This window comes from Typopeltis vanoorti, chromosome 15, assembly GCF_054136105.1.
Source record: "Typopeltis vanoorti isolate ZY-2024b chromosome 15, IOZ_Tvanoo_1.0, whole genome shotgun sequence".
NCBI classification, from domain to species: domain Eukaryota; kingdom Metazoa; phylum Arthropoda; class Arachnida; order Uropygi; family Thelyphonidae; genus Typopeltis; species Typopeltis vanoorti.
The window spans coordinates 92,822,165-92,966,343 of record NC_143563.1 but is presented as its reverse complement, the minus strand read 5'-3'; the positions used below and the strand labels follow the sequence as shown (position 1 = coordinate 92,966,343).

General features: G+C 35.8%; 3 protein-coding genes across 6 annotated transcripts; 1 reads left to right on the top strand and 2 right to left on the bottom strand.

Moving 5' to 3' along the window:
* Nucleotides 1-22,777: 22,777 nt before the first annotated feature.
* Nucleotides 22,778-43,972, bottom strand: LOC150098983 (dermonecrotic toxin LbSicTox-betaIA1a-like). 4 transcript variants are annotated; one of them, XM_090405676.1, is made up of 7 exons: nucleotides 43,806-43,972; nucleotides 30,164-30,270; nucleotides 29,763-30,009; nucleotides 27,960-28,091; nucleotides 27,694-27,816; nucleotides 24,785-25,016; nucleotides 22,778-24,690 (listed from the first exon to the last, which is right to left on the bottom strand). In XM_090405676.1, exons 2-7 carry the CDS (start codon nucleotides 30,257-30,259, stop codon nucleotides 24,366-24,368), a joined length of 1,155 nt encoding a protein of 384 aa, XP_090261802.1. In that variant the 5' UTR covers nucleotides 30,260-30,270; nucleotides 43,806-43,972; the 3' UTR covers nucleotides 22,778-24,365. The 4 variants fall into 4 exon arrangements, with proteins under 4 accessions (XP_090261802.1, XP_090261801.1, XP_090261804.1 ...); XM_090405675.1 differs by lacking the exon at nucleotides 43,806-43,972 and adding an exon at nucleotides 34,432-34,791; XM_090405678.1 differs by lacking the exon at nucleotides 43,806-43,972 and adding an exon at nucleotides 34,432-34,791 and having other exon boundaries at nucleotides 22,778-24,678.
* Nucleotides 43,965-67,476, top strand: LOC150098982 (dermonecrotic toxin LspiSicTox-betaIE1ii-like). The gene is made up of 6 exons (XM_090405680.1): nucleotides 43,965-44,100; nucleotides 45,388-45,631; nucleotides 45,754-45,885; nucleotides 56,054-56,167; nucleotides 57,401-57,626; nucleotides 67,144-67,476. The coding sequence occupies exons 1-6, from the start codon at nucleotides 44,074-44,076 to the stop codon at nucleotides 67,334-67,336; spliced, it is 936 nt and encodes a 311-aa protein (XP_090261806.1). The 5' UTR covers nucleotides 43,965-44,073; the 3' UTR covers nucleotides 67,337-67,476.
* Nucleotides 67,477-103,399: 35,923 nt separating this feature from the next.
* LOC150098981 (dermonecrotic toxin LspiSicTox-betaIE1ii-like) lies at nucleotides 103,400-135,917 on the bottom strand. The gene is made up of 6 exons (XM_090405822.1): nucleotides 135,811-135,917; nucleotides 109,536-109,779; nucleotides 107,312-107,443; nucleotides 105,283-105,405; nucleotides 104,532-104,757; nucleotides 103,400-104,366 (listed from the first exon to the last, which is right to left on the bottom strand). The coding sequence occupies exons 1-6, from the start codon at nucleotides 135,853-135,855 to the stop codon at nucleotides 104,213-104,215; spliced, it is 924 nt and encodes a 307-aa protein (XP_090261948.1). The 5' UTR covers nucleotides 135,856-135,917; the 3' UTR covers nucleotides 103,400-104,212.
* Between the last annotated feature and the right edge of the window lie 8,262 nt (nucleotides 135,918-144,179).

The window sequence follows — 144,179 nt, the reverse complement described above, 5'->3', positions numbered from 1 at the left end:
AAGATTACAAGAAACAAACAGATAAACTAGGAATCATACCAAATGACCATTTTGGTTTGCGAAGAGAAGATTTGCTCAGCAAATCCACCGAATAGTAGAATACATCACAACAGGATATAATTGGAATCTGCACACCGGAGCGGTATTCCTAGACGTTGCCAAGACCTTTGACATGATCTTGCAGTAAGACCTTCTCTATAAACTCATAAAAGCAAATATGCCAACAAATCCAATAAGATTAATAAAAACATATCTCTGCGAAAGAACTATGTAGGTAAAAATCAATGGAACAGTCTCAGCCAGGTGCAAAATTCTAGCAGGAGTTCCATAGGACTCCCTGCCCCCCCCCCCTACTATTCGCAATAAACGTCGCAGACATCCCACAAAACCCAAGGACAACCATCACAGTCATGTACGCAGACGAGACTGCAACACTAGTAAGATCTCTTTGGCAATCCGACGACTCCAGGTCAGTGATACTGACTCCATCAATATCACTGATGATGGAGGCTTTTCATCATTGATGAAAAGCCTCCATCATTGATGACATCAAGCTCTTCGATGGAATCTTTTTTCCGATGACATCGGATAAAGATTCCATGACTGACAGAAACCAAATATCTCGCAGTACAACTCGACAAAAAACTCCGATTTAACAGTGACATCCAACTCATAGGTGCTAAAACATTTAAAGCCACAGCTCAACTCTACCCCATGATCAACTGCAGCAGCATACTAGATACATGAAACGAGCTACTATTATGCCAGATGATGATACGCCCTGTAATCACATACACCTCCCTATCAGGGAGCCACACACCTCGAAATCAAACATTCCAAAATTGCAGCGAATACAGAATAAGTGCCTGCGGATGATACTGGACGCTCCATGGTTTATTAAAAACACCCAGATCCACCGAGAGACCAGAATCCCATATATCCTTCCGCTCCTTCATGACCTGGCTGAAAAGTTCTTCTCAAAGGCAAGCATGCACCCAAACCCAGCAATCAGACAAGCTGCCAACTACAATGAATCCAAACTCTACAAATACAAAGGACCCAAGGCAATCCTGCTCCCAGCTGAACACGGTTAACTCCACAGACCTCAAAGGGCGAGCGTAAAGCTCATCCCCATCCACCACCACACACACATACGTTTCCTTACACAGATAAAGGGGAATATCAAAAGCATAATTTCTTCACCCGTCTAACCAGTAATATTGTTGTTGTTGTTTACTTCTTCTTAGAGTTCAAATAGTATAAAGTGGTCTCTACGTTAGAATGGCATTCTTTGTGACAATCATGCTTAATCTTAATTTTGTCTTTAAAATGGTCCGATTGGCACCAATAGGTTTGATAAGACAGACAAAACAAATCTAATAAGTGCTATCCATTTTCAAAAAAAAAGTAAATAAACTGGGAATTATAAATGGCGTAAAATTAAATGGACCTTTTAGGCTACTTCGGTAGTTTGCATTTCATGCTTAAGGATTGTCGGTATTAACCACATGGAATTAATAAATTAACCTTTGTAAACATTACAGTAACATTTAGTACGCTTCTACTTTGATAAGCACGTTTTATCGTCATTATATCATAAAATACCAAGGCATTTTGTAGAAATTTCAAATGCCAAGTCTTTGTTCTGTTATCACGTACTCTAATCTGATTGGTCCACAGTGAGTGTGAATTTTAACTACATTCACTGTTATTAAAATTCAATCTCAAAAGAATTATCAGAACCTGTTGAAGGTTCTGATGAAAACTTACACGTTATTCAATTCACCATTGGGATGGGAATATTTGAAAGTAAAACAAATTATTGCTTTTATTCAAGCAAAAATTAATAATAATTTTTTTTTTTGGGGGGGGGGGGGAGGAGATGGACCGAGTCCTTGGCTCTTTATCCCTTCATCTGATTGAAGAAAATGTTTGAATGGGGAGTTATTGAGCTAAAAGTTCTAGTCATGGCTGGGTAACAACAATAGTCGAGCCTCAGTTAAAACTTCATTGACTACAGCAGGGCTGTCCAAAGCACTGCCCGCAGGTCGTTGGGCGATTTTCACTAGCGAAAAAATAAAATAACAATTTGAATCGAATGCGTATTAGATATTTTAATTCTATCACTAATCGATAATCGCGATGTTGGTAATTTTATTTGGTGCTGCTTTTCAAATATTAGATGTGTCAAAGAAGCGTTCTGACACCGTTTTGTTGCAACGCACATGCTCCGCCGCTCACGGGAATGTGAGCGCCCGATTAGTGGTGTTCGTTTGTTCAGCTTTCGAGGTTGTGTCGCTGCTGCTCACCAAATTACCAGATACGCACTGGAATGCATCCCTCGGCTTTTTTTTTTTTCTAATGCTGCCCTCGGATTACTTAAGGTTGGATAGCCGTGGGTTACAGCATTGCCGTCCATTACCCTGGATTAACCTTCTACCCCTCAGATTAATAATATATATCTATTTTTTTGGCTAGATGGGCGAAGCAAGAATGCTTTTCATCTTCCCCGTTATCTGTAGAGGATAGTGAAAAAAAGGTGTTATTGGGCTATATAAATAAAGCTCTGATCATGGCAGGAGGGTAACAGCAATAGTCGAGCCTCAGTTAAAGCCTCATTGGCTACAGCATTGTAGCCAATGAGGCTATTACTATCTATTACTCTCCCTGGGTACCCATTTTACTCGCCTAGTACGACATGCATAGGCTACAGTGGTGATTTTTAAGTAAAGTCCTGTTTAAAAATTAGAACGATCCCTAGACCACTGCATAGTGGCCGAAAGATCGTCCAACTCAGCGTTAGTTCCACTCAGTGACGCCCCCCCCCCCCCACTGAGCAGATCCGCTCATATTCCAGGGAAAAGCATCCACCGACATGGTCCCACATGAGGCACGCCAGAGAACATCCTCCCCAGAAACTCAAAATGCTCTCTCAGGGCAAACCCCCCCCCCCCCGAAATCTAAGCCCACCAGGAGCAAAATATCAGAAGAAACCTAAGAGAGCAAAGCTCTCGAAATTCTGCTTCCCATTTTAGTTGCCTCTTACGACGTGCATGGGTTACAGTGGCACTTTTTTTAAGTAAAGCCGACTCTAAAAATTAGGACGATCTTTAGACCACTCAATAGTGGCCGAAAGACCGTCCAACTCAGTATTGGCTCCAATGCTGAGCTGGATGGGGAATTTTGGAATGTTTGATTTCGAGGTGTGGCTCCATTCTGGGGAGGCGTATGTGATTACAGGGCGTATCACCATCTGGTATAATAGTCGCTTATTTCGTGTATCTCGTTTGTTGCGACGGTTGATGATGGGGTAGAGTTGAGCTATGGCTTTGAATATCTTAGCAACTATGAGTTTGATGTGACTGTTAATTCGGAGTGTTTTGTCGAGTTGTACTCCGGGATATTTGGTTTCTGTCAGCCATAGAATCTTTTTTTCCGAAGAGCTGGATGTCATCATTGAATGGAAGCCTCCATCATCCATACTCCAGGTCAGTGATACTGACCTGGAGTTGTTGGATTGCCAGGTGGAGGGAAGAGAGAGATCTTACTAGTATTGCAGTCTCGTCTGCATATAGGACTGTGATGGGGAACCCCCCCCCCCCCACCACCGAGCAGAACCGCTCGTATTCCAGGGAAAAGCATCCACCGACAAAGCCCCCCACCGGAGACTCAAATTGCTCCCTTAAGGCTAAAACTTTAAGAGAGCGAACTCAAACTCTCGAATCTCAGCGTCCAATTAGTCGCCTCTTACGACATGCTTGGATTTGCATTGGGGCTATTCTTATCCCGGCCACCACACGGGGTTACCAAATTAATAATAATAATATATGCTGGCTTACTGTACTTTTAAGATGAGTTTCATTGGAAGGTGTCAGTGCATTGTTCCACTTATCGGCAGTTTGAATTATCTCGAAAAAATTTTGTATTTAGTTTCTAGCGTAGAATTTCTGGTTCATGTAAAAGTAGAGAAAATTTAAAACTGAAATGAATAAAAATAGCAAAATTCCTCAGTCCACCCATGGTACTAAGGTATACTATAGCTTTACGTACCTTTCTTGGGTGAGAACAGGCATACTTGACTCTTGAAATTATTCTGCACGGCTTTAAACATTTTTAATGTATCTAATCTATTTTTAACAGTATATCAATTTTTCCACCCTTTCTTTCTTTAAGTACATTTTTTGTGTGATTTGCTGATTTGTTTTAAGCTGATCACATTTCCCCTCAGCTATTAATTTTGCTATCGAAAAAACGTTTCACATAAATTTATCTTAAATATATTTGTTTAAAATAAATACTATTAATTGTAAACTATAATAAATATTAATTTTTACTTAAATTTTTTCTATAGCTTTAAGAAATTTAAGAAAATATAGAAATTATTTTATACACCTTTTTTATATTTATATAAAATAAAATTGAAAGTAAATATTAGTTTTAGCTAATTGTCTTCAATTTGTTGCAAATGAGATTTCATTGTAGCTGTTACTAGATGTTCAGTTCGTGTCAAGTGTTGTGGACTGTGGACTCTCGCATGCTAAGTCAGGACCAGCCACTGATGTTACCCAACAGAACTGTGCCAGTTTCGGATAATTTGTCAAAGCCCATGAGTTTGCATGTCATACTAACTTAGCTAACTTAACACACTAAATAAACTTCGTGTACATCTCTATTGTCAATGTATCATATTACAATGTTATTAGAGTCATTTACAAATACAAAACTTAACACTTGTAGAGTCACTAAAATCCCATAGAGTTCTTCCACCAACCAGATTTTTTTCCTGCGATCCTTCTTTTCAATACCAGTAAGGGTTATATCAAATAAGGAACTTTTTCAAGCCATTTCAGACCCTCCAGTAAGCACAGTGGTGGTCTTTCAGATTACGACGAAATTGATTTGCCTAAAGATATTCCCAAATCTCAGCTGGTTTCAAATTCACATCCTATTGGTTGGAGAGTGATAACCTATTCACCGAGGTTGACTCTTCTGTAGCGATCCTGAACATACAGAAATAAAGATTTCTGTACCGGAGATCGCTTAATCGAGGTAGTATTTCCAATCCCTAAATAAACAGTTTTATGGCATTAAAGCGGCAAAAAATGAAATAAAATATTTTAATAATCACTTTACAATGACTTTTTAATTGTCTTCTAAACCGGGGGGGGGGGGGAGACAAATTCTAGCAGAGAACGTTTGCCCACATTTGTATTGGACTCTAAAACTGCAAATCTAAGAGACAGCGGTTATGCTTCAGTGGTTTTCTTAGTTCTTAATTAAGTCCGATTAGCAGTGTGACGAAGGCGAAAAATGGAATGGAGATAAGTTGGGGAGATCTTCATCCAATAATAGACTGATCCAGGTTGAAAAGAAGTAGATGGCCCGTCTGTATAATGGATTCCTTTGTAGTAAATGCATGCGCATTTAGCTGTACCTCTACAGTTCTTCTTGGGTAAGGATTTGCAGGTGTTTGTGGCTAAAGTCGCTCAAGGCCAAACAGATATTTGCTAGCAGATTGGAAATGGTTTTGTTTGCTGCTGAAAGTAAACCTCGTGATAATGCAGGACCATTAACTATGCTCGATATGGAAGGTTGTTTAGAAGTAATTTGTAAACCGATGCCGAATTTTCAGTTTTCGTGGGAAGATGGCTAAAAATCAGGTATTTTGAGCTCACTCCAAACAACTGCTAGTTTGTATTTAATTTTAATATTCGTAGCCAGTGTGCGCGCGCGCCCGCGCACTCTGGCTACGAAGTTACTTTTAGATATGCTGAGATCTGTTTTTATTGAAGCAAAATATTGAGTTTATTACTCATCGTTTAAATGGTAAGGGCATCCATTGAACTATTGTCATTTTTACTTCCGATTTATTTGAATTGTTTTAAAATTAATTAAATTTATGGACTAGAGAAATATTTTTAAGTAGGCGTATATGTCTAGGTAAGTTTGAAATTCCTAATGAAGAAATCTGAAAAAAGAAAAAAAAAAGTAGGAATATTTTCTAAGAAAATCATTTAGCAACCCCTTCGCCCTTTAAAAGATTTAAGGAGGGTGCATATTAACCCCTCAATTGCTACAATCCAAATCCGTCATTTTAAAACGATCGCCTTGACACTAATTCGTATATTCTTACGATGATCATAGGGGGAACGGCATTCAGAAGGTGTGCGGGGAGGGGGAAGCTTTGTTCCGCACGAGCTACGGAGTATCCGTCAAGAAATGCAAATGTCATAAAGTACAACGCACCGTGTCCATATTCCCTTTTTACTACTTCAGTTTTCAATTTAATGTGTGGCCACAACCTCACAAAAGGGCGATTAGCATTCCGAATAAGTAACGGAGCGTACAAGGTTGAAACTAATAACGTCGTTGCTGTGGGGGATAATTAACTAGAAACACACACACACACATGCTAATATTTAACATGCTTAAGTGCCTTCCTCATGACGAACATGATTGCACTTTCTTAATGTCTTCATACCTACACTGAGATGGGAGGCGTGTCTGAAGAAAGGGAGAATTCAAAGGAAGAGGGTTAAAACCGGTTAGGGGAAGTAAAAATGAATCGTTTCTGTTGAAGGGAGATTAGCAAATAGAGGAACTGTATATCGTGGATTGGGTCTTCCCACCATACTCGTATATTTTGGTCAGTACATTCGAATCTATTTGGTGGGAAATTTGGTTGATTTCGACAAGGCCCTATAGTCGGACTATCAAATCAGTTCCGTGAACAAGGATATGCAATTATTATGAGGCCTTTAATTACGAAAATAGATTACAGGGAGGAAAGAACACGTAAGGGGGAAGGTAATGGAATACAGCTATTAAGAGACATTTATTTGAGGCAACATATGATGGAAGGAACTCGTGGTTCAAGAGAGTTTGAATTGGTAATAACTTAAGAGAATTTGTCCGTATCCAAGGAAGCCATTTTGCTTCCAACTGGAGAGAGTTCCTCTTCATCGTTGCTCTGGGAGGTGTTCAAATATGTTGAATCTTCAATCAAGGAAAGGTTTATGTCGAATTATAGATCTTGAGATTATTTCAGTTTAGGAGAAAACTTGAAGTAGTGCCATGGAATGAGAATCTGCAAGGCAAGGATCTTAGTGTCATCACCATCGTCAAATTGCTGATCCCTCAGGGAGGGTATGGAATATTATGATAGTACCACACGAAAAAGATACATAATTACTGACTTCCTACCGACAAATTTTTCTCCAAATTAATCTGTCAAGACTCCAATATTATCAGATCTTAAGATGATGGTACAACGTGACAGGATGTTAATAGTGCATAGGAAATAATGAGTGGGTATTTGAAGAAAGTAGTACGGGACAGCGTTCGTAATTTGGAGAATGAAACAGGTGGGTGTTAAGAGTATCAGCATTAAGCACGGGCTGCAAAAGAAAAAAAAAATGAATGTTGTAGAAAGAAATGAAGATGAATTGTAATCAGCAAGCTCTTCAATAGTGCAAGATGTAAGTAAGAAAGGTTACCATTGTGGTAAGAAAGACAAAAGCAGATTATAAGATGAAATTCACCGCGAAAGTCAAACAGAAATCGAAAGAGGTTCTTTCACTTTTGAATCAATAATAACTGCATTGAAATTCAATATTCTTTTAAATGATTGCAAGGAGAAAATGTTTTAATGACAGTTTTATCATCGTTATACATCTTAAGAAATGCTGGTATGTTTTTGCATTCATTGAAGGCATCCGACGTTTAATGTTTACAGTATAAATTATTTTTACCTTCTTTCATAGGAATAATGAGAGCCAAAAAATAACAAGAACCAGTTCCAGTATCGGTGATTGACAAAACATTAACGCAGCAATAACCGAACAATTTGATTCTTTGAAAGATTTTTTAAGCATTTGTGAAATCGACTTTTTTTAAAAAACATTATACGGAGTGTTAACAGATGTATTTTGCTATTTATTTTTTTTTTCTCCACTATCGATAGCCTGTAGCATTTCCCTCCTTCTCTCTTCCGGCATTGACCTTGAAATGGATAAACTCGACCACTGTAAAGATCCGAGTTGTGCATCTTCGTATATTATGGATTATATTTGGTCAAAATTATAGTATTTTCGTTCTCTCTCTTTTCCCCCTTGGCGTTGGATTAAAAAAAAAAGGAAACCACCTGCTTTGTGACTATGCGCAACCGTTTTATCTGCTAATACATCTATGGAAGTTTTCCTGTTCGTGCTTGACGCAGATAAGAAATCAGATGAACAAGAGAGAGAAAGAAAAAGGCGCCCTTCGTCGGATGACATAAACATTGCCAGCAAGATGTAGAACATATCAACAACTGACCAATCCTGATCAACAGGATCCCTTTCTTTCCCTCGTGATAACCAACAATATTAAACCACAATGCATCTCGTGCCATTTTCTGATCATGACTCTGCTTCTAAAAGCGCAGGCGCGGTGACTAAGTTTTTTTTTTTAATCAGTCATAAAATCGTGCATTTAAGACTGACCATGAATCACACCTTTTAAAAGTCCCACCTTCTTGCTGGGGGAAACTTTCAAGTGGGTGGTGTGGTTAGGAAACGTGAGAGAATGTAGGCGATGAGCTAAGACAATGAATTAGCAGTGACTACACCCCATATCTGTTCAAGGCTAAATTTTGCTAACCTTGGAGTTGAAATGCATTTGCAGCCGACTGCAATGGCAAAACTATCAACAATTTTTTTTTTTTTGTTATGAGAGTTAAAATACTTATTTCAGACTTTTTTTCAACAGATTTATCTTTGAACTATTTACTGATTTTCCCCAGCTATACAATTAGCAGATAATTAAGATAATAGATTCGCAAAAACAAAACAAAACCAAAAAAAAAATCCTTTATGGTGTTGTAGGCATTCAACCTTAATATCGTTTCGAAAATCGCAAAAAAAAGTAAAGAAAATATCTCGAAAAATTTGTGTTATATTTTCGATATCCTTGTTATATGTAAAATGAAGTGTTTTTATTTTTATTTTTTTTTATTTTTTTATTTTTTTTTCAGACTTTCGAAAAAAAGCAACTTTCGAACACTTATGGTGCAAGAAATTATTTTTTATTATTTAATTTAATTAATTTATTATTTTTATTTCTTCTTATTTATTTTTATTATTTAATTTATTTATTTTTGTTTATTATTTTTATATTTCTTCTTATTTATATTATTATTTATTAATTGATTGATGTCATATTTTTGCTTTTAAGTACTCAATTTACGACCAGATAAATATATAACCGCTTTTCAGTATTAAGGTAAATAATTTTAGCTTCGCATGTGCTGGTTCTTCAAATATTAAATTAACAAACTTTAAAATGGTGTTTTAGTTCACTTCTATCCTGGGGGGGGGGGGCGTATAAAGATTATTCACGGGCTTTATACATTGCTCTACAGCGTGTAATATAGATTTATATTCATATATTAAATTTGTTCATTAAAATTTTTATCAAGCGTCTCTGTAACTTCCAGTCTCAATTCCGGTTATTATTGTAACCGGAATTAAGATTGGAAGTTTTTACCTGCAGGCCCTTAAAGCCTTTAATGTCAAATATTCCATATGTTTTCTCTTTCCCTATTTTTCACGCACAGTTTATTTACTAAGTAAATATAATCTGTTGACTTATACTTCATTTGTGTTAATATTTGAGTAGATATAATTAAATGTTAGTTGGCTTCATGAATGAGAGATGGCGCCAGAGGTATTTAACGGAAATTCTTCGTATATTTTATATTCTAGATACACACACAGACTTTGGCTACAATTTTTGTTCTGTTACAATATTTCAATGAGTTAGCATAACTCCAATTTACAACTTACCTGTTCTCTTGGAATTACTATTTTTTTTTGTTGATACGTCATGACAAATTTTTTTATTCTATTATTTAATCCATAATTATGCTAAATGAAAATGGATAAAGATTTTGAGTGTTTTTCCATTTTTATTTAACGGATTTCTTTAAGTATTTTTTAAAATATCTATTCTAATAAAATATTAAAGTAAGAAAATAAAATATATGAAATAAATAAAAATTTCGATGAAATTTTATTTTTAAAATTAAAATAATAAAAAATTGTATATAATGTATTCTAAAGCATATATAAAATACCTACAATAAAAAAATTTCTTGCCTATCAATCCAATACCCTTGGAGGGTAATGGATGGCAATGCTGTAGCTAATGAAGTTCTAACTGAGGCTCGGCTATTGCTGTTACCCTCCTGCCATGATCAGAGCTTTAATAGCTCAATAACACTTTATCCCTACACTGTCCTCTACAGATAACGGGGAAGATGAAAAGCATTCTTGCTTCGCCCCTTTAAGCCAGTCCTTATAAGGACTACCAAAAATGTAAGGAGGGTGGTGAGAGGAGAATAGTCCTTTTTAGGACTTCCAGGGTAACAGATGGCAATGCTGTAGCCAATGAAGTTTTAACTGAGGCTAACTTTTAACTATTGCCGTTACCCATCCATGACTAGAGCTTTTTAGCTCAATAACACTCCGTCCACACAGATTTACTTCATTCAGATGACGGGATAAAGAGTCAAGGACTCAGTCCATCGCCCAGTTCTTTTAAGAATTTTAAGAACCAAAAATGTTTGAGGGTATCAAACATTTTTGGACTCTTAGGGAAAAAATTTAAAGTGGCGTCTGTGAAGACATTGATCCAGAAGAGATAGCTGCTGATCTTAAATTACAAGATTTGTCTCCTATTAAGGTCAGCAGAATGTATAGATCTGACAAGCCTCCCATGATCCATCAACATATACAAAAATATTTACAACTTGAAATCAATTTGTGGGCTCATCATCACACCAGAGCCATTCCGGAAAAGAGCATCTTCTGGGCAATGCCACAGGTTACAAAAGTTTGGCCACGCCCAGAAACTGTGTAAAGCTGAGTTTAAATGTCTGAAATGTGGGGACAGCCACCAAACCAATATCTGTACAAAGCCGAAAACCACCCCGACTAAATGTGCCAACTGCGATGGCCCTCATCCAGCCAATTATAAGGGATGTACTCAACACCCGAAGAACAGGCGGTTAGAGGCAGGTAAACAGTCCTTCTCCTCTAGTACAAGAACACCAGAGGCCCCTGTACAAAAGCCGGAGGCTCAGAGGCCTTCAAGAATAGAGTATACCAAAGGCAAACAAGAAGTTATGTAGATGTGGCCCGTTCAAACATGTCAACACCAGAACAGAATCAGCCAACAGCAACTACAAACCTGACAGCTGCTATTACGGCCTCTCTAGCAAACATGCTACAAGACTTCAGCCTGTCAAACCCTTCAGCAACCTCCACTAAAAGATTCCCACGTGAAATACAAGCCATCCTCACAGCACTTATAGATGAATGGAAACAAACTAATTCCAGCCTCTCTTCAGATCATTGCATGGAATGCAAATGGTCTGAAGAGAGGCTGGAAACAAACTTTTAGAGTTCCAAGACTTTACTCATAGGTACAGAGCCAGATGTTATTCTAATAAGCGAGACACATCTAAGACCCTCGGACAGCCCCAAAATAAGGGGATATCTCCTATACAGAACTGATAGGGTAAACTATAGAGGCGGCGACACTGCCATCTTTATTAAAAAGTATATCAAACACCATTCTGTAAAAACCCTCCAACCACTAACCTTGAGGTTCACAGGTGTGGAAGTATTCACTAGCTTGGCTGGCAGACTGAAAATCTACTCAACTTACAACCCACCCTTAAAAACTCTACTGCACTCTGATCTAAATGCCATCTTAAGGGTTAGAGAGTCCATCATTATTGCCGGAGACTTAAACTCCAAGCACCCTGACTAGAATTGCTGCATCCTTTCCAACTACATAGGATCAAACTATGCTGTTGTGGCAGGCCCCACCGAACCGATTCATCTCAGTACGTTTGGCACTGTTGACATCCTGGATATAGCTCTCCTGCAAAATATTAAACTTCAGTACAGCCTAAAATCCTTGAACGAGTTGTCACCTGATCATAACCCAAATCTGCTACAGCTGGAAGAACAAGAATACCTGTCTCCTCCCTCTCACTCATTTATATCGTGGGAAAAATTGTCAAAAGTATTTTGGGATTACATTGGACCTGTTCCTCATATAAGTTCAAAAGAAGATGTTGAAACCCCAGTCACAAGCCATACCCGATAAATTAACTTCGCTATAACGGCAGCTACCTCCTACAAATCTGTCTCCAAGCCTGGTCGCCTGCCTGAAGACATTATGAACTTGTTCAGGGAAAAAAATAGGGCAAGGAAAAGATTACAAAATACCCGAGCACCACAAGACAAAACATTTCTTAACAGACTAAATGGGGCAGTGAGAGATGCACTCGAAGCTCATAAAGACCAACTATGGGAAGCTGATCACTCTATCTGGGGACTACTGAGGAATATCAAAAACAAAGGCAGATCCCTTACCCTATACTTTCTGACCAGGGCCTTGTTCACACAGATGTAGAAAAGGCAGAAGCCATAGCAAAAAATTTAGAAGAGCAGTGCAAACCTTCATATGAAAACTTAGACTTCGGTCACTTGTATAAAATTCACAGACAGGTCAGACACTCATTAAAAAACACCTGATCATAATCATAAATGCAATCTTAAGGTTTCACTATTTTCCTACCACTTGGAAACTGGCTGATATAATCCCTATACATAAGCCAGGCAAGGACCCACCCCTGCCTCAAAATTAGCGTCCAATCAGTCTCATCTCCAACCTGGGTAAGGTTGCAGAGAAAATCGTCCTCTCCAAGCTTCAGTAAATGAACTAAACACCCTTCCTAAAGAACAACTTGGTTTTCGGCAATACCGAAAACCAAGTTGTTCTTTAGGAAGGATGTTCAACTATTCTGAAAATATATATTCAGAATAGTTGAATATATTACCACCAGTTACAACTGGCATCAATACACTGGAGTTGATTTTTTTGAGTTATCCAAAGCATTTGACAAAATTTGGCACTTAGGATTGTTACATCAACTTATCTTAGCTGATATCTCACTGAAAATGGTACACCTAGTTAGATCATATCTGCAGAATAGAAACATGCAAGTCAAGATAAATGGTACTAACTCATCCCAGCGCCATATCTTGGCCGGAGTACCACAGGGATCCCTACTGGCTCCATTACTGTTCTCTATATACATGTCAGACATTCCGCACAACCCATTGTTTGTCATCCATCATGGCCCTATATGCAGAGGACACAGCATTTTTCGCTAGATCTCTTCGGCCACACCTTGTTACTAAAAAACTTTAAGAAAACCTTCTAAAATTAAAGAAGCGGTTCTCCAAATGGAGACTACAAGTAAATCCCCGAAAGAGCTCAGCCATTCTTTTCACGAAAAGATCGATATCTCCTGCAGGAGACGTCTTACTAAAATACTAATTCCAATACTAAAATCCCCTGGCAGACAGAAACAAAATACCTTGGTGTCGTGCTCAACAAAAAATTAACTTTTAACTAACACATCAAGATTACGTGTGGAAAGGCATCTAAAGTTATTGCCCAGATCTACCTCTAATCAACAGGAACAGTGAGCTAAACATCAGAATCCAATTGCTTTTGTACCAGCTGCTGATGCGTCCCATAATCACTTACGCTTCTCCAGGCTGGAGCCACACCTCCGCTACAGATATTATTATCAAACTGAAATGTGTAAAAAAACAAGTGCTTGCGAATGATTCTGAACGCCCCATGCTGCGTCATAAACGACCACCTTCATCGAGATATACAAATATTCCTTATATTTTCTCTGCGGAGGTGTCCATGGAGGAAAAAAGAAAAAGTTTTTTTAAGAAGCTTTTTTTTTTAAAAGAAAAAATTTTTTTAAGAAGCTTTTTTTTTTTTTTAAAAGAAAGCCTTAATGAAGTTTCTTCCTCCTACATGGGATTTGCACCCAAGTCTTTACAACCAGATGGTATCGTCATTACCCGATTTAGTTAGAGCCTCTCTCTAAATATAATACAGTATTTAGATAATAGTTCACTACCGTGTCAATAGATGGCGCAATCATTTAAACTAACTGCTTAAGAGCAAATAGACCTAATTTTAGACATAAGCTACTAGTATAAAAAAAAAATAATAAAACTGATAAAAATAAAATATGGTTCCTAGCGGGAAAAGTCTCTTTCAAGTAGTACAGAGTAATACTAAGAAAACGCGTGAATAGGAAGCAGTATTTGTATCAGTCGGATGTGCTGTAGAAGCAAACCTTGTTTTCCGTGACTTGTCTGTAATATTTTCATATTTTTAATAATAATATTTAGTTTATCATGAGGTGGTGACGAGTGTGTCTTTGTAAAAAAAAAAAAAAAATGAAATAAATAACCATACACGGATATTGTTGGAATCTCGAGAGAAAGTTGTACCACTACTCAAAATTCCCTTTTATTGATACATAGATCATTTTAGATGGATTTTCAGTCTAGTTTGCATTAGTATTACAAATGATTCAGTGGCTCCATCTAGTGATTACTTATTGTATTACATAGACTAGTTAATCAGTTTAATATAATATTTGAATTATATTAAACAATATAAAATAAAAAATGTAATAATTTGGACACATTCGGACAACAGAATAAATTGGACACATAGCATAGTGAAACACAGAATTATGGGTTGCATATCAATACAAAGAAAAATGAGAGAGCATGGTTTTAAAACGGAGATAAAATATAAAATTAATGGCGTTAGATTTGGTGACCAAGTTCTAGGAGAAGTTAATGCCAAATATTTGGTATAGTGCAGTCCCATTCCATCAGAAGTTACTTTTTACCTATTTTATCTGATGTAGCGTGAAATAGAACGTGCTATTCTTCTTTTTGAGGTTCTGTGTGTGCTAATCCGTCAATGTTCACAAAAAAAAAAAGTTCACTTAACTCTATCTACTATCCATTAAAGACGAGAATGGATCGTGCATAGAGCATCCCTTGTCCCTTGATGTGTTATTTCTTAGTTATTCAATGTGATTTTAGGCTTAACTCAAACAGTATGGGGAGGGGGGGGATCTGAAACGTTCTCAGCCTAACAATGAAAAAAAAACGAATTTATAATTTAAAATTATTTTTATTTTTCAACATAATCTCCCTTGAGACTAATACATTTATTCCAGCGATGCTCCAGCGCCGTTATCTCGTCCTTGTAGTCAGGGCCGGTTTTATCATTAGGCGAAAAATGTAGGTATGTACGTGTGCTTGTGTGTGTGTGAAAAAATATATAGAGAGGGACAATGTATAGGGGCGCTTAAATTTTCTTTGCCTAGGGGCATCAGAAATCTCGGATGGCCCTACCTGTAGTAGTTCTCAGTAAGATCTTCAAATTACCCCTCTGCAGCTGCAATCACCTCTTGATTCGAACAAAAACTCTGAACAGCTAGGAAGAGTTTTAGTTTTGGGAAGAGATAGAGGTCAGAGGGAGCCAAATATGGGGAATAGGGTGGATGTTCTAACAATTCATAGTGCAGATCCCTTAATTTTCCCATTGCCAAAACACCTTTGCGGGTAGGTGCATTGTCCCGATGAAAGATGATTTTTTTTCTTCTGCAAACCGGGTCTTTTCCCAGGAATTTTTTCGTCTAGTCTGGTTAAAAGATCGGAATAACATTCCCCGATTATTGTTTTGCCCTTTTCAAGATAATTAATAAACAAGCATCCCAAAACACCAATGCCATGAACTTTCCTGCTGATGGAACCGACTTTGTCTTCTTTGGCGCTGAACAGCCGGCTTCTGTCCACTGCTTTGACTGCTGTTTTTGGATTCTGGTGTGTAACGGTGAATCCAAGTCTCATCCATAGTAATAAATCGATGCACAAAATCAGGTTTATTCTTGTTAAAATGCTCCAAGCACTAGATTTTCATGCGAGTGCATTTTTGATGTGTTGTGAGCAACCGCGGCACCCATCTCGCGCAAAGCTTTTTCATTTGCAATTCTTCATGCAAAATATATCCTACACGTTCTTTTAAAATGCGTACAGTTTCAGCAATTTTACGCACCTTGACTCGCCTTTCATCCAATACCATATCCTGCACTCGATCAATGATTTCTGGTGTTGTTACACTTTTTGGACGTCCTTCACGTGGATTATCTTAAAGGCTATTACGGTCACGTTTAAACTCGGCAGTCCATCCCTTAATTATCGAAAACGAAGGAGAAGAGTGCCCATAAACGTTTATGAACTTCGAATGAATTTCTTTTGGCGTTAAACCTTCTTTTACAAAGAATTTTATAATCGCACGATACTCAATTTTATCCATTTCAAGGGATACAGACACTTTTGCTTCAGACAGCTGTATAGAACAAACTACTTGATAGAATGACTTTAATTTCACAGGGATGTTTATGACAGATGTATCAACTGAGAAAAAAAAAATCTTGCCGATAGTGTTGCCATCTATGGTCGAGGCCAAGAACGTTTCAGACCACCCTCATATATGCAATAATATTCACGAACGAACTAACTACGAAAAAACAGATCCTTCTTGCAAAAAATTCCATCAAGAATAAAGAACTGTTAAAATATTTTCACGAGATGTAAACTAGATAATTTTAATTCATTTTCATTCTGTAGGATACAAATTCTAAACAATGTGAAACTGTTTTCAACAAAGTAATAATAAAAACATCGCAAAAATGCTAAGCTAACATTCGCAATAATTAATGTCATTGTTAGATGTTGGTATTGTCGTCTTCATGTAATTTTGAAGTTAAAATAGCGTTTTCTGTTGAGAGAATAGTCCAAATATTGAATGATGGTAAGATGTTTTCTGTTTAACATATGATACTCTTGTAGTACTATTTGCAATTGATATTTTAACAATCTTTAGCATACTTAAAGCCATTTATATTTTTATTCTTACAGTTCAGAAAATCAAGTCGCGATTTTGATAAATTGTCTCCAGTAGGTGGAGACTCTCCACCCACATGGATGAGAAACCTCACACCCCTTTCTGTGCAACCTAAACGAGCAGAATTCGAAACGGTAGAAAGCTTTTCTTGGAAGGAAACATTGCCAAGCTGTGAAGATTGCATCGCAATGTTCGCGTCCTTCTTTATCATCTTCATCGTTACTGGCATTTTAAGATCGTACGCGGTCATCATGGTCTTCTTGCAGATCATCTATCCTTTGGTACCAGCATCCCATCCTTATTGGGTTGTTGCTACGTGTTTCTTTTTCACTCTGGCTTTATGTAAGTGCAACTTTTTTCTCGTATTTATCTGTATTTAATTTAAATGCTTTTAAGTATTGAAATTTCTGATTAAATCTTTGGTATCAATACCGAAAAAAAATATATTAATAATACTTCATTCTTTGGAATTGTAAAAGTGTAAAAAAAAATAAAATAAATAAACATACACGGACCGTTGGAGTCTTGAGACAGTTTTTCTACCATTACTGACCAAACATTTAAATTATATCTGTTTTTACTAATACGTTATACTCGTACGAGGGTGGTCTAAAAAGTTCTCGGCTCCCTCTGACTTCTATGTCTTTCCGAAACTAAAAATCTTCCTCCCTGGTCAGCGTTTTTCTTCGAATCAAGAGGTGATTGCATCTGTAGAGTGGTATTTTGCAGATGGATTCACCATTACACACCAGAATCCAAACCCTCGTACGGGGGAGGTCTGAAAAGTTCTCGGCCTCGACCATAGATGGCAACACTATCGGCAAGATTATTTTTACAAGTTAGTACATCTGTCATAAGCATCCATGTGAAATTTCAAGTCATTCTATCAAGTAGTTTGTTTAATACAGCTGTCTGAAGCAAAACTGTTGTCTACATCCCTTGAAATGGATAAAATTGAGTATCGTGCGGTCATAAAATTCTTTCTAAAAGAAGGTTTAACGGCAAAAGAAATTCATTCGAAGTTCAGAAAAGTTTATGGGCACTCTTCTCCTTCGTTTTCGACAATTAAGAAATGGGCTGCCGAGTTAAACGTGGTCCTGCCAGCCTTGAAGATGATCCACGTGAAGGACGTCCAAAAAGTGTAACAACACCAGAAATCATTGATCAAGTGAATACAAAAATATGAATACAAAAATGTAACTCGCCATGTTTCGCTAAGCTTGTCAACAAATATCGATGATGCATCTCAGAGTTCTTTGTGCTGCTCCTTCTGGTTGAGAAACATCTGGGTTCGATTCTTTTCCATTAAGTAAACGACATTGTTCTCTGAAATAAAAATTTGTTATTTAGATGTCATTTTATTCTAATAAAATGAATAAAATGACATCGTTGATTCTGACTAATCTATGGAGATTCTTCATTAAAACTGTAATGAACAATTGGTGAATTGTAGATGGTTCTGTTTTGATTTGAAATGCAAACATACATAAATTCTTTGGGTAATGTTAATGATTGTTGTTTATTTATTTATTTATTTTTATTTTTATAGCGCCAGTTGGTAGTGCTGTAAACAATCGGTTTGGTTGTAGACGTCCAGCCTTAATTGGAAGTCTGTTTGCTTCGTTTGGTCTGTTTACAGGCGCATTCTGCAAGTCTGTTGGAATGATGATACTCTGCTGTGGTATTTTTGTAGGTAAATAATTCCAACTGTACTATTTTTATTAACATTTTGACATCAATTAATTTAAAATAATTAATCAAAAATACGAAACAATTAAAACTGAAATGGATATCTTAATAAAAAAAAGTTATAATTAAAAAGAATTAAAATAATAAAGTTAAATTTTAGCATACACCCTCTTATATCTCATATCATTTCTTATAAAGTGTATGATGCCAAATGTGTTACTTCGTGTAATTTTTATTGGTTATTAATTATTGCTTCAATTTTTTTCTTGTTTTTAGGTATTGGCTTCTCTTTCGTATATATCAGCACGATTTTCTATATCGGCTTATATTTCGCTGAAAATGAAAAACCAGTGGCAATATCAGTGGCACTTATTGGTGGTGGTTTAGGAGAAATAATAGTTCCCATTATCTGCCATGTAATTATGGAAATTTGCTCGGCTAGGGAATCACTCCTCTACTTGTCGGGTATGTGTCTTCAGATGGTAGCACTGTCGATGTTTCTTAGCATGGAAAGTCTTGTGAGGAAGAAAGAACAACATCTGAATGAAGATGTGCGTTCTTTGCCTTTAAGTATTAGACAAAGGATAGTTTTGACGGAGGAGGAAAAGAAGATAAGACTGCGTAATATAAAGAAAAAGCTGAAGGAGAAACTCAAACAAAACATTACATACAACATCAAAGAAGTTTTCGATGTATTTTCACCCAAATTCTTGACCGATCCTTATTTCATTGTGCTAATCCTGCTTGTATGCTTAGTGAGAATTGGAGTTCCATTCTTCATTCTATTTGTCATACCATTTGGGCGAAGCGTCGGAGTTTCTCACCTGCATGCCACCGTTTTGTTAGTTAACATCGCAACTGGGAGTCTCGTTGGACGATTTCTGGTTCTGTTATTCTGCGCATGCCCAGTAGTGAAGAGATCCTATCAGAATATCATCGCTACGACATTAGCCGCGCTCAGTGTGTGGATTTTTATTTTTCTAAAAGAGCTTGTCCATTTTCGTATCATTGCAACGTTGCATGGGATTGCTGGTGGATGGTGGAGTAGTCTTGTTCCTATTATGTTAGGAGATGCCTACGGGAATTACAATATTGCCGCTACCTGGAGTGTTATTCAAATGTTTCAAGCAATAGTCAATCTTTTAATACCCGAAATAATAGGTAAGTATCCCATTATTATGGTTATAGTAATTGAGTTGTAGTAAATGATTTTCATCGCCCGGTGTGAGACCACCACCTGCTAATTGCAGGTGATGGTACTCAGAAAAAAAAATTCCGAAATTCGCCACTAGGGGGGGGGACTGTATGATGTACCGGATGTAGATGTAGTAATTTTGAAACGAGCATAAATAACACATTTATATTCACTTCCTACAAGGACTTAAACAGGGATACTATTAATTTTGATCACCCTGTATTTGTATATCGTCATCCCTCGACTTATGTTCCATCCGGCAGGACGTAAGTCGAATCGGACGTTAGTCGATACATTAAATCAACAGAGTAATAGGGGTTAGTGACTTAACATTAATAAGTATGTTATTTTAATTTTTAAACTTCATTATAAAACTCTACTGTGCGTTATTGCCACTATAAAACAAGAGAATATTCACCCAAATCTTCCTCCACAATCACATTTTCATTACCTTCCCTGTGTGAACGAAAAGGCTGCCGCTCTTCTGGTGTAACCTTTGCTTTTTTTATGAAAATGTCTAATCTGCTTTGCTTATTCCTCTTCTTCTGTTCATCATAAATTTGTTCACAGCAAGCAAACGCATCATGTACCTTCAGCCATTTTGAGAACATTTAGAGAACATTTTGAGAACTAACTGCACAGAACATTTCTACAAGACCCTTCACTGTGATTTTTTTAACTACCTCTTTTTTTTTCTCTTTTCCCTCTTCTACAACAGTTGTCCTTCCCGTTTGACCAATTTCTTCGTTGGTCAAACGGGAAGGACAACTGTCTCTTCAGGGGAACTTCCTATAAGTTGAACTATGTCGTCATTCACTTCCAGATTCAGGTTGTTTGCTAGGCTCACTATAACAAACTTCCAAAATCATGCACAAACCATTTTAATGTCTTTTTCCATATGTCACCCACAATGTCATTGAGAGATCACTTCGCCCCAAATCACAGCAATATTTTTAATAGCATGATAAATATTGAATGCTTTCCAGAATTGCATGAGAGTATGGTAGTTTCCTTCATCAGCAGAAATCGCTTGTGAAAAAGATATAAGCTTTAAACACTGCAAGAACTCCTTGATCCATCGGTTGGATTAATGAAGTAGTGTTTGAAAGAAGACACATGACTTTAAACTTGAAGATCACCGATATAAAAGATGATCTGGAGCATTATCTAGAATTAATAAAATTTTAAATTCTACATTTTCTTTCGCACAATAACTTTCCATTTCACTCGCATGACAGTTGAGGGCATCTTCAAACAATTTTTGAGTGATATACGACTTCTTATTGCTCCGATAATGAACTGGAAAAGAATGTATCCTAATGTGTTTGAAGGCTCATGGATTCTCACTGTGCCATATCATAAATGGTTTCAGTTTATATCCATCCACATTACCCGTAACAGAATCATAATACGGGCATTAAGAGCATTGAAACTGTATAGAATTTAGCTTTTTGCGGATGAATGTCCGCTCGGGCATTTTTTTCCGAAACAAGGACGTCTCATCCATATTAAATATTTGCTGTGGCAAATAATTTTCCTCCGTCATAATTTTATCCAATTTTTCGACAAAACTCCTTGGCAGCCTTTTCAACACTTGCATATTCCCATACATTTTCACATTATGCAGCGAAAACGCTTCTTGAATCTCATGAACGGAAGAAGCGTTGAATTCGTAGTCATAATCGGGTTCTGCTTTCTCCTTCAACATGTTGAAGAGACTTATTGTCTTAGCGGTTATGGTCACAGTGCTAAAGGGTATACGCTTTTGGTTTAGGTCCTCTATCCATGATGCAAGGAGCTTTTCCATATCACCGATAGGACCTTGTTGTTGCTTCGTCACTATCGTCGATTTAATGGAAGCAGATCCTTTCACAGCCTCTACGATTTTATCCTTATTTTTCAAAATGGTCCTCCCTGTAGAATGAGACCATCCGAAGTCATGTGCGATCACATTGACAGGCTTACTATAAGTTCGCCCACCGATTAGAGATCCCTCGACACTTCTGCGCATGTGTCGAGGGATCTCTAAAAAATAGAATCCATTCCGATAATAGGGTAATCAGTCCGTATTGTGGGATGAGTTGTTTATTATTACAGGTCGGAAAATTAACTTCTCTTTTATGATCATTGTAGTTAACTATGTTGCTTGTATAACAGTTGGAATATTTTACCTATAAAGCACGTGACTTCGCGTGTTGGCGACCAATTCGTACGTCCTTCAATTCTTTCTCCTCTTCAGCATGAATCGACTATTCTTGGCAAGACGCCAAGCAGAGACCTACAAACGGTGGGCGAACTATAACTTGCAACTTCGTTTCAAGATCAATTGCTCGCCTCTCTTTTTCTGTGATTCTTCACTAGGTTTTTTCATTGTGCGTGTTGGAGCCATGTTGCCCAAAACATCGCGAAATATTTAACGATAAATACACAAATAACACATTTCTTAAACACAAAATCAACAGAAAAACTGTTGAAGACACTTGCCAACTGTCGAGAGAGAGAGAGAGAGAGGTTATCGCTAAAAGCGATGTTGCTACTGTGAATTCTTTACCTTACGCTTGCTTGCTTGCTTCCCTTATGGGATCCCGGACGTATCTTCGAAAGGACGTAAGTCGAGGGATGACTGTATGTAAATCATCTTTCATGTAGTTTACATTTTGAAATTCAGATGGCAGCAAGGACAAACAACCTTATCTTAATATTTGTTCTCCATAATTCCTTCCTTAGAACAGTTCATTCACTCTAAAATACCTTTACGAAAAATATTAATTGCAGTTAAGTGCTAGCTTTTAATAGCTTTGAAATAGCTTTTATTTCAGATAAAAAATATTTGCAATGTGTCAAATATAATTAAAATAAGTAAACTGGGAAAAAAAAGGAATATTCTGAATTCTTTAATAATTTTATAATATTTTTTTATTTTCTGCTATTTTTAATTAAGTTTTATTTTACATTAAAGTTGCACTGTAGTTACATAATAATTTTTAAAGATTTCTGAATATTAAGTATTTTTATCTCAAAATTACCAAACCTAATACAATGCACATAATCAATAGGCTGGCCTCCACCAGCATTAGGCAGTTTTACCTGCCTAAATATGGAATTCTCTACATTGTTTAAAAGGAGAGATTAGTGTTTAGATGCAATAGTTAATAAATAACTAAAATAAAGTATTATAGCATAATTGTATGAGAATATTAATTTTAAAATTTAAAATAACATGTACAAATCGGTCTATCTATCAATCTTTATTTTCGTCTTTCTCTTCCTTAGGAGTAATCCTCAAGGGCACCGGTTCCTTCACCTACGTTTTATATTTCTTTGCCTCAGCCCTCACATTAGGTGTTTTTCTTGCTTTTGCTCTGCAAATGACCTTGGTAACGAAGAAAAGAATGTGGAGTAACGTTCATCTCACTAGAGATGAAGACGTTCGCTATCCATCAGTACGTCATCAATTTGCTCTTTGTAAAACTTAAATTTTATTTCAAGTTCTTTATAATGGAAATATTTTTCGCAAAATTTGTCGTAAATAAAAGTTTAAAACTGGATAAGAGATGATTTGTTTGAATGTTTAAATGCATACGTAACTTTTTTTTTTTTGTTTCTGAAATGCAAATATTAACAACAATCGCCGATAATACACCCCCTTTCTCATTTAAAACAGTTGGATACTGAAACATAACAGCACTTACGAAAAAAAAAAAAAAATCATATGACCATCTATTTAACATAGCAAAGATTATTAACACAACTCCTACACAAGTTGTTGGTAATATCTGTTCTTAATGGAAGAGTAATTTACGTATGTGGGATTTGATATTATCAGCGAATGTAGCAGACAGCATGCATGAGTGATTTAAATACCTTAAATTCAATACTTTTAAATACCTCTATATTTGAATAAGTAGGGGACACGAGAAGTTTTAAATTTTTCATATTTAAGCACTGCGCATGCTTAGAGGATGCACACCTAAAATGTCATTGAATTGTGCCAGCTCTTGTAATATTTTGGATGCATTTGTTCTATGTAAAGATGTTAAAAACTTAGTTACTGACAATATATTTTCTTTTTCAACAACACAAACTATCCTTAGAACACACACGCGAGCGTCAGAGATTTGCAACGAGGTGAAGGAAAAATATATAAGATTCTTGACGGACATGATGAAAACAGCACAATATTTTGGTATGCTCTTAGTATATCAATTATATCCTAAATATTTTTGTGACATGACAAGCACACCTGACATCGGTATTATTGGTCTATAGTTTATTAAAGCTCTTAACATATGGCAAAATTTCTCTTACATCTTGCTAATTTCAGAGAAATTCATTTTTCCAATCTTAACTAATGTTTAGTATATAATATATATATTTATATATATTTCTCTTTATCTGTCTGTTCGTATACCGCGATCATATATACATATCTGAGCAATATTTGAACACAAAAAATAGAGTGAAAGTTTTATCACGGAATAGTAAAAAAGGAAAAAAGACTTAGAGAATTAAGAATAACCGTGTAAAAGGTGGAAAGATGTGTTGCGATAAACTCACACACATCCGTGTTCTAATAAATTAACAAGTAGAAGCACGCATCGCGTGTATTCATGCACGTAACTCCTCATCTTCGTTGATATAAACGCGTGACAAGATTCAATAGATCTCCTATCATGGTTCCTGCCATCCTCAAACGCCGGTGGTAAATATCCCAAATGAATCCTAATCCCGAAGTCACAATTTCCCACGTGGACGAAGTTATGCTGTTCATCGAAGGCGGAAGAATAATAGGAAAAGAGCTTCTTGGACGTCCTTTTATTTTACTCCACGGACTGTCATCGTTAGATGCTAATCGGAAGTAGTCTCGAAATTCATCTTCTAGAAGAACCGAGTGAACTCGTTCTGGCAAATTGGTCAAAATTCCATCCACACCATGCCTGCAAATAAACCTTTCCAATTAGCGAGTATTGAAATCCACGAATGTTTGGTTATTAAGTTGCAATAACATTTTCAATAGTTTATACACTTTTTTCTCCTTCTTACCTGAGAGAGGTTCTTATGTCAGGAGATAAGTCGATTGTCCAGTGGTACACTTTTTCAATGTGCCCATCTTCTTCGTCACGAATGTTCAGGGCGGACTGAAGCCTAAAATCTGGGTGTACCGAAGTCAAACAGTTGGTAACTCCGTCACCTTGCCACCTATTACGATCAATTCCAAGCTTTTCCCACATGTTCTTAATATTGCGTAGGGGATCATTTCTTCCAACGTCCCAACCTACAAACCAAGTTGATCTGTTAAAGCTCTGATCATGGCAGGAGGGTAACAGCAATAGCCGAGCCTCAGTTAAAGCTTCACTGGCTACAGCATTGCCATCCGTTACCCTCCAAGGGTTTCCTTCCTACAAACTAAGTGTCTTAATTATGTCAATATTAAATATATGTTACATTTTATAAAAAATGGTGTACGAAGAAAAATTAAGTGAATACATTTTTATGGAATAGAAATGCATTCGTAATTTTTTTAATCGAATTTTCTTTATATTTTCATTTTTTAATAGGACGCGTTTCTGATTTTAAAGAGAATTTGAAATTAATTATAATAAATTCCGTTTACTTAAAATTATTAATCATTATTATATAAGTAATAAATACAAGTTATATACGTTGAAATCTTGAATTATGTATTGAAATGTATTAAACTCTTTCCTCCACATCTTATCTTTACATTATCTCCTATTTTTCTGCCCATTATCATTATTTTAGTCTTCTTTGTGTTAATCCTTAGTCCGTACTCTTTACAGGAGTTTTCAATTCTTTGAACAATTTGTTGTAATCCATTTTCACTTTCTGTCATCACCACTACATCATCCGCATATCTTAAGTTATTAATGATTCTTCCATTTATTTTAATCAATACATCATGATAGGCTAATATAATAATGTTTTTAAAATATATTAAAAATTATAATATTCTCCTATAAAACAAACATATATTTAAAACATTTTAATTATTAAAAATATCTTAATATAAAATAATCAACTATATTTTAAAAACACCTTTTAAATTTTTAGATAATATTCTCTATGAGAAAAAGTTGGAAATATATGTAATAATGTGGGGAATCAGTAATCGATGTCCTTTTTAGGACTTCCAGGGTAACAATTAGCAATGCTGAACCGAGGAAGTAAACTGAGGTTCGGCTGTTGCTGTTATCCTGGGTGTGAGTTTTTGAGTTAGCTCCCTTAGGGTTTTTGCCTTAAGGGAGCACCTTGAGTCTCCGGGGAAGGTGTTCTCCGGCAGGGCCCGCTGAGGGGTTCTTGTCGGTGAATTATTTTCCTCGGAATTTGAGCGGTTCTGCTCAGGAGTCGGGGAGCCCATCGGGGTGCTAGGATGGGGCGGCCGACACTGAGTGGAACCAACGCTGAGCGGTTCTGCTTAAACGGGGAGCCCGTCGGGGTGCTTGGACGGGGCGGCCGTCAATGAGTGGAACCAACGCTGAGACATGGACGGTCTTTCGCCCACTATGAAGTGGCCTAGAGATCGTCCGATTTTTTGAGATTTTACCCTTTACTTACTAATCAGGACTTCCAGGGTAACAAATGGCAATGCTGAACCAAGGAAGTTAACTGAGGTTCGGCTGTTGCTGTTATCCTGGGTGATGAGTTTTTGAGTTCGCTCCCTTAGGGTTTTTGCCTTAATGGAGCACTTTGAGTCTCCGGGGAAGGTGTTCTCTGGCGCGTCCCGCTGAGGGGTTCTTGTCGGTGAATTATTTTCCTCGGAATTTGAGCGGTTCTGCTCAGTGGTCGGGGAGCCCGTCACTGAGTGGAACCAACGCTGAGATATGGACGGTCTTTCGCCCACTATGGAGTGGCCTAGAGATCGTCCGATTTTTTGAGAATTTACCCTTTACTTAGTAATCAGGGTAACAAATGGCAATGTTGTAGCCAATGAAGTTTTAACTGAGGCTCGGCTATTGCCGTTACCCAGCCATGACAACAGCTTTTTAGCTCAATAACACTCCATCCACACAGATTTTCATCATTCAGATGACGGGATAAAGAGTCAAGGACTCAGTCCATCGCCCAGTTCTTTTAAGAACTTTAAGATATGTAATGTGGGAGGTCGAGAGGAATGGTTCCTGACTGAAAAAAGTCCTTTTTAGGACTTCCAGGGTAACAAATATAGCAATGTTGTAGCCAATGAAGTTTTAATTGAGGCTCGGCTATTGCCGTTACCCAGCCATGACTAGAGCTTTTTAGCTCAATAACACTCCATCCACACAGATTTTCATCATTCAGATGACGGGATAAAGAGTCAAGGACTCAGTCCATCGCCCAGTTCTTTTAAGAACTTTAAGATATGTAATGTGGTATAAATCTAATGCCTGTTATTCTGAAAGAGAATGGGCATAATGATAAGTTTTTGTTTGTTCTCTTAAGGTTTCTTCCGGGTCTGGCTCTCTCTGAGGGAGAGGGGAGGAGCTTAAGATTTCAGGGTGGAGGTGCTGGATTTGCCTTGAGAGGGTTGGCGTTTTCCGGCCGGGCCTCTATTCAGTGGTAGGATGTCACTGAGTGGAAGCAACGCTGAGTTAGATTATTTTTCGGTCACTCGTAGGGAGTAGTCTGGGGGATCGCCTAATTTTTAGAGAAGTGCTTTACATAAACAGTGCATTAATTGACTCTCTTTATAATATCAATAGAAGGCGGTCGTCACTATAGCTGAATCGAACGCTACCAATGATTTCATAGACATCCGGGGAGACATTTCAGATGATGATATATTATTGGATTAGAATGGAACCTATAATCTTTCTTATCAAAACTCTAAAAATAGTATTAATATCGATCCAAATTATAAGACAATAATTAATTTAATCACTATGAAAATTATTTCTTTTATATTAAACGGTACATGCTTTTTTACATGTTTGCAATCATTCAAATAAACTCACCTATATTGTCCAGTAAATGAGGTAGCCTCAGCCTTTCAATAGTCTCCCTAATACCTGAAATTGCTCCGCTATCACTAGTATGACCAACAGAAATCAACACATCCAGCAGTGGTTTGTCCGCGCCTGCAATCATCAGGTGAATTAAAATATATATATATATATATATTAAGCAAAATAGCCCAATATATTAAAAAAATTAACGATATTGTGATATATTCCTCTAGGATGCAACATTAAACTGATAATGAGACACATGAAATACACACCGTAGTTCCAAAGATTACCGACTAGTTCATCAGCAATATGTTTTCCAGCTGCGTATTTGTTGGCATTTGGAAGTTCCGACACTTTCAGATCAAGGAACAAGAGCGCCAGTTGTTTTCTGTAGTTTGGACTAGCTATTTAGAAAATATATTGGCTGAATTTAATAAAAAGCATTATAATAGTTTAAATCGAGAAAAAAATGTAACGACAATAATAATAATTATTATTAATATATTTCACAATAGAAAATCTAAATATTTTTAAAAATATTTTTATATTTAAAAAAAAAATTCAGTAATTCTTAAGACACCATTCAGATTTTTACATGATACGCCTATATCAAATAAAAATCTAATTTAATCTCGCAGTTGGGGGAGGATTTCCTATACCCTTGGAGGGTGATGGAATGCAATTCTGTAGCCAATGAAGTTCTAACTGAGGCTCGGCTATTGCTGTTACCCTCCTGCCATGATCAGAGCTTTAATAGCTCAATAACACCTTATCCCTACACTGTCCTCTACAGATAACCGGGAAGATGAAAAGCATTCTTGCTTCGCCCCTTTAAGCCAGTCCTTATAAGGACTAATCTCACAGTCGATAAAAAGTCCTTTTTAGGACTTACAGGTTAACGAATGGCAATGCTATAGCCAATGAAGTTTTAACTGAGGCTCAGCTACTGCCCGTTACCCGGCCATGACTAGAGCCTTTTAGCTCAATAACACTCCATCCACACAGATTTTCCTCATTCAGATGACGGGATAAAGAGTCAAGGACTCAGTCCATCGCCCAGTTCTTTTAAGAACTAATCTCGCAGTCGATTCTCAACCCCCGCCCCAATCCACACACACACACACACACACACACACACACACACACTAGGTATTATAGTCCTTATACTATATACTATAATACCTAGTAATGTGTGTGTGGGGGGGGGTTGGAGAATCGACCGTGAGATGCGGTGATTAATACTTTGGAGGGTAATGGATGGCAATGCTGTAGCCAATGAAGTGCTAACTGAGGCTCGGATATTGCTGATACCCTCCTGCCATGATCAGAGCTTTAATAGCTCAATAACACCTTATCCCTGCACTCTCCTCTACAGATAACGATGGAAGATGAAAAACATTCTTGCTTCGCCCCTTTAAGCCAGTCCTTATAAGGACTAGTAGTGTGGGGAGGGTTGATAGTCCTTTTTAGGACTTCTAGGGTAACTGATAGCAATGCTGTAGCCAATGAAGTTTTAACTGAGGCTCGGCTATTGCGTTACCGAGCCATGACTAGAGTTTTTAGCTCAATAACACCCCATCCACACAGATTTTCTTCATTCAGATGACGGGATAAAGAGGTCCATCTGCCAGTTCTTTTAAGAACTAGTAGTGTAATTTAAATAAAAGTACTATTATATACTGTATAGTGTAATTAAAATCAATAAATTATATTACATAATGTAATTAAAAAAATCAATAAATTACATATAAATAAATTATATAGTGTAATTAAAAAAACATAAATTATATACACTAGTAAATCAATAGAAAATATCAAAATATTGTGATTTTTTTACTTAATTGTTTAATTTAATTAAACAATTATGTAATTAAGCTCCGCTATCACTAGTATTCTTAAAATTAAACTTAAATTAAATATCAAAATTAAACTTAAAAAAATATATTATTTTTTTTTAAGTTTAATTTTCAGTTTGTCGATTTTCTTATTTATAATGATTTATTCTTTCTCTTGTAATAATTAGCGTGTTTTGCACACGTAATAACATTTTATTGAAGAATGTTAAAATTACTCACATGGGTCTGCTAAACTCTGCACATGTTTTAAATAGACAGCAAAACTCTCCCTTTCATCACAAAGTCTGAAACAGTCGCATGGAAATCCGTGGTAAACTCCTTGAATGCTTCCATTCCTATAGAATGTTATATCAGCTTCGATAGCATTTGCCCCTCTGTTTAAGTAGTCTTCAATTTCCTGTACAGAATTCACCATGTGGGCAATGTTATAAAAGGGCCTATACCTGGATGCCGATGTACACGGAACCTAAATTCAAAATTATAGTTGATTGAAATTTAATTAGAGAAGATAAGCGCTAAAATGGCGTCTTAGAAGAATGAAAGACTTTTTTTTAAATTTATAATATAATATAATAGGTTACATTTTATTATTTAATACGAGCTGGCCACAATATACATACCTGAAATATTAGGCATGTGGGCACAATAATTACGAAGAAGCGGGTTATTGTCCTTGTCTGTGCTGTTAAATCAAGGTTGGAATGCTTCGTCCTCATATTATACACTGCTAGGATAAAAAAAAAAAAAGCTTAATTAGAAAAATCATAAATATTACTTTAAGAAAATCGAAAATAATAACACTGATACAGTTTAATAAGTTATAATTAAAAATAACATAATATTTATTAAAATAATAAAGAAAAAAATGAAATTAAACTAGTAATCAATGTAGTTAGATTAAAGTGACATTAGTTACAATATTCTTGCAAAACTAATTGTGATCATTGATGAATAATAAAAAATAAAATGTCAAGGGATGCAAAATTTTAGAACTAACGGCTTATAGAGCTCGAATGTCTTTCACACCAATCTCATCAAGTCGGGGGGGGGGGAGTAATTACGCTGATAAGAGATTTCTGCCATGATGACGTTAATACAGTTAAGGTCAATTGACGAATTACAGTTAACTACGGCTGTAATATCAGTCAATTGCGTGAAAAAATTTAGCGAATGTGACTTTTTGAAGGTTTCAGATATCTGGAATAACTCTGCGCGATTTCCTTCATTTGCGGGTCAACCGTCTCGCATCGCCGATGTTTTTACTGTCGCCTAGAAAAAAGATCGGGCCCACCTATCTTGCTGTGCTTAAACCGAACCTGGAGATATTACTTTCTGCGTGAATATTTTTCTTCTGCACATGAGTGAGCTTAGAACTGTCTTCCATCTCTCGGTAATTCCTGAAACAGCTAAGCACCGAACACTGCAATCTCTTTGCTCTAGTTGCCGAGTCATCCACCCGAAAGGCAGGGCCTCTCCCTGATGAGACCAATGCCCACCGCCTGTGGCAGGCGTTACCGACTTTCCCACCAGTTCATTTCACTTACCCGCTTCATTCCTATCGAATAGGACGCCCGTGGATTCCTAACATGTTTCGTTATTTTATTTAAATATGAAGGGAAAAGCATAATTAAAAAAAAAATTGGTAGTTCTTCAACCTTGGGTCTGGGATGTAGTGGAGCACCCAGGGGAGGACAAGGGACCCTGTCCCCCCAAAAAAGAAAAAAAAAAGTGCACCACTGCTGGGACGTATGTAACTGTAGAAATGTGAAGTCGTAATGTCGAACTAATAGAGGACACGATCTCCGAAGAGTTCACATAACAAGCATACTTTGCTTTAGGCACGAATAATTGTTTGTTTGTTCCATTTAAAGATGTCATCAGGTTATTCCTGCAAATCTTTCATTGGATTAAATGACACTTTATCTCGGGTATTTTCATAAAGTAGCAGATCAGTGGAATCTGTTTTTCTTAGGGAAAATTTTTTTTTTCTGTATTATGTATTATCTATATTATCATATTATTTTTTCTGTATTATCTATGTCTGTGGTAATACTAGTGCTGGTGGTGTTGGGCGGTAGATGGCGTTGGTATAGCTGCGGTTAGAATGAGCTGTAGAGTAGGTGTCCTTCCTCGATGAGTCTTTGGACTCCCTGGAGGTATCATGTAATAATAATAATAATAATACCTAATTTTTGTCTGATCTTTGCCATGCCCATTCTTTCCGTCTCCTAGGATGGGTAGGTCCCACTAATTAGGTATCACGGTGAATTAATGCAGTAGATACGCCACTGATCTGCTTCATCCCTTAAGGCAATGTTTCTCAACCTTTTTTGGATCATTCCCCACCTCAACGTCTCAAAGATTTTGATGCCCCCCCCTCTAGCATAATAGTCAGCCAAATTCTGAAAAAGTATAATATAAATATGTACATATACATTTTCTAATTTCCCCCCAAAATATTCAAATTGTCCCACATCGAGAAACACTGTCTTAAGGGAAAGTATTTATGCCTATAGATCTGTGTTTACAGGGGGGGCATGTTTTGAAGGACAATAAACAGAAGTTTCTAGGAGGGGGGGACTTTAACGCCGCAAGAGACTCAACATTCGATTGAAAAGACCTGATAAAGATTTTTCACGTCATCGACTGAATTCGAACCCGTGTTTTTTCCAACTGAGCTACAGAGATTATTGTTGGACGTCCTTCAAGTAAAATTTTTAAAATAACGATTGGCGTTATTTGCCCAACAACACTCAGACGTTCTCGTAGTATAATTTATTTAAAAAAAAAAAAAAAAGAAAAAAAAAAAGACAGAGAGAAAAAGCCTTTATGAAATCGGATTCAATGCGTGCAACGAATATTACTAATATGGAATACGTTCTAATTTCATATCCGGTCTTGACCTTTGACGGATGAAGTGAATTTTTAATTTAATTCTCAAAATTGTTTGTACTGGAAAAACGAATGGTGAGTTCATAATATGTTCGGTAATAACAAAACCATCTTTATAGACTTCCTATAAACCTATGATGTCTGACGAGTAAATGACAGAAAATAAAAGTTCCGGAATAGAATTCAGCAAACCCCCCCCCCCAAAAAAAAAGTTATGGTTTGTTGATCTTGACAAACGAATATGTATAAATGTAGCCTTGTTCGATTTATGTAGGTCTTGGTGGGACTGCACGGAGCCATGAGTTTAAGTTCAAATCAATCAAGTAAGAAGGTTACGAAGGCATTCAAAGAACCTTCAGACATCTTTTTTTGTTCTTTTCGTAAGTTCTTGGCAGTTAAATTTATTGAAGTGAAGAAAGAAAATAGATTGCGAAGTGTGGGAATACGAAATGACAAGTGGAATTATTTAGCATTCAGACCGTTTTTGACCCGTATCTTTTAGGGGCGCGCTGTTTTTATTTTTTTTTAGTGAGACATGATGCATCAGCTGGTTGGCATGAGCTGTAATTTATGTCATTAAATCCACTTTATTAAAGACGCTACCGGAAAATTAGCCTTCCTGCACAAGTCCGGTGATTGTTCCGTGGACCCTAACACACCAGAAATAGGAAAATAATTTCAACTTAAAAAAAATAATGCATGCAATAACTTAAATACATAATTAATACTATTATTGCTCTGTAATATCATTATCATGATATCATTACTATTATTCATAATTCAATAATTGTTAATTATAATAATAGTGATAATTATATTAATAAATATGATTTGTCTAACTTACTCTGTTATCATAAGGAAAAAGTTAATTTTATTTAATTGAATAAAAGACTCCGTTTTTTCCATCTGTTTTATCAATGAAATATTTTGTTATACTTTGTAACTTGGAAAAATTGATTTCCACTTGATCTCAGATGTGGACGATATTAGAATTAAAGACATCCAAAGTCAAACAATATAACTGAGCTATTTAGTATCACGTGGGGCATGGCGGTTGTAGCATCTCCATACTAAATCCATACTAAAAATCTTTTAGCTAAACATCACATTCGAGGTCCGAGTTCGAGTGAGAATGGGTTCTAGTCTCTAGAAATTTTCTAAATTCAACAACTGAATTTTGTAAGAAGGAAGCGAATTCCATTTTAACATTTCCAACCTCAATGGACAAGAGTTTCAGCACCTTACTATTGTAATATGCTGGAATGGGGGGGGGGGGGGAGTTGTGAGATGGGAACGCGTCACTTTTCCAATCTATCTTTGATGCGATTATTCGAAGTAGAAAGAAACAGTGGTCAGTCCGAAGGCTTTTTGTTAGATTACGTCATTAACATAAACAACATGTGTAGCAGCTAGTTTAGCACTTATCCTAACATTCGTTTATCGATACTTTAGGTGTGGGTGATAAAACTGAAATCCCTTACGACAGTAAGTCAGAGGCGTGGAGAGGATGCTCTTATAGGAAAAGAAGTCGTAGAGTGAGAGAAAGAGTCTCTGTTTTGAGGCTCCTCTATGTTCTAAAAAAAATGTATATGATCACAGCATGTGCCTTAATTGTAGACGGAGCTCGTTTTACAAAAATAAAAAAGGGAAAATCATTAAACAAATTTGCATCTTTTTATTTTGAAGAATGATTATTTAGTACTTTTGATATTAACAGTATAGTCAGAGCGTCACCAATGGACAATACTTCTAAGAATCTTTGTAATTTCGGTCCATTCTAATTCTTGTCCCTCTAATATATAAATTAAGCTGAGCATTGATATCCAGAATATCAAATGAGACTTCTATGAAGGTTTAAATCTCTTAATTGAAATAAGTTTTACTTATACGAGTATATGGTAAGAATAGATTGATCAACGAAACTCTCGTGTATGAGCTCACAATAAAAAATAAATAAATAAATAAATAAAGATTTTTCAGATAACTAAAAACCTACCTTCAGTCACTTAAATCCACAAATTGCTTTCTTTTTTTTTTTTTTTCTCAAACTTTCAAGTAATAAATATCTCCGTCCAGATATCACACAAGCCAGTGTTCTGTTACCTAGCAACGTGCGCGTCCCTGTTAGGACTACGATGCTCGTTCAACTGCCCATCGGAGTCTAAGGGAAAAAAAAAAAAAAGCCGTCAGAGTCGACTCAGAATCGGGAGGAGAAATTTTGCCGAATAATCTATCGGGACACTTAAAACTATGTGGTGCGAGAAAAGCGCAGAAAACTGTAAAAGGTCTCGCAGTAATCTCCGCTACGCAGACACCCTCGGGTGCAACAGAGTCACGCGCTGATTCCACATGCGAGGTCAACGACACGTGACTGTCGCAGGGAATACCAACTCCGTTTTGACCTTGAAAAAGGAACTGATCGGAGAGAAAACCCAGGGCAGAAAACAGCCAGAGGGGGGGGGGGGAGAAGACGCTCTCGAATTTGCCGTACATCGCCACGTGCGATGCGGAAGTGCTGCCGAGAGACCAGTCGGTTATCTCTCTTTCTTTCTCTCTTTCAACCAACAGATAAAGACAAAAACAGGCGCACCTGCTCACTCGCTGATGATATCGTCGTAATATGCCGTAAGAGCGTGTCTTCTGGTCAACAAGGTTTCGTTTCTCACATTTAGGATGAGCTACGACGCTGTTAATAGGAAAATCGCCTTCGGACCTTTAAAGAAAACAAAATGAGTTATTCTTAGTTGCGCTCGTGTCTCCAATAGCTTTTAACCGCTTTTGATGCAACATCTCATTAAATTCATTTTTCTCTTTTACTCCCAACCCATAAAATTTTATTTTTCTCTCGAATTCTTAATATATATAAAGAAGTAAAAATAAACGTGTAGAGTAATAGTAATCCGTCTTGCGATGTAAACTAGATGCTTGACTTTAAAATAAAGACAGACGTTGGAGGAAAACGAACTGATTCTAACAAGTGCAAGAACATTGAGATAACACTAACAGCCAACTGTCAGTCATAAACATTTTATTTTAAACTTTCTTATAGTCCTTATAAGGACTGGCTTAAAGGGGCGAAGCAAGAATGCTTTTCATCTTCCCCGTTATCTGTAGAGGACGGTGTAGGGATAAGTTATTGAGCTATTAAAGCTCTGATCATGGCAGGAGGGTAACAGCAATAGCCGAGCCTCAGTTAGAACGTCATTGGCTAGAACAGCATTGCCATCAATTACTCTCCAAGGGTATTAATCCATTCGAGCCTCAATCACCATCTACCATTTTATTTTTTTGACAATTGACATTTATGTCTTTAGGGGTGAAGCAAGATGCTTTTCATATTACCCGCTATCTGTTGTGGTTACAGTGAAGGTAAAATTTATGTGCAGATTGCACGCCCTGAATGGGCATGGAGATTATGCATCGTTATAGGAAGCTAATATAGTTTTTGGTCTTCTATATTTGAATATATCCGTTGGATCGTATGCTGCAGCTTGCTGAACCAAATCGTTGGGATGTGTGGACGTCTTTAGGAAAAACTTGGATGCTAAGGATTGTAGAAAAGAGAAAATATAGGGAATATTTGAGTCTCTGTGGAGTTGATTGTTTCTAACATACCACGGGGCTTTCAGAATCATTCTCAAGCACTTGTTCTGCACTCGCTGTATTTTGATAATGTTAGCATTAGAGGTGTGGCTCCAGGCCGGAGAGGCATAGGTGATTATAGGACGAATTGTCATCTGGTATAGCTGCAATTTGATTCTGTTGCTGAGTTTGCTATTTCTATTAATTAGCGGGTAGATCTGAGCTATGGCTTTAGATGCCTTTGTGCATGCAGACTTAGTGTGCTGATTGAAAGATAGCTTTTTGTCGAGTATCATACCCAGGTAATTTGTTTCTGTCTGCCAGGGAATTTTAGTATTGAATAGTAACACATCTCCTACAGAAGACATTGGCCTTTTTGAGAAAAGAACGGCTGAGCTTTTCTGGGGGGTTGACTTCCAATCTCCACTTAGAGAACCAACCCTCCAGCTTTAGAATGTTTTCTTGAAGCTTTCTGGTAATGAAAAGGGGTTTGAGAGATCTGGTTAGTATTGCCGTATCGTCCGCATACAGGGCCAAAATGGAAGTCATCGGATTGTGTGGGATGTCTGACATGTATATATAGAGAACAGCAATGGAGCCAAATTCTCTGCGCCACTCCAGCTAAGATGTGGCGCTGGGAATTTTATTTTTCCTTATAGTCCTTATAAGGACTGGCTTAAAGGGGCGAAGCAAGAATGCTTTTCATCTTCCCCGTTATCTGTAGAGGACAGTGTGTGGATAAGGTGTTATTGAGCAATTAAAGCTCTGATCATGGCAGGAGGGTAACAGCAATAGCCGAGCCTCAGTTAGAACTTCATTGGCTACAGCATTGCGATCCATTACCCTTCAAGGGTATTGGATTGAATGAATCAATCACCGACTATGTAAGTAAAGGTGAAATCTCAAAAATACGGACGATCTCTAGGCCACTCCATAGTGGGCGAAAGACCGTCCTGATCTCAGCGTTGGTTCCACTCAGTGACGGGCTCCCCGACCACTGAGCAGAACCGCTCAAATTCCGAGGAAAATAATTCGCCGACAAAGCCCCTCAGCGGGCCGTGCCGGAGAACACCTTCTCCGGAGACTCAAAGTGCTCCCTTAAGGCAAAAACCTTAAGAGAGCGAACTCAAAAACTCGTCGCCCAAGGGGGTAACAGCAACAGCCGAACCTCAGTTAAACTTCATTGGTACAGCATTGCATTGTTGCCATCCGTTACCCCCAAGGGCATTAATGAATCAATCACCACATCTCACGGTCAATTGATCCATTCTCCTTTTATTTATTTTTCAGCTCTAAATATATGATAAAATATCTAGCCATATATTAAATATTTTGGTGTTAAAGGAAGCAAAAATTTTAAAGATTTATTATTAATAAAATAGAAAAGTTTAATAAGATTCAAATAACGTTTTAAATATTAAAAAAAATTAAACTGTTTTTTAAAAAGTATTTATTATTATGTAAAGTTTAAGATATTATACAGTTATGTCAAAAACTATATACTGTACTTGTAAATAAAGCAGTGATACATCTTGCCAATAGACGGAAATTTTTAAATGGAACAATTTTTCAAATAGAATATCAAAACTGCTTTAGTTTACTTTTCATCAGTTATTTATTGGTTTATAGAATCTTTAAGAGATTTCTAATTTTCACACCTACTTTTTGTAAAATAAAAAAAGATAAAAAGAAACTTCATTCATCAACATGATCACTTTAATCCAGGATATGTTAACGCCAGTATAACGACGAATTTTAAAGACTAATTTGTTATTATCACGTGACTGGGATAAATAATCTCGATGAAAGGAAGTCTGGTTATGCTCATTAGCTGAAAATTTTGAAAGAAAAAAAAAGAATGATGTGAAATGAATAACTTTCCTAAAGTTTTATTTTTATTTATTAGTATTTTACATTTAATAATTAAGGGGATACAAATCCCTTGTTGTTCAACTGCCAGTAAGCAAAACTCTAAGATCAAGAACTACGAATCTATTTTTCTCACTGTCATTCATGCATCTTTTTTTTATAATCCTTCCTTATTCTCCGTGCTATTTTGTTGTTTTTCTATTCATCCTCTTGGTCTTCTCTGAACAATCTAGCTAAAAATATTTCCTGTGAACCCATCTTAAGGGGTTAAAAATATTTCCTATTTCCTGTATTCAAAATGAACACACACACACAACAAAAAAGCAACAAAACACGGTCCAGGATTCAGTTATATTCGACAATTAAAATGATAAATGCAGTTAACTAAACAAGTATATTTTGATCTATGGAGCAAACCTCCAGCAAACGTAAACACATATATTGTACAAATTTTTATTTCTATTTTAGCAAATAAAAAATCGCAGTTATGCATTCCGATTTGTTGATCTTTGTTTCTGTTAAAAAAAATCCACCTGGAAACATGCAACTGAGAGCCTAGTTTTTCAAGTGTTTGAAGGTAAACTTCAGCCAAGCCATATTTGCTAGGAACAAGGAAAAACTAACAAACTATCTAATACACTTGTGAACCCAACTTAAGGGTTTATTCCCACACTTCCTGGTAAAAGAATTTTTTATTAGCGGAATTTCCGGGATGTTATAACCTCAACAAACGGTATAACTACAATAAGCTTAAAGATAGGTAGTTACACATTGATATCTTTATTATTTATATTATATAGGATGTAATGTGATGATGTATATACTTCAGGCCTCATATTAACAGATTAAGCGTCTTTTTATAGGCTTAAGTGCTAATTAAAATTCATGTTGACAATTGAATACAAGCACAGAACAACACAGAGGAAGTGACATTAAATACTGATTCGATAAAAATATAAATACATGATGGGGAATACAGACATACTGATATTGTGTAAATTATATAGTGTAAATATTTATATATATATAAAAATATAAATGTAAATATGAATATTAATACAAAAATATAAATATGAATGTTAATCAGTACTTGTAAGCTACACGTAATATATGCATTGTATGCAATGAGCATGTAGGAATAAATTACCTCCTAGTAGGGTTACTACTGGGAGGAAAACGCAAAAAAAAAAAAAAAAAAAAATATGGTTTGACTTATAAGCCTGAATCCCTCCCTGCAGGCCCAAGTCACTTGCCTTGAATGTTGAACGGAAGACTCTACAAATAGACATTACCAATATTTTAAAATGGATTAATTTTGAACTATATTTTCGTATAGTTTTTAAAGCAATACTAATTTTATTAGTTATGTTTAAATATCAAAATTTAAATTATATAAATAAAAAATATTGAAAGAAATCATTGATAATTTTAAAATTTTTCTCAATAATAACAGAAAAGGTTAATATACCTTATTTTTTAAAAAATATCTTTTATATATAAGAGTTTCATAATGGAAGGGTATGAAATTGGAGAGAAGAGAACTGAATGACTCATTCAATCCAATACCCTTGGAGGGTAAAGAATGGCAATGCTGTATCCAAGGAAGTTCTAACTGAAGCTCGGCTATTGCTGTTACCCTCTTGCCATGATCAGAGCTTTAATAGCTCAATAACACCTTATCCCTACACTGTCCTCTACAGATAACGGGGAAGATGAAAAGCATTCTTGCTTCGCCCCTTTAAGTCAGTCCTTATAAGGACTATAAGGGTATGAAATTAGCAATAATCAAGCTTTTTGCTTTTTAATCAAAACTGCATAAATACTTGTAGTAAGAAATTCTGCATATTGTTTATCAATTTATTTACTACCGAGAGGTGCTTCTATCTCTCTTTTACATATATAGCAATAGTACTCACAGTCATTTAAATGTTACCAGCAGGTACTCTACATAATTCCTATTGTAGATGATACACTTGTTAAAGGAATACTGTGTAAAATGGGGGGGAAAAAGAGTGAAATATTTTTCGTGCTGAAAGTTAAAGAATAATAAAATTTATTTTACTGTTGTTTTATAATATGTTTAATCCAATAATTGGTAAGAGATAAATTTAAGAGAAAATATGCAAATAATAGTACTCATTTGTAATTATTTTTTAATACCATAAACTAATTCTTATGTCATAACTAGAAAATTGAAACAGTCATTTTGTGGAAATATCTAGAATTAAGGTATTGTCTGGAGCATTTGAAGCATTACATACAGAGAAGATATTAAATTAAAAAAAAAAAAACTGCATAGCTCAAAAGAAAGAGGTATGCATAGAAAATATCTTCAGGTTAGAATTAAAATAATGTTTTGGTAAATAATAATAAATAATTAAATAAAAAATAGTTAAATAATAATGTTTTGGTATCCAAAGAAAATATTGAAAAAAAAATATTCTAGATGTTATTGGAGTTAAATTAACTTCAATAATCCTATTTGTAAAATGTGATCTCTCAAAGAGTAAAATGTTCTCTCTCTCTCTCTCTCTCTCTCTCTCTCTCTCTCTCAGGATCCAAGATGTGATATTTAAATATTTGATGTTCTTGCGATATGCTTTTAAGCAACTTAAAGTAAATAATAAGTGATCAACTCTTATTACCAAGTCACTTAAAATATAAGAGGATAATTATGTTGGTTCTTATCTGTTCTCAAAGACGAAGAAAAAGAGTTTATCACGCAATAGAAACTGCTCTTTCAGGTTTCGAGGATGACCTCTGCATCGATGAATCGCCTAGAACTAACCTTGTGCATCAAGCACCTGGGTGCATAGTTCGTAAGGAAGATTCTTCTGCCAATGATTTCATCTTTTTCGATGTCTTGTGGCGTGTACCAGAAATAGCTGATTGATTGCAACTTCGTTGTCACAAGTGTAATTTTTTTTTATACGTAAAGAAAGAGATTTGGAGGAGGATAATGTAGATATGTCGAATTTTTTTATTCCCTGCTGACATGATCATCGTATTACATTTCTGAATGTTTTTTTTTTTTTTTACTCATGAGCTATATAACAAGATAAGAGAAAAAGAATGTGGACATATGTAGGTGTGCAAGTATGCAGAAAAGTAAAATATACTAAAGTCGTGCGTACTGTGTACAAGATTTCATGTTGTGCAACGAAAACAAAATCGATCAAGTTTCATACAGGGAAATTAAATGCGTGTCAAAGAGATGCTGACACCCTGCAGTGCTTCTGAAATGGGTAGTAAAGGTCACCGTTTTTTTTTTTTTTTTCCCTGATAGATGAAGTTACCGACAACCCTACAGCTGACCTCTATCTATCGCTAAATAATTAACTGATCTTTCTGGCAGTGCAGAAAATGTAGTTGCAGAATCCCGTAGTCGTTGACTAGGGCTCATTGCCATTCAAGCGAATCTCTAGTATAATAATCAAAACTTCCTAATCCTTTTTTGCTTGTTTGATTACACAGGTAAGTTTACCTCTTTACTGTTAGATCAGTCTACCTGCCTCCCTATTGAATATGATCCCACCAGCTCCCAAAGCAGAACACTCCAAAGGCTCCTTAAGAAGGTTATTTCTCGGCCTGTGGAAGTGACTAACAGACTAAAACTTTTTAACTCTAGACCCCCCCCCCCCGACCCGAATATATGGACTACCAAAAATCCATAAGCAGAATATCCCATTGTGGATGGCATTAATTCTCTCACATAGAAATTAGCCAAACATTTAGCCAAAGTGCTCATACATTATACTAGCAACACATCATCACACATTAAAAACTCAGCCCACTTTAAAGCGTATAGAGAACCTCTCACTCCGACACACTGACATAATGGTCAGTTTTGATGACTCCTCTTCAATCACCAATGTTCCGCTCAAAGATACCTTGGATCTCATCCAAGCCAAATTTCCTCCCGCTATCTCGGCTCTATTTCAGTTCACCATGAACTCAAGCTATTTCTTTTGGCAGGGAAAATTCCACAAAGAGATAGAGGGGACAGTCATGGATTCTCCCTTCTCTCCACGCCTGGCCAACTTCTTTATGGAGACCTTTGAAGAAAAAGCTTTAGACTCAGTCCCACAAAAACCCACTGTTTGGCTACTACGTGGATGATGTGTTCACTATTTGGCTACATGGCTTGGATACACTCCACAACTTCTAAACACACTTATACAATCAACATCCCAGAATCCAGTTCACCTTGGAGAAGGTAAACAACAGCAGTCTCTTTTTCCTGGACACTCTGATTACACGTCAGCCTATGGATCTCTGGCCACAGAAAACCAACCCATAGAGATAGATACAATCACTCCCCCCCCGCTCACAACAATATGGGATTATAAAAACCCTATCTAACAGGGCGAAATTAATCTGTTCAGATAACAATGCCCTAACTACTGAACTTAATCATATCCTTAACACCTTCTTAGCCAAAGGCTACAACCCCCCCCAAAAAATCCAGAAAATATTAAAACCAGTTAACCAAAACCCTCCCCCCCCCCTTCATAACAGAGATTACACTAAATCTATATCCGGGACAGGTCTGAAAAGCTAACAAAAATCCTAAAAAAAAAATATGACCTAACTACCTGTTACAAACCATATAAGAAATTGGCATCCCTTATCCACTCCACCAAAGACCAGCCACTTCCCCTAGACCTACTTGGAGTATACCAGGTCCTTTGCAGTTGTAAAATGTCCTAGTGCGGCCAAACAAGCAGGACTGCTAATATCATGATATCCGAACACAAACACTACATCCCGTTTCATCAATACAACCACTCAGGACTTGCTGATCATGCACTAGATACCCGCCACAAAATACGCTGGAAGAAAAAACTTGACTACACCGAAGCAAATATAACTATGAAAGATTATTCCTGGAATCAGCTTCAGCTCTAAAAAAGTTCTCAAACCTCAACAAATTTGGATGCACATGAGTGCCCCAAGTTTGGGAAACTTGCATCCTAAGAACAACAGCCAAGACAACCCAATTTAGCCCACTGAGGGCACCTTTAGGACCAACTTTAGTTGCCTTCTTCAGCCTCATTTGCTCGTCGTTAGTGCCTGCGTGCACATATCATAGTTTTGATCCCAGAAGATGGCAATGTAACATTGCTGAAATATAGTAATAGGAAGGTACTGATTAAAGTTTTTTAATTAATATTTGAGTATACCTCGTCATTTTCTGAAATTTTTTAAATTAATTTTAATTAATATTTGAGTATATTTTAGTATACCTCGTCATTTTCTGAAAAATTTAATTAATATATTTGAGTATACTGTATTTTAGTATATACCACGTCATTTTCTGAAAAATTTAAAGCGGTGTATATTACATTGATCCACGAAAAATTTATACCTAACTTGAAATTTTGATCCACTAAATATTAATACCCTTAGTATATTAATATTAATATCTTAAATCTTAAAGTTCTTAAAAGAACTGGGCGATGGACTGAGTCCTTGACTCTTTATCCCGTCATCTGAATGAAGAAAATCTGTGTGGATGGGGTGTTATCGAGCTAAAAGGCTCTAGTCATGGCTGGGTAACGGCAATATCTGTGTGGATGGGGTGTTATCGAGCTAAAAGGCTCTAGTCATGGCTGGGTAACGGCAATAGCCGAGCCTCAGTTAAAACTTCATGGGCTACAGCATTGCCATTTGTTACCCTGGAAGTCCTTTTCTCCATAGTATATTAATATCTATCTGCCACTTTCATTATAACTCAATTGTATCTCTATGATTTTAAATACTAAAAGGTATGTTTAATTTTTCAAGAATTTTAAACATTTTCAAACATAACCGTAAATACTATTTAAAAAATCCTGATAAAATATAAGTTTCATTATTATTTCAGAGGCATATAAAATATTTTAAATGAATTATATTAAAATGATATGTATAATGTACCTTTTGCGTCAAACTATCATACAAGGGATTCATACGATATACAGAGATCCTCTGTCATTTCTGCAAAGTAACACGAACTTTATTGAGAAAACAGAAACACTGATAGCTTTTATTTCTTTGTATCTTGATACAGAATCTATGCTGTGTTAAGGCTAGCTAAGATGAAATATTTCAGACTTTGTCCGAAAACGGAATATTCTATAGCGTTCAGCTATGTTTAACAAATAGACGTGTGGAAGTGTAAAGGTGCTTATTGGCTAAGAATAAAATGCTGTGGATTATCATTGTTATACCGGTAGGGCTATAAACCATTATTAAAATACATGTACGTGCGTAGTCTAATTTAATATACAATATTAATAGCAAGTATATTAACAGAAATCATTTTATTAATATAATATAAATAGATTCTATTAAAATATGCAAGCTAATTATAAAGTATTCGATCCTTTCGGATGCAAATTATATAATGTATTAACAAATAAATAAATATTATATATATATATATATATAATTTTATTGTAATTATTTTATTAATATAGATAATTAAATTATAATTTAATTGGCTAATATATAAGTAATTTAATCAATATATGTAATACACCATATTTATTTACAAATAATTAATATGACGATGATTAATTCATTCAAATTAAAATAAAGGGTTAGTGAAAATGCTGAATACCCTTGGAGGGTAATGGATGGTAATGCTGTAGCTAATGAAGTTTTAACTGAAGCTTGGCTATTGCTGTTACCCTCCTGCCATGATCAGAGCTTTAATAGCTCAATAACACCTTATTCCTACACTGTCCTCTACAGATAACGGGGAAGATGAAAAGCATTCTTGCTTCGCCCCTTTAAGCCAGTCTTTATAAGGATTAAAATAAAGATGCCCATTCAGGGCGAGCAAACTGCTCGTAAATTTTACCCTCACTGTAACCACAACAGATAGCTGGGAATATGAAAAGCATTTTGCTTCACCCTTAAAGAATAAATGTCAATTGTCATTAAAATAAAGGTGGTGGATTAATACCCTTAGAGAGTAATGGGTGGCAATGCTGTAGCCAATGAAGTTCTAACTGAGGCTCGGCTATTGCTGTTACCCTCCTGCCATGATCAGAGCTTTAATAGCTCAATAATACCTTATCCCTACACTGTCCTCTACAGATAACAGGAAAGATGAAAAGCATTCTTGCTTCGCTCCTTTAAGCCAGTCCTTATAAGGACTATTAAAATAAAGATAATTATTATAAATAAAAATAAAGAGGTGAGTACTTGGAGTTCCACGGTAACGGATGGCAATCCTGTAGCCAATGAAGTTTTAACTAAGGCACGGTTATTCTGCTTTCCCAGCCATGATTAGAACCTTTAGCTCAATAACACCCCATCCACATAGATTTTTTTTTATTACATTTACATTTATTTCCGACAGAAATAAAATTACCTTAAAAACTAAACATGACGTTTTATAGAGAGAAAGACCTGTTATCTTTTTTCATTAGGTATTATATTATATTATATTATATTATATTATATTATATTATATTATATTATATTATATTATATGTAATATTTAAAACAGATCTGTGTTGTTTGTGGCGAGAAGAGACCCTTTTGGATCATTGCCCATATGATAAACAGATTAGAGGAAGTTGAACCCTGTTTGGACAAAGGTGCTAATGCTTTGGAAAGTGATGTAACATTTGATGCCGAAGGTGATCCCAAATATGTTTACCATGGATTTCCATGTGATTGTTTTCGTGACTGCGAAGGGAAGACGGATTTCGAAGAATATTTATCATACATCCAAGGCCGTGTTAACCCCAGTAAGTACACCTATTTTCATTTGTTTAGATAAATGGCGTATGTTATGTGTGGCTAGATGCATTAACATTTTAATTTTATAGCTAAGAATTTTCTTTTCTTTTTTTTTTTTTTTCTTTTTCAGGGCATGATTGTTATCGCAAGGATTTGACACTTTTGATGCTGGACTGCAAGATTGAAGGCTTCAATGACGATATTATATATATTGCTGGTAAAAAATTAGCTGAGAAGCTTTTGAATTATTACTGGATAAATGGTTAGTAGATTTAATGGTTGTTCTAATTATTCATATCGATATCCAACTATATTGTGAATTGCTACTTTTAACGAATTTATAAAAAAAAAATAATAAATTTTAAAACCATTTTTACACTTATTAGGTACTTTTCTCTATTATGATAATTTCAATTTTTATAATTTACATGTCGGATTATTATAAATACATTTAATATCTCTTCATCTTAAGACATCGCCGACACAATAAACAAAGGCTCTCGACAAAAACAAGTACGCCGTCCTTATACTGCTGGACCTAACCAAAGCATTTGACACACTTGAACATGACATACTACTCACCAAACTATACTCAATAGGTATAAGAGGAACACTGCATACATGGTTCAAGAACTACCTCTCAAACAGAACACAAGTAACAAAAATAGGTACATGTCACAGTCGGAGTATACAAATAAAACACGTTGTATCTCAAGGTGTCAGCCATATTATCACCCACTCTATTCAACATATACATTAACGATGTTCATAACATATCCATAAGAAGTCAAATATTTCAATACGCAGATGACACTGCACTACTAGCAATCCACACAGACATTAACATAGCTCTCTGCAAAGCACAACAAGACCTAAACGAAATCACAACATACTTCCACCAAAACGCAATTCTAATCAACGGCACCAAAACACAGATGTTGATAACACACAACCCAAGAATCATACGCCCTTCATCACTATCGATGCATTGTCACACATACCGCTGCATTAACAACAAAAATACCTGCCGATGTTCCGAAATCAAACCTGTAACACACACAAAATACCTCGGTCTCTATATAGATTCCCACCTTAAATGGACAAAACATATAGAATACCTACACACCAAACTCCGGATCATCGCAGCAAAACACTTCCAAGTTAAAGACATTATTCCACCTAACATAAAAAAAAAAACTCCTATATCTATATCACGGTATCTGCGAATTCCTACTCAGATACGGAATAACAGTCTATGCAAATACATCAAACAGCCACCTAACAAAATTAGAAACACTACACAGGAAAATCGTGTCAACACTGATCTGGACACCTTACACGCAACAACCAATATCCGACAAGCACATGGCGATACACACAATTCGGAGCATTAAAAACCTGAAACACTGCATGACATTAACAAGGAATTACTTCAACATCACCTATCGAAACAACAGAGACACATATCGTATAACACGACCTAAGTAGTAGGGGTGTCGGTTTGAACAAGATCAAGATCAAGATAAGATAAGGAATCGTGACGTGATTGGTTGATGACGTCATTCTGTGCATGGCTTCATGGGTGTGGAATGTTTGGAATTTCCCTGTGGGCAACTGTGTCACTGGCTTCAGTTGTTGTGTTTTGGTTCGCGTATGGGATTATGGGTGATGGTAGAGATAAGGATTCGTGTTGTGATTGGTGGTGCAATTCTGACAAGATGAAGATCAAGATAAGATAAGGAATGGTGAGGTGGGTGTGTGTTGTTTTCAGATGTAGTTAAGTGACGTCATTTGTTATTTGTAAATAAATGTCGTCATTTGTTATTTGTAAATAAGTGACGTTGTTGTTTTGAATGGAAAGGATGATATTAGTGGATAAGAAATCGTGTCGTAATTGGTGCTCACTTCTGACAAGATCAAGATCAAGATAAGATAAGGAATCGTGTCGTGGGTGTGTGTTGTTTTCAGATGTAGATAAGTGACGTCATTTGTTAGTTGTAAATAAGTGACGTTATTGTTTTGAATGGAAAGGAAAATATATTAGTGGATAAGAAATCGTGTCGTGATTGGTGCTCACTTCTGACAAGATCAAGATCAAGATAAGATAAGAATCGTGACGTTATGTCTTTGTGTGGTATTTTGGTTTGGCTATGGAATTGTGGGCTATGTTTTGAGAAAAGATATCTTTGAATTTTCCCAGGGTGGCACACATCCGTCATTGTCGTCTATGGGAATTCTTAGAGTATGTCGTGATGGAGGGTGTGATTAGATTTTTCTGAATAATTAATTATATACTAGTGTCACTCAAACATACGGTTTTTTTTTATTATTTTATTTTATATAGATGTTTGTACTAATTTTCCAATACATTTGGGGTATTTGTTTCCTGTTAAAGGGTGGGAATTCTTAGAGTAAGTCGTGATGGCGGCAGTCTTTTGAGCTTTTCTGAATAATTAATTATATACTGATGTCACTCAAACACAGATACGTTTTTTTTTTTTTTTTCCATACCTCATCTGTATTTTCTTCTATATACATATTCTAATCAAGTTCATATTTTATTCATAATTCATCCGGATATTTTGATTTGTCTAAAAGTAAGATCTTAAAGTTCAATAAATAAATAAATAAACAAATCGTGTGTGTTTTCACGGTTATTTCAAAAGTGTTCTTTTAAGTTTACATATTTATTTCACAGATATTATTTACAATGCAATATGCAGAAATAGGAATTTACATATATCACCAATGCAAATGGTATTTTTCTTGGCGTAACATTTCTTTGAAAAAAACAAAACAAAAAAACTTACATTTCTTTCCAGATTGGGAACATCGTGGTACTATCTAGGTTTTCTGAATATTCCAAATTGTTGATTAACATATATTCACAGAACACAAACACAAATCTGAAAAGACTTTTCATCATAGTTTACTGTGGCTAACATATATTCACACCACAAAACACACAGAACATAGGAGTTGAAAGATATTTCTGTAAATAACCAGAAAAGCTAGAGGACTACTTAATTTACTTTAGTATCCGTTTGCTTCTCTGTATTAATTCATTCTCACGGGTGCCCATCGTTTGGTGGGAAACTCTATGCGCCGTTTTGTTTAGGGTAAGTGTTATTTCCGGTTTCGAATTCCAATTGCTGTTAGAGTATGGAATTCAGACAAGTGAAATTTTTATTTATTTATTTTTTTCAAATTGATTGGTTTTTTTCTGTATTTTACTTTTAAAAGTCATATTCTAACAGAATAACTGAGTAGAATTAATAAATATATAAAGTATATGAGACTTAGTTGAATATTTAATTTAGATTACTATCCGATTGGTTCGTTCTCTGTTTAATTCCTTCCCACAGTTGCTCATGCTATGTTTCCTAAGTTTGGTGGAAAAGTCTATGCGCCTTTTTGTTTAGGGTAAGTGTAATTTCCTGTTTCGAATTCCGAGTGCTGTTAAGGTATGGAATTCTGACAAGTGAAATTATTTATTTTTTTTTTTTTCAAATTGAATGGCTATTTTATGTATTTTACTTTTAAAAATCAGTTTAATTACATATTCTAACAGAATAACTGAGCAAAATTAACGAATAAATTAAATGTGAATTTATTTTCCAACACTGTAGATTTCTCACTAAGTCGTATCTTAAAGATATCTCTCTCTTATCCGGTCGCCAACTTGTTGTACCTAGGTGAAAAATAGTGTGTGTGTGTAGTAACGTGTTGGTTTAAAATATCTAATGGCTCTGTAAAATAACCAAATTCTATCAGTATTGTAATTTCAGGTGAAATCTTCTGCACTAAAATTCTGGTTATAAAAATAATACTCGATTTTTTTTTTTTTTTTTTTTTACTTCCAAGAGTTGACAGTTTCTTGATATATTTGAGGGCTTGCATGAACAAATAAGACTTTTAACTCAGTGAGTCAAAAAAATAAATAAATAAAATAAAATAACAAAAATCTAGTTAGTTTGTGGTATTAAATTTTACAAGGAGAAAAAAAAAAAAAATGTTGTGGTCTTACTTAAATTTGTATTTTGACTGTTTTCCTCTCAGCCCGACTCTTTTCTTTTTTTTTTTTTCACAGTTGGGATATTTATATATTTTAACACAATTATTATATTAGATATTCTTTCCAACACAAATAAATAATTATGTATTCTTATTTCAAATGAATATTAGCTCAGAAAGAAAGAAAGAAAATTGTAAAGAAAAAAAAAATGTTTACCTTCAAATAACTATTTTGGAATCACAGCAAACAAGAAATTCATCACCTTTTCAAAGTTTTTAAATTCCAACCCATATTGTTTTCATCATTTGGTATCATTTAAATGAAGAACGGTTCTGGCTATAAAGTTTGTTAATGTTATTGATTTTTCTCTTCCAATGGCTGTAATTTTTTTTTTTTTGATACATTCATGCTGATTCCTTGTTATCTGCACGCTACGATACCTTTTTATTTTCTACAACAAACGTTTTTTGAGTTTAAGTAACGTGATTGGCTAAAATATCAGCTGTTTGTCTCTGTAAAATAATCAAATTCTAAAGTCGTATTGTTAGACTTTGGTACGACTGTTTTTCTAGTCTGGTGAAGGTATCTACTTCAGATGTAGTAACAAATTGTCACTTATCACTTCATTTTTACTTTATTCACAAAACTACAAATCCGTTATTTGGTATGGTCTCTGTTTTTAATTCCCCCATTACTAGAATGTACGGGTGGTAAAGTTCTGAAATAAGTTTCGACTCGTAAGAAAAATAAAATGTTTACATTCAAATAACTATTTATGATCACAGCAAGCAAGAAATTCATCAGCTTTTCAAAGTTTGGAAATTCATACCCATTTTGTTTTCATCATTTTAAATGAAGAACGGGTATGGGTATTAAGTTTGTTAATGATTTTGATTTTTCTCTTCCAAAGGCGATTATTATTTGATATATACATGTTGATTCATTTGTTATCTGCATGCTACGATATCATTTTTATTTTGTACAATAAACTTTTTTAGAGTTTAAGTAACGTGATAGACTAAAATATCAGTTGTCTCTCTGTAAATAACCAAATTCTAACAGTCGTATTGTTTGAATTTGGTACGATTGTTTTTCTAGTCTGGTAAAGGTATCTACAGATGTAGTAACAAAATTGTCACTTTTCAGTTCATTTGTACTTTATTCACCAAACTACAAATATGTGTTGTCAAGTTTTGAAAAAAAAAAGAAAAGAAAAAAAAAAGAAGTTTCGACTGGCAGTGATATGTTTTTAAACTTTTATCATGTACAAATATCTTAAAAGAAAAGAAAAATGTACCTTCTTTTCTTTTTTACATCAAGCTTTTTTAAGAGTTTGGTAACGTGATGAGTTAAAATATCTGCACTCTGTAAAATAACCAAATTTTTATCTTACTTTGTGTTGGGAAAGGTAAAATTTGTATTTGTGTTATCTGGAGAGTATAAATCTTTTTTCTATACTAAACTTTAAGAGTTTAAGTTATGTTTTGGGTAAAATTATCTGCTTTCTCTCTGTAAAATCACCAAATTCTAACAGGTAGGATTTTCGAGTATGCGAACGAAATGTTTACAGATAACTCAAAAAAAAAAAAAATGTCAATAGGTAGCATTAGACAAATTTCTAAATACTTAATTACAGGATATCAGGTTTCCCATGGTCCTTGCATTAATTTCACATTGGTGATTTTTTACAATAATTAAACAGAATTGCATTAAGGTATAAACTTATGGATTTAATTATCAAATTCTAAACTGAATAACTGAGTAAAAATTTCACTCTGGAAAAACACAACAGCAACACACATCTTTGTTCATTTAAGTTTTACAAATGCTTATTTTATTTTGCTGAAATATTACTTACAACGAAAAAAAAATCGAAACTTGTAATTACCTAAAAATATTTCACAATATTTAGTTTACACTATTTTCCTGAAGAAAGAAAATTTCAAAGACTTTTGTGGTTCACTCATTATTTTACTTTACTGGACCTAAACACCACAACACAACACAATACGATAGCTGCACTGGACGAACGAATTGCAGTAACTGAAAAGACACTCGACTCGATTGTTTTACTTTATAGTACTGTTTACCTGACCCTTTACCCTGACCGTTCCTTCCAAATGAAACTTTCGCGCAGGTGACTCACAGACATGTTTTCGCATGCTGGTGGATTGATGTTGATGTGCGTTTATCTTTTTGGTACAAACTTTATCTCTGTGGCTCGAATTCATCCAAAGGAAGATGAGCGAGCTACCCATTTGTAGATATCTTTTAGTGATGTCACCTCAAACTGATAACCAATGAGATGAACGATCTCGCCATTGCGGATGTCCGAAATTGTTTGGATGAAAAAAAAAAAATAGCATTATGAGTTGGGTGTGAAAGGGTAGTCAAGAGGTTGACAGTGGTCTTCCCTGCAAGGCTCCCCCACCCTCCCTATCCTCCAGAAGATGTCTGCTCATCTAAGGGAGATGAGCTATTTTGCCGTTGTCGGATTTCTTTTAGTCATGTCACTTCTAACTGATGCTAAATGCTCCCCCATCCCATACTCTAACCCATCATCCCTCTCTCCTCCAGCAGATGTCTGCTCAGGCTAGCGAGATTAGCGAGCTTATCATTCGCGGATATCTTTTAGTGATGTCACCTCCAACTGATACTGATAACTTTGGAGGAAAAAAAATAGCATCAGGTTGTGAAAGTGAAAAGGTAGTCAAGAAAAGGTAGTGACTGAGGTCTTCCCTGCAATACTCCCCTAACCCCCCCTCTCCTCCAGAAATTGTCTGCTTAGCCTCGTGGAGATGAGCGAGCTCATCATTTGCAGATATCTTTTAGTGATGTCACCTCCAATTGATACTGATAACTTTTATGGGAAAAAAAAAATTTAAAAAACTGGTTTTTTATGATAACTTTTTAGGAAAAAACACTTTTTTATGAAAACTTTTTTGGAAAAAAAATAAAAAAACGCGTTTTTTTATTTTTTCTCACTAAGTCGTATCTTTAAGATACGACTTAGTGAGAAATCTACAGTGTTGGAAAATAAATTCACATTTAATTTATTCGTTAATTTTGCTCAGTTATTCTGTTAGAATATGTAATTAAACTGATTTTTAAAAGTAAAATACGGAAAATAGCCATTCAATTTGAAAAAAAAAAATAAATAATTTCACTTGTCAGAATTCCATACCTTAACAGCACTCGGAATTCGAAACAGGAAATTACACTTACCCTAAACAAAAAGGCGCATAGACTTTTCCACCAAACTTAGGAAACATAGCATGAGCAACTGTGGGAAGGAATTAAACAGAGAACGAACCAATCGGATAGTAATCTAAATTAAATATTCAACTAAGTCTCATATACTTTATATATTTATTAATTCTACTCAGTTATTCTGTTAGAATATGACTTTTAAAAGTAAAATACAGAAAATAACCAATCAATTTGAAAAAAATAATAATAATTTCACTTGTCTGAATTCCATACTCTAACAGCAATCGGAATTCGAAACCGGAAATAACACTTACCCTAAACAAAACAGCGCATAGAGCTTCCTACCGAGGATGGACACCCGTGGGAAAGATTAATACAGAGAACCAAACGGATACTAAAGTAATTAAGTAGTCCACTAGCTTTTCTGGTTATTTACAGAAATATCTATCAACTCCTATGTTTTGTGTGTTTTGTGGTGTGAATATATGTTAGCCACAGTAAGCTATAATGAAAAAGTGAAATGTTCTTTTCAGATTTGTGTTTGTGTTCTGTGAATATATGTTAATCAACAATTGGAATATTCAGAAAACCTACTGTAAAAGACTTAATGAGAAATATTCAGTGTTGGAAAATAAATTCACATATACTTTATATATTTATTAATTCTACTCAGTTATTCTGTTAGAATATGACCTGTAAAAGTAAAATACAGAAAAAAACCAATCAATTTGAAAAAAAATAAATAAATAAAAATTTCACTTGTCTGAATTCCATACTCTAACAGCAATTGGAATTCGAAACCGGAAATAACACTTACCCTAAACAAAACGGCGCATAGTGTTTCCCACCAAACGATGGGCACCCGTGAGAATGAATTAATACAGAGAAGCAAACGGATACTAAAGTAAATTAAGTAGTCCTCTAGCTTTTCTGGTTATTTACAGAAATATCTTTCAACTCCTATGTTTTGTGTGTTTTGTGGTGTGAATATATGTTAGCCACAGTAAGCTATAATGAAAAAGTGAAATGTTCTTTTCAGATTTGTGTTTGTGTTCTGTGAATACATGTTAATCAACAATTGGAATATTCAGAAAACCTACATAGTACCACGATGTTCCCATTCTGGAAAGAAATGTAAGTTTTTTTGTTTTGTTTTTTTCAAAGAAATGTTACGCCAAGAAAAATACTATTTGCATTGGTGATATATGTAAATTCCTATTTCTGCATATTGCATTGTAAATAATATCTGTGAAATAAATATGTAAACTTAAAAGAACACTTTTGAAATAACCGTGAAAACACACACGATTTGTTTATTTATTTATTTATTGAACTTTAAGATCTTACTTTTAGACAAATCAAAATATCCGGATGAATTATGAATAAAATATGAACTTGATTAGAATATGTATATAGAAGAAAATACAGATGAGGTATGGAAAAAAAAAAAAAACGTATGTGTGTTTGAGTGACATCAGTATATAATTAATTATTCAGAAAAGCTCAAAAGACTGCCGCCATCACGACTTACTCTAAGAATTCCCACCCTTTAACAGGAAACAAATACCCCAAATGTATTGGAAAATTAGTACAAACATCTATATAAAATAAAATAATAAAAAAAAACCGTATGTTTGAGTGACACTAGTATATAATTAATTATTCAGAAAAATCTAATCACACCCTCCATCACGACATACTCTAAGAATTCCCATAGACGACAATGACGGATGTGTGCCACCCTGGGAAAATTCAAAGATATCTTTTCTCAAAACATAGCCCACAATTCCATAGCCAAACCAAAATACCACACAAAGACATAACGTCACGATTCTTATCTTATCTTGATCTTGATCATGTCAGAAGTGAGCACCAATCACGACACGATTTCTTATCCACTAATATATTTTCCTTTCCATTCAAAACAATAACGTCACTTATTTACAACTAACAAATGACGTCACTTATCTACATCTGAAAACAACACACACCCACGACACGATTCCTTATCTTATCTTGATCTTGATCTTGTCAGAAGTGAGCACCAATCACGACACGATTTCTTATCCACTAATATCATCCTTTCCATTCAAAACAACAACGTCACTTATTTACAAATAACAAATGACGACATTTATTTACAAATAACAAATGACGTCACTTAACTACATCTGAAAACAACACACACCCACCTCACCATTCCTTATCTTATATTGATCTTCATCTTGTCAGAATTGCACCACCAATCACAACACGAATCCTTATCTCTACCATCACCCATAATCCCATACGCGAACCAAAACACAACAACTGAAGCCAGTGACACAGTTGCCCACAGGGAAATTCCAAACATTCCACACCCATGAAGCCATGCACAGAATGACGTCATCAACCAATCACGTCACGATTCCTTATCTTATCTTGATCTTGATCTTGTTCAAACCGACACCCCTACTACTGACCTACAACAACTCTCTACGTCCCCACACCCTTCAACAACTCATACGGTTCTTTTGTGACATCACATCAGATACCCACGCAACTCAACAACCTACGAAGAAAGTTAAAACACGTAGACAACTACAGAACATTAAAAAACGAACTCTGGAAAATATACCAACAAAGTTAAGAAACCATTAACACTAATATACACATCACAAATCACTAGCATCCAATGCCTACATCCCATACATAAACAGTAGCAACAACACAAATAGTGAAAGCTAAATCCCACTCTCTTCATAAAAGCTAACCCAAGCTTCGAAGTAGGCGGGATTAACTTACCTCACTCATCTACAAGTAATCCTTATAAGCAAATGCAGAAATTTGTATGTATAATCACTCTTTCTCAAACTTTAAAAATAAAATAAAATAAAATAAAAAAATAAAAAATTATTCGAAAAATTCTGTATAATGTTCATTGTTAATATTAGAAGAACATGTGTTGTAAATACATAATATAAAAGTAAAAAAGTATTATTAAAATTTTTTAATTGAAATCCAATGTAGGAATTGCAGCACTTAGTGCTGAACTCTAAAATTATAAGGTGCAATGTCACATAAGATGTTTATTGTATGTATAAATATTTTAGCAATCAATTAAAAAAAAATCATTATACATTTATTATAATGAAACTATACACTTCGTTGTAGACATGGCGACATTTCTAATAATTTAGTGTTCTTTTACTTCTATATATACCAGGAACATCTAATGCCACAGCGAAAATTTTAATCAGCCTTCCTCATACTACTAATGTGAACTTTATCAATGGTTTCAAGGAGAGTGTAAAAGATTATCCATTTCAAGACAAGTATGGTAAATAAATTTTGATAATAGCTAATGCTGAATAACTAAAATAACAGTAGATTTATTTAACCCTTTAACGTACCAATTAAAAATCAGAAAGCGGTCGTTTTTCCGCCAATTTTTTGGGCGAGGGTGATTTGCTGGATCAAATTCCTCATTATTTGAAAAATAATGATGAATTTGTGCAAACGCAAACGAAATAGCCGATACACGCCGTTGGCAACTTTTCTCGGCTGAAAGGAAATAGGCACAAGATTGTCTAGCGTCTATATTCGGTTGTATTTATATGGGAAACCAAAATTCAAACTCAATTTTGGTGCAATAAACAAAGGACGTGTCACAGACGTCTTTATGTTAAGGGGTTAAATACCATAAAAATATAATATTTTACTAAAGTTATATAACTATAAAATCAAATACGCAATGATAATAATTATATCAACTGATGCATTTAATTTTAGTATATAAAAAATCAACTAACGCCTTTTGTTCCCGTATATAGGGAGTAGGCGAGGCCGTTTTAGCCTCGCCTATCTAACCTTTGGAGGCGGAGTGGGCAGTTCGATCTCCACTGCTACCCAATCAGAGATAGCTGGCCCAAAGCTATCACTAATTAAGCGGCACACAGTGAAGAGAGACGGCTCAACAAGTGCCGCCATCTCGTGGTCCCTATTTAATGTCTGAAATAATGTGGGTTCTACGGTCGATTTTCTTGAGTTTACGGGACGAAAAACCCGAGTTTCCGGGAGAAAAAACCCGCTTGCCCGTGCCAGAGATCGACTAACTCAGGAACCGGTTGAAAAAAAAAGCTTTGAAAAATTTCTTCTAGTCGCCGACTAGATTCGAAACCAAGAGGTCTTCCTTCGTGCGGTCAAGCGCTGTGGTGTGCAAGCGCCACATCCACTGAGCTACACAGCCTTAATTTTAGCGTTAGGAATATATGTAATAATTATTATATCAAATTTAATTTAACCTGTGGACTTATATAGAGGGTGCTTTGAAAGACCTATACTCGATTCTGCTAGACAGTTCAGTATTTGCAATTTTTTTATTTTTTAGATCAATAGAGCAAAGAATTGTATTCTGTCTGGATAATGATAATGACGAGTAGCATACAGATGCGCAAGATTAACTGTTGTATGCCAACTATCTCAAGAATATATATGAGATATGATTTTTATGCTTTTCTCAACTTAAAACGGAAACCACATTTCAGTATATCGCATCGTTCTTTTGTGACAGGTTGGGACTTGTCCAGTTATGAAGATCAAAGTATTATCAGTACATTCTTTAAGGAAAACAACTTAACTAACACATGGCAAGGCGATGGAATAACCAACTGCCTTGTAAGAGGTGTTGCCAGACTACGCAAAGCCGTCTATTCCAGAAATAATGAGAAATATATGTTCGTCAAGAAGGTGTACTTTTGGACTGTAGACTCCTTGCAATCAATGCAGTCTAGTCTGAGGTAACATATGTTTTATTTATTTTAAATCAACTGCCATTAATAATTAGCACAGATAATATTTTTATTATTAATTAATAACAGGGACCGTATGTAAAATTCTCATTCTCTCTGAGATCTTTTTTTCTGTACTAATTATTAACATTGACAAAACACTATTTATTACTAGCTATACAATCGATCTTTCGGCACACGATAGTATCTTCATCAGGCATTAATACTAAACTTTTGACAACCGACAGAGCTGTAATTTTTGCTTATAAATGAAAGCCTGGAATTCATTTAAATGTCTTTACCTGGTATTGACAAGGCCTCTCTCCTTAAAAGGAGAGATTATTGTATGATTATTGCAAATGAATTGCAATAATCATACAATTAACAAATTAGCCGAGTATGATTAGGCCGTTATTACATTTATTTATTTATCTATCATCTAACTTTGTAAAATATACATTTTGAAAGAATGGCAGCAAAAAAAGTCTATTTACACACTACAAGAATATTACTGGAAATAAAAGATATTTTGAAATACCATAGAAAAGAGGCAAATGATAACAGAATGACAGACAGGATCGTTCTTTCTTGTAGTGGGAACATTGCAGTTCAAGATCCCTTTCAGCTATCTTTCACTTACATGTAGTATATTGTCGTCGGCAATCCAGAACAGCGTACCAGTTGGGTTCCACCCTCCGATGAATTGGGTTATAGTTTTTCTTTCTTTGCGATATTCTAGGGCAGTGTTTCTCAACCTGTGGTCCGCAGGCAGACTTAAATAAATAAATAAATAAATATTTACTTAAATAAATAAATATACCACATGTAAGTGAAAAAAAAAAAAAAAATATATATATATATATACAGGGTGTTCGGGATAAATTTCACATATTTATAATTAATTATATTTTTCCGTAAGTTACATGTATTAACACACACTTCTCTTCATTTAAAAGTTTGGACCCTTCTTCATTCATATACAAGATGTCAGAAAGGATGGATAGCTGGAACCCACCTGAATCATGGAAGAGAATAACTTGTATCATGATGATTCGTGCCCGCCATCAAAATAAGGATATTACGACTGCTGCCCAATGCTCCCTGAATACAGTAAAAACAATCAGGCATGAACTAGAGACTTGCAATGGTGACTACGAGGATGTAGCAAGAAGAAAGATCCCTAGCAGACGATCTGATTGCGTTCGTACAGCAGAATTCCTCGCAAATCTGCAGGAACAGGTGTTGAAGAACCCTGGCATTGGAATTCGGGCTTTGTTCGTGGAGTTGCTAACTGTAGTCAAGCCCTGGATAACAAGGGTAGCCAATGGTAGGCCGTATGTATGGCAGCAGGATTCGGCCCCTTGCCACACCTCTGGGAAAAGTCAAAAATGGTTGTCTGAAAATTTCTACGACTTCACCAGTCCAAATGTTTGGCCTCCAAACTCCCCAGACCTTAACCCCATGGATTATTTTGTATGGGGCGCAGTTGAAAAAGACACCAATCGCACTTCCAGTAATACAAAAGCCCAGTTAATGGATAAAATTAAAACAGTTTTTGCGGCCCTTCCCAGGGAGACTGTAGCATCAGCTTGTTCGAGGTTCCGAAGCAGAATTGAAGCTGTGATCGATGCTAATGGTGGTTATTTTGAGTAAATCTTGTTGATAGTATTGTAATTAACTCTGCCTGTAATGTTTTTTTGTCAATTCATTAAATTTAATAGATACAAAGAAGATTTTCTTTTTCCTTACGAAACTGTCAAATTTATCCCGAACACCCTGTATATATATATATATATATTTTTTTTTTATATATATATTTTATATGTATATATATATATATGAAAGAATGATCATTAACTCGGTTAACATACATATTTTTTAAAAAGAATTGAATGACTAGAACCGAGATTTAAGTAAAAATGTTTTAATATAAAAACACGACTAGTTTCGGCTTGTGTGTGTGTGTGTGTGTATATATATATATATATATATATATATATATATATATATATATATTAATTATTATTATTATTTATATACATAATAATAATAGACCTTATATACATTGCAATGTCAGAACACAAAATACTGACAGCAAAACATTTATGTCACTATGCAGCTTTGCTAAAACATTATTTCGATGCCAACTACAGGACAGTCAGAAATACATACCGTATAACAAGACTTCAGACTACTAATCATATCACATATAAATACAATAATCACTACGGAAAGGCCACGCGAAACTTCTACATCCCAGACATGATAAACAAATTATCTTTTGAATACAGAAACCTTACAAACTACAATAGCTTGAAAAGAGCTCTAAGGACATACTATGAACAAGAAACACGCACCCAAAATACCATACAAACTTAATGAAACACAAAATATTCGTTCAGGCTTCCAGTTCAGCGACGCATCAATACATTCCAAGTTATTGCGTGTGTATGTGTGTGCGTGCGTGTGTGTGTGAGAGAGAGAGAGAGAGAGAGAGAGAGAGAGAGAGAGAGAAGGGCCATCGCCAGATTAGATCGCGCCCTGATGCAAACAATTAAATATCGCCCCCGATAGATTATAAGACAAAAATATAAGAAAATCTCCAATTGCTATTTTGTTTTTAATACAAGAGAAACATTAATGCAAAACGATTACATAATATCGTCATCATCATGCGTATCAAGGATTTAAGCCTAGCATGGCCTGTTCCGACCTTAGAAATCATCTTTGAATCGTTTAAGAGGTTGTCCTGGTTTTCGTTTTTCTAATGGCTTGTACTTTAAGGCTTGTTTTGGTAATCTTTCTGTTTTCATTCTTTGAGAGTGTTCCATCCATTTATGTTTATATTTTTTAATTTTTTCTATTACTGGTTCTTGGTTTAATTCTTTCATAATTTCTTCGTTTCTTTTGTGATCAAATAGGGTATACTTTGCAGTTTTTCTCATAACCTTAATTTCAGCTGTTGTTAATCTTTGTTTGTCTTTTTGTTTTATTGTCCAGATTTCGCTTCCATACATTAAAACTGGTAGGGCTAATGTATTGTATACTTTTAGCCTGGTTTGCTTTTGAACTAGGTTTGGTTTAAATATAGAGTTAATTACTCCTGTTATTTTTAAATATTTTGCAATTTTTATGTTTATATCTTTTTCATTTTCATAAGTGATCATACATCCCAGGTAGTTAAATGAATTCACCCGTTCTAAGATCTTGTTATCTAATACTATTTTAGTTCTTGCTGGATCTTGTCCTTTAAAGGCCATAGTTTTTGATTTTTCTGTTGATATTATCATAACGTAATCTTTGGATATCTCATTTAGATCTAAAATAGCTTTCTGTAAGTTATCTTCAGAATTTGTAATTATTATTTGGTCGTCGGCAAAGAGGAGAGTGTTTAAGTTTACTGTAGGAGAAAGTTTAATTCCTTGATGTAAATTTTTATTCCATTTTATTATTATTTCATTTAAGTAGATATTAAAAAGAGTTGCTGAGAGGGGACATCCCTGCCGGACCCCCTTGGTTTATCTCTCTTGTATATGATAGCTCGTGATTTAATCTTATTTGTATTTGATTATTTTCATATATACTTGTGATAGCTTTTAGGATATTATTTGGTATTTGTCTTTCTTTTAATATGTTAAATAATAAGTTTCTTTTAACTTTGTCAAATGCTTTTTCAAAGTCAATAAATGTAATATGTTTCTAAATTGTATTCTCTTCTTTTCTCTATTATTAATTTTAGGCAAAAGGCTGGGTCTATACATGATCGTTCTTTTCTAAATCCATTCTGTACTTCTAAAATAAAGTTTTCGGAATATTTCATTAGTTTGTTATTTAAGATTCTGTAACAGGAATTTAGTATACTGATACCTCTATAGTTTTTAGGGTCATCTCTACTGCCTTTTTTAAAGATAGGAATCACAATTGCTTTTTTTCCATTCTATTGGGGGGATACCAGTTGAATAGATTTTATTTAAAAATAATAAGAGTCTTTCTTTGAATCTTGTTCCTGCGTATTTATATAGTTCTGAACCTAGCTTATCTTCTCCAGGTGATTTTCAGTTTCTTGTTTCTTTCAGGCTGATTTCTAATTCTTCTTTAGTTATTTCCTTTTCATTATCCTTAATTGTTTGCCAGTCGTGTTTTTTAAAATATTTGTCTGTCCACAATTCTGTGTAGTAATTTAGAAATTCTTCTAATTTCAATTCAGTGTTTAATTTTATGTTTTCTTTGGTATCTGCATTTAAGTATTTCAGAATCTTATATACGTTGGGTCTTGTTTTATATAAATCATGTTCTAAATTAGAAACAAATTTGTTCCATGATTCTCTGTCTTTTTCTGACTTCTTTTTTAGCGGTGGCTCTTATTCTTTTATATTCTATTTCATCTTCTAATCTTTTGCTGCTTAACCATTTGTGATAGGCTTCTTTTTTCTTTTTGATTATTTCTTTGATTGTATCATCCCAGATCTTCAGTTTTTTTCCTTTTATTGGAGTTTTTGGTCTTTCCTAAGCTTTCATTTTCTGCTGCATTTAGTATCGTTTTTATATTAAGCCATTCTATTTCTTCATTTTGTTTTATTTTATCAAGATATTGGTTAATTCTTTGTTCATATAGCCATTGTACATTTGTGTCATTCAATAGTCTAGTTTCATAAACAAATGTTTAAATTTTTCTTTCTGTTCTTGTTACTTGTAGCCATTTAGGTGGTAATCTTAATTTTATTTTAACAAGGAAGTGGTCACTGCTTATTTCATATCCACTGTGAACTCTAACATCTAGTGAAAATTTTGATGTCTTTTCATTTAATATAAAATAATCTAATATTGATTTCCATCCTCTTGCTGCCCAAGTATATTTATGTATGTGTTTATAGAAGAAATTCATTATTTTTAGGTTATTATAAACTACAAAGTCAATCAATTTTTTACCATTCCTGTTTAGAGTGTGTTCTCCATGTATTCCTATATTATTATTAATTTACGTGTTTCCAATTCTTGCATTTAAGTCTCCTGCTAAAATTACGTAATCATTTTTATTTATTTTATTATATATGTTTTGTAGCTGATTATAAAAATCAATATTATCCTGTTCTCTTCCTTCTTCTGGGGCATATAAACCAATTATTGTTAACTAGCCTCTATCTATTTTTATTCTAGCTTCTGTTATTCTTTCATTCTTTCATTCCATAATTTATAATGCTTTAACTGTTTTGAAATCATGACTCCTGCATGTGCTCTTTGGTCTCTGTCGACTCCACTGTATATCACATTAAAATTTTCAGTTCTCATAGTTCCTTTTAATTTCTTTTTTGTTTCAGTGATTACTGCTATTTTAAAATTTCTTTCATTTAATAATTGGTCTAATTCTATTTCTTTATATGCTATTCCTCTTAAATTCCAGTTTGCTATGTGTATTATATTTTGTCATTTCCATTTTCGTTTTCCATTCTAGGGTCGTTTCCCATAGATTCAATCCGACTATCTTTTTCTGTCAACTTACAAGTAGGATTATGTTCTCCATGTCAGGGGACTAGCCTGACGATGGAATAGTTCAGTGGTAGGGCTGCTACCTTAAGGCTTCTGAACTAGCCTTCTTCCGAATTTAAACCCATAGGAGGAATAGGGTGTATTGAAGGGGGAAAGAGTAGATTATAGAAGAATTATAGTAAGGTTTATAGAGAGGGCATAGTTGTAAGGACAGAAATGAAAAGACCCCATGGCCCTTGAGTACTCTTATAGCGTAACGGTCATAAAATAAGAAGAGTTGGCTGATAAGGCCTTATAGGAAAGATTAAAGTAAGTGGATCTTCCTCAAAGTAGAAGATTACATAATAATATTAATTAAATGTTTGCTCTGGGATATCGCCCTGTCAAACTGTTTATAAGTTCTTCTAAATTTAAATTATAAGCAATGTCCGCCTCTATCGATATAGTTACTAGACCAATCAATCTTTTTTGGGTCATTGCTGTTTCCAAATAATTTTTAATTAGTTTAAGCTTTGAAAAACTTCTTTCCGCACTTGCTACGCTAACAGGAATTGTTAGTGTATCGAAGGCGCCTACCGCAATATGGCTGAACGAGCGCCCTTATTAAGCCGCGCCGTGAGGCAGGCTGCCTCTATGCTACACCCTGTCGACGGTACTGTGTGTGTGTGTGTGTGTGTGTGTGTGTGTGCCGATCTTCGACTGAAGTTGACCAATATTGAGCCAGATATCCAACTCTGCAAGGATCGAGAAGCTCAACCTCAACTATCTCATTAAAAGTAAGTAGTAACAAAATTATATCATATTATTTAATTGTTTCATAAAAATTAAAACTCTGTTCAATGATGATACACTTTTAATCGTTTACTTCTAATTTAATTATGTTTCCATATGTATTCAAAACATGCTTTTAGATTTATCATGTTATAAATGGCACAGTTTTTCTTAAATGTTGGTCATCTCCACATAGGTTTTTTAAAAAAAAAATTACATGAAAATTAGGCATTTTGCTGGTCCTTGGACTTAGAAAGGTTGAGAAATGCTGTTCTAGGGAAAGCCTACATTGTGGTTTTGGGTGTGAGTGCCACATGAGGTTTTGTTCTGATTCAGTGATCGATGGGTGCTGATCATCTCTTGTGTGTTTAAGGTAGAAGCTGTAGATGAAGAGGAAGTTGCACATTCTCCGTGTGTAATTATAGGCAGTGTTCAGAACATTGACAATAATTTATTAGGAGTTGGCAAGATGTACCATAACCTCCACTGTTTGTCTGCATCTGGTTTGCTATATTTTGATCTGTATGGAGGATCTCGTTGAAAACTAAGTGGCATGTGAAGATTTACAGAAGACAGAGATGGGGATGAATATGCGAAGAGTGAGGTAATGACATGAGAAATTGGTATATTTTCGTGCAGTTGGAAAGAAGAAGTGGTAGTGAGACTTCAGATGACACAAGATGAAAAGTGGACTCGGGAGAGTTTCCGGTAATTGAATCAGATTCCCTGAGGTTTGGCGATATCTGGAAGAGGTTAGGATTGTGAATAGTGTATGTCCTCTGGTGGATGATTACATAATGTGATCGAGAGTTTTTGCATAAATCTGATTGGTCTGAAGTGTCTTGTGGAGAAAGACTACCCTGAATGATGTAATTTTGTTTTCAAGGGAGATAATGTGGTCGTATTGCCATAGATCAGGTCTTGGCTTTCCTCATTGCGAAGCTTGCAGAGTGCTGAGTAAGTTGCCCAGTTAGTTTTATTGCAGAGGAAACATGTGACTGCTTTTTGAATGTGATGGTCAGAATCTTCACGGGATGTCTGTACATTCAAATAGCAGTGGCCATGATAGATTGCTAGATAGAGGTAAGAGACATTAAGGTGGTTAATTTGATTGCTTTTGAAAAGAAAACGACGATTATGTAATCATAATAACAAATCATGAAGTGGATAACTGTTCACATGATACGAAGCTCTGTATCATAAGCTAAAGTTGTTTTGATATTATTATTATTATTTGACACCACCAGGGAGTCCAAAGACTCATCCAGGGAGGGCATCTACTCTACAACTTTGTCCCCACCACTCCAATCCACCAATGGACAACTACATTAACGCCATCTACCGTCCATCACCACCACTAGTATTTTCACAGACAATCACAAACATCCATGCCCACGGCGGGATTCGAACCTGAAGCCTTTTGAATGAAAGTGAGATTTACGATTAAACCAATGAAGTTCGAATTTATTGCTTAACAGTAGGCGTCCAATCTTATGCAGCAACTAAAATACTGCGTAATATATGAGATGAAGATCGATGAATAATAATTCTGCTAATGGGTCTGAGTCAGATATTTTTTTTAAATTTCTATTTCTGTAATTTCGGTAACTGATCCTTTTAATTCAGTAAAATACTTAGTGCTTATAGTTGTGTGGGAATGGTCGGATAGCCTTGGCTTTTTTCTCCTTTTTCTTTTCTTTAATATGGCTCTTTCATCAGGGGAATTTATATAATATCGTTATTAATCTAATCTGCAAACAATCATTATTATTCGCATTGGATTTTCTTTCTCGACTTTTACACCAGAGGGCACTTTAATATCAGGTCACGTCATTGAGATGTATTCGTGGCTTTTCATGTGTGTAATCATATATACTGCTTGGAAAAAAGTTAACGGATATCCCCATGGACAAGCTACATCGTGCCATGTAACTAGTCACGTGTTTTTAGCCGGTATAAATTATAAATTGGAGGAATATGATGCTTCCAAGTGAGTCCAATTGTGCCCGGGCGAAATGACTGCGAGACGGCAAGTGACTGAGTTTGTAAGAGGTGTTGTGATAGGATGCCATGTTGCAGGCTTATCTGTTCGGCAAATTGTTGACGAATTGGGCCATCCCCAGTCAACAATCAGTGATATCCTACTGAGATGGAAGCGCAGGGATTCAACTGCAAGCGTTACCTGCAGTGGATCACCCACCACACTTATCGAACGTGACTGTAAGGTTCTACGAAGGGTCATATGTAAAAAACCCCATTCATCCGCCAACACGTTGAATCTGGAGTTTTCTGGGCTTCGACTGGAACTCCCATCTGTCCAAAAACATTCAGAACCGTGGCTCACAACATGGGTTTCCGTGGTAGGACCGCAATATTGAAGTCCCACATTATCCGAACCAACATGCAGCTTCGTCTTCGATGGTGCAAAGAGCGTGTACAGTGGGACGCGAAAGTTTGGAAAGCTGTGTGATGGAGCGACGAATCACGCTACACCTTCTACCGAGCAGATGGACAAGTGTGGCAGATGCTTGGTGAACGTCTCTTACAAGAGTGCATAAACCCCAACTTTGAAATTCAGAGGTGTGATGGTATGATCCTACTTTTCCTGGTTTGTCCTCGGTCGAGGTTCCTGTTTGTGGTGCCTCGAACATTAAACTCCGAGAGGTATCTGTGGCGTTTCTGCGAAAAGATAAATTTTTTTAGATATATTAATAAATAATTATTAGTGCTTAGCAGGTGTTATAAATGACTATAAACGTATGATATGAAAGTCTTCTTATTTTTCTTCTTCCCTTCACGTATTAGGCCTAGTGACCTTTTAAGGAGCTTCCTTTGCTCTTGAGCCGTATCTGTTCCTAGGATAAGGTGGCTAGCCCTATGCCTCCCGGTGTGTCCTATGGCTGTAGCCTGCTTGCGGAAGGAAAAAATCCAGATAAACTGGGGAGAAAAACCCTACTGTCCACGCCTAAGACCAGCTAACTTGGTTATGGCTGAGAAAGATCTTCACCTCGGCGACGGGAATCGAATCCAGGACACTCCTTTCCCAGGCGTATGGTTGCGAAGACCGCGCGGACATGATATGAAAGTCACTTCCAAAATTAACTCATCCAAATAATAATATATAAAAACCTCAGTCTCTAAGAGATCAACCACGCGTGGGCCCACCCCCCACAATTTCATGGTTATTATTTTATCTTTAATTCACTTTATAAAATATTCTCTTACAAGTTTATCGTAAATTATTTTAAACTTTTTTTTTCTTATTTAGATTGGAGATTGATGCCATCGTTACCAATCGGCCCGAAAAACTCCTCAAAGTATTGAACGAAGTTGAATTTCGTGACAACTATCGTATAGCAACCCTTGAAGATGACCCTTGGCTTTGTATAAGAGGTTCTCTTGCACCCACTCCCGGAGAAGATTTTTCGGATGTTCATGTCAAAAGAACTTTGGCCAAGTGATCCTATTTATTCCAAACGAAAAAAAAAAAAAAAAAAAAAAAAAATCAGAACTCAAATGAAATGTGATTGGATGTTTGTGTACAATGTGTAAAAGTCTTTAAGCAATTAACTGCGATAAAAAAATTCCATTTTATGAAGCACATTGAAAAGCTTGGATTGAACTATAAGTCTTTATAATATCTAAGCAATCTGGCTGTTGTGGGGGAAAAATCGCTTTTTTCATATTAGAAATATATTGGTTTTACTTTATTAATTTTTAATTTTAAAATCCATAATGTGTGTGAGCGGAGTGTTTTTTTTTAAATTTAAATTCAAGTATTGTTCAATGATTAATATTGACCAGTATTCATATCAAACAATGAATACAACTGGCAGTAATATGAAATTTTTCCCCAACAGCGCCCTCTACCTGTAACTATTACTTGAATTGCATTTATGTTTCTAGTTCGTAATTGACCTTCAAACATAGAATTATAAGAGTTTTTCTTGGATATTATCCCTCAACTGTGTAATTTACTTTATATTTAACAATAATGCCATTTAGTAAAAAGTCGCTTTGAGGACTAGAATACCGGTTTGTACCATCTACAGCTGTGTGTTGATTTGGTGAAAAATGACCCTTTCAGACGATGCTTAGAAATGTAAGTTTTTGTGGATTGTTTAAACGATATATATTTTTTTTTTTTGGTATTTTTGATTTTTTCATTTCGAGTTCATTGTCTGATACTCTAACATATCTCAATCGAGTGTTATTTCAGGTTCTCTAACCCTTTATAATCATTCTACAAAAATAGGCCTTCTGATTTAAATAATGTGTAACTTATAATAGCGAAGATGCCTGGCTCATCTCTGAAAGAACCAGTTGTGTTACGAATCATTAGACACATCTGTTTGAATACGAGTTGGTTCTAAAGCGATATACGAAATGATTTTTTTTTTTTTTTGGGGGGGGGATGGGTCCCAGCTAGTTTTCCTACAAAAGCCGCTAATGGCTTAGTATGGTAAATTAGGGTTTCCAGCAATCATTTCGATATTATTTTAATGCAATTCTTTAAAACTAAAGTTTTTTTTGGGGGGGGAGGGGGGGATCTGAAATACAACTTCTGTCCGAAGAGTATTTTTATGGAGTCCAAGAAGTTAGGGCAAAATTTTCAGCATTTATTTGTTGGTGTATTCTCCACATATGATACTGTAGTTAGTTTCCAAGTCGTTCCCCCCCCCCCTTTCAGAAATGAAGCAGTACATTCGCAGATTACAAATATCAAGGTAGATTGCGGGTGGGGGGGAGGCGTAGGCCATATAATTAATTTTATTTTTTGCGAATTTTCCAAGTTCCTCTAACGTAAAGGTTATAAATGAAAAAAAAAAAAAGTTACTTGGACGAAATTAGCTAACGAAATTTCGCCATTTTTTTTTTTTTTTTCAGTTTTGTATTTATTATTTTTTACATAATCCAGGAAATAAACTCTAAAGACCAAACACGGTTCAAGCTATTTCAGGCCTCCAAAAGGGGGGGGAGATGAAATTTATCTTCCGCCTAACACATTCGCAAACACCCATGCCCATCACCATATTCGAACCCATACTCTGTTGGGTGGAAAGCAAATACACTAACCAGTCTTGAAGTAAATAATGTGGATGCGTTACTCAGGACCGGCTGGAGGTTTGGTGGAAACTCGGGAAAAAGTTATTAGTGGGGTCCCAAAATATTTTCAAAAAAGAATTTTTATTATCGAAAAATCATATAATTTTATTAAATATGATTTACAAACTATTTCCTATTGCTTTTATCAAAAATAATTAATACTTATATTATTAGTTATTAATTCTATTATCAAATTTTCTTAGAAAATTGAAAATGCGGGGCCCCTCTGTGCGAGGTCCGAAAAATCGACGTCTGAGTCGGCTCTGGTGCTAGTGTAGAATGTGGCTGGTTGCCCATTGGTGCATCCACTGCAAGCAGTTCTCGGCATTGCCAATTGTTACGTTTGTTGTACGCGAGGATGTGTTATGGACTTCATATTCGTACCAACATTTAGAACATGCGCAGTTTATAGAATCTGTATAGCTAATTTTTTTAGGTGCGCTCACCAAATACATATTGTATCCCTTATTCGATTGGTTTTGGATTCCATCCGTAGACATATTACTCGTATTTCACCTGATTTAGCAGCATCGCTAAAACTTACCGGGAACCGTATAAATTTTGGCTTAAATCGGAGAGATTTGTCGGCAAACTTTATTAAAATGACTGGTGATACAATGATGAATTATATGATATAACGAACCACAACTAAATAAGTAAACTGTATACAGTTCATTATCCCCCCCCTTCAAAAAAAAAAAAAACTTCATCTGTTAAAAAAAGTATTTAAGGCTACTTGTGCCACAGATGATCAACTTGGGTAATCTCTCCCCTCCCCCACCTCAAAAAATGGACTCGGCAACTATTTTTCCATGGCAACTTTTGAGATATAGCATTATGGAATTTATTACTAGCAACGTAGCACTACATTTATTTTTTTTAATTTGATTATACGCTCAGACAATACATAAAACGGTATTTAGTATCAACTGACTTATTTTGATGCATATATGAAAGAAAATGCTCAAAAATAAAGATCATTCACTTAGCGAGAAACAAAGAATCATTGACAAAGAAACCTAATATCCTAATAGAAAAGTCACAGTTCAATCGTAGGTTCATCAGAGCTTGAGGAGGGAGAAAATGCGATTGTAATCTGGGGAAGAAGACTTTATAAATTGAACTACAAAAGTTAAAAAAGTAACGACAGCACTGGTGCTTAGAAACTTCTAACAGAAATGTTGGGATGGGCGCAGGTAGTTTGCCAGTGTCGCAATCTGCTGGTGAATGGATCTAAGTACCTCTTCCGCTATGAACTCGCTTCCGGGAATGCTTTCCTGACCGACAATGGTAAATATTGATGTTTGAGTAGGGCATATATTTCTTTTTTGATTTTTACTTCGCTGTATTCACCCGTCTGTTAATTAAGCCTCTCACAGGGTTCATCAAACTGTCTGAGATTTTCTGCACCTGTTTTTATAGGTGTAAATGGAATAATCATTAAACTTCCCCGATCTTTTCGGAGTAAAGTGTTAAATCTTTTAGAAAATTATAAAAACCCAAAGTATCCGATTTAAGGCTATGTTGGGTTCAATTAATATTTTTAGAAATTCTTGAAATGCTTCCATTTTATTTATTTGCAATCTTATTTCAATAACTTGCATTTTATGATAAGGTGACTACAGTTCTCGATAGGGATGATTCATATACGGTGATATTTCTGGCTTTCAAAAAGGCATTTATATCTATCTATCCTTCCCATCCGTCCCTTAGGACGGGTTGAGTCCCCTCCTAATGAGGGATTACTGGCGTATTAATGCAGCCGGTTCTCCACTCTTCTGCTGCATCCCCTAAGGGCGATATTCATGACTGTAATCCGCGTGTGTGTGTGTTCATGGGGGCCGGTTTACCTGCTTGCGGGATGAAACCCCAGATCAACTGGGGGGGGGGGGGGGGGAATTCTGCTGTCCACGCCCAAGGTCGGCTAACTTGGCTATGGCTGAGGAGGATTCTTAAGCCCCCTCACGTCGTCGACGGGAATCGAACCTAAGACACTCCTTCCCCAGGCATATAGAAAATTATGGTTGCGAACCGCATAGCCATTAGGCTAACCGCGCGGACAAAAAGGCATTTGACACTTAAAAATTCTAATCCTGTGACCTCTTCTCTTTTGAGAAGATTGCAGCTGATTACTATGGAGATGCCAATGAGCAAGGTAGTTTCCCGTTACCTTCCTTGCCCTTCTACATTTTATAACTGTACAGTAGTTGTGTTTGTTCGCTGGACCGGTTTGCTTTTTGAGGGATGAAAAACCCGAGTTACCAGGAGGAAAACCCTCCACCTCCGTATGAGAACAGTTAACTCATCAAAGAGACCAGATAAAGGTTCCTCCCATCTTGGACGGCAATCTAACTCAGGTCTTTCCGACCAAACAGCTTCGTCTATACCGACTGAGCTACGGAGGCTCCATTTGATAGTACTACATAATAAATTGGTGTATAAGTTACGGCAAGTGAGACTGGATAATCAGTTTGTTGATGGAATAAGAAACTGATTTTCTAATCGATATCAAACTGTGGTGTATAGAGGAGCCATGTCTCTGAGGAGGAGAGTTACTATTGGAGTCCCACATGCTGTTTAACTTGTTTGTTAGTGGTGTAAACAGTTGAATATCGGCTGTTTGCAGATGATGCAAAGTTGGGCAAAATTATTAGGAATAATTCTGACGTACTGGCGCTTCACAACGATTTGAATAGTGGCTATGCGAGCAGACAAGTACGGATATCAATTCAACACTAGTAAATGTAAGGGTCTGTACTTTGGATCTCAGAAATGTAATGCCGTATCTCATATTGGACGCGTTGGATTACAGGAGGTGGACGAAGCGATGGATCTTAGGATATTGATGGTTAGAGAATTGAAGTTCAAAGAGCATATTGCAAAAGTAGTAAAAACAGCACAAAGAAGTGTCAGTATGCTCGTACTAAGAAAAACACAAGTAGGACGGAAAACAAAAGCAGTATTGGGTTTCTGAAATATTAACTACGATGACAGAATATTATTTGAAGAGTTTTGTAAATAGGCAGAAGAGCAATGATATGATTGAGACATAAATTGTTGAGAGGAGTTTGCCAGATGATGCCCAGGATTTTTTCAAAGAGTTGAAGGAGGGAAGAGGATGGAGACAAGAAGTTATTCTTGGAGAGAGAGTGTTTGGTGAGTGGAATGTATTGTCGAATGAGGTGGTCAGTGTGCACACACATTGAACCAATTTAAGATGCACGATAGACATTATCCTTGTTAGAATGTATCTTACCATTGTCTCCTTCGACGAGTCTTAACTCCAAGATGTGTTTCTATGATAATAAATATACAACTGATCAGAATGCAATATTTTACTACGTACCATTTATTAACGAAATACTGTTCAAATCTAATCTTTTTATTTACTTAATAATAGTTAATACAGCAGACCATGTTTCAGTTTTAACTTTCACCACATGATAAACGCTTTTAGTTGTTATTTTAACTGATTGCAATAATAGTACGATGAATGCATAAAAATATAAGCATTTAATTCAGTCATATCAATCATCAATCAAGAGATTTTACCAGTGAATTTAATAAGATATTAACATAATATAATAATAATAAACGTATTTTATATAAACGCGTTTTATAACAATTATTGCATCGATAACCCTCCTCGTATTATATTATATTATATTATATAATATCAACCGAAGTCTTTAGACACTGAGAACAGAAAATATCATCCGAAGTCTTTAAGATCTCAGGGGAAAAAAAAATACAACTTACAATTTATTTAATTTAGATGAGTTTCATTTCCTGGTATGGGAATAGCTTATTAATTATTAAGATTTTGTAATTAGCCAGTAATTAAAAACATATTCAGTTAAAATTTAATTTTAAATTATTATTTTTTTATAGGAACATCTTTATCTTATGCTAGTTTGGGAGGTGGGCGAAAGTTCGGAACTCGTTCGGAGAGAAAAAAGATAATTGAAAATTTGGGGTTTATAAGAAGGGTTAGAGTAGGTTTAAGAATCGGCTGTATAAAATCTCCTTCAAAAGAATTGCACATTTTATAGCATTAACACTGTCTCACCCTTTTTTTATTCATTATTTCAATAAAACTAATAAAAGAAAGAAGTTAACATTTATGAGATATTGTATAATATGTCATTTTAATGAAAAAGAACTTTTTATTTGTTTCTTTGTATAAACACAGCATATAAAAATAGCATTTCTACGAGTAATGAACGTATTCAACTCAAAGTGAACAAGTGCTGCCATCTAGATACCTTGTGAGATATTATTGAAATTACTTTATTTAGAAGTCCAGTTTCCGTTGTTTGATATATATATATCAAACAACGGAAACTGGACTTATATATATATATATATATATATATATATATATATATATATCCCCTCCTTTCTATTTATGTAGTAAAATCTTAAATATATTGAAATATTGCATTCAAATACCGAAAGCTGCTGAGACAGTATGTAAAAATAACAATCCTGATCCATTATGCTAAATCTCTAAGTAATTGGTTACTCATAAGTTATATTTATAACATCATTTCATCCGTCCAGTCTGTTCTTTGTTAGCATATGATTTAGACTTCACTAATTCCTACTTTTCTCAAAATTTCATTTTGATAAAATGAAATTTTTATACTCCCCGTTGTCTGACACAACGAAAACATTGATTGGAAAAAATTTATGAGCATGCGGTTTTTTTTGGGGGGGGGATAGATAGGTGAAGCAAGAATGCTTTTCATATTCCCCGTTATCTGTATGGATGGGGTAATATAGAGCTATAAGTTCTGATCATGGCAGGAGGGTAACAGCAATTAACATTGGCTACAGCATTGCCATCCATTACCCTCCCTGGGTACCCATTTTAGTCGCCTCGTACGACATGCATGGGTACCCAGGAAAAATCAGAACGATCCCTAGACCACTCCATAGTAGCCTAAAGATTGTCCAACTCAGTTGGTTCCTCCCAGTGACGCCCCACCACCACCACCACCACTGAGCTGAACGGCTCATATTCCAGAGAAAAGCATCTACCGACAAGGCTCCTCACGGGCCACGCCGGAAAACACTCTTCCCAGAGACTCAAAATGCTCTCTCAGGGCAAACCCCCCTCGAAATCTAAGCCCCCCCCCTCACCGGGAGCAAAATTCCGGAAAAAATTCTGCGTCCATTTTAGTCGCCTTTTACGACATGCATGGGTTACAGCAACGCTATTCTTATCCTGGCCAGCACATGGGGTATAGGCATGTAAACAACAACAACAACAACGTTACTGGCTTGCTGGGTGAAGCATAAAATGCTTTTTATTTTCCCCTTTATCTGTGTGGAGAAGCTTGATGGGGGAGGTTGTGAGACTTATGCTCGCACTTTGTGAATTGTGGAGTTAGCTCTGTTCTGCTGAAAGCAGGATTGCCTTGGGTCTTTTGTGTTTTTGATAGTCATGTTCACTATAACTGGGAGCTTGTCTGATGAGTGGATTGGGATGAGAATGTGCCTTGCTGAAGAACTTTTCCGCATGGTCATGAAGGAGAGAACGGATGTCAGGGGTTCCGGTTTCTCTGTGGATCTGCGTGTTTCTGACGAACCATGGGGAGTCTAAGATCATCCGCAGGCATTTGTTTTGTATCCTCTGTAGTTTCTGGATGTTAGATTTGGATGTGTGACTCCATGCCGGGGATGCATATGTGATTACAGGTCGAATTACCATCTTATATAATAACAGCTTGTTGCGTTTATCCAATTTGCTGTTGCGATTGATCAGGGGATAGAGTTGGGCTATGGTTCTGGATGTCTTTGTGCCTATGAGCTTGACATGGCTGTTGAAATTTAGCTTTTTGTCTAGCTGTACTCCAAGGTATTTGGCTTCTGCCTGCCATGGTATCTTTTTTCCGAGAAGTTCAATATCATCTTGGATGAAGGCTTTGCGTCTGGTGAAGAGTATAGCTGAGCTTTTGACGGGGTTTACTTGTATCCTCCAGTCGGAGAACCATTTCTCTAGCTTTGTGATAGTATCCTGGAGACGACTGATGGCCAGGTGTGGGCGGAGAGATCTTGTCATTATGGCTGTGTCGTCTGCATATAGGGCTGTGATGGTAGTCCTCAGGTTCTGTGGAATGTCAGCCACGTAGATTGTGAAAAGTAAAGGAGCCAAAAGGATTTTGCGCCTAGTTGAGATGGTGCCATTTATTTTTATCTGCATGGATCTGTCAGTGAGGTATGATTTTATTAGACGGGTAAGGTTTGTTGGTATGTTGGCCTGAATGAGTTTATAGAGTAATCCTTGATGCCATACCTTATCAAAGGCCTTGGCAATATCCAGAAAAACTGCAGCTGTGTGAAGGTTCCAGTTGTATCCTTGAGTGATATGCTCCACTATTCTGTGTATTTGTTGCACTGTGCTGTGCATACGGCGGAAGCCGAATTGTTCGTTTGGGATTATTCCTAATTGGTCTGATTTTTCTTGTAGTCTTGAAAGGATAATTTTTTCAGCAATCTTTCCCAGGTTGGAGAGCAGGCTTATTGGACGGTAGCTTTGCGGGAGTTTCGGATTGTTTCCTGGCTTTTTTATTGGTATGATGTCTGCTGTTTTCCATGCAGAGGGGAAGTGTTGTATCCTCAATATTGCATTGGTTATGTTAACCAGGTGCATAATAGCCTTTCTAGGAAGTAATTTGATGATTCTGTTAGTAATTCCATCTGGCCCTGGAGCTTTTTTGTTGTTTAGATGTTTTATGATGTTGGGTTATTTCAACTGGTGTAGTGGGGGTGATGCTGGCTGGTTTGTCTTCGGACTGATTTAAGGTACGCTTGACCTGCTGGTGGACTTTATATATGTGGGTGATGTTTATATTATCATATGACGGGCTGCATTGTTTTTCTAGGTTTTCTGCTATTGCTTCTGCTTTTTCTTTATCCGTGTGCGCCGTTCCATGAGCAGTTTGCATGGGCGGTAGGGGATTGTGTTTAGTGCGCAGAATCTTCAGAAATTTCCATATTGTGTGATCTTCTGGGTTGAGTGATGATAGTTTATTGTCCCAATCCTGGTTCCTGTGGATTTGAAGTGCTTTTCTGACTTGGTTGTTCAACTTGTTCAGAGTTTTCTTGTCCTGTGGGGCTCTTGTGTTGTGATATCTTTTCCTGGCTTTGTTTTTTGTTCTGATGAGGTCCATTATGTTTTCTGGGAGCCGACCGGATGGGTGGTTGGTTGCGGTTTTGACTGTTTCTAGTGCTTTTTTAATTTGGCTTGTTAAATTGCTTATTGCTTCATCTATGTCTTCTTCTTTGTGGATGATTGGTACAGGACCAATGTATTCTGGTAGGATTTTAGCTAGCCTATCCCACGATATGAAGGTGTGCTGGTGGGTTAGTTGATCTTGCGTGCCAAGTTTGATCAGTATTGGGTTGTGGTCGGATGATAGTTCATTGAGCGTCTCTAGTTTGTATTGATAACTGATGTTTCTAAGGATAGCTATGTCAAGTACATCTGATCTGCCATGAGGGCTGTAATGAGTGTGCTCAGTGGGTCCTGCTACCACAACTGAGTTAAGTTTTCAATAGTTGTGTAGTATGCGACCACTTCTGTTGTTGGTGGTGCTGAACCATGCTGTGTGTTTGGCGTTCAAGTCACCTACTATGATGGTGGGGTCTGTGGTGCCGAGGACTGCATCCAGGTCTGTTGTCAGTAGAGGATTGCTTGGTGAGTTGTAGGCAGCAAATATCTTGAGGCTTCCAGCATTTTTTGTGTGGACTTGTATTCCTGTGGTTTCCAGGTTTGTAGTTTGTGGGTTGGATATGGCATTGTGGTGGAGGTATGGTTTGATGTAGATGGCAGTGCCTCCCCCTCTGGAGCTGAGTCTATCCGTTCGGTATATTGTGTATCTTCTCACTTTTGGGTTGTTGGCAGGTCTTAGGTGGGTCTCGTTGATCAGCATTATGTCCGGATTGTGTCTTTGTGCGAATTCCTGTAGTTCTAATGTCTTGTTGGTGAGGCCATTGGCATTCCAGGCTGCAATTAGAAGCGAGTTAGGTTTTACTTTTGTTTTATTCATAGTTGAGTGCTGTGAGTATGGAATGGGTTCCTTGCAGGAATCTCTTTGTGGAGGATGGAGTTGGGTTTGTTCTGCTGAATTCCTGGAGCATAGTGGCTAGCGAAGAAGTCAGTATTGCTGTGATGTTGGAGCCTGTTTGATTGCATTCTATTGTGTCCTTTGGGCGAGCTGCTTCAGCATAGGTCTTGGTGGAAGGTTGAGCCCTTTCCTGACTTTTATGGCTTGGGTTTTGATGGTTTGATGACTGTGCAGCAGAGATGCTTTGATTGGTGGTCCAGATAGGGGGAGGTTGGACGGGTCTTGTAGTTCCGTGATTTCTGGGATGGTGGCTGCATCCTTTATAGTTTGCTGGGTGGGGACCTCCACAGTTGGCACATTTGGCTGGTGTGGTTCTTGCTTTTGTGCATGTAATGGTTTGATGCTTCTCGCCACACTTCAGGCATCTGAACTCGGCTTTACAGAGTCTTTGGGCATGGCCAAACTTTTGGCAACGATGGCATTGCCCTGCTGATGCCCTTTTCCTGAGTGGCTCTGTTGATATTTTAAGTCCACAGACTGCAGTTATGTCATAAATTTGTCTTTGAGTATTCTGTATCTCAACCAGTACTAATGGCATTGGTTGTTTATCGGATCTGTACATCCGGCTGACTTTGATAGGTGATAGGCCCTGCTGGGTAAGGTCAGCCGCGATCTCCTCAGAGGTAATGCCTTCTGTGACACCTCGCAGTACAACCTTTAGATTTCTTTCGCTGCTTAGTGCGAAGGTGTGGTACTGTAGTTTGTTGTTATCCATCATTTTTGTTATTCCTCTGTAGTCTGTGACTGTTGTTGGTTGAATTTTTACACCTTCGTCGGTGTTTTTGGCCCAGGAGTATCCAATTTGATGTTCTCTTAGGTTTCTTGCAACTGTGGTCCATTTTTCCTTTTCACGGAGAATTACCGGAGGGACCTTTTCCCTTTTTTCCGGGACTGTTTGTGAGGTAGTTTCGTTTTCCACATGATCTTCCTCGATTCGCCGTCTCTTGCCCGTCTGTTCACCTGTGAAGACCGTCTGATTGGGGCTCTCGGGCAGGGAGATGGATGTGTCATTGATCTCTTCCACTTCGCCGTCCATATCATCGGATTCTTCCGGTTGGGTGTACAGGTTTAGGAAACCTGGCCATTCAGTATCAAATTTTTTAAGCAGTAATTTAAACAATTTTAATGCTTGTTCTTTGTTTAGATGCTCTAGAAGATCAGTAATATTATCCATGTCTGCTTTATTTGTTGTTATATCTAGTAGGTAGTGATCGGAAAATTGCTTATGATCGCAATTAGAAACCCCGCAGGTCTTGAGACCTGCCAGCAGAAATTTTGTAGAGGATATTGCAGATGGAAAGGATTGCCAGCAATATCGAGCGATTAGCTAAATGTACAAATCAATATTTCAGAAAATGAAGAACGCTTACCTCTATATATATCATACAATTCACCATCAAAAATACACAACACGAAACACTAACACGCGAGACGCCATCTTGTTATCTCTCAAATATTCAGTACACCATAGGCATGTAATTAAATTAAATTAAAAGAACTGGGCGATGGACTGAGTCCTTGACTCTTTATCCCGTCATCTGAATGAAGTAAATCTGTATGGATAGAGTGTTATTTTGAGCTAAAAAGCTCTAGTCATGGCTGGGTAACGGCAATAGCCGAGCCTCAATTAAAACTTCATTGGCTACAACATTGCCACTTGTCACCCTGGAAGTCCTAAAAAGGACTTTTCCGGGAATCAGGTGTTCATTCCCCATCCATCCTTATAGTCCTTATAAGGACTGGCTTAAAGGGGCGAAGCAAGAATGCTTTTCATATTCCCCGTTATCTGTAGCGGACAGTGTAGGGATAAGGTTAATGAGCTATTATTAAAGCTCTGATCATGGCAGGAGGGTAACAGCAATAGCCGAGCCTCAGTTAGAGCTTCATTAGCTACAGCATTGCTATCCATTACCCTCCAAGGGTATTGGATTGAATGAATCAATCACCGCATCTCACGATCGATTGATTCATCCATCCTCCTCCATTCCCCATCCAATAACGGTAAAGATTATTTAAGGATATATGATGCAGAATTTTTAAAGGTGGATTATTTGTTTTAGAATTAATGAAACATTTTAAAGCTATTTATAATTTATTTCAAAATTTAAAAGAGAAATATAATTTAATTATTATTTCAGACAAAATATAAATTATATTTTAAAACAGTCGTGGTGTTCCAGTAATATATTTGACATCTATCTATGTATATATATTTTTGTATTTTATTATTTATTTTGTAGTAATATGGAAACGCCGTTGTAGAGATCGAACATGGAACTTTTTCAAGCCACTTGGGCCTGAGTATGTGGGGTAGTAGTCTTCTTCTTCTTCTTCTCTCTTCCATCATCTATGTGGATGACGATGAGGCCGAATGAACGCTTTCCACTTCTGTCTGTCGCTGGGGAGTCCGAACAATTCTGTCCAGTTTGGTGTCGCTTGTTGTGATTTGGTTTTCAGGTCCTCTTTTATTTTGTCTATCCATCTAATTCTGGGCCGTCCTTTGGATCTTTTACCTTCCATCGTTGTATTCAGGGCTTTAGATGGTAGTCTTTCTGTTCCCATTCGGGTCACATGACCAAACCATCGCAGTTTTCTTTCTTGGATTTTGTCTATTATTGTTGTTTCTTGTTTTAGTCGTTTCCTTATGTCTTCGTTTCTTATTCGATCTAGCAGAGATACTCCAAGTAATCTTCTTAGCCAACCCATTTCAGTAACTAATTGGAATGGGTTGGCTAAGAAGCCAACTTTCTCTTCAGCTTTTTTGAGATTCAGTATTCACTTCCATAGAGGAGTATTGAGAGGACCATTGTCTCATAGATTCTTACTTTTGTTACTTGTTTGATGTCTCTTGACTTCCATATTTTATTAAGTCATCCAAATGTTTGGGATGCTTGACTGATTCGTCTCTTTATATCTTTTGTAATTCCATCATTGTACTCAGTAACTCCTCCAAGGTAGGTGAAGATTTCTACCTGCTCTAGATTCTTACTATCAATTTCAATTTTCAGATTGGTGCTTCTTTTTCCTATTTGCATAATTTTTGCTTTGTCTATATTTATGAGTAATCCAAATTTTATACACTCCCCCTTTATTTTATCAGAAATTCGCTGTAGATTTTCTTCTCTTGCAAGTAATGCAATGTCGTCTGCAAATTTAAAATTTTTCACATTTTCCCCATATATTTTGATTCCGGAGTCTTCATTGTTTAAGACCTTATTGGTTGCTTCTTCCAGTGCAAGATTGAACAGGTCTGGTGACAGATTACATCATTGTCTTACTCCGCTCTGTGTGGAACCAGTTGGTTAAGGTATCCTCCATTCGTACTGCACTTTCAGATTTCTCATACAGATTCTTTATTATTCTTATGGTTTTTGTTGGGAATTCCAATTTCTTCCATAGTTCTCTTCTACGGATTGAATCAAATGCCTGACGAAAGTCTATGAAATTTATGTAGCAACTTTGGTTGTACTCTAGTGTCTTTTCTATTAGCTGTCTTAAGGTGAATAGTTGATCAATTGTTCTTCTCCTAGTGCCAGTTCTATATATGACTTAATTTGTTTTTGGAATACTTGCGTAAAAACGTTACTTGGAATATTGAGGAGGCCAATGCCTCTGTAATCATTGCATTCTGTTTTATCTCCTTTTTTGCATATAGGAGTTAAGACTGATTTGGTCCAATCAGTAGGCACTGTTTCGTTTTTGTAGATCTTTTCAATTTCAAATAATGTTTTTAATGGTTCCAAAAGTTGTTCCTTTCCTGCTTTTAAGAATTCTGCATGTATTTGATCAATGCCAGGTGCTTTCCTAGTTTTGAGTTTTTCTATGCTGTGTGCTATTATTTCTGTGGTAAAGATATTTGTTTCCTCTTCCATTTCAGTGGCTGGAATAGTAATATCCTGGGAGCTGTTTTTATTATATAAGTCTCTAAAGTATTCTTCCCATCTGGCCATTCTTTTTGTTTTACTTTCAATTAGTTGTCCCTCTTTGTTTTTGATCATTATAATTTTTGTTGTCCGTGTCTTACTAATTTGGTCTATTTATTTATATAATCCATGAAGGTTATTTTCTTTTGATAACTTTTCTGCCATTTTGCATTTTTCTTCTAACCAGTTATTCTTGTCTCTTTTAACTAGTTTCTTAATTTCTCTGGTTAATCTATTATATTTATTTCTGTTTTAGTTTCACGCTTTTCCTTTGATCGCTTAACCTTTTTACTTCATTCGAGATCCAATCCTTTTTACTTTCTGTTTCCGTGTAAGCTATTGTATTTTCTGCCGATTTTAATATTATTTCCTTTAATTCGGTGTTTATATTCTGTTTTGGTAGTTCCTTCAGGTTTTGGTCTAGTATTAGTTGATAATTTCTTAGAATAATGCTTTCTTGAAGTTTTTTTACATTCAGTCTCCTTTTGACTCTAAAAGTGCTTCCAGATTTTAACTTTATTCTTAGGTTTGCTAATACTAGCTTATGGTCTGATCCACAATCTGCAGTTTAGGATACTTGATTTCCATCTTTGGTTTACAATAGCATAGTCTATCATATTCTTGGTTTGTCTATCTGTTGATATCCATGTCCATTTTCTTTGGGGTTTTGAATGTTTAAAGAGAGCGTTGGTTATTGTTAGTCTATTATTTGACCAGAAGTTTAGTAGTCTTTCGCCACGTTCATTGCTTTTTCCAAACCCGAACTTTCCGATTACTCTTGGCCAGGTATCCCAGTCTTTGCCTACTTTTGCGTTTAAGTTCTCCCATTACAATTAGGAGATCCTGACTTGATGTCTGCTGTACTCCTTGTTGCAAATCTATATAGAACTCCTCAATGTCTTCTTCTGACGATGTTACAGTTGGTGAGTATACTTGAATAATAGTTAGTGATCCGATTGATGTTTTAAATCTTGCTTTAATTATCCTAGGTGAGATAGTAGTCTTATAACGGCATAAAATTCATCTTCCACCTAAAGACAGTCACAAAGATCCATGCCCACAGCTGCGTTCAAACCCCCAGCTTGTTGGCTTACGATTCGGCCTATCAAGTTAGAAATCAGTAATGCAAATATATTAGTGTAAAACGTGGCTGGATGCCCTTTGGAAAGTAGGGGTATCCACTGCAAGCGATTCTCAACATTTAAGATATGCGCAGTTTGCCGAAACAGTACACATACTTTTGTTGTTGTTGTAGGCTTATATACCTTTTCGTAAATCCAAAATAATCTATTTCTTTAAGTGTTTCTCCAAATGCGTATTATTGTACGCATTAGATGTGCTTTGTGTTCCGTCTCTGTAGATATATTGTTGAAATTTTTGATTTATCAACATTATTCAAATCTGCAGAGCTATCTGAGGCTTAAATTGGACAGATTGAGCCAAACGATACAAGATTATCTTATTGCACAAGGTATAACAATAAAAAAAATCAATAAACTAAACTGCGTACGTGTTACATTAGCTAAAAAAAAAGAGATATCATTGAAATTACTTTATTTAGAAGTCCATTTTATATCTATTTTTTCTTCATACGCATTAATATACATTTCGCAATTTACATCCAAGCCACTTCAATCTGCATGTTTTGACTCCATCAGTTAATAGTAGAGGATCCAAAGAGTTAGTTTACTTCTTTGCCTTCTCCATTCACCTCTTGTGTTATCTCTCGCAAGTCCAAATAGTTTGCTAAATATTTATTTTCAAAGATCTGCATCAGCATTTTCTCCAGCTAAGTAAATATCACCTGCATATCTTAATACCATTATTCTACTTGCGTTATCTTTTACATTTTTTCTAATACATTTTTTTAAAGCTGAAGTGTATCATCTTTCAATGACTTATATCTTCTTTCGCAATTAAGACAAGTTTTGAAAACCTGTCTTAATAGCGAAAGATTAAAGTCTAATCCCATTAGCCAGTATCTTTCTTCTGCTGTTAAGATGCAAATTTTCACTAAATTTATCTTGTAAGGGATTCCACGTTCATTATTCCCTCCAAACGTCTTCTCTACTTATTTCTTCGTAATCCTGCTTGATATTCACCCATGTTTTTCTTCTTTCGATGATGTTTTTAGTTTAATATTAGATAAAATAAAATTTTCCCAATATACTTATCAGTCCATGTCTTTCTGTAGTTAATTCACTACCATCATTGGAAAGTTCGATTACTGTTCGTTCAATGTCAGATGCTTTGTTGTTCTTGAGTTGCTTTTAACATTCTTATACTTCAGCTAATGAGGGTTAAAATATTTCTGGGTTACAAGTTTGATATCTTCAATAGTCTAAGCATGTTCATCGCAATTTCGGGGTTGGTTAAAATACTCTCTCCGCCTGTTTGCTAGTTCATCTCTAGTGGCTTGTGTAGATCCTTTGTTATTGTGGTTTCATATGTGGACCTGTTAATTTTCTTTGGTTATTTATTATAAATTCTTTCAAGACTTTATCAACCTGTTCATATAATTTTTTATGTGGTTTCCACCAAGGAAAGGTTATTAGTAAACCTATATTTTCCCTTCCAATTTTTCCACTAACGTCTCTACACAAGATAATTATTATCTTTTTCTCTCTCCAATAAACAGCAGTTGACTTTATGGACAACTACGCCCTCTGTCTAAAAAGAAACCGAACTTTTCGAAAATAGAAGAAACTAGTGGCGTCACCTGTTGTATCTTTTTGTGGTCGAAAGCGGCAACCTTCATTAGTGTCGTTTCAACTGTTTTTTCAACATTTGTTTCATTAGACGCCGAGTTATAGTGCCAAGAGTGACTGTGTTTTGACGAACGGTCGGAAAATGAGTTTCAAACAGAGAGCTGCGATTGACTTTTGTGTTAAACTTGGTAAACGTTTAACGGAAACGCATCAAATGCTTCAAAAAGCATACGGTGATGAATGCTTATCCTGTACTCAAGTTTATGAGTGGTTTAAGCGATTTCAAAGTGGTCGTGAGACGCTTAAGGACGACGAAAAGCCAAAAACTGGACTGAGCGAAGTTAACATCTAAAAAGTGCGTGATTTCATCAAAAAAAACCCGAAATCGTCCGTAAGATTGATTGAAGATGAATTGGGGATTCCAAAATCAACTGTGCACAGCATTTCGACCGAGGGTTTGGGTCTTCGTAAATTGAATTCGCGATTTGTTCCCCACAAGTTGACCGACGACTAAGAAATGTATCGAATTGAACACCGCAAGGACCTCATTAAAACCGTTGTAAGGACTCAAACTTTCTTGAAGCGATCATTACTGGTGATGAAACGTGGTGTTTTGAGTATGAGCCCGAAACAAAGCGCCAGAGTGCTGAGTGGAGACCACCAAAAGAAGGGTATCCGAAAAAAAGCCGCTTGGAGAAGTCAAAAGTAGAGACCTACAATGCTGATTTGTGTCTACGATTCCAAGGGCATTATCCACAAAGAATTCGTTCCGCCTGGCCAAACGGTCTATAATGAGTTTTATCTAGAAATTTTGAAGCGATTGATAGCAAGAATTCGTCGCGTCCGGCATGAATATCGTGACGACCGACCATTCGTCAAAAGACACTCTCACTCTTGGCATTATAACTCGGCTTCTAATGAAACAAATGTCATAAACAGTTGACGCAACACTAATGAAGGTTGCCGCTTTCGACAACAAAAAAGATGAAACAGGTGGCTCCACTAGTTTATTTTATTTTCGAAACGTTCGGTTTCTTTTTGGACAAAGGGTGTAATTGAACTCATACCAATCAGAACACGGATAACGATTTGGCAAGATGGGAGAAGCACATTAGCCTTTTATTCCCCGTTAGCTCAAAGAGAATACACTTGTGGTGGATAATTTAGTGAGCATTTGCACTTACCCTTTGGGCAGATAGATTTGTGATGAACTTGGTAAACAGGATTTCTTTTTAGCGTCTGTTTGTAGCGGTCTTTTTCATTGTATTCTGTTGATTGTCGGATCAGTGGATTGGGGTGGATGGTAGTGTCTTAGAAGAATTTAGTGGCTAAAGAGCGCAAGTAGGTACTGATGTTAGTTTCCAAGTGTAGCTGTTCCTTTTTATAAATACCAAGGAGCAGCTAAATCCATTTGTTTTGGACGGTCTGTAGCCTTTGAATGTTACTATGCGCTATGTGGCTCCAGGCCAATGAAGCGTAATTCAGAATTGGCCCGATTGCAGTCTGATACAGGAGTAGTTTGTTCCTTGCACTTAATTTGCTACGACGAGTCAGTAGAAGAATACGTTTGTCCAGGAGCTTTGGAGCATATCAATCTCGTACGTTCAGTGAATAAAAGACCTTCACACTGAAATATTTGGCTCATTTTTACCAAGGAAGTATGGAGCTGAACATACTTATGTCTTTAGGAGATTCTTCTGATGAATAGCACTGCTGGGATTTTATCGGCGTTGACTTCGAATCTCCATTTACTGAACCATTTTTCTAGAATGGAGATGGATTCTTGTAGTCGTTTGATGGCTAAATGGGTCTACTGATCTTGACATGATGGCCGTGTTGTCTGCGTAGAGTGTTGTGATGGTTGTCGAATTTCTGGGAATATCTGCCGTGTAAATATTGAATAGGAGAGAAGCTAGTAAAGGAACTTTGGGGGATACCTAACAATTTCCTTTTTGAGGATCGGATGACGTTAATTTATTCAATCGTAAAAAATTCAACTTTTCTTTGAACTTGTTGTACTGTGCTGTGTGTATGACGAAATCCGAATTGCTCGTTAGGTAGAATGTTTTTCTCATTCGTTGTTTCTTGAAGGCTTGTTGAAATGACTTTTCCAAGTTAGAAAGAAAACGTTTGGGTAGATAATTTTGCGTTTTTTCCGGATTTGAGTACTGGAATTATATCTGTAATTTTCCATGAGGTGGGGCGGTGTTGAAATTTCAGTATTGCATTGATGAGAGTGACTAGATACATGATGGCTTTGTGAGGTAGTAACATGATGACTTTATTGGTTATACCATCTGGAGAAGATGCTTTTCTTGTTATTGAAGTTTTTGATTACGTTGGCGAGGTTATTATTATTCTTGTTATTATCATCAGATGTTCATGGAGTCAAGAGACTCATAGTGGGAGGTCGCACTCACAGCTCATCGTACCTCGTCTTAAATGCATTCACTGTCCCTACACACGCTCAGGCAAAGTATTCCCATCACCTACCACTCTCCATGCAAAAAAATTTATTCCTCACCCCTCTTGTTCACACCCATCGTATACAGCTTGCAGGGATGGACTATCGTTTCCCCCCCCCCTGTCTCCAGATATTCTATGAAAAATCTCATCCACGCTAATCCGGTAATTACCACTTACAATTTATACATCTCGATCATGTTTTCCCCTCTTCCTTCTATCAATTAGGCTCCGTAATTTGCATTCTGTCTATCCGTCCGCATATTCCACATTCCAAAGACCAGAAACCAACTTAGTCAGTTGTCTCTGGACCCACTCCAACATCTCATCCTTTTGAAAACCTGGCACCAAATCTGCGCACAGTAATTCATATATCAAAACATCTTTACTTCTATACGGCAGTGTTCTCTGCATCATTCCCATAATCCATTGTGTTGTCCTCACAATTTTAGTAAAATTTCCACGAAACTTCCAGTCTCCCTATTCACTATCACCCACAGATCTTTCATTTCCCCGCTACCACTAAAATATCCCCACCAATCCTATACTCTGCATCCCATCTTTGTTCCCAAATTTTAACACCTTACACTTTGCAACATTAAAACGACATCTCTACACACACACTTCCTGCTTCTGGCAGTCCATTTAGGTCCTCTTGCAAAGCTACATCTGCTCTACTTCTCATAACTCTCCCGACTTTGCATCATATGCAAACAACTGTATACCACCATTTAAGCACTTTCTAATATCATTTGCATACAAATTAAATAACAATGGCCACAAAACATACCCCTGGGTAATGCCACTAGTGACTTTCTGAGATAATCACTTCTCCATGCACAATCGGCTAATACCTATCAGACAGTCAATCTCTAACCCAACGCACTAATCTACTGTCCTATCCCATCTATTTCAATTTAACTACTAGTTGGTCACGTGGAAATTTATCGAGTCTTTGCAAAATATAAATATATTACTGTATATGCATGCTCCCTCTTTTCCCGTGTATTCCTCATCCCATTATAATAAGGCGGCCTCTACAAGAGTAAGAAAATGATTCAGTACGCGCCGACGTGTTCATGAACTTTCTGTACCAAGTTTAAATCGAAGTGTTCATAATTTGGTCTGCACTGGTTTCCCAGCTGTCTGCAAGTGCTTCTGCTTTATCTAAACCTATATATACAATGTCCCTTAGACCAGTGCTTCCCAAATTTTTGGATGTCAAGGCCCCCTTTGCAAAAATTAAAATATTTCACGGCCCCCCTCGAAAAAAAATCGTAATAGAGAGATATATTATTATAATATTTATTGTATTTATATTCAATACAAAACATACACAGCGAATATTGCAAAAATCAAATGCATGTATTACATTTTTTGCCTCTTACCGTTTGGTTCTGAAGACGATGCGGGCTATTCTGGTAAAATAATACTGTCCCTTTTTTTTTGAGTCTGTTTCTGCTTCTTCTGATTGTTCGTGGGAATTTTTTTTATTTTTTTTTATCCGCCACTTATCCATCTCAGGGTTAAAAATTTTTTAACGTAGAATAGATCAAATAATATCACCACTTACCGATACTGGCACACCACAGACTGATAACATGAAATTAGTGAATATTACCTGAATAAGGGAATCCCCGGACCAAGAACATTTTTCTCTTTTGTGACTTTTCTCCCTTTAAGGTAATTAAGCTTAACGCGAAACAGACAGCAAAGGCAGGTTATTAAAACGTGCATATGATTGGTGCGGTATTAACAAAAGATCGCGCAACCGAAAGATAAAAGCATAGCTGACAATTGAATTTAAATGCTAACTCTCTTCAACCGAATTCCATATGTGAAACTGCCATAACATAACAGTCATTATATATATTACTTAGTTTTAACACTTTTACGAATTTTAGCATGTTCGGTTGAATTTTATTGCTGCCTTGGGAAATCGAACTCACATACATCTAATTAATAACAATAGTTTTTTTTTAGTTAGCTACTGTGTTTGCCCGTGCAACATATGGTTTTGTTTAAGTCAATACAGCATAGTTTCTGTATGAGGGGACATGTGATTTCATTAATTAGTGTGTTTTTATCCCAGTTGTCTCTAATTGCACTATTTGTTGAGAAATATATTACATATTACACAGACTGCTCATGCCTTATTCACTGGCATAATAAAAGTACTTGTTTTTATTGCCTCTGCAGTATAGTGGCTTTTAGGGAGGGGGGTGTTGTTTACCACTGCAAGGGAGTAACTATGTCCACATGAACTTGTTAAAGCTTTTTTTCATGTGTGAAGTATATGCGAAACTTTTATTGGTAACAGAAAACTAGCTCGGATGAGAGTGATAATATAAAACGAGTTTTGATATGTATATAAAGTTAATATCAACAGTCCCTGATTACGAACGGGTTATGAAAGGGACAGAAAGATTTGGAACTTCCCTGGAGAGCATTCGAAGTAAATACAATTAACCACTGCTTTGAAATGAAACATGAATAAGCAATATTTACTAATATTCGTTAAGCGCCGAAATACGCAGGAAGCAAAGTTTGTGAACCAACACCAATGTGTGAATTTTTCCATTAAAATATAAAAAATAACAAAGAAGAAATAATATATAATAAAAGTTAAATATTTTTATATTATAAATTTTTATTTTAAAAGTTTCTTTTAAAATAAAAAAATTCTACTTAGTCTTAAAACATTTTAAATTTGTTTTCATTATTTCACGGCCCCCCCTCAACAAAACCTACGGCCCCCAAGGGGGCCGTGGCCCACAGTTTGGGAAGCGCTGCCTTAGACCATATTGCGGAGAGCGGTTTACGGTCAGCAAGGAGCATTTTAAGGAGCTTCCAGGGGGAATAATCTTCAGGTGTGATGAGTCTTTGAACGGCAAGAATTTTCAAATCGCCATAATCCAGATATAATTCTAATAAATAAATGAAATTCACCTCCAACCAGCCGATAATCCCAACATTAGGAGTTAAATCCTATACAGAAAATGACATAAATATATATATAAATGTAAGAGTTAGATGACTGCTATCTTTATAAAATGCTATCTTAGGCATAATACAGTTACTAACCAGCAGACTATAAACTTAGAAAACAGTACAAAGGAGCAAATGAAAATTAAAGGCTTGCGCAGTCTACAATCCGATGAATAAACCTTATATAGTCCTTATAAGGATTGGCTTAAAGGGGCGAAGCAAGAATGCTTTTCATCTTCCCCGTTAGAGGACAGTGTAGGGATAAGGTGTTATTGAGCTATTAAAGCTCTGATCATGGCAGGAGGGTAACAGCAATAGCCGAGCCTCAGTTAGAACTTCATTGGCTACAGCATTGCCATCCATTACCCTCCCAGGTATTCATCCTTCAACCGTATTCCCCGATGAATAAACCATTGACCATTGACGTTACTGACAGGATGGGCGAAGCACAAGTGCTTTTCATATTCCCCTTTATCTGGAATGAGTTATTTGGGAATGGGAGATTTGTGAGCAATTAAGCTCGCCCTCTGAGGGCAGTAGTGTTAGCTATGATCGGTTGAGAAAAGAATAGCCTTCGGTCTTTTGTGTTTGTAGTAATCAGTCTCATTGTAATTGACAGCTTGCACGATTAGTGGGTTTGAGTGTGAACTTGACTTCACGAAGAATTTTTCTGCAAGATCACGAAGAAGGGAGATGTATGGGGTGCCGGTTTCTCAGTGAATTTGTGAATTTCTGATGAACCACGGTGCATCCAGGATCATCCTAAGGCATTTGTTTTGGATTCTCTGTAATTTTGAAATGTTTGATCTTGAAGTGTGCCGATGAATAAACCACTCATGAACTCCAGGAAATACTTGGATAATACAAAACAACTAAAGGTGTATTTTTAGAATTTTTAATATTTAAATTTTACCATAAAAATGTAAAATAAAAATATAAATTAAATTATTTTTTTTTTATATAAAATAATAATTAATTTGAAAAACTACTTGTTTTTAATGTTTTTGATATATCTAGAAGTATTTTTAATTCTACCTATATATAATTGTTTGTATATATAGGAACTTTCCTATGGACTTTTTTTAAAAAAAAAAAATGCTATTTATTATTTTTCCCAGTGCTGATCTGGGCCAGTATGCAGCAAAAAAAAAAAAAAAAAAAAAAATAATAAAAAATATTGGTAAACAATAGATAAAAAGTCAATTTTTATAATATAATTATTAGTTTCATGTATTACATTCGCATGTTTTTTCCCCCTACCTTCCTTTATCGTAATTGGCACCAAACCCTCACTCTCACTAGTTATAAATCGTCAACCTTGCTACCAGACTATTTCAGCTTAAAAAAGCTGTTTGCTCTGAATGAATCACTGCAACGCGTAATCGGATAGCTAAATATAATCGAGCGGTTTTAAACAATGCTATATCATATTCATCAATAATATCAACCACAGCTAGGCTCATTTTTTATTTTATTTATTTATTTTTACTTTTTTTAAATATCAGCACCATAGATGAGAGGTCACAAGACCTGTAACGTGAACACCGTGTGTAGGTAAGTGATTGTGTGTGTGTGCGTGTGTGTGTGAGAGAGAGAGTTGAATAAAAGAAAAATGATATTTAGAACAAAAAAGAATACCAAGTTTTTTGGAGATTACCAAAAGAAAGAAGGAATAATGGGAGAAAGGGAGGGTTACTTCCTTTTTTGGACTGGGAGGTTCGAGATGCTTATTTTTTTCCCAAACATCCTAGGCTCAATGGTTACGTAGCTTGGATTTGTTGAAAGTTCTGATGGAATCTTTAATTCAAGCCATCTCATTGTCTGCTCTGCCTCTCAATTTCCTGTATTGACAGGAAATTGACAGGCAGAGCTAGTCTTGAGGGATGGGAAATCGCCACAAATTCGGAAAACAGAAAATAACACCAAAAATTTCGAAAAGAGCGTCTTTGATCATTTCTCCAATTATCACAAACAAGAACACCTGTTGGGTCAAATTTGGAATTACGTCATCTAACTTGGATGCATTAGAAATGATGCTATTCCTTTACTGAAGAACTTTCAAATCTTTCGTGTATTTATTTTATAATAAATATTTTATTAATATTATGCTAACTTACATATAACAATAAGTTTTTATTAATATATTTATGTATTAATTAATATTAACATATTATTAATTGTATTTAAATATACACCTTTATAATACTTACATGCTATACTTTTAAAATATGATCAAAAGGAAGATCAGAAATATCGAAGGAGGTGGAATGAAGATGGCGGCTCGCGTGGTAGTGTTTAGTGTCGTGTATTATTGATGGTGAATTGTGAATTTGACGGTTATGATTTAGTGATTTATGCGTATTCATCAGTAATTTCAGTTAATTGCTTACTGCCATAAACAGGCACTTTATTTATTTTCCATCCAGGTAAGTCAATTGAAGTTATAAGGGCGATACGCTAGGCCTACTGCCGTTAGTATCGCCATTGCTGTATTTTATATCGCGACATCTTATTGCTGGTAGACACCTTAGGGTGTCTACGGGATTTGCTAGTGGACCCTCAAAAGTCCACAGGATTACTTTTACCTGCTCGGAACACCAGAGCAATCTCTACTCTTTCTCCATCCTTGACTTAACACATTTCCAAATATTGTCATGGCAAAACTTCTTAATGAGGCCAAATTCGAAGAAGTTTATTTTGAATTCCTCAGACTGGGAAAGCTGCTGAGTGAAAATTGGCCGGGAAAGGTTAAACTGTATGACACGTTTCCCCCCGAATGTGTCTCAGACGCTGTCGCTGAAGATCATTTAGAGTCGATGCCTTCTACTCCTCCAGACTTTGCAGAAGTGCGTGCTCACAAAGTCGTCGCTGAAGATCATTTAGAGTCGATGCCTTCTACACCTTCAGACTTTGTAGAAGTGCGTGCTCGCAAAAAGCGAAGAACAACAGAAGAACCGCACAATGACAACACTGTAATGGAACAGGATTCTCAGGGTTCGGACGCCGCTACCTCTCCCAAAGAAAAGGTGCCTCCGGTCATCCTTAGAGAAAAACAAAAGTGGGCAGCTTTACGATCCACAATGTCCAATCTGCATATTGGCTTCATTAAGGCCAAAAACATGGATGAAGGCATAAAGATTCAGCCAGCAACAGTGACAGACTACAGAAGGTTGACCAAGGAACTGGACAACAGAGGCATCCAGTATCATACCTTTGCGCTCAGTTCAGAAAAAAAATTTAAAAGTAGTCCTTCGTGGTGTCTGTGAAGACATTGACACAGCAGAAATCGCTGCTGACCTAAATTCTCAGGATCTGCCACCAGTCAAAGTGAGCAGAATGTACAAAGCAGACAAAACTCCCATGCCATTAGTCCTTGTTGAGATTCACAAAATATATAAGGATATCTACAACTTAAAAACAGTCTGTGGTCTCATCGTCACACCGGAACCACTCCGTAAAAGATCATCTTCTGGGCAGTGCCACAGGTGCCAAAAGTTTGGCCATGCCCAGAATCTATGCCGAGCAGAATATAGATGTTTAAAATGTGGAGACAGCCACCCAACCAATACCTGCACTAAGCCAAGGACCACCTCGGCCAAATGTGCCAACTGCAGTGGCCCTCATCCGGCGAACTACAAAGGATGCACTCAACACCCAAAGAACAGACGGATGGAGGCAATCAATCAGCCCTCCTCCTACAGTACAAGAACACCAGCGGCCCAGACATCAAAACCGGAGACTCATCGACCACAGTCGGAGACCTCCAACCAAAAGCAAACAAGAAGTTATGCCGATGTGACCCGTACAACTAGGCCAATTCCAGAACAAAATCAACCAAGAGCACCTAAAAACCTAACAGCTATTATCACGGCCTCACTAGCAAACATGCTACAAAATTTTAGCCTATCAAACCCTACTGAAACCTCCACTAAAAGATTTCTTCGTGAAACACAGGTCATCCTCACAGCTCTCATAAATGAATAGTAACAAACTCATTCCAGCATCTCTTCAAATAGTTGCTTGGAACGCAAATGGCCTCAAAAACAAAATCCTGGAACTCCGTGCCTTCACATCTAGGTATCAGCCAGATGTTATTCTAATCAGCGAAACTCATCTAAGACCCTCAGACAACCCTACAATAAGGGGCTATCACCTATACAGAAATGACAGACTACTCTACAGAGGTGGTGGCACTGCCATCTTCATTAAAAACTACATTAAGCACCACTCTGTGAGCATTCCTTCAACCACTAACCTTGAGATCACAGGAGTGGAAGTAGTCACCAGCTCCACTGGCAAACTGAAAATCTACTCAGCTTACAATCCTCCCCAAAAATCTCTACTTCACTCTGATCTAAATGCCATCTTAGGCATCAGAGGGCCCACCATTATTGCCGGGGATCTGAATTCCAAGCACCCTGCCTGGAATTGTTCAACCACAAACAAGAATGGTTGCATCCTTTTCAATTACTTAGGATCAAGCAACGCTGTTGTGGCAGGCCCCACCGAACCAACTCATCTCAGTACGTTCGGCACTGCTGATATCCTGGATATAGCTATCCTGCAGGATATTAAACTTCAGTACAGTATCATTTCTATGGATGAACTATCATCCGATCACAATCCAATACTGCTGCATCTGGGAAATCAGGAATTCCTGTGTCCTCCTTCTCACTCCTACATTGTATGGGAAAGACTGTCAGCCGCACTCAAGGATCATATTGGACCTGTTCCTCACATACACACAAAAGAAGAAGTAGAAACTGCAGTTACAAATCTCACACAACAAATTAATTCTGCTATAAAGGTAGCTTCCTCCTACAAATCTGCCCGCAAGCCAGATCGTTTGCCTGAAGACATCATGAACTTAATCAGAGATAAAAACAGAGCTCGAAAGAGATTCCATAACACGTGTGCACCACAAGACAAAACAAATCTAAACAGATTAAATGGGGCAGTAAGAGATGCACTGAAAGCTCACAGAGACCATGTATGGGATGAAAAGTTATCCTCCATTTCACCTAGTGATCACTCCATCTGGGGACTACTGAAAAATACCAAAAACAAAGGCAGATCCCTTCCCCCAATATTAACTGATCAGGGCCTTGCTCACACAGATGTGGACAAAGCAGAGGTTATAGCGCACAGCTTGGAAGAGCAATGCAGGCCTTCGTATGGAAACCTTGACTTTGACCACATACATAAGATTCACAGCAAGGTCAGACACTCACTCAAACTTCCTATCACCAGCACTGACCATATTGCATCAACATCACCTGCTGAGATATATGACATTATTAAAAATTTAAAGAACAAAAAAGCTCCTGGACCAGACGGCATTACTAATCGTGTGATTAAACTTCTGCCCCGGAGGGCAGTAGTGTACCTGACCAGTATAATAAATGCAATTTTAAGATTTCACTATTTTCCTTCCACCTGGAAACTGGCTGACGTAATTCCCATACATAAGCCAGGCAAAGACTCACACCTACCCCAAAATTATCGTCCAATCAGTCTCATCTCAAATCTGGGTAAGGTTGCAGAGAAGGTCATCCTCTCACGACTTCAAACCTCAATAAATGACCTAAACATCCTTCCAAAAGAACAGTTTGGTTTTAGGCAACACCATAGTACTACCCAGCAAATCCACAGAATTGTTGAATACATCACAACCAGCTACAACTGGCGCCAGTGCACAGGCGCTGTTTTCCTAGACTTATCCAAAGCATTTGACAAAATCTGGCATTTTGGACTCCTGCACAAGCTTATCTCAGCCGGCATCTCACCTAAAATGGTTCATTTAATCCACTCATATCTTCAAAATAGATCAATGCAAGTAAAAATCAACGGTTCTACATCCTCCCAGCGCCACATCTTTGCTGGAGTGCCGCAGGGATCTCTGCTGGCTCCATTGCTGTTCTCTGTATACATGTCAGACATCCCACACAATCCGATGACTTCCATTTTGGCCCTATATGCAGACGATACGGCAATACTAACCAGATCTCTCAGACCCCTTTTCATTACCAGAAAGCTTCAAGAAAACATTCTAAAGCTGGAGGGTTGGTTCTCTAAATGGAGATTGGAAGTCAACCCCCAGAAAAGCTCTGCCGTTCTTTTCTCAAAAAGGCCAATGTCTCCTGTAGGAGATTTGTTACTATTCAATATTAAAATTCCCTGGCAGTCAGAAACAAATTACCTGGGTGTAATTCTCGACAAAAAGCTATCTTTCAATCAACACACCAAGTCTGCATGCACAAAGGCATCTAAAGTCATAGCACAGATCTATCCGCTAATTAATAGAAATAGCAAGCTCAGCAACAGAATCAAATTGCAGCTATACCAGTTGACGATTCGTCCTATAATCACCTATGCCTCTCCGGCCTGGAGCCACACCTCTAATGCTAACATCATCAAAATACAGCGAGTGCAGAACAAGTGCCTGAGAATGATTTTGAATGCTCCGTGGTATGTTAGAAACATTCAACTCCACAGAGACACAAATATTCCCTATATCTTCTCTTTTCTACGATCCTTAGCCACCAAGTTTTTCCTAAAGACGTCCACACATCCCAACGATTTGGTTCAACAAGCTACAGCATACGATCCAACGGACATATTCAAATACAGAAGACCAAAAGCTATATTGGCCTCCTTTAGTGATGCATAATCTCCATGCCCAATCAGGGCGAGCATTCTGCTCATAAATTTTACCTTCACTGCAACCACAACAGATAGCGGGGAATATGAAAAGCATCTTGCTTCACCCCTAAAGACATAAATGTCAATTGTCAATTGTCAATCAGAAATATCAGAAAGTCCTTTTTAGGACTTCCAGGGTAACAAATGGTAATGCTGTAGCCAATGAAGTTTTAACTGAGGCTCGGCTATTGCCGTTACCCAGCCATGACTAGACCTTTTTAGCTCATTAACATCTCATCCACACAGATTTTCTTCATTCAGATAACGGGATAAAGAGTCAAGGACTCAGTCCATCGCCCAGTTCTTATAAGAACTGGTATGATTGCAACAGATATCAACCATATAATTCAAGATGAACAATTCGGCTTTAGGAAATATCACTCCACAACGCTACAAATTTACAGAATTATCGAACATATAACCCAAGGGTATGAATAGCACCAACACACTGGCGCAGTTTTTCTAGACATCACTCAGGCATTTGATAGAGTATGGCATCATGGACTAATTTTTAAACTACACGAAGTTGGTATTCCATTGCCACTAGTGCTACTTATCAAATCATATCTACACAACAGAAAATTTAAAATAAAACTCAACGGTATCAGATCCATAGAGAGGAGAATCACGGCCGGAGTACCTCAAGGCTCTCTACTATCTCCCCTACTCTTCTCCATATACATGACAGATCTCTCCAAACTGTCTCCAGCTATCACCGCTCTGTATGCCGACGATACAATCATTATAGCCAGATCCCTCCGTCCACACCTGGCCACAATCCAGCTGCAGAGAGCAGTCAATGAATTGGAGGATTGGTACATCAAGTGGTGTATCGCAATTAATCCAAACAAAAGCTCTGCAGTACTTTTCACCAGACGTAAAGCAGCACCGAATACAAGCATACAAATGTTTGGTAAAATCATCCCTTGGCTCAATTCTACCAAATATCTGGGAATTCATCTTGATAGACGTCTAAACTTCAAGTCACAACCATCGGGCATTAAATGCCTAAGAATGGCATTTAATGCCCCATGGTTCATCAGAAACATCCAGTTACATCAAGAAGCCAATCTTCCAGATATTAAGACCTACATGACAAGCACTGCAGAGAAATTCTTCACAATCACGGTTAATCACCCAAATCAGCTAGTTCGACAGGCAGCGGACTACAAGCCCTCAGATCGTGTCAAACATAAAAAAACGAAATCCTCCATCGCAAGAGAAAGCTGATACAGCCTCAATGCTCACAATGAGCGGGTAAAGTACCCACAATAATCTCATCACCCACAATCTAAAATCCAGATGAAGGGATAAAGAGTCAAGGATTCAATCCATCAACCAATTAAGTTCCAGTTCAAGTATGATTGCAGAGATGCACTTTCATACATGTAGTAAATCTTTTAGTTTATTTGTAAAACAAGAAAAAAAAACTTGTATCACTCTTAACTTTATAACTTTATTTTTTATTTGTAACGGGTTTCCATAGTAAGATAAGATTTATCAAACATAGTAGACCGGTTTGAAGTTTCAGTTGCTTCTCACAATACTATATAGAAACAACCTCTGTATTATATTTGATGGCAATCAGAGACAACAGCCTTGCTTATTGGAGGACTAAAATGAATTGAAAATGAGTCATATTTGTTCTCTACAGTGGCGTTTCCAGACTAGGTAAAAAATGACTTATAGTATATTTCGTGGGTGGAAGCTACATTAAAAAATATTTATACGAAATTTATATTTTGAAAGTACATGCAAAGTTTTGAATGCATTTTGGCTGTTAAAGAATTACTCAGTTATTAATTAAGCATAGTTAATTTCGTCACACATGTCTTAGGTAGAACTATTCAGATCTGTGTTCTGTATTGTTGATTATACAAACTGAATCAAGATTGGTATGATTATTATGAACACAAAATAATTAGTCAAAACGTGTAAGGGTTTTGAACGTTCTAATAAAGATGACATAAAGATTAAAAATAAAGATTACAATCAATAGGGTGCCCTTCAAATCTCACGAGGAGAGAAAAAGGCAGTTGATGGTCGGAAAATCGGGAGATTAGTTTGGCGCGTATTTGAAGTGTGATTTGAATTCAGATTACGAATGGATTAGTGTATTGTGATATTGTGTGATATTATTGAATATTATTGAAAATTTCTTCCTTTTGACTATTTTTGTGATTACACATTGCTTAGCTGGTAGACTCTTGCGTGAGTCAAAGGGATTTGTCAATAACGTCAGGAATAAGACATCGGAATATTCCTTCACTGTACACAAGGATGGAGAATGTAAAAGATATCAAGGAGGCCATTCAACATTTAAACAAGGACATGTCACTTGACATTCTCAAATTCATTCTAAAGAAATTTGAAACGGATTATCCTGGTTGCTTGAATCTCTTCACTCAAGTAAATGACACCGAAGACGATGATTTGGATATCGAAAGAACATCAGAAGATGGAATGGAAGATGATGTAACAACTCACGAAAATCAGGTCACCCAAGATAGAAAAGAAAAGGTCCCTCTAGTTATCCTTCGAGATAAAGATAAATGGACCTCAATCTCAAGATCCCAAGAGAACAAAATATCAATTTCTCCTGGGCAAGAAGTACTGAAGAGGGTGTAAAGATTCATCCTACCACTGTCACAGATTATTGCATGATGAAAAATGCTGGACAACTCTAAATTGCCCTTCCACACCTTTGCGCTAGCAAGCGAGAAGAACCTAAAAGTGGTTCTAAGAAACTGACCTCATCGGTCAAGGATTGACCACAATCAAAGTCAGTAGCATGCTGAGGTCAGATAAAACACCAATGCCACTGGTGTTGGTCGAAATCTCCAATACACAAAAAAGAATCTATGAAGTTACTAACATTTGTAAGCTAAAAATTACAACCGAACCTCTAAGGAAGACATCAGCAGGGCAGTGTCACAGATTCGGTTACGCCCAAAAACTGTGCAATTGCCTACAGATGCTGAAATGCGGTGAGGATCACCAAACTAACTCCTGCACCAAGCCCAGATCCACACCTGCCTGCTGTGCCAATTGTAGAGGACCACATCCCGCTAATTACAAGGGATGCCTTTTCCATCCAAAAAACCGTGGATCAACAAGAACGAACCACGCTCCTCCAAGCAGTGACACAAACAACCAAGCAGGTCGCCCTCCACATCATAATACCTCACATTCGGCAGCCCAGGAAGGCACTCGACCTTTATCCATGTCCAAATCATATGCGGAAGGGGTAAGAACCCAGACTCCTTCACCGCAAGAGCAAACAAGCTCTAAACTCACATCAGACCTCGTCACTTGCAACAATGCTGCATGAATTCAGCAAAGCAAGCACCTCACCATGTTCCAGAAAGAGATTCTATCTAGAAACCCAATCCATATTAACAGCTCTCTATAATGTTTAAAAAATTTAAACCGAATTCCCTCATGATAACAGCATGGAATGCCAATGGCTTAACAAATAAAATTCTCGAGTCGCAAGAATTCGCAAAAAAAGATACAATCCAGACATATTCTTGATCGGTGAATCCCACCTCAGACCATCAAACAACCAAACCTAAGAGGTTATATTTTATATAGGACAGACAGACTTAACTCTAGTGGAGGCGGCACAGCTATTTTTATTAAAAATTATTTGAGCCACAATTCGTTGACCATCCCCCAAACTCTAAACCTTGAGGTGACAGGTGTGGAGGTGCACACTAATAACGCAGGGAAACTCAAAATCTACGCTGCCTACAATCCTCCCAGCATTGACAGCAGACTTAGACTCCATCCTCGGATTCCATAATTATAGCAGGAAACCTAAACTCCAAACATACGGCCTGGTTCAGTTTGTCAATCAACTCCAAAGGCCGTATCTTATTCAACTACACTTCACTTAACTCATCAATAGTAGCTGGACCCACTGAGCTGGACCCGTCAGGAAGTTCTGATATATTAGACATAGTTATCCTCAGAAACATAAAATATCAATACCAGCTGGAGGCATTAGAAAAACTTAACTCAGATCATAATCCCATCCTGCTCAGGCTAGGACTTCAAGATCAACTCTCTCCCTATCATTCTTTCTTACCATGGGACAAGTTCTCTAAGGTTCTCCCAGTCCACATCGGTCCAACCCTTGTCATTCGTAAAAAAGAAGAAATAGACGAAGCTGTAAGCAATTTAACTAGGCAAATCAACACTGCAATAGCAATAGTCAGCAAACCACTGTCTTCCACGCTCCCAACTGGATCCCAGAAGAGATAATTGACCTGATTAGGGCCAAAAATAAAGCCAGAAAGCGATATCACAACACTAGATCCCCGCAGGACAAAACAACCTGAATAGACAGATTCGAGAAAGCCCTCTGGATGCACAGGAATTCCAAATGGGAATCCAAACTCATGGAAATCAACCCAGAAGATAACTCGATGTGGAATTTTGTAAAATCTCTTCGTACAAAAAGACAACCCCTTCCCCCTTTGAAGACCAATCTTGGAACTGCACACTCAGATGAAGAAAAAGTAAAAGCCCTAATTGACAATCTGGAAAATCAATGCAGCCTTACATCTTACAATACATCTTACGTAAACTTAAATATCAATCTCATTTACAAAGTTCATCGCAAAGTTAGAAATGCATTAAGACAGCCTAAGGATGATTCAGAAATCATCACCCTCCCCACATCTCAAACAGAAATAATAAATATTATTTACCATTTGAAGAACAAAAAGGCTCCCCGCCCTGACGGCATTACCAATAGAATAATAAAGCTACTCCCACGGAAAGCTATAATTCATCTAGTTAATATTTTACCAATTCCATTTTAAGATTCCAGTACTTTCCCACAGATTGGAAAATCGCTGGCATTATACCTCTGAAAAAGCCTGGTAATAACCCATAACTTTCCCAAAGCTACAGGCCCATCAGTCTTCTTTCCTGTCTTGGCAAAGTAACAGGTCATCCTATCAAGACTACAATCAGCAGTGGACAAACAGAAAATAATCCCAAATGAGCAATTTGGGTTTCGCAAAGCTCCCAACATGGTGCAACAAATTCACCGACTAACAGAACATATCACCCATGGTTTTAACTGGCACCTTCACACTGCTGCTGTATTTTTCGATGTTGCCAAGGCCTTTGATAAGGTCTGGCATCAAGGCCTTATCTTCAAACTAATTGAAAACAATATCCTAATTAAACTAGTGAAACTCATATACTCATATATTAGTGAAAGATACATGCAAGTAAAACTCAACGGAATTGTTTCTTCAAGGCGCAAAATTCTGGCGGAAGTACCTCAGGGTTCTTTTCTGGCCCCAATACTTTTCGCAACTTACATAGCAGATATTCCTCTCAATTCAAGAACGAATACTACGGCCCTTTATGCCGACGACACCGCTATTCTAGCAAGATCGCTCAGCCCTCGCCTATCAATCACCAGACTCCAAGGAAGTATCAATGAGCTAGCAAACTGGTTCACCAACTGGAGGATTCAAGTGAACCCCCTCAAAAGCTCAGCCATGCTGTTTTCAAGAAGAAAACTCCTTTTTAACAAGCACATCAATCTCATTGGCTCCAAATCTTCCAAAGTAATAGCACAGCTCTACCCATTGATCAACCGCAAGAGCAAATTGAACTTACATAATAAATTGCTGCTTTACCATATGGTCATACGTCCAGTTATTACCTACGCCTCACCAGCATGGAGTCACACTTCTAGATCAAACATTTCGAAATTGCAGAAAATCCAAAACAAATGCCTTAGGATGATCCTGGATGCACCGTGGTTCATCAGAAGATCACAAAGAAGGGAAGAGATCTTACAGAAAAATTCTTCGTGAAGTCAAGTTCACATTCAAACCCACTGATCGTACAAGCTGTCAATTACAACGAGACTGATTACTACAAACACAAAAGACCGAAGGCTTCTCTCCACTGATCATAGCTAACACAACTGCCCTCAGAGTGCAAGCTTAACTGCGCACAAGTCTCCCATTCCCAAACAACTCTCATCACAGATAAAGGGGAATATGAAAAGCACTAGTGCTTCATCCATCCTCTCAGCGACGTTCATGGTTAATGGTTACAATCAATAGGGATTATGGATGTAGAAAAATCCACCCAGGGCAATGCTGTAGCCCAGGGATCGGCAACCTTTTCGGACTCGCAGGCAACATTCAGCTTTTATTTTTAATAATCGGGCCGCAAGCGTTTAATTAAGAGAAAATAGTGAGTGGGTTCAGTATCAATATAACTTAAGTTATCAATTTTTATTATATCAATCTTAAAAAAAACAGATTATTATTTTATGGCTATTTGTCCTATTTTTGTTTAGAGGAATGTTTTGTTTAGAAGACTAACATGGGAATTTTCCCAGAAATAATACCTACCTTAAAAACACAGAAATATTTAGAGTACCAGATATGAAACAAGCATAAAAATGAAATTCAATGAAAAATTATTATCACGTAAAAATAAAGTTATATAGTTTATGCATCACAATATGCGTGTCTCTTTGCTTAATGTGATTGTTTTCCCTTAGCCAGATTATCTAGATCCACTTTATAACTTGAGGTGCAAATTCCAATCGAAGCATGCAAATATTCATCAGTGTCAGGCGAGAAGCAAATTTATTTTTTCTAAAACCCAGAAAATGCTTGTTCGCAAATGTATGTGCTTCCAAATGCGACTATCATCTTCTTTGCGATACTAATTAATCCTTCAAATTTTTTGGTAAGCATCGATAAAATATGTGGATATTTTCTAACGAAAATGCGTTCTTTAATGTTTCATTGTGTTGTAATTCCAAAATTTCCAAACACAAAAGGAAACTTTTGTTGGTATCATTGAAGATTTACAAACGGAAATTTCAACAAGATTTGTGGATTTTCATAAAAATAGCATCGAGCGATTATTTTTGAACTCTTTTAATGTTGACATTGATGACGAACTTTTTGCAAGTGTATTTTTTCAAAATCTTTTAATTTAAAACGAAAATGAACAATCGAATATCTAAAATGAAAACGTTGCATATTGATTTAAGCAAAATAAACGAAATAAAATAAAATAAAACATAAGCCACTGCAGTGGAATCTTTTTCAGTTCTTGCTGTAAAATGTATTAACATTGGTCAGAAATAAACCATTTCAATGTGCTGCCATCTGGTGAAGGTATGATTAACTGTGCTTCACACCTTAAAAAAATATTTTCACAATGTTTTGTGAAAAGTACATAAAATAAATAAACGAAGAAGACAATATTGAAAAGCTTATATTGGAAACAAATGATCATGAAATGTATGATCAATGTTCAACTCTAAATTCGTATTTCATTTTAATTAATTAATATTTTTCATCCAAACAACAAGAAATAATTCGTCCTTTTTTTTTTTTTAACTTCATTTATTGATTACTGGTTAAATTCCTTATTCGAACATTCTAATTCATAAAATTAATTATATTTAAGAGTACTTAAAATTAGCTCTTCTTTAATTTAAATCAGTGAAATAATCATTCCTTTATATATTTAAGGAATGATTTTTTTTTCCTAAATTAATATAAATTTTCCAAATTCCAAGATTTGCATGGAGAACATGTCATTTCAATTATTTTCGCATCAAGAATGAGTAAACGAACCCATGGCTTGGGATTAACGATAATTAATCCCATATATTTCGAGTATATAAATATTTCATATATAAAAACTTAGTTCTTTTAAGTAAATATTCAAATTCCATATATTTTTAAATAAAAATCATTTTTGGAAATAAAAATTCGATTTTTTTTGAAACACCATTTTGTTAAATGGAAATGAAAATTTTTAACATTAGTTTACGTACTTCCATTTTCAGGTCTATTCAGGCATAAAGGCTAGTCATCTGAATTTTTCTCATGATGTCATTAAGTACAGAAACTACGGTCGCAACCAAGCATTGTTTCCTTAATGGTATTTTGTGCCTTTTTATTGAAAAAATATAAACAGAGTTCAAACAGTTCAGTCTTCATTTCGTGCTCTTCTTACCACGCACAAAAAAAAAAAAAAACACACACACCAGACACCACATTTGGGAACACAGAACATTTGAATGAAAATCTTTGGTTGAAGTTTGGAATATTAATCTCGACTTGTGCCTTATCGTGTACAGCAGCAGAAGTTGATCCCCCCCCCCCATGATTCCTGTATATGAATGACTAGTTTATAATGAGCATATACTTTAAATGCACTCTTCCTTAAGGGAATCACAGTTGCTATTTTAACGTCATGTAAATCGCTTAACACGATTACAGTTTTTGTCGATACTGTTTGTATCACTATCGAAGAGTGGACGATTTAATTAGTCTCGATATATTTTCCCACGGATTATCACTAGCATTTGCCATTCTAAATCGTGAAGAAAACTCTCTTTCCTGTAAAACCTCCACAAGATTACTTGGATGATTGGTAATCATACCGTCAACGCCTAGCCTAAATGGAAAAAAAAAAAAAAGAATATAATAATATGTACAGGTTAATTAACTAAACAGTTTAATTACATTTATATATGCATCATTTTTAAATATATTATTTTCCTTCCACATTTAGCGTGCTACGCGCGCCGAAAGTCTAGTTCAGGAGGAAGGAAATGCTTACCTTAATACATTTCTCATAGTTGATTTCTTGTCTAGTGTCCAGTAATACACTTTATCAATGAATCCCTGAGGAGAGTCCCTTATTCTTATAGCTTCACGCAATCTTCGAGTACTTCTAGGAAGGCAATTAGTAATTCCATCTCCTTGCCATATATTATTATTAATATTCATCCTTTCCCACGAGGCACTAATACTGTTAAGATTTTCATTACCAGATAATTCCCAGCCTATGCCAAGCAAACAAAGAAAAATTATGTGAATTTTCATACGAATTCACAAGTTTGAACAAATTATTTTAATAGAAAAATAATTTGTTCTATAAGGTAAATAACAGAATTCTTATTTAGGACAGTTTTAGTGAAGTCAATTTCATAAAAATTAGACATAGGACTTCCGTCGATAAAACTAGGATTGTGACGATACTTACACCGTTCGAAAGTCAACGATAGTTATATCCAGAACTGTATCGTCTTTACAATAGCTCAATCGTTTTTTTAATGTATATTTCTGCTTTAAGATCTCTGATATTAAATGAATTTCATAAAATTTCTGAAGAAAAATAAATAAATAAAAAATTAATCACGTAAGGATCGTCACACTCTCGAAATGTGATTAATTATATAGAAATTGAATTAAAGAAATGTTTTATTACTAATTATATACAATCAGTAAATATAATTGTAATTATTTAATTATAATTAGAGTACATACAATCAATGTATAAATTAATTAAAACGAAGTAATGCACTTACCAAATTTTGTTTCCAGTTTTGTCAGATTGTAAAATTTCAAAGTATCTAAAAAAGGAGGAATGAAAGCCTTGTCCCGGATGTACGGAAGTGATAGTATGATGTACGCTTTAGTATCGCCCAATCCTACAGAAACAACAATCAAACGAAGGATGTTTACGCCACATTTTTATTAAATTGATAATAGCACAGATAACACACGAGCTAAACAATACAACTACAGTAGTGAGGCAAACGATCAATACTTGAACATTTAAAATGGCTTGCAATAAATAAAAAAAAAGCATGCGTAGTTTACACGCAAAATATTCTGGTTTAGAATGTATCTTTATTAATGATTGAATTACAAAAAATGCTGATAATCAGATAAGACAAAAGCGAGAACTTGTTTACCACATTCAAATCACTTTTATTCGCCACCATTGATGTAGACGGGGTACACGTCCATAGCCGTAAAAGACGAAGGCCATCCTTATGTTATTCGATCACAGATGACCTAGAGTTTCCAAAGATAGCAGACTCCTGATGGCCTCATTACATCTTAAATAAGATTCACGTGAATACCCGCCTACGTCCAGTTTCATGTTTGCGATTTTGAATTGCCAGATGCGCTATAAACTTCGTTTAGAGGATCGTATTCTGAAATAAGACTTTTATATAAGCCAAGGTGTTTGGTCAATTAAGACAAATACATTAATAGGAAGATGAGCCTTCAATGGAGAAAAGCATAGAGGAATCACTTAGGTCTTTATTATTATTATTATTATTATTTATTTATTTATTTATTTTTTATTTTTTGGTGATGACGGTGAATCATCTAGTCCTGTATGAAGATGGCAGGATTATTCTATCACATATCAGGGTTTTTTGCCACAAAAGTGTCCCGTAGTGTCGTCAAAAGGATGCTGTGTATTTATTTTCCATGTATGACCTGAGTTTAGATTGTCTCTAGGGTGCGAAAAACATTTTAATCAATCTCATCCGGTCTTTCTCATCCGATATAGCGAGCTATAATAGATCAACATCGAGGTGAGGTGCGAGGTGTTGTGTTGTACTGAGCTTAGCGATGGTTTTGTTTTTAATTGGTGTACAGTAGGACAGATGTCGAATAGTGAGATACTTAGCTGGGTTGGGTGCGTGAGTTTTTGAATATCATTAAATTTTTCACGCGTTTGTGAAGTGTTTTCGATTATATACAAATGATTACATATATAAATAAACATTATTGTCACCTTATGACTACATTATTATCGCGTTGCATGTTTGTGTAGACTTACATCATTACGATGGATGCATCCATCCATTATTATGGATGGATACCATGACTATATTGTCTTTATATCAGAAAATGTCATATTTTAATGGAAATTGGTTAATATAATGCTTATGGATTTTAAAGACGCAAGTATAATGGACTTCGATTCAAAGTTCTGGTTAATATTATTTGTTAACTGTCTGAGAGATGTTAACTTGCACACAAAGCTACGTTGTTTTTTTTTTTTTTTAAATCGCTTCAGAGGTTGTGGCTTAATGCGTTTTATCGAGCATCTCCTTGGTTCAAATGCCAGATTTTCCTTTTCTTTTTTCTTGTTTATTTTCAAGTTTTTATATAGTTTTATACAAATTTACTATTGTGAATATTATAAACCAAGTGTGACTAAATAATATTTGTCTACTGAGATGTATAAGTTTAGTAGTATTGTGCAAGAAAATAGTTCTTTCTTTGTCACCACGTGGCGCCACCTCTGTCATCAGCTGATTTGTTTCCATGTTGACTTTTATTAAAAAGTCTGTTGCATCATATCCGGGCAATTATAGCTGTTCATTGCATATAACAAATTCTTTTCTGTTTTTATTGTCTAAAAATTGCTTATTGCTCATACACTTGGGAACAGTAGCAGTGGGTTGTAATTTACTTTGCTACTCAATCATCTACGCATAATTTACTGCAAATATGAAGGGTTTCTATCTATGAATCTGCACACTGTAATCAAATCAAAGACATGACCTTGCTTTATATGAGGAAACTTACCATTTTTCCAGAACAGCCTGATGAGTTTATTTGCAATATCTATCCCAGCCCGTTGCTTAGCACTAAACGTTAACCTGGAAATTTTAAGGTCGAGCATAAGAAGAATCATTTCTTTGCGATACTTGGAACTACCTGAAAATAAAATGCCAAGCCAAATAAGAATTTAAACAAAATGGATGCTTTTAACCCATCTAGCCCTATTTCTTTATTTGCTTCTTTGTGCAATCTTTTAAATACTTACATGTGTAGATTAAATACATGTAGAAAATATGCCAACGATACCTTTGATTAATATGGTATTTTTAGAAATGTGAAAATTAATTCTGAAGAAACTTCACAAGCAAATTTTGATTATACTTAAATAAAGATTTAAATAAAAAATATATTTTTATTAAACATAATTTTATGCAGTTAATTTTTATCTCTCCAATCTAAAGTATTTGGATAATAAATGAATACACCTTATTATATATATAAATTTCCATTTCTATAGAAATATATAAATTTCTATAGAAATTTCTATTTCTATAGAAATATATATATAGAAATAGAAAGATAGAAAGAAAGATTTGTGCTATGCTATCTTCAAGGTATGAGTTCCTTAACCCCGTGGGATTGCAAAATTTCATCTTATCTAGATAATAATATGTTCGCCCAAAGAAACAGGTTTTTGGACATATTTGGACACCGCCTAAAACTGTACGAGAATTTGACCCTAATGCAACATGATCTATACTACAATGTGACCTTGAAATTCCCTTTATACGTCATCGCAACAGTGATAAACTCTTGCAACTGAGTTCATAATAAGATACTGGAAATCTCTCTATTTGAAGAAATATTGTCAGTACAAAGTACTCAAGTGTTCATCTGAGTCACGTGTTATGGATATTTCTCCTTATTTAAGAGTTATTTAACTCTTAAATTAAAGAGTTAAATAACTATTTAATCATCATCATCATCATCATACTTATCAAGGATTTAGGCTTAGCATGGCCTGTTCCGGCCTTAGAAGTCATCGTTGAATCGTTTAAGAGGACGTCCTAGTTTTCTTTTCCCTAATGACTTGTACTTTAAGGCTTGTTTTGGTAAACTATTTAATTTAAATTTATATATTTAATTGGTTAGGGGGGGGAAAGGTCTTATAAGCAACAAAGGAACTAATATTAGTTCCTTTGTTGCTGTTGTTTTTTGATAACTTAGCATCTATTTTAAAACCTCCTTTTATGTATTTAAAACAATAACATATTACTGAATATTAATATTTTTCCTACTTGGCAGTTCCGTTTCCGTGATATATTTTAATTTGAATAATAAATTAATTTTAAAATTTGATGTTATTATCTATTACAGTATTAAAATTTAATCACATTTTACAAAGTCATTGAATATTAAGGATCCCTTTAAATGATTTTTAAATTAATTCATTCAAATAAATTATTTTAATATATAATCCTTTTAAATTCTCTCCTTTTTGAGCAGAATTGAGCATAATATATTTATTATGCGATTTTTTTGGGGGGGTAGGAGGAAGATGGACTGAGTCCTTGACTCTTTATCCCGTCATCTGAATGAAGAAAATCTGTGTGGATGGGGTGTTATTGAGCTAAAAGCTCTAGTCACGGCTGGGTAACGGCAATAGCCGAGCCTCAATTAAAACTTCATTGGCTACAGCATTGCCATCCGTTACCCTGGATCGCCTAATACGATTTTTTTTTTTTTTGGATAGATGGGTGAAGCAAGAATGCTTTTCATATTCCCCGTTATCTGTACAAGAAAATGTATGGATGGGGTAATATAGTGCTATAAGCTCTGATCATGGCAGGAGAGTAACAACAATAGCCGATCCTCAATTAAAACTTCATTGATTACAGCACTGCCATCCATTACCCTCCCTGGGTATCCATTTTAGTCGCCTCGTACGACATGCATGGGCTACAGTGGGGTTATTCTTATCCCGGCCACCACACGGGGTCTTATACAAATTTGTACATTCAACTTCATAAATTTATTATTATTATTTTTAATAAACGACATCTTAGTAATTTAAAATAAATTCTATTTTGTACATATATTTATTATAATTTTTATTTAATTGTATTTAAAAAATTAATTTTCATTATACTTTTATGAACAACTAATCATTTATTTCTTTATGAAAGCTAATTACTCTAACTATTAAGTACCTATTAAACAAACAGTTGAAGATAAAGGGTATTCTTACTTGGACTAGTTAATTCTTCTATGTACCGCAGATACGATTCGAAATATTCCCATTTGAGGCAGCTTCTGAAACAGTCGCAGGGTACGCCATGGAAGGTGTACTCGGCTATGCCTTTTGTGGAAAACATAACATCTGTTTCAAGGGCATTTGCTCCAAGATTTAGGAACTCATCGACTTGTTCCTTCTCATTCACCATGTGGCCGATATTCCAGATGGGCCGAACAATACCGCACACTAAAAATACCTACATATAGAATGCATTTTATTAATAAGTAAAGCAATGTATTTTATATTAAATTCTACGATTACCATTTTTTTTTTTACTTTATAATAAATAATTATAATAAATAAATACTACTTTATAATGAAGTTTATATTTTTAGTTATTAACTTAAAGTATTTATGTTATTATGACTTTAGTGTTTGTAAAAATAACAATAATATGTATAGAGGTCTCTTCTTTTTTTTTTTAACATAAATAGCCCGTATTTTATTTCCTAAACTGCCTCCTTTAACATTGCGAATATGGTGGTTGTACGAACTTACTGGGTGAAAACAAACAGGGGTTTTGTGAACACGCAAACATTATCCTTTTAGTGTGTGATGCACACTTAATGGACTATTTACATATTATATTATAATAATATATTACAGAGAAAACGGATTTTCTTTTTGGACATACAATAGAAAGGAGGCAAACGACACATGAGTGGTCGAGAGGATTTGTCTTTTTAGTAAAGGAGTCAACATTACAATTCAGTGTTACTCTTAGCTATCTTTCAGTTAAAGTGTATCGTCGTCGCAAATCCAGAACAGGGTACCAGTTGGATTCACTCCTCAATGAATTTGGCTTCTTTTCTTGTTTCTTTGAAATCGGAACAAACCCTCATGTGGAATCATATTCTACATGAGAGTTTGTTCCGATTTGGTAATAGATGGGTGTTGATTATCTCTTGTGTGCTTAAGGTAGAAGCTGTAGATGACGGCGGCCTTAGCGCAGATGAAAAGGAAGTTGCATGTTCTGTGTCTGTTCTCTTTTGTGTGGACTAAATTCTAGTAGTCTTCTTGGATGCGTGTGTGTGTGTAGTAACAGATGCGAGAGGCAGTGTTCAGGGCATAGGTGATCATCACTTCGATTGCAGGACAGGTCAAATGTGTTCCAAGGTACCTGGAACTTCGCAGAAGTGACAGAGATCCGATTCTCTAAGTTGAAATTTGTGAAGCTTCTTAGTAGTTGGCAAGATGTTGTGTCATAGCCTTCATTGTATGTCGGAATCTGCTTTGGCACACTTTGATTTCTATGGGAGATCCCACTGAAAATTGTACTGCATATTCAGGTTTGTAGATGAGGACACAGATGAATATGCGAAGGGTAAATACCACTTTCTCATATTGGAGACATGAGAAAGTGGTACATTTTCTTATAGTTTGAAGGAAGAATTGGAAGTGAGGCTTCAGATGATACATGAGGAAAGGTTGGCTCCCTTCAGTTTCTAGAAGGAATTCGAATTCCCCGAGGCGCAGCGATATCTGGAAAGGCTTTTATAACAACAGCTTCATCTGTTGATATTGCTTTTCGGTTTATCAGTGGTATAGTTCGCTCACCGATTTGAGGTCCCTCGACACTTCTGCGCATCTCAGAAAAAGAAGAATCCATTCCGATAATAGGATAATCAGTCCGTATAGTGGGATGAGTTGTTTATTATTACTGGTCGGAAAATTAACTTCTCTTTTATGATTATTGTAGTTAACTATGTTGTTTGTATAACAGTTGGAAAATTTTACCTATAAAGCACGTGATTTCGCGTGTTGGCGACCAATTCGGATGTCCTTCATTTTTTTCTCCCCTTCAGCATGAATCGACTATTCTTGGAAAGACGCGAAGCAGGGACCTGGAAACGGTGGGCGAACTATATGTAGGTGAATGTTTTCCACTTTAGAGTTTCTGTTAGGAGGTCTCCTATGATTCTTATTCCTGCCTAGTTCCATGTAGGGAAAAGAAAAGGCTGGCCAGTTGTGAGACTCGTTATGTTTCTGTTCGAAAACAGTGGCATCTGTAAGAAAAGCTGACTCTGTTGATCCTATCAGTGAGTGATGAAGGTCTGTATTTTTCTATCGCTGTGGAGCGTCTCTGTAAAAATGAAGCAGGTTAGGAGGGATTGCACAGAACTGGCCATTCGGAGGATTGTGGACAGTGTAAGTCCTCTGGTGGATGATTTCATAATGTAATTGAAGGTGGTTAGATAAGTATGATTGGACTGAAGTGTATTTAGGAGAAAGATGATCCTGAAAAATCTAATCTTGTTTTCAAGTGAAATCAGGCCTTGACCTCTCTTATTGAATGGCGTGCAGAGTAAGTTGTCCAATTAATATTTTCCCAGAGGAAACGTGCGATTGCCTTTTGAATGTGATGGAGAAAGTCTTCAGGGGGGGGGTGTCAGAACTTTGAAGGTGTGCCATAACACACCCGCAGTCATCTGGTTGATTATTATGACTCTTCCTCTAAAACAAAGACGTTAAAAGAATGCTGTTCCATTTTCCTAGGATCTGTTTAAAGCGGTTGTGCAGCTTTGTCCAGTTCAGTGTATTAAAAATTTTGATGTTCCCCATGTGTACACCAAAGTATGTTTGTCCTTCATTTGACCAGGTACATTCAATGGGAGAATCAGTTCTAGCCTTACATCTGCCTGACCACAAGCCAGTTGTTTTTGCAGAGTTTAATTTGGCCCCTGAGGCTTGTGCATATAATCTGTGTGCTTCATGGGTTACTGTCATTTCTTCGTCATTACGTATTATTACGGTGACGTCATCGGCATATGCTGGTTCGTTTGGAGATCATGGTGTTGTGTGTACTCTTTTGTTCTATGGATAGTGTTTATAGCTGTCCAGAGCGGGGATATCCTTGCTTGATTCCTCAAGAGTATGGTAAAGTGCGGGTGAGCCTGTTGTTGATTTCGGAGTGCATCTGTATAGCAGTTGGACTGTATCAGTAGTGAAAGGACCATAGTCGAATGCCTTTAGAACTTAGTAAAGGTATTCGTGCTCTACTCTGTCGAAAACCTTTTCCTGATCGAGAGTAACGAGTGCTAGGCTTTCATTTCAGCTGTTTGAGACGTGGAGGAGATCTCTATTTGGATAGAGGCACTCAGGATTTAATCTTGGGGGGTGCCAGAGCACTCAAGATTTAATTAATCTTGGGGAGGGGGGGCGAGTTGGGTAGACGATTTGAGAATGGACATTAGGCATTGCATACGACCTATGACTGAGCATCTGCAGTGATCGCCAATACATGATACCTGTGATCTCCTCTGACTGCGTTGTTCGCTTCGCGTTCACAGCGGCCGTGATTCCCGAGTGCTACAGGGTATTCCCACCTTATGTGACCGCTAATTCATAAGTAGTATAGAAAGAAGACACGATAAAACATAAATAAAAAAAATAATAATTTAAATTAGGAAAAGATTTTTGGAAAATTTTCTACTGTTTCTTTCCTTTTTCTCTTTGGAGGGAGATCAGGCCCCCTGACCCACCCCCTGGGTGCGCCACTGGTCTTGGCTAATTTCTCTTATTCCATATAAATTTATTTCGACTAGTTCCCCAACATACCAGCTTTGCTTATTCTATTATCTATTGCAATATTTAATTTGCTATCTTCACTAAAACTGTGCCTAAATAGCTGAAATACCTTATTTGTTCTATAGGTTCTTCATGAGAATGCAGTTGAATATTTTCATAGTTTTTGGCCTTTTTATTGTCGATTTTCATGCCATATTTGTTACAGCTGTTATTCAATTTAGTTATAGAATCTTGGAGACGTACTGGAGGTAATTTTCCTACCTCAACTATTGATATATAGTGCTAATTGCATTTTCTACCACTGTTCTGTGACCTTGTTTTTTTTTTTAAGTCTTTCAAAAAATAATTACTCCAGATATCTAGAAGTTTATCTTCAGTTTTCATGTCACCTTTATCATCTCTAGTTCCTTGTACGACATTCTTTCCTCAATTTGTAAGTTTTTGCTACTTTTACACGTAGCTTACATTTTTCTTTATATTTTCCTTAGGGCACTTGAGACTTATTTGTTTGGACATATATGGTTTCTTTCTTTCGAACACTGCCTCTAACTTCTTGCTTCCATCATGGAGTTCTGATTTTTCTATCTTTGCAGACAGCTTCACTGTCTTTATCTTCCTCGATCCTCTTATAGCATTAATTGAGTACAAAGCTAAAATTCTTGGTCCAAACAAGGTCAACAGGAGTAATAGGTAAATGGAAAATAGTAGTAAGTAGGAACAAATAGATTCTGTTTTGATCCTTCAGTGATTTATGGACAGTTGTTTCGTGGTCATCCTTTGAAAAGTGCATGAGGCTCGTGGCTCCCTACGACTAAGTTGTCTTTTGTTGCGAAATTAAAAATTTCAGAAGAGATGTTTAATGTAATTATTTATTCCTTGTAGTGCTACTTTACAGTGGTTACAGCATGAGAAGGAGGTCTTGGGGGGGGGGGGGGGAACGCGCATACATGAGCTTCAGGGAAAAGATAACGTAGAACAATTAGCAACTGCATTAAACAAAATTAGTTGCTTTAGCACGTGCGAGTTTCAGATATAGGTGGCACTCAAAAAAAAAATAAATAAATAAATCGTGCAATATGCGATATTCAAAAAGCAGGTGCTTCCTTGACAATAAGTTTGGGAAAGGTGACGCAAGGCAGGAGCGGAAAATAACATGTCCGGCCTCTGATTACCTAGCGGAGATCGATCAAAGATATAGAGCGAGTGTTCCGTTTCATATTTGACTTTATTTTTCATTGACTACACCTATATAAGTGTATATAGGCTAATTGGTGGAACACAAAATATAAGAAGTGAGAGTCCAACAATTCTAAGTCAAAAAGAAAACGTTGTGTGTTAGCAATGAGCTCGCAATTCTTTGTTCATTAGATGCAGTATAATACAATAGATGCAGTTATCTAAATGTGTTTATTCATTTATAATCAGGAAGGAAATAAATAAACTTCTTTATATAAAGAATGCTTTTGGATATGAAAGAAACACCTTCTTAAACATATTTGAACTTTTATCAACACCAATGCATTTGTTTTCTTTCAATTTTGTTAAAAATAACGATAATGTAGAAGCGCCATCTATATTGAAATATTTCATACCCGCCGGAAGCTGTTTTGTTAGTTTCTACTATCAGAAGTCATATCTTCTGCTAGTCGATAAAAATTCAAAAAAAAACAGTGAAAATATTTTCAGATAAACAAACGCAGATTGTCATGGACTCTTTAATCTTTAAATAGGATTGTATTTATTTGCGAGAACTAATAGAAATTCTTATCAATTTATCAAACTCTTTTTCAATTCATCGTTAGTTTCATTTTAAGTATCTGCTACAAACTCACTTAAACTGATTTTTCTATTATCTTAAATGTTTAAAAAGCCACAACTTTTAACAAAAAAATATTTTTGTCAAGCTAGTTAGGTAATATAGGAAGAGTATTTTTATTATTTTTAATGATGACCTAAAGTGAATCTTAAGTTACTGAAAGTAGAGTGAAATCTAAATATTTATTCCAAACAGAGTTTATTAAATGGCCGTATTTACCACGAATGGTCAGCCTTAAATTATGGTATTCTTCTTATCATGGACAAATGGCCTGTTCCAGTCTAAGGTCGCTTTGATCTGAATTCCTTTTTTTTTTAATTTATTTAATATATATATATATATATTATGCACACATTCAACAATTTTGTAGTATGCATTTGCCCATTCGATAATATTATCTAAAATTTTATATAATATTAATTTATTTGATATTACTAATGCAAATAATAAGGTGTTTCATATTCGTATTGTCTTCTCACAGTGGTTTTTTTTATCATTTTATTCTTTATTTTTTTACTTTTGACATCGCAATATTTTCGATAGATCATTCTTTGTTGTTGTTTTTTTCATATATTTTACTTCTTTATATTATCATCGATCTACAGATTCTGAAAATAGGTTAACCATTTTTTCAAAGACAATTGTTTGTATATTTACCTCTTTTTTTTAAATTCAGGTATTTTATTATTTTGTAAGTTTTTGATTAGTTTTGAAGTAGTATTTTTAGTTGTGCTACATTTTCCCCTATTTTTCTTTTCCTTACTTTTCTTTCTCCAATAGCGTGATTTCTCTGCTTCTGTCTGTACTAAAATCTATCCATTTCTAGTAACTGACTCTCTCTCTCTCTCTCTATCTGTCTTTCTCTCTTCAGATTTTCCTGTTAATGCAGGTGTTCCTCAAAGCTCTGTTATTTCTCCTGCCCGCTTCCTCATACAATAAACGAACTGCTCTCATTGACTTCAAATTCTGTTCACAGTTTTTCTGATGATAGCACTCTCGTCCTAATCATACGACAAACCTTGTAGTTCTCGAACATCTGAAGCGGCGGTCTTTTTTTTTCTCGCAAAACAAGACCCCCATTCTCCCTTTACGGAGAACTATGGTCTTTTGGTTTAGCAGTAGAGACTAGCTCTCCATCTCTTCTCAGACTGACTCTTATTCCCAGTTTTTCCTGACATATGCATTACTTCGATAGCATTTCCAGTTACTTACTCCGGAGAAATCCCAAATCCGCTCAACCTTGAAATACTTAGGTCATATTTGGAGTGGTGGTGGTGGTGCACCAAAAATCTCTCTAGAAATACTCGATGCTGTTTGGAAGAGGACGGGTTCAGTTATCCGACATCCTCTTTCGGCATTCAGCAGAACTGGCATCCATCAAGTTCCCTCCTATTTCTGATAAACCTGTAGCTACAGCTGCCCAACATCCTTTAACACAGCACTTCCCAAACTGTGGGCCGCAGCCCCCTTGAGGGCCATAGGTTTTGTTGAGGGGGGGGGGGGGGCCGTGAAATAATGAAAACAAATTTAAAATGTTTTAAGACTAAGTAGATTTTTTTTTTATTTTAAAAGAAACGTATTTAACTTTTATTATTTCTTTTTTGTTATTTTTCATATTTTAATGGGAAAATTCACACATTGATGTTGGTTCACAAACTTTGCTTCCTGCGTATTTCGGCGCTTAACGAATATTAGTAAATATTGCTTATTCATTTCATTTCAAAGCAGTGGTTAATTGTATTTACTTCGAATGCTCTCCAGGGAAATTCCAAATCTTTCTCTCCCTTTCATAACCCGTTCGTAATCAGGTACTATTGATATTAACTTTATATACATATCAAAACTCGTTTTATGTTATCACTCTCACCCGAGCTAGTTTTCTGTTACCAATAAAAGTTTCGCATATACTTCACACATGAAAAAAAAGCTTAAACAAGTTCATGTGGGGAGATAGTAACTCGCTTGAAGTGGTAAACAACACCCCTCCCTAACAGCCAACTATACTGCAGAGGCAATAAAAATGAAGTACTTTTATTATGCCAGTGAATAAGGTATGAGGAGTCTGTGTAATATATTTCTCAACAAATAGTACAATTAGAGACAAATGGGATAAAAACACACTAATTAATGAATCAAATGTCCTCTCATACAGAAACTATGCTGTATAGACTGAAACAAAACCATATGTTGCACGGGCAAACACAGTATCTAATTAAAAAAAAAAAACTATTGTTATTAATTAGATGTGTGTGAGTTCGATTTCCCAAGGCAGCAATAAAATTCAACCGAACATGCTAAAATTCGTAAAAGTGTTAAAACTAAGTAATATATATAATGAATATTATGGCAGTTTCACATATGGAATTCGGATGAAGAGAGTTAGCATTTCAACTCAATTGTCAGCTATGTTTTATCTTTCGGTTGCGCGATTGTTTGTTAATACCGCACCAATCATATTGTTGGATCCTACTTCGTCTTAATCTGTACCTTGGATCCGACATGTTATTTACTACGATGTTCTTAACCTAAAAATAGTTGCTAGTTGGTTTCTAATTCAAATATAGAGAAAATTTATATTTAAAGACTGCGCCACTCTATATCTGAATTAGTTCAAGAACTGAAGAAAAATCAACCCTCAACTATTTCTCCTTAATATATATACTGACCGAGTATATTTCGTACTTAATTTACCCGCTTTGGTTCGAATATTTTATGAATGGTGCAGTAAAAGAGATTCCGGCAAAATACAACTTTTGATTAACAAAAACAAACATTTAATATAAGCTATATAACACACACATACATAAATTCTACTTCTAATTTAAACAATAAAAACAAGTCAAACATTAAGCCAAGTCAATCACATTAGTTCAACCTTCCAAGCCTTCACATATACTTTCTCAGCTTCTGAGTTACAAAGTTCCTACACATATATAAATATAATAGAACTTCCTATCTAATCAGTTTTCACACACTTCTCAGTCATGCTATAAGTTCAAAATATCGCAGGCACTAATAGTTAAAAATATCTCTCTAACAATTCTCAACTTCAACTCTCAATCACGAAGAGTTTCCACAGTTGAGGTTAGGTTAAGCGTAGCGTAATTAACACTCAATTCTTCAAGCATTGAAATAATACACTAAGAAGTCCTTACCGGAAATAGTTCCTAGTACATCAAATACGTTGTGAGCAAACTTTTAAATTATTTTTATTTTACTTAAGAACACATCTACAAGACTTATCCACAGTTATAATTAAAACACTATCAATCGCGCTTCAGAAATCCAGACATCGACTGCAGGGTACTTCAACTATCCTTGTTACCACTCATAAACTAATTAAAACACTGTGCGGTTCTCCTTAGGGCAAATCGGAAATAAGCCGCAATTCTAGACCAACTGGGTTTACTCAGAATTCTTCCTTGAACGTCCAGCTTTTTATATTATCCGATTACAGCATAAATTTCCCTTTTATTATTACTGCTGGCTTCACTTTCAGCTAACTATAAAATTCACTTCGTCCTTGCTCACTTACAAAAATTATCCTCTTAACTCCTGCCCTTAAGAACCCTTCATTTACTTCTACTTCTCTAGTTTATGCCCTTGCTTCCTTTCACTTCCAAGTTTCCGTCCCAACTCTCTCTCTCTCTCTTGTTACCTCTTATATTTTTTTATTATTCTTTTTTTAGCCCTCGCTCTGTTCCACTCGCGCTCGTTTATTTCACGCGTTTCCATGACAACAAATAAACGTAAACATTTTCGCTAACGTTACATAAGATTATACCACTACATTCAGTTACTACATAACGTTAAACTTTCACAAACAAGAATAAATAGAATATTTGCATTTCAATAAATGCGTAGTTAAATTACAAATACAAGTTCTTATAATATTGACATAACAATAAATAAAATAGCTTAATAATATTTAATACAGAAGCTTATTACTATTAACACATATCTTTGATTAAACAATTAATTATTAGATATAATTAAGGTAATTACATGATATCAAATTATAATTTAAGTTATTTACATTAAATAATATTTACAAATGTAACCTTTGTGATGGATGATCATGGTTCCCATGCCGGGAATCGAACCCGGGCCTCCTGGGTGAAAGCCAGGTATCCTTTTTCTGAGCAAATAATAACTACTCTAATATCTACATAATCAGAATCCAACAATATCCACATTTTAATAAGCGGACTGCCTTTGCTGTCTGTTTCGCGTTAGGCTTAAATACCGTAAAAGGAGAAAAGTCACAAAAGTGAAAAATGTTCCTGGTGCTGGGATTCCCTTATTCAGGTAATATTCACTAATTTCATGTTATCAGTCTGTGATGTGACAGTATCGGTAAGTGGTGATATTATTTGATCTATTCTACGTTAAAAAATTTAACCCTGAGATGGATAAGTGGCTGATAAAAAATTAAAAAAAATTATCGCGAATAATTAGAAGAAGCAGAAACAGACTCAAAAAAAGAACAGTATTTCATATTTTACCAGAACAACCCGCATCGTCTTCAGAACTAAACGGTAAGAGACAAAAAATGTAATATATGCATTTGATTTTTGCAATATTCGCTGTGTATGTTTTGTATTGAATATAAATGCAATAAATATTATAATAATATATCTCTATTCGATTTTTTTTCGAGGGGGGTGAAATATTTTAATTTTTGCAAAGGGGGCCCTGACATCCAGAAGTTTGGGAAGCACTGGTCTAGATAACAAACAAGAGGGAGGGAAGAAAATCCTGATTATATGCTGCCGCCTAGTGAGTAAACTTCGAAACAGTTCTTTTTTCTCTTGTATTTCTTTGCAATCACGAAACTGCATCTACTCGATGTTTTAAGATGTGAGTAAGACCTGGAAAACATATCTCAAGTTTAGGTGTCACTTACTTTGAAATGTCTCCAGATATTATACATTATTATGAATATTAGACAATGGTTAGTTGTTTCTATTGATTTTTTCATGTTTTCTGAAATGAGAAATCGGAAAAAGTCTGTTTACTTTTTTGCCTGATATAAACAAGTAAGGAATCTAATCTTTATTGTAATATTGGTATACAAATGAATTTGAAAAACGTAGTGAATGGGAAACATGCAATTTTTTAAATAATATGACTGAAGCAAAATAGTGAGAGGGAAACTAAAGTTTTGTTTTGTTTTTAAATTATAAAATATGACATTTGAGTTGATACGCATAGGATATGGTACAATATTGCACGAAATAATCGCATTTGCAATCTCCCTCACGGTCAAGTATGATTGCGTCTTCGAACTATTTTGTCTTCGAAAAACAATGTGGCGTAGTGATATTACATCCTTTAACATTTCAGTTGTTCTGGTTTGTATTGCTGTATTTAAGAAAAAAACAATCGAACTCTCTCCAATAGCACTATGAAAGTTTAAATCAAAACCACTAATAAAAGTCGGAGACATTCATGCTCATGGCCGACATTACGTCTTTTAATTATCACAATAAAACGGCAGGGCATCTCCGATGTGACTTTTCCTGGGTGGCTGCTAATTATCGTTATACCCTTTCATAATGGATTTTTCATTATTTTCATTCATTAGCTTTAAGAATAGTTATAATTATAGAAATAATTAAAAGTGATTTTACTAATGCGTATTTCTGCTACTGTTAATAAAAAATGTATAATGATATGCATTTATCATTATATTATATGTAATGTAAGTGTTAAAAATATAAACAATACCTAATATATTATTTTCTCTATCTAAAATAAGTTTTTACTTTCAAAATGGCGCCATTTCTGGCTGTGTGGATCTCAAGATTCTTAATTTCAGGTTTTACACTGTAAAAAAATCTGGGCTTAATTTTAACTATTAATAGACATTATTTTGTCGTTACGAATCCATGTTATTTTTACTCTCTTCTCTTAATCGAGTTGTTTGAAAACCACTTTCATTAAAATTAATCTTATATCAGCCTCTTTCAACATTCATGCGTGTACTTCTTATTATGTTCCGACTTCCTTTTCATCCAGTTCGTTTCCGTTTTTCAATTTCGTTTGGATATTTTCATCATATATCCTAATGATATGTCTAAACCATTATATGCATTTTCCCATTTTTATTATCTAACACATATCTTCCTCAACAGTGAGTGTTCTTTAAATTTCATCATATTGTTCACTCGGTCAGTTCTCATTGTTTCTTATATCACACTTGACTACATTTATCTTTGAATTAATTTTTAAATATCAAGTTGTGCATACTTAGAATTCATATGTGAAAGGACTCTCTCTTTAAAGAGATTTATTTCTTATTTTTCCTAGAGATGTTTCACAATACGAAGGGAATTCTTAGACTTCGTTCTGTTCTTCTGTACTTGTTCTTACTTACTGGACAGACGCATCTTTTTTTGGTGTAAATGATCCTTAAGACTTGAGTATATTCACCTTTCTATCGTTTCCCTACCTAAGAGAGGTCTTGTTTTCCCTTCTCTCAACGTCTATTTAGATAACTTATTTAGTGAAAGAGTTTATTTTCAGTTCAAAAGTCTGGTCCTCTTTATCCATTTTGATTGAATAAAATCTCTCTCTCTCTCTCTCTCGTCAGTCAGTCAGTTACTGCTCATTTAGTACTTGATCATCTGTGAACTACACGATGAATATACACCTATTAAATCATATTCCTATATATTCACCCTATTCTTCATATATCATATATTTGACACTAGAGTTTGCGATTAGTGAAATCTTAATTTTATTCATCCCCGACTTCAAAATTCTTAATACATTATTTCCTATTTTTATCTAATAAGCAGCGTCTTCGCCTACATGTTTCATCAATATTATTGATTTTGTAGATATTCTCTCTACAGCGGCATATTTCTTTTCTGGTTCAAGAAAGGCCATATGCACTTATTTATGTTTCCCTTTTTCTTTATGCTCTTTTCTTTTTCTCCTTCTAACGGAATATCTCCTATACAAAAACACACTGAAAAATTCCATGTTTTTCTATGTGTCAATATGAATTCTAATACATATTTTTATATGTTTATAAAAATATGTATATATGGATTACCAACGAAACTAGTAGTTTCTCATTAAACCTTATTATATATTATCTCGGTGTTAATCATTTAAATTAAATTAATAAATATTGTTGCATGTATACATGACTATAGCGTCACCTCACACTACTGTATGCTTTTATACATCTCTTACATATTTAATTGACTGTATGCTCTTCTTTAACGAGTATTTGTGTGTGTGCGCGCGCGGTGGCATATGAATGTATCCTTCTTAGCTAAAAGCTAAATAAATAAATCAAATAAGGGAAGGGGGAATACCCTAGTTCATGTATTTGAATTTTGTGTCTTATACAATATTTCTGCTGCGTTTTATTCATAATGTTTCTTCCTGTTTCTCTTTGAGTTCTCCATAAGAAGTCTTCTCTGTCTCTCTCCCTTGGTCTCTTTCTCCTTTTGTTCTATGCCATGTTTTATCTTAATATCTAGGGACATGTGTACATATAAAAATATATACATACTTTTATATGTACACATGACTATAGTGTCACCTCGCAATATCGTATCCTTTTACACATCATTTACATATTTCCGTTTACTGTATGTCCTTCTTTAACGTGTGTGTGTGTGATGTGTATGTGTGTGCGCGCGCGTTGGCATATGAATGTATTCTTCATACTTAAATAAAAAAAACAAGGAATGGGGTAATACAGAAACAAGACTTCTTCTTGTTTCTATCTCAGTTCTCCATAATAAGTTTTTTTTTTCTCTCTCTCTGTATTTCTCTCTGTTCTATGTCATGATTTATCTCAATGACTATGGACTTATATACATATTTTTATATGTAGGTATTGACTATAGTGTCGCCTCGCACTATTGTATCCTTTTATACATCGCTTGCATATTTTAGTTTACTGAATGTACTTCTATAACGTGTGTGCGTGCGTGCGCTCGCGCGCGCGGTGGCATATGAATGTATTCTTGTAAGCTAAAAGCTAAATAAATAGACGAAAGAAGGAATGGGGTGAATACCCTAGTTCGTCCATTTGAATTTCTTGTCTTGTATTTCTGCTTTTTCTCCTAATACTTCTTGTTTCTATCTGAGTTCTCCATAATAAGTCTTCTCTCTCTCTCTCTCTCTCTCTCTCTCTGTTCTGCCATAATAAATATTCATAATTCTACTCTCATTTATTAAAACTTACCATATTATGTATTTATTACTGTCATTCTTGGTTACATTATAAACAAATGCACGAAAATTAATATTACTGATTCAAGGTCCGAGCCAACATTGAGCAAGTATCTCAAATTAGCATACAACGGGGAACATTCATTAAACGAAACACATCAATGTCACTTTGAGAGACTATATTTCTGTTATTTATATACTCATTTCGTATGTATTTTTCTGCTTCCAGTGATGCAGAATTCCTCTCTTTCTACACCCTCATGAGTTTCGGTACAGTCTGATGGTAACAAGCTAACAAAACTGACGCACAGAATAGCAATTTGATTCGTATTAATTTTTCTCAGGTACTTACCATTTATACGTATACAATATTCAAACTTTCTCCTCTGTTTTCATCTTAAACTCCTGGCAATATTTCTGTTTAATATTTTAACGGAATAATTTTTATAATCACTACTAGTCGGCCGAGTTAAATTTCTAATTCAGGCTTGGAATATAATTACGTTTGATCTCTTTTTCAGTCCGCGCGGTTAGTCTAGTGCAGCGGTTCCAAAACTGTGGGCCGCGGCCCCCTTGGGGGCCGTAGGTTTTGTTGATGGGGACCGTGAAATAATGAAAACAAAATTAAAATGTTTTAAGACTAAGTAGATTTTTTTTATTTTAAAAGAAACGTATTTAACTTTTATTATTTATTATTTCTTTTTTGTTATTTTTTATATTTTAATGGAAAATTCACACAGTAGTGTTGGTTCACAAACTTTGCTTCCTGCGTATTTCTGCGCTTAACGAATATTAGTAAATATTGCTTATTCATATGTTTCATTTCAAAGCAGTGGTTAATTGTATTTACTTCGAATGCTCTCCAGGGAAGCTTTAAATCTTCCTGTCCTTTTCATCACACGTTCGTAATCAGGGACTGTTGATATTGACTTTATATACATATCAAAACTCGTTTCATATTATCACTGTCATCTGAGCTAGTTTTCAGTTACCAATAAAAGTTTCGCATATACTTCACACATGAAAAAAACCTTAAACAAGTTCATGTGGGGAGATAGTAACTCGCTTGCAGTGGTAAACAACACCCCTCCCTAACAACCACTATACTGCAGAGGCAATAAAAACAAGTACTTTTATTATGCCAGTGAATAAGGTATGAGCAGTCTGTGTAATATATTTCTCAACAAATAGTGCAATTAGAGACAAATGGGATAAAAACACACTAATTAATGAATCACATGTCCTCTCATACAGAAACTATGCTGTATAGACTGAAACAAAACCATATGTTGCACGGGCAAACACAGTATCTAATTAAAAAAAACTATTGTTATTAATTAGATGTGTGAGTTCGATTTCCCAAGGCAGCAATAAAATTCAACCGAACATGCTAAAATTCGTAAAAGTGTTAAAACTAAGTAATATATATATATATATATATATATATATATATATATAAAATTAATGTTATGGCAGTTTCACATATGAATATCGGTTAAAGAGAGTTAGCATTTCAACTCAATTGTCAGCTATGCTTTTTTTTATCTTTCGGTTGCGCAATCTTTTGTTAATGCCGCACCAATCATATGCACGTTTTAATAACCTGCCTTTGCTGTCTCTTTCGCGTTAGGGTTAATTACCGTAAAGGGAGAAAAGTCACAAAAGTGAAAAATGTTCCTGGTCCGGGGATTCCCTTATTCAAGTAATATTCACTAATTTCATGTTATCAGTCTGTGGTGTGACAGTATCGGTAAGTGGTGATATTATTTGATCTATTCTACGTTAAAAAAATTTAACCCTGAGATGGATAAGTGGCTGATAAAAAATAAAAAAAAATTATCGCGAATAATTAGAAGAAGCAGAAACAGACTGAAAAAAAGACAGTATTTCATATTTTACCAGAACAGCCCGCATCGTCTTCAGAACCAAACGGTAAGAGGCAAAAAATGTAATATTTGCATTTGATTTTTGCAATATTCGCTGTGTATGTTTTGTATTGAATATAAATACAATAAATATTATAATAATATATCTCTCTATTACGATTTTTTTTTCGAGGGGGGGCCGTGAAATATTTTAATTTTTGCAAAGGGGGCCCTGACATCCAGAAGTTTGGGAAGCACTGCTTTAACACACTCACCAAGCCAGCTGCTCTCAGTAATCATCTATTTTGTGGAGTAGTTTCCCCCCCCCCCCAGAAGTATTCCTCCAATACTATAGCCGCAAGCTTTTTAAGAGGAATGTCAAGAGAGTACGTTTGACCTTACTAGCCCATCACGGCATTTTATTAGCTATGCGTTACTATCACTACAGTGGTCTTCTTAGTGTTAAGTGACCGAAAGTCACAAGATTGTTATTAGATTGTTTATTAGGCTCTATTCACTTTCTTACACTGCTTAGTAATCCATATTTCCAACAGATCCTCCAACTTCTTGGAGAGAAGGGATATGCTGTTTCTGCATAGCAACCCGAGTATGATATCCCATAAGGACTGAAGATTTCGGATATCACTAGCAGACTGTGGAATTAAAAAAAAAAAGCATCGCGAAATTTTAATAAGATTAAAACTTCTTGTGACAAACATTTATTCTCTGAGAAATCCCAGATGCGCAGGCATTATTTTTTAGCCAACGACCTTTACATACCCCTCTTCTATAAATTGACACCCCCCCCCCCCCGATTGATTTTTGCTTATTGTATTATGTGTACAGTGGAACCTCGGTTGTCGAACGCCTCTCATCTCGAACAAATCGGCTCCCGAACCCAAAACGCACCGTTTCCAAACAGGACGAGTTGGTGGAGGAGTTTGATTTTTATCACAGTGAAGTTCCTGTCTCCTAATGCGACTCCTCTAATCCAGCCCATGGACCAGCAGATCATTTCGAACCTTCAGAAACTCTACACCAAAGCACTGTTTCAAAGGTGTTTTGAAGTGAGCTCTGACACAGAATTAACACTCAGAGAATTCTGGAAAAATCACTTCAATATCCTCCATTGCTTAATATTCTTGATAAAGCTTGGGTGCACGTGACTTACATGACCATAAACTCGGCCTGGAGAAAATTGTGGCCAGACTGTATAGCACATACAGAGTCACTGAGGGCTTTGAGACTGAGTATGTTGTTGCTGTTGTCGATGTTGTTGTTGTGTCTCTGGGCAAAAGCATGGGCTTGGAAGTTGGCAATGCCGATGTGGAGGACCACAGGAATGAGCTCACCACGGAAGAACTGGAACACCTTCAGAAGGAACAGCAAAAGACGGTGGTTGAAGAAATGTTGAAGAACTGTTTTCAGAGACGAAGGAAGGGAGGTTCCTAGTTCTCTGATCAAAGAAATGTGTGTGAAATGGGGTGAGGTGCAAAGTTTTGTGGAAAGAGATCACCCTTTTCCGTCTATATTTTATCTATTTATTGTGTTTAATCTTTTTATATAAGATTTTATGCATTTTCATTATTTTTGTGTACGATTTTATACATGAAGTACTGTTGTAAAGGTTTAAATAAGCAATCATCTGGGGTTCGAGAACGGATTATTCCATTTTACATTAATTCTTATGGGTTCAGTTTTCAAACAGCCTTTAGGAACAAATTATGTTCGACAACAGGTTCCACTATACATATAGTTTGGGTCTGGTTAGACAATGGAATATGCAACGTACAAACAGGTCAAACGTCAACTGTGACTAATCCAAGAGATCGTTTGTTAATTTCCTACAGCATTAAGGATTAATTTACCTGTCCCCACAAGCACCGATTAAGAAGATTAAAATGTCTTTTTAATTAAACCTTCAAGGAATTCGAAGCTTCTGGAAGTAGGGGTGCCTAAAGGTCTGATGACCCCCTTCTGACCTGTTCAGAAAAACAGGTGAATGCAATTTATACCCTAGGGGGGGGGGAGTGTAAAAGAACGGGATATTCGGAATTAAACCAAATAACACTATTTTGGCTTGATATCCGTATGTGAGATGGGCAGCAAATGAGTAACTTTTCTAGTTTGTAATATTCAGATGGGGCTGATCATTGCTGTTTGTTGCCACCATGATGACTATTACATAATTAGCACTATTGCTCATTTAGCTTATGATTACGATTCTGCGCAGTGTCAGCGATGAAAATAGTAGAATCTGGAGATGGATGAGATAAGTAGGGAGATGGATCAGATGTGGAAGTTTCTCTCAGAACCGACTGAGTGGCTGTCAAATGTCAGGTATGCAATAGTGGATGAACCAAGTCCCGGTCAGCACCAACACCACTGGTAACAGAACACGAGTAGAAATCCCACGTGTATTATACAGGAAGACATCTCGAGCCATATCTTTAGTTACTGGGAAGTTACAAGGACACACATGAATATGGAAGTCTTCTGAGTTAATCCCTTCTACCGCTTCCCTTTATGTATTATAAATATTTTTTAAAGCGTGCACACCCACAAGGGTTGAAAATGTGCTTCTTATAACGTTAGGAATTGTATACATGAAAATAATGTCTTCATTGGAAGTAGAGAAGTCTCATGATGCGATGTGGATATTCTATTGTGAAGCGACATACCTGTGACGTCACGATGGCTTATGTTCAGATTCCAATGGGCAAAGGATTTGCGTAACACACTATGCATGCGGACCAAAACGAAATTGGGTGTATTATTGAGGTAGTGCGCTATGCAAATAACGCACTACCAACACACGCGCGTGCAGTGTGTGTTAGTTGAGAGACAGAATGGGAGTGCTAACGTACGAAAGCAGCTGTGTAAGACGGCAGGAATAGACGGTGTAGAATTTTGAGATAAAATGTCACGTGAGTAGAAGAGTTCGCTTCTGCAAACTAAGGGGAAAACAATTCCGAAGAAGCGTTGTGTGTTTAATATTTTTATGTTGTCTTCGTGGGGTGGGGTGAGTCCGTTCATTTTATTGGTCATAAAACTAAACTTGATATCACCAATACCACCACGTGCCAAATAGATGAAGGATGGTGTAGGTTAATAAATCTTTACGTTCGATACTGTGCCATTAGTAGATAAGGATCGAGGAAATATTTTACAAAAATTAAGAGAAAATAGACACATTTGAGGAATATTTTGAGTACAAGAATGTCGTTAAGTCCAAAATTTAGATCGCACATAAGAAATATACGTAACAAAACTTATACATATGGAAATTAAAAGGGAAAAGAAACCCTTTTCTCCTTGTATTTCCTTGGTCTTCTTTCTGGATTGGTCAAAAGGTATAATGAGGCTTTCAGTATTATTATCATCCCCAAAGGCTTAAACCTGCAGATTTAACTGTAAAGCACTTTAAGAATTCTTAATTGGGTTCACTCTAAGTATGTTAATCTCTAAGGTACAAGGAGATTAGCGAGCGGATCCTTAACAGGTCATGGTGAATTTTCGCCAAATGTAAACATGTCATACATTCCAGTGCTGTCTGCATGTGGCCATAAACTGCAATTGCAGTCTAATACAATCACTATTTGGAATAAGCCGAACTTGGTTCGTGGACTGACGCTTCGAAGAGGAAGTTCAAGGTAATCTTACAACACTGATGACACATTTCCTTTTTTTTTTTTTTTTTTGATAACCAGGCTGACATACAGTACATCACTTTAGAAGCATTTCATGATACAAAAGCGACTTCCACCGCCTTTGTTTACTCCAAGTTCCTGCCCACTATATACAAACTGACAATAAGCCTTATTCAAGTGGATTCAAGTCTCTTTACTTTCTGCAAGGCTGAATTTTCGTGTGTATTCGACACCCATCCTGCTCTATTATGCATCCTACAAGAGAGTCTACCGAGAAGAGGTATTTCTTGCTTCAACCACAGACTATTGTCTAGACTTAATAAGGTTGTCAAAATGTGTAATACTATAGCGTTTTTTTCAGCTGGTATGTTATTATTTATTTTAGAACGTGAAACAATTTTTATCTGAATTTTGATGAAGCATTCTTGATATACTTGAGGATAAACTACTTCTACTCATGTTGGAAGTTATAATTGGTCTTTATTAACTATAATTAACACAAAACAGATATTTGGATTATAAGACCATAGGTTTCATTCATTGTACAAATTCGTAGACTAATTTCGCTAGCAAAACTGACTAGCTTTGTCAAGACTAAACGGTGAAAAAAACTAATAAATGCGAAAAAAATCAAAGGAAAACAGTAACGGTTAGATAATAAAAATTTGAAGGCACCGCGTGACATGTTATGCGTGAAGCGAGAAACTTCAGCCATTATTATAAATACGCGTTACATAGTTTTTGGCGTACTGTAGTTCCGCTAAACTTAATGAGTTAATAAGATTTTTCCAAATATCCTTTAATATTACTCCTTGGTTTCTATTAAGGTTGTTTCCTGTTCGTAGGACCACTTCTTTAAATATTCGACATCTGTAATCTTCCTCCATATGGCATTGAGCTGTTATCCCAATCTATAACGTGGTTTGAAGTTGAGAAGTGATGCGCCAAACCTGAGGTGTCTGTTCTGTTATGATTAACGTCTCCGACATGTTCCTTCTGTCTAATTTCTAAGCTTCTTGAAGTTTGGCCTATGTAGGATAGTCCACACGTACAAGGTATGCTGTAAACACTTGCATATTTAAAAAAAAATTACATTTTGGGGATGTTAAAAACTGTCTAGTGGTAGCGGTCGGTTTAAACACCACTCTGATGTTATAAGGCTTTAAAATTCTAGCTATTTTATTCGAGACATTACCAACATAGGGTTTGACAATGGTTGAATACGTACTGAGTTGCTATACGTCGTTGCTGGAGGTTGTTATTATAGAGCATTTTATTGATTAGGTTTAGAGGATACCCATTTAGAGACAGAGATTTGAATATGTGGGAAAGTTCTGTACGCACGTCTTCTTTTTCTCTCCAGATAATAAACACATCATCAACGTATCTCCACCAGACTGTTGGTTTTGGAGTAATGTTAGCTAGAAAATCATTTTCTAATTTCTCCATAAACAAGTCTGCACATGTTGTTGACAGGGGACTGCCCATGGCTAGGCCTTCTAATTGTTGCTATACAATGTTGTATTGCAACTCAGCACGTATCAACCATTGTCATACCTTAAGATCCCCTAAAGACAGTGTACCTTTTTTCAAATATGCAGGTGTTTATAGCATACCTTGTACATGTAGACTATCCTACATAGGCCAAACTTCATGAAATCGGATTTTGTTTTAAAAAGTCCCAGAATAAAAGGAAACTTATCATGGAGCGAAGTGACATTGTTTTATGTAGAACGCAGTATTTGCACGTATTAACACTCTACGTAAATTTTTCCAACTGTTATACAAGCAAAATAGTTACACTTTAAAATCAACAATGTTCGTAAAAGAAAAGCTACATTTTCCGACCTGTAATAATAAACAAAGTCAGTTTGTTTATTATTACATTCCAGAAGACAGACTGATTACCCTATTATCGGAATGGATTCTCATTTTTCTGACATGCGCAGTAGTTTCGAGGGACCTCAAATCGGTGGGCGAACTTATACTTCTACTCATTTGAGTTTAATTTAGTTCCATATTTACTGACATTCGCGCAATTAGGATTCTTGGACGTTCTAATCTGATTCTCATTTCACCGGGAATCAGATTAGACCAGATTAGTACCAGTTGCACTAACCCACTGACCCTTCAATCGTTTTTTATTTATTCATGAGGGATTCATGTCAATTTCATGGCTGTTTCGATTGTCACCAGGAACTTTTTCAAAGATAGGCATCACCTTCCCACTGAATACAATGCATTACGTTTTATATTCAAATAACGAAAGTAAACTCCTTTAGAGATTCATTTATATGCCCTTTAGTCGTTGCGTGTAAATATAGACGGCCACCCCCCTTTCATTTCAGTATGAGAGGGGGTGGCCGTCTATATTTAGGCTTCCCTGTAACTAAGTAACAACACGGACTTCATGGCGTTTTAACAAGTTCTTGTGCGGATTGAACACCTGGTTATCGACGCTACACGCCCTGCAGAAAGGAGTGATATATCAACCCCCCGCCTCCCCAAGACAGGCTATTTACTCTGCTCCCTGCAAGGAGTAGAGATTTCCCTTTGAAAAGAAAGGCACTGTTTATTTTACATGAGAATAAGCAGCTGTTCTATGCAGTAAGCAAGTCGTTCTCACGACAACCTTTAACAAGAAAGCACCAGGCAAAAAAAAAACAAAAAAACTTCTTGTGGTCATGGTAGGGTTCGATTATGGGTCACCCACTGCTCTTTACAAAATTCTAATTCTATGTAGCGAAAAGCGAATTCTATCAAACAATATTAAAAGACGTTCATGACAAAGTATTGCAGATTAACTTATTAGATATGAAGAGCCAAAGGCTTCAATTGGAATCGCCGAACTTTATATAGTTTCTACTATATTCAGCATGAAACTCTTTAAGTTTCTTATTCGGCTAAGAAACGATATGGGATGTAATATCCCTTAACTTAAACATTGCAGATTAACATTGAAAATCAACACATTCAAATAGACATCTCGTCTGTGTACACGCATGCGTATTTAGTATTATTGTTGTTGGATCATGAGGCAAAAAACGAAGTACATGGCTTGAAGATATAAGATCGTGGACAGGATCACATGCCTATGTAGAACAATAGCGCACTCAGGATTTAATCTTGGAGGGGGCCCGAGTTGAGTAGACGATTTGAGAATACACACACTACGCACCGCATACGACCTATAACTGAGCATCTGCAACTGTAGAAATAGAAGACACGACACAACATACATTTTAAAAAAGAATGAATTTTAATTAGGGAAAGATTTTTGGAAAATTTTCTAGTGTTTTTTTTCCCTTTTTCTTTGGAGGGGTCAGGGCCCCCTGACCCCTCCTCTGGGTGCGCCACTGATGTAGAAACAAAAAGGAAAGCCACCAACAGAGAGAACTCGAAGGACATGGTGCTGCACCCTCTCACTGAAGAAGCTACATGAAGAAGGTCATTGTTGTTTGCGAGGCAGGAGAGGATATTCGTATTGTGTATGTTTTGTTTTTCGAAATATTTTGTTCACAGAAAAATTCCTTAAACTTCCTCATATCATAATTAGCTTATTACATATTAACATATGAGAGGGGCGTTGGATACTTTATTTCTTCATTTCAGTTACATCGATATTTCTTATCATCCCTTCAGTTGTTTTTTTTATGTGCTTTGTGTTTGGTCTTTGTACATTAATATTTTTTTTAAAATAATTTTATTAATTTAATTTTTTATTTAAAAATAATTTATTGAGGAAATCATCTGATTTAGACACTTTATTTTAGTTGGAACAAATCAGTCTATTACTCCATGCATAATTTTGCCTGTGTTGAAAAAAGTCCCCTCCCCCCACCAAAATTCAGCATTTCCTTTATTCATGGGTTTAGATTATATTCTGGCTTGTTTACTTTTAGCGTATGCATTGTATCGTCGAAAAGCAGAATTGCTAGACATATAAGTACCCTATTATTTCAAAACATTTTTACTGTTTTTAAATAATTATTTCTTTTAAGGGGAATGTTCTTATAAAATTAATTAGATTTACCATTATAAATAACTTTTACGTATCCAAATCGATCACTTAGATGTATGTGAAATTAACTCATATTTCTGTAGATATAATTTTAACACGAGAAATAAAAACAATGGCCGACTCATTTAACATACAGAACTTGGCGGAGGAATATTAAGAAGAAAGAATGCGTAGGAGAAAATTAGTCGTAAAGAGACCTTAGTCACATTTCAAAAGCACTGTAGTTTCTATAGCAACGGCGTGATTATTTCTTCCAAGAAATTCAGTCATAATATTCCAGTGGAAGCTTATCAAATTTCTCAGAGTTAAAAATTTGAATCAAAGTAATAGAACGATGACGTCACATAAATGACTGACTACTTTGTTGTGACTCAGTATGAGTAACTGGTACGCCGTAATAATACAGTTGAATGGCCACAAACGGGAACATACTCACTTTCCGAAAGTAAGAAAGTTACGCGTTAGAAATGCGTGAATGCATAAAATGGCGGTCAATAAACGTTTACGTATAGTTCTCTAACATGAAAAAGTAGACATGAAAAAGTACTTGGTATTAGATGCTCACTACCCAAAGCCTACGTTAATCTGTCATGTTTCGCAATGGATTGCCAGTAATGCAAACTCTTTTTATTTTCAAATTGTCACGAGCCTGCTACGGTGAACCAGTTATGCTTAACGGAGACTTAGTGTTTTGGCCTTGACAACGTCTGTGGCAGACGTTACTTTGTAGCCATCGTCGGCTACTACTGGCACTAATTACGTAATTTGTTCTGCCTTAGACAAAGTAGTACAGAATGTGGGAAAAGAATTGTCTTTGTATTTTTATTGGGATGCTTTTAACTCTGTGTAGTTATTTACTAGAATTATGTACTGTTCTTTAGTATGATATCATCCAAACTATCGTTAAAAGCATGCGGAAAAATGTGTTTTTTACTAGAACTATATAATTCCATTTATTGCAAGTAAATACAAATTTTTATGAATTTCTTTCTACTGAACGAATTTATTTATTATTCTGTTTCTGATAATTTTTTTATACAAACTGATTATAGTATGTAACATTTTGTACCTGTGTTAGTTCCTCAGACAGCATTTTATTTTTATACAGATACTAATCCTAGTATAAATAATGAAATTATTTGATGATATTCTGATTTGTTAATTTATCAATTTGATTTGAATGAACAAGTTTTTACACTTTCATCTTATATTCAAGTTTGATATTGATATATAATAATCCGTCTTAATCAAATAAATAATGATTTAACCTTTTCAAGCACTGTTTTAATTTACTCCCCTATCTAAAAAATGTCTGAATTTTAAATTCTTTTCGCGACTTTAGGAAGGAAAGGTTAGCACTAGTTAAAAAAAACAAAAAAACTTGCCATTTAATACTTTTAAACAAAAACAGATCTATCGAAAAATCTCATCTATTTAGGCAAATAAATAAATAAATAAACAATACCATTACGGCCAAGCGTTATTTGCTAATGAGTTCATAGATTACACTACCCGTTTTTCGATCATCGACCCTCACTATTCGGGAGCAATATCTGATATTGGATATCCCACCCTGCTACTGTAATTTATTTATTTTTTATTTTTTCTCTATCCTGGTAACAGCGACTGACATAAAAGCAAAACGAAAATATGACTTTCGATTTTAAATTATATAATTTTTCCTGAATTTTATACTACTTCACTTCGCATTAAATCTATAGTTTAATTCCGCTGTGTACAGTTCGCATAAAATTTAGGGCGTTATTTTCAACATTGACTATTATAGTAGCCTGCTATTGTTAGATTTGGAGGAACTACGGAACACTGCAGGAATACAATGATCGTGTCAACAGCAGTATTTTTATTATCCACAACAGCAAACGTTGCTATTGATACACTGAAATTACCATGAAGAATTGCTTAACACTTTTGGGACTGTCTTGTTATTCATTGATATTCGTTTTCGTTTATTAAAACCCTTTAAACTACAGAATGACCAAAATCTCCTGTCAGTAAGCCAAGGACAATTATGAATCCCCGCCTACCTCCTGTTTATAATACAATCAACCAAAACAATATTCAGTTACTACTTGCTCAATTGAAATATGGCTATTAAGTAAGATAAATTTCACTTGAGTTGTGGTAGTTTGCGATAAAACTAATTTTTTAAGTCGACCCAAAATATTTCAAATATACTAAAAATACTGATGAAAATATTATTAAAAACGTGTCGATCTTATTGTGCAACTATCAAGCATTGATTTCCTCCCTCCCCCCTCTCTTTGGAATTTGAAGAATTGGCACATCGAGCCAGTCTCTTAGTGATGTTTAAGGAAAGTAAGAATGGAAAACTAACCATGCATATCTATAGGAAACAGTTTTACCCAGATACGTACGGTTAACATTAGGAAAAACCAACTTTTTCAACCATGAACTAGTTACCACTTGGCGTACTTCTGCCTACACTGATAAACCGAAGGCCATATGAGAAGTCCTAAAAAAAACAAGACTCATACTTAATAGTACTAATTCACATTTCGCGAAAATAACCACGGGCCCTTAGTGAAACTGTACCCTAAAATATAAAATATATCCAGTTTCTTCTATTGAATTCATTGGTTAGCTTCCATTAAGTTTTTATTTTCTCCAATCCGTAATTTATTTATTTTTATTTGATTGGTTGAAATATAACAGAATTTCCTCATAATGCAAACCAGTATTATTGCAGTAAATTTATATAGTTCCATTAAGTTCAAATTATAATGTTGTCTAGTTCCATCTGACATCCAAAATTCATTTGATGACAAATCAAGCATATTGTTTTCTTTAATGAAAAAGAAAATTAAATTAAATATCTAAATATAATTTAAATCTTTTTATGTTTCTATTTTTAATTCTATCTTTTCATCTTTAGGTAATTCAGAGCTGTTTCAACATACGGATTGCTTTATACGTTTCGACTCGGAATACAATTCAGAAGCGTAAAGTAAGTTAAAAACATTTTATAAAATTTTACTTTACTTTAAAATTTAAAGTATATCTTAAAAATATATGCACTGTACTATTTTATTCTTCCAAATGTGAAAGATTATGTTGAAACACCTTTTTTAAAAATATATGGTTTTACTTTAAATTGGATGCAGCTTACCTGTAACGATAATAATAAAACTGCTAGTAGTCCCGTCATTTCCATGTTCGGTTATGTGAATTTCACTACAAGCCGTTGAGAAATCCAACTGTGCATATGTTTGTCGTTAAGAAATACCACCATTTTAGAACATTCTCTTGGAAAAATTCCGTGACGTCATCCTGTCTCTTCTTATCATTTTCATTCGGAAACAGAACACTCCAATTGATAAAACGCGTCAGAGTTCTCATCATCTCCGTACCTCTGTGAGCACGGTTTGGCAGGTTTCTAACCGACGATGACCTCTAAAACATCTCCCTCTGGCGGACAAAATCTAGACTGGTCCACCTTGGCGCCAGCATGTTTGTCCAGTTCACTGCAAGTAGCGTTCTACTGAAATCAACTGAACTGTATCATTTTTTCCTATTGTACTGCGTTTCCCTGTTTAATCTATTTTCTAAGCGAACATTAGTTCCCAACAGTATCGCACACTTCCAGAATTTAACTAAAGAATATTAACAACCAGCTGTAGTTACAACTTCCGGTCAGAAACCGGAAGCTGACAAAAAACTAGTATATTTAGTGTGTAGATACCTGCGGTTCAAATAACTGAAACGAAAGAAAAAATAAATATATATATAAAGCTTAATATTAAATTATACATAAGTACTTGATCTCAACCATAACTGAAAGCCTTTTAGCAAATTATTTGCATATAATTTAGAAGCTGCCGAATGTGAGGTACTCTAACAAAATTCAAATTCGAAATTACTTTTAACGTCTGGTTAGGAATTAAGTTTTGAGTTATTGTGATAAAACCGAACTTGTCCGCACATCTAAAGCAGGGGTAGCTGTTTATTGACCCATCTGATGACTAACATGCCGTAAAAAACCGAAAATGATTGAGTGCTGTAGTTAAAAAAAAATATCTCAAGAAGGCCGTGCATGTCTTGCTGATATTACTTGAGAAAATTATTCAGAGGGAGGAAATAAAGCTTATTAATTTTAGAATGAAAGATACTTTGAGACATAATTCGCGTTCCTATATGTGCGTTCAAATCTCTTGTTTGAAATATCTAGGAAGGTTGAGAGTTACTTTATTTTTCATAGGCAAAATAGGAAAATAACTGATCAGCCCTTAGCATTGTTTTTTACACGTTAGTAAATGAATCCAAGGTCACATTTAAGCAAAAAAAAACAACATATTTATCTCAACACATCGAGATAATTGGAGGTCAATACACTTGGAATATTTTTCCTGATTTGAACACGATTGCAATACTATCAATATATCACCATGGATAACAGCTGTACCCAGTGGAAGGAAAGAAAAAAATCGAGGCTTGTATAAGTAAGGGGTTATTACTTGTATAAGTAAAGTAATCGATGTGGAGCATGTTAGTTTGCTGCCCTTCCACTAAATGCTTTGTATCTGTTGTGTTGCACTTTCTTTCATTCTGAACGTGTTAGATGGGGGTTGATGATGCTCGCTAATCTCTAAACTAATGTAATACTCAGTAAAAGGGCAGCAATAAAGGAAGTTGTTGGCATAAGCAACGATTTTGCAGTCCTCTGGTGTGTTAATGAGAAATGAGTTATTCTAACTTCACTAGAATTGTTTGTCTGTGTTGTGTAAGGTTTCAATGCCAGTGATAAAAAAAAGAGTGAGCTCAGTGGGCAGTTTTGCCGAACTCCTTTGCTCATCCGTTAGATCTTAACTTACAAAGTCTGGTCTACTCCAACTAGTTCTGAGATGTATCGGTGTTCCAGGTAGAGCTTTATCGTATACTGAGTGGTATCTAGAGGCATAACGGTTTTGATGAAAAGGGTCAAGCTTACCGCTTTTTATACTCCCCGTTGTCTGAAAAGGAAGAGGTGTTGTTCAAAGTAATTTGTATTGGGGGGAGGGGGGAAGCGCAAGTTAGACACTGCCACAGGCTCTTCATACCGTCGTTACTGTACTAAGCATTAAGCTCGCCCTGTGGGGGTGAAGGGATTAAATGGCGTCTTTGGAAAATAAAATGGCTTTAGGTCTTTTGTGTTTGTAGAGGTCGTATTCGTGGTAGTCTGTAGTTGATGTGGGTGCTTGGCCGCGCGTTTGAAAAGAACTAAAGAGCGAAAGAATGAGGAGATTATGGAAGCAAGCACTTGTTTTGCACTCGTATTCTTAGTACGTCGACTTTGGAGGGGTGTGGGAGTGGCTCCGAGCTGGAGAGGCATAGGAAATTATAGGACGAATCACCATCTGATAGAGTAGTAGTTTGTTTCTTGTATTTGCTGCGTCTATTAATCAAGCGATGGAGTTGAGCGATACTTTCGCACAGATGCTTGATATGATTATTGACAGTCTTTTGTAATAGTATCCCGAGATATTTGGTTTCTGTTTGCCATGGAATTTTAGTATTAAATAGATTAATGTCCCCTTTGGGGGATGCTAATCTTAAGAGTATGGCTGCGCATTTTTGAGGGTTTGCTTGCCGTCTTCAGTCTGAGAACCATTCTTCCAGCATTGAGACACTGTCTTGAAGTTTTTTGTTTGCAAGAATCCTACAAAATATCCCACACAGATATAGGGATATAGAATATCCCTATGGCGTCCGTGGTGGACGTCGTTGGGTTCTGTGGGATATCTGCCATGTAGATTTCGAACTAAATCTTGGTCACTAAAGGAGCCTTGTGGAACTCCAGCCAAAACTTTGCGTTGGTACAGTTGTTCCGTTAATCTTGGCTTGCAGTTTTCTATCGCTAAGCTGTGATTTGATCAGACAGATCATATTCATTCATACGTTGCCTCCAGTGAGTTTGTATAGGAGATCATATTGCCGAATTTTATCAAGAGCCTTCGTAGTGTCAAGGAATACACCACCGATGTGTTGTTTCCAGTCGTATCCTCTAGTAATATAGTCTACAAGTCGATAAATTTGCTAGATAGTACTGGGGTTCCGACGAAGGCCGAATTGTTATTTTTGAATGAAGTTTAATTTGCCCGTCGATTCTTGCAGTCTGGAGAGGATTTTTTTCGGCGATTGAATAGCAGGCTGATGGGACGATAATTTTGAGACAAATGTGAATCTTTTCTCGGCTTGTGAACTGGTATAATGTCAGCAATTTTCCAAGAAGGAGCGAAACATTGTATTCTTTGGATCGCATTCATGTTGTTGACAAGATGCGCTGTAGTTTTGCGCGGTAGCAGTTTGATTTTGTTTGTGATGCCATCCGGACTTGATGCTTTTTTATTGTTGAGATGCTTGATGATGTTAATTATTTCTGCTGGTGAAGTACGGTTAATCAGATTTGAATTATTATTAAGTTGTCTTAATGCGCGTTAACATGACAGTGCATGTTATAGATTAATGTAATGATTAGTAGATTAATTTTAGTAATCTTATAAACTAGACTGATGTTTCAATTTTCGTATGCTAGACTGCACTGTTTTTCCATATTACTTACCATAGATTCTGCTTTTTCAGTATCAGTGTGTGTGTGTGTACCAAACCATGATTGGTTTGTATAGGGGGAAGGGAGATTTGTTTGTTTCTGATATGTTAAAAAACCTCAGAAATATCCTACTCACATGAATCGGAGGCAACCTTTGATAGCCAAATTCTCTTTCTTCAATGGTGACTCCTCCTCGATTCCCTCAGTACCACTTTTAAATTTTTGACGCTATTTAGGGAGAATGTGTGATGTTGTACGGTAAGATAATCCATTAATTTAGTTAGCTGATGGTAATCGCCAACTGTAGTGGCCCGAAATCTTTATGCTCTCATCTGTATTTTTTGCCAAATTCTTTAGGTGGGTAGATCGCCAAGCTCATCTTTTCACGCTTTGTTCCCATGTCGTCACAACTTGTCACTGAATATGGATTTAAGTAACTAGACTACTCGACTTAGAATTTGTTTAACAGCTTTTCCATAATGTAAACTTCTTACCCGTTAATCAGCTACTTACTTTAGCAAACATAAAAGTAAAGATGAAGTCATTTACGGAACACAAATGATTTCACCAAATCTACCTCATCATGCATCTACCAAATACACTTAATCCATAATCTCCAAGTCGATCACATGTTTACAACGATAGATCTATATGCCTAATCATCAGCATGTATACGATTTTGGAGATCAAGCCTTTGACTTTTACTCCCTTTATCTTGTATGCCAGTTTGATAGAGTATTTATTGAGCACATAGCTCATCCTTTATGGGCAGCGGGGTTAAAAGTTAGTTTTTATTCAGTAGGATTGCTTTAGGACGTTTGTACCTCATAGGATTACTTTCATTATAGTCAACTGCTATTCTCATTAGTTGGTTTGGATGGGTAGCTGTTGAGAAAAGTATTTTTAGGCAGTATGTGGAAGAAAAGTAAGGATCTGGTATATATTGGCTTCACGATGCAGTTAGGAGTTCCGAACGAACCGAACCAAAGAGCATGAAATGACATTCTTAGGCGTTCTGGATAGTTTGAAGTTTCTTGATATTAGAAGATGGTGTATGATTCTAGGTGGGTGATCCATGTGTCATTATTGGTCTGATTATTGATTTATAAATAAGTAATTTATTATCTATATTTAGGCAGCTGCGTCTGTTGATTAGTGGGTAAATTTGGGTTATTGCGTTATTTGATTTGGAGTGGATGTCAGATATATGGGACTCAAAGCGTGGTCTTTTATCAAGTTGAATTCCTAGATATTTGGTTATTGTTTTCCATGGGATGATCGTGTCAAATATGCTTACTGAGCTATGAGATGATTTCTTTTCTTGTAAATAGAACCAGCACTTTTTTCAGCATTTCCATCCATTCTCCATTTCTTGAACCAAAGTTCAAGTTCGTTAACTTCATTTTGTTAATTTTGAACTGAGTGATCTAGTCAGAATGTCTGTGTTGATAGTAAGCGGATGTGATGGAATTAGTACGAGAGATATTTGCCATATAAATAAAGAACAATAATGAAGAAAGTGCCTTGCGGAACTCCTGCTGTAATTTTGCGTTCAGAAGATCTGATGCCTTGCATTTTAACTCCGAAGTTTCCGGTTTTTAAGGAAAGACCTCATAAATAAGATCAAATGCCTTGGAAATTTTGCTGTTAGTATAGGCTGACCGTATTTCCTTTAGACAAAAAGACATTGGGATGGCGAAACGGGACGAGGGTTATGTAATATTCATGAAAAAGTAAGAAGATAAAAAAAAAGTTTTATTACATAAATATATTGAGCTTATCATTATTCTTTAGTGACAGAACCCATACAAAAATTTAAGTAGACGTAGAGGGTGGGGGGAGGGACTGTATTTCACCACGATCGTACCATGAATATTTCTACGACGAAGTAATCTTATGCAGCAGATTTCGGTCTTTCAACATCTTATTATAAAACTTCTCACACTCCATGATTCAATTTTTTATTGGGCTATGTTAGTCTTACAACTAACATGAAATTTAAACCACCGGCGTTGAATAACAAAGCCACCGGTTAGTATACAGGCAAAACAAAACTAACGCCACAACAGAACAGACGCTGCGTCTGAGACGCGCAAGTGTTGTCAAAATGTATTTACTATTTTCTCTGCATAAATCACTGCAGATATTTTAGTATCGAACAATGCGACTCCATGGTTATACAGATTACCGGTATCCATGATACTGATATACGATTATAGGTTAGGAAGAATAATTTATGATTGACTAATATTAAAGTATATTTATAGTGTTTATTAAAAACGAGACAAATTGACATTTTTATTAAAACGACGGGCCCGTTCAAAACGGTACGTATGGTCTGCCTATGTTAGTAGCTTACAGAGTAGACCGATGTACTATATTTTATGGAACGCTTTGGTTATGTTAAGGAAAATGGCACCAGTTTGATACTTCCAGTTAAATCCATGCGAGATATATTCCACGATCCAAGAGGAAAGTATTGTAGCTACGTCCAACTTAAAAATGTGATAAAAACCAATTATTATTTTTATTATTTTAAATTTTGACTGGTGTTTTTATTCGTATCGATAATATTTTTCAAATTCATTCCCGTGCCGCCAATTTAGGATATGAACAACCATTCAATTACTTTTTCGTTTTAAGTACATCCCCCAGATCTGAGAGAAAAAAAACAAAAAACAAAAAAAAACCCCATCTTTTTAGTATCCAGCATGTGCCCAATATTATGGGAGAAGTGGTATTTGTTAATAGAGAAGTTTAAAAGGGCTAAATATATCTCTTAAGTGTAGAAACAAGATTTTCTTATTAGTATAAAATTAGCATAAATAAACAGCTAATTAGCTTTAAGTTCTGTTATGGAATTATTGCAAGTCCAGTGTATTTTGTCGTTTGGTTTGTGACGTTTTAATTTCGTCATTGAACGTAGTTGCTTTGTTGGATCCTTCAAGTCATTTTTTCATCCAATGCGTGTTTACTACACCACGCTATTTTTTTTTTTTTTTTTTGTTGTTGTTGTTGTCGGGCGTGTTTCATGAGTGACATTCTTCAATTCATAACAGATAATTTATCGAAACTTCGTGGCAATCAGTTCATTGTTTATCGCTTTTTTAATATGTAATTACAGTACTTCTATCTTAATCCCTTGTGTTTATATATATATAATGTATAATAACCCAAACTAATAGTCTGCATGAACAGAATAAAGACAAGCATATATCAAAAATAAATACGCATCATTTGATTTTATATCAGTATAACGAAACAATGTCACGTGATTCCAAATTAATTTTCATTATTCCATAAAATCAGTTGCAAGATCCAGCTGAATCTTGCAACTGATTTTAGACAATGTAATGTGCTGCCATCTATCTTCAACATGTGTCTCTAATTATTTTACGAATACCGCTTATAGTACTTTTAAATCTGAAACCCTTTATTTATAAAATGTGAGGGAGTAGAGTTTCGAACACCAGTCACTGTTCTCAATTCCACTGACAATTTTTAGAATGGCAGGTAACTAGACATTATGACAAGGACTCGATGGAAGTGCAGGATTTTGTTTGTCCGCCATGATAGAGGGAGGGATGTGGAGTGCTCCCGGTACCATATGGCATTAATTCTCCAACATATCGCTTCGTTCTGAAGGCCAGAGATTGTAATTAGGTCAGCATCTCTAATAAACTGATCGCTCAGCGTATACTTTCTTCTTCCAAAGTGAATTTCAGTTTTATATCTTAATAAGTAGATGTGAAAAATATAATAAGAGCAGTAAAAATACGAAAAATTTCTGAATTAGAAATATTTACGTACTCCGTGTGAAATAGGCTTAAGTCCGTATTATTTCTAACAGAATAAATCGCTAGCGTTGGCCAAACCAGAGATCTGCGCACTGCTTGTGGTCATCTCACAAGAAGTTTGGAAGGTGGACTGCTAAATAGTAAATTATGTTTTTTTTTTTTTTTTTTTTTTTTTTTTTTTTTTTTTTTTTTTTCCAGAGAACGTGGCACTTGAATTAATATTTTTTATGAAATGAAGATGTTTTTGGTCCTAAATTTCAGCGTAATTTGTTATTTTCTGCTAGAATGGTTTTCAATAGATAACCTAATATACGGCAAACAGTTCATTAATCGTAGCATGTTGGCTGGTGGAGCAAAATTCATTTTGCCACCCCTTGGTAAGAATGATCTTATCGTCCTGATACGTTGAAAGTAGCTAAGTATGTGAATAATTTAATTAGGACAGGTTACATACTGAATTAGAAAGTATGCCAGTCAGGTGAATAATATTTTTGGTCGTTGAATGGAAAGAATATTGAAGAGTGCGTGGAAGCTTTGTAAAGACGATTAAATAACTGTGCCATGTCTGAATGTGTCCCTAGCATTCGAATAACAAATAGGAAGGAATTGAAATGGATGTTGCAGTCTTAAGAATGGGATGACGTGGAAGGAATATCGTGAAAAATCAGTGTGTGGTTATGAAATATATAATTCGCAGCTAAGGAAAGTTAAGTATTGAACGGAAAACTAAGTCAACGTTAAAAGAAATTAGCTGCTCAGGATAAAGGCAATGCTTGGCCTGCGCAGGCAATTTAATGTAGATACAGAGATGAGTAGGAGGCTCTAGACCTGTTGCATAAGCTCGATAAGTATTTGGCAATAAGGACAGACTGGACATAGACACGTAGGCTAAAGCAATGTTCAGCTGAACTGGCTAAGCCCTTGATATGTTTGTTTAGATTGAGTCTTAGCTCTGACATCAGTATACCTAAAGGGTGGTTATGAAGATTTCAGAGAAGTTGGTAAGAACTCGTATACAGAAATGGGTAGAAAAACAATCTATACTCTGCAAGGAACGACACGGGTTTACTAAAGGAAGGTCATGTTTTAGCAATTTGCTCTTATTTTATGATAAACTTATGGATGAGTTGGATAAAGGGAATGGATACACTATGA

Coding starts and splice junctions, on each gene's coding strand:
- LOC150098982 (XM_090405680.1), top strand. CDS start 44,074: ATGCTGTGGATTATCATTGTTATACCG. Junction 44,101..45,387: donor GGATTATCATTGTTATACCG/GTAGGGCTATAA, acceptor TATTTAAAACAG/ATCTGTGTTGTTTGTGGCGA. Junction 45,632..45,753: donor CCAAGGCCGTGTTAACCCCA/GTAAGTACACCT, acceptor TTTCTTTTTCAG/GGCATGATTGTTATCGCAAG.
- LOC150098981 (XM_090405822.1), bottom strand. CDS start 135,855: ATGGAAATGACGGGACTACTAGCAGTTTTATTATTATCGTTACAG. Junction 105,406..107,311: donor CAGGCTGTTCTGGAAAAATG/GTAAGTTTCCTC, acceptor TTGTTTCTGTAG/GATTGGGCGATACTAAAGCG. Junction 104,758..105,282: donor AAAACTGGAAACAAAATTTG/GTAAGTGCATTA, acceptor TGCTTGGCATAG/GCTGGGAATTATCTGGTAAT.
- LOC150098983 (XM_090405676.1), bottom strand. CDS start 30,259: ATGAGGACGAAGCATTCCAACCTTGATTTAACAGCACAGACAAGGACA. Junction 30,010..30,163: donor CCACATGCCTAATATTTCAG/GTATGTATATTG, acceptor TTTTGAATTTAG/GTTCCGTGTACATCGGCATC. Junction 28,092..29,762: donor GCAGAGTTTAGCAGACCCAT/GTGAGTAATTTT, acceptor TTTTCTAAATAG/CTAGTCCAAACTACAGAAAA.